Consider the following 144,179-nt stretch of genomic DNA (forward strand, 5'->3'; position numbering starts at 1 on the left):
TTAAGACTCTGGCAGGCAAACTCATCACTGCTACATTTGTTGCTCTCTGGCTCTGCTCTACTATCAGGCTGGCTGTATAACTTTGCTTCTTCTTTATGCTGCACAACACTTAGTAGTCTGACTCTATGTTTGGCAAGGAAATACTCCTCCTGGCTGCTGAGGCTTCAAGCTTTGGCCCCCATGTCCAGCAGAGCTGAGGGCGCTCTGGATGGCTTGACTTGGGCATGTTCAGGAGAGGGGGTTTAGAATGGAATGGAAAGCTCCATTCTACCTAACTATAGCTCTGCCGTATTTGCTGCCACCTGCTGGTAAACCAGGCAAATTACATTTAAATACAACAGTTGCAAAGATTAGAAATGCACAGTGTAGTGGACCTGAAATAAATACACAAGATGACGTGAAATTAGCACATTAGAGATAGTAGCAGGGTGAAGAAGTGGTAATGCCACTATGGGGCGTTACATATACACTGCTCGTTACCATGGTTATGACCACCCTGTAATCCTCTCTGGTGACCAGGACTGTGGAAACTCACATAGGCTGGTGCTTTTTCCTATAGTGTGCAAGCAGGGCCACCACTGATGGTTTACAGGGTGGTCCTAACCATGGGAAAAAACTGTGTATAATGTGATGGAAAAATTAATCCAGACAGCAAAGGAATTGAAGTTGAATAGGTCTCGATTCGTCATGGCCGCCGCACGGACATTGCCCGTGCATTAGGAACCACAAATTGCAGTCCCCAATGCACGGATCGACCGCACAACGGCCGTGTGCATGAGGCCTAAGGCTGAGTTCACATGTATTTTAAGCATCTGTTATGCGCCAGCCATTTCTGTCTACGATCCGTTATTTTAGACTGCAAAATAAACTTTATGTAGGAATTTTTTCCCTCTAAAATAACGGATCCCAGACGGAAATGGCTAAAAAGGATGCAACCTGTGCATAACTGAGCACAACGGATGCTTAAAATACAGAAGAACGGAAAGCTAAACGGTGATGTGAACCTGGCCTAACAGGCGCTCCAGTACTAAGAACCCGTCGGAGATTGCCACTACTTAAAAAAATCTGGATTTCTGTCACCTTTATATACTGCCCTCAGATAAGGCAGCACAAATAGGTGACAGACCCCCTTTAATTTCTACCTCTCCATGGCATAAAATGTAAAGATTATTTGGATTTCATTCACACTTGACATAAGAGCAGAGATTCATCAAGATTAGTATTTGAAAAGAAAAAGTGATCAGGAAGGTAATGTCCCCTTTAAGTCTGAGGTTGACATCACCATGGCAACTGCAGTAAACAGACAGCTATTGGTCGGCTTAAATCTAAAAATCATCAGTTGGCTCCTTGGGAAACTGATTTTATGGTTAGTGATGAATTTCGGAGACACCCGGAGGAGCTGCTTTTACACCCACTGCTCGCGGTGGGATTTCTGGGGTAAGATACTGAGATATATCTAACTGTTATATTCAGGTGCGGGATATCTCCGTATAAAACTGGTGTGTTTTTAGTAAGCTACAATAAATACAATAAAACAGGAAAAGATTTTAGCGTTTTCCCTAAATTTGAACAGTTTATTATGTGTCTAGGGAAAATAGGACTTTTGGTCAGGTCTACAACACTTGTGGTGAAGTTACCTAAGGAAAGAATGGCAGACACTGCAGATGATTGCATTAGGGCCTTATTCGCACAGTCAGTGTTTGGTCAGTGATTTTCATCAGTGATTTTGAGCCAAAACCAAGTGCGGGTCCAAAACACAGAACAGGTGCAGATCTTTCCCTTCTACCTTATGTCTGTGTAGGATCCACTCCTGGTTTTGGCTCACAATCACTGATGGAAATCACTGACCAAACACTGACTGTTGTGAATGAAGCCCTAAAATGTGAAAATACTTGGCGTCTTTAAACTCATCTCATGTAGTTGCCTGTAAGTGAGGTTCTTCATATGCATTGCGGCTTTAGGCCTCATGCACGCGACCGTTGTTATAGGCATTTATATTGCCGGCGCAACACGGGCGGCTTCCGTTTTTTGCGGATCCGTGGTTTGCGGACCGCAAAAAATGGCACGGTCGTGTGCATGAGGCCTTAGCTTGTGAAACCAGCTTTTTTGGATTGAACCCTTAAATGCAAATCTTGCTCTATTACTACAGGCACAGTCATATAAATATCGGAAAAACCCTCCCAAAAAGGGTAATTTTTTATTCAGATAGTTGGTTGGGCTGGTATGAGTTAATTTGCGTTCTCCCCTCCAAGCCTTAGGGTGCCTGTACACAGGTGTAGGGTAAGGTGCAGAAAATCAGCACAAATTTCTGTACGGATTTCTGTGCGCTTCTGCAACAAAAAACGCATGAGCAGAGCGGGTGCGATATCCACCAGGGGCCTTCTGTTTTAAACTGCAGGCACCTGGGACTAATGTAATCGTAATGACCAAGAATAAAAATAATAGGTCAGTTTTAATGCATAGGAAACGGTGTTAAAAAAAAACGAATATAAAACTGTTGCAGAATTGTTTATTTTTTTATAATTCCACCCGATTTGAAATTAGTTTCCGCTTCCCATTCACATTGTATGCAACCATAAATGGCGCCATTAGAAAGTACATCTTGTACTACAAAAGACAAGCCCTGATACGGCTATGTGAATAAAAATATAAATATGCTTGAAACTTCTATTACCCAAATTGCCCAAATTGCTGTTGCAGAGATATCTTAATGAATATGCTAATTAGGGTCTCGGTGCACGATTTGGGAATACTTTTTATACTTCTTTTTGCGACCCTTTAAGAATCTCCATTGGGCTGAGACTACATGTACATTTTTTATGTGACGACATCAACAAACTCTCAGAAAATGACAGAATGTTGGAAATTAGTGAGTATCAGAAGTTGCAGTTGTCCAGTTGACTTAGCAAATGAAAGGTGAGGTGTGACAAGTTACAATGGACATCGGGGTCACTCGTTGTTTGATACAAGATCGAGACGCGGGGTCCATCCTGATAGACAGTGTGTGTTAAAGAGTCGCACAACTGCTGCAATATTTATGTCATGTTTTCTTTTTACTTCAGACACAATCTTCAGTCTCCGCAGTCTTCACAGAGAACCTTCTCACGGACCACAAGTTTCTATATATGGTATATGTAGGCTATACAGTATGTACATAGGGGAAGTGTAGTCTACATAGTGTGTGTATATAAGGTAAGTGTAGTCTACATAGTGTGTGTATATAAGGTAAGTGTAATCTACATAGTGTGTATGCAGGATAAGTGAATCTTTATAGTGTTTGTGCATAGGGTAAGTGTAGTGTATATATTGTATTATACGGTAAGTGCAATGATTTTAGTGTATGTGTAGGGTAAGTGTAGTCTATGTAGTGTGTATATAGGATTGGTGTAATCATGGTACGTGTAGTGCATTTAGTGTGTATATATAGGATAATTCATCTATATATTGCCTGTATATAGGTTAAGTGTAGTATATATAGTGTATATAGTGTGTGTTTAGGGTAAGTGTAGTGTATATAGTCAATGTGTCAGGTAGGTTTACTCTACATAGTGTGTACATAGGATAGGTATAATCTATATAGTGTGCTTATAGGATAAGCTTAATCTATTTAATATCTGTATATAAGGTAAGTGTAGTATATATAGTGTTTATATAGGATAAACAATTTATATAGTGTCTGTATATAGGATAAACATAGTGTATATAGTTTATGTATAGGGTAAGTGTATTGTATATAGTATATCTGCATAGTGTAGTCTATGTAGTATGTATATAGCATAAATGTAGTATTTATGTTTTGTGTATATGATAAGTGTAATCTTTATAACTAGTCTGTATATTAGCTATGTGTAGAGTATATAGTAAATGTATAGTGTATATAGTGTTTGTACAGGGTAAGTGTTGTTTAATTTATATATTATCTGTATATAGGGTATGTGTAGTATATATATGTATATATATTATATGTGGGGTAAGTGCAATGTATATATTGTATGTATAGGATATGTGTAATTTATATAGTTTCAGTATATGGGTTAAGTTTAGTGCATATAGTGTATGTATATGATGTTTCCCTTATGTCCTAATCAGTTGCACAGATGGGGTATTCTGCCCCTGTGGACTGGTTAGGACAAGTGGAAGTTTTAATGAAACAATAAAAAAACACTGGCATGCACACGCCCTCCCTGCCCCCAATAAAGAGGGGTGTGACCCTCCGAACCCTGTGTTTTTTTTCTGTCCTGCGGACAGGACGGGACGGGTGGTGCACTCCTCTATCCTTGCGGTGGAGAGAGTGTTTGTTCCCTTTCTTTATTTTTGTTCCTTTGGAACTGGGCCGCTCCTCCTATGCGGCCTGAGGATGTCCTCTAGGCCTTAGCTGTGTCTTGCTCCCTTATACAGAGCCCTGTCACAGGTTGGGGCTTACCTCTTTTCCGGAGGTGGAGCGGCGGTATCGGCGTCCCGCATGTTCGGCTGGGCGCCGCCATCTTGCGGAAGTGACGTCAGGTGACGTCACTTCCGGTTTTCGCTCCGGCCGATCGATAACGTCGGCCGGAGGTGTATTTTGATGATCTAAGGCCGTGGGGGCCTTTAAATGTTTCAGGGTTCCTCTCTGGGTCCCTAATTTATAGTTTTGCCTTTTAATTCAAAAGAGATAAACTCAGAGGTTTACCCCGGGGCTTTCTTTTTTGGCGCCAACAACCCTTCACTTGGTGAAGCTCCAGGTTCAGTCTCCTGGAGCGCAGCTTGCTGTTAACCTTGAGTGTGGTTTGGTGCTAGAGTGTTTGCTAACCTCTCTGTGCTGAAAATCTTTTTTGCTTACTATAAGAGCTTGTTAGGATCTTCTGGGTAAAGATCCTGAAGCTTGCGATTAAGCTCTGTTTTCTTGAATTTTGCTAAATTCATGTCTTTTAATTTTCAGCCATGTCATCTACCAGTGACGGTGAGCGAGAGCCCAGCAGGAAGTCCGCGGGCAAAAGGCGCCACCTGCAGTGCCATGACTGCCAGATCGTGCTGAAAGACTCCTATGATTTCTCCCGGTGCCCACCCTGTAGGGCCAAGACACTCCCCCAGCTGGAGCCATCTGTCCACGACGTGGTCGATTGGGTGAAGGGGTACATGGAGTCCAACATGAGCCAGGTCAACGCCTCCATACAGGAGCTGAAGAGTACCCTGGTCTCCAAACGTCATCGTCCCTCCTCCCCCCATCGTGCGATGGAGGTCTCGGGGGGTCAGAAGGCGAGGGAAGGTTCAGCCTCTTCCTCCTCGGATGAGGAGGATGGATTCTCATATTTTTTTCTGCTGGAGAAGGCCCAGAGGCTACTAAAATCCGTCCGGTCGGGGGACCAGGACGTTGATCCGGGGGAAGCCTCATCCTCTGCTTCTAGGGGGCCTAGGGCCTTTAAAGCAGATGATTCTCTCCTGTCTCTGATGAAAACAGAGTGGAGAAAGCCAGAGAAAGGTCCAGTGTTGACCAAAAGGTTCAAGGCTGTGTTTCAGGTATCGTCCTGGGGGCCTGTCCCCAAGGTGGACATGGCGATCGCGAAATTATTCAGAAGGACCCTGATCCCATCTGACGACGGGTCAAGTTTGCTGGACCCAATGGACCGTAAGGCGGACTGCGCCCTTAGGAGCGCTTATTCCTCGGCCTCCGCCTCAGTCACAATTTCGTCGTCCGAAGTGGCGAATTTTCTAAAAAATAGATTCTCCCAAATTCAGTCTGACCTGGACCATGGGGTCTCTAGGGACGACATTCTGGCCTCATGTAAGACGGCCAGCCTTGCTATTGACTTCTTGTGTGACGCAGCTCCACAACAATTGAAGCTGGCATCCAAGTCCATGGCTCTTTCAACTGCGGGCAGGCGTCCGCTTTGGTTGAAACCTTGGAAGGCCGATACGACCTCAAAACACAATCTTTGTGCCATGGCGTATGAACCCGGCAAACTCTTTGGTGCAGAGCTTGACCAGATAATGGAGGGGCTGTCGGACAAGAAGGGCAAGTCCCTTCCCCAGCAGTCCTTTCGTGGTCGGGGCAAGGGGTATAGTTCCAGAGCGGAACCGCAACCCAGACCCCAGAGGAATTGGGGTTCCCGTAGAGGAGGGAAATCCTCTCGGGGTTCTAGACCCCCCAAGAAGTCCTCGGCGCTCTGATTTTGGGCCTCCTCGAGGCTCTTGGTATTTAGCCGGTCTGACTGGAAATCTCGGGCTCCCTTCTCCCCACATTCCCGTAGGCGGTCGCCTACAGCACTTTTTTCCTTGTTGGCAGGATCATATCCAGGACAGTTGGGTCCTGCGTGTAATTTCGCAGGGCTACCTTGTAGACTTGAGCAGTTTGCCTCTGGACAAGTTTGTCCAAACAAGGCTTCTTCCCAGCAACAAGCAGAAGATTCTAGAAAGCTACGTGCTAGAATACTTCCAGAAGGGGGCCTTAGAAGAGGTTCCTCTCCAAGAGAGGGGAACAGGTATCTACTCCCCAGTTTTCCTGGTACCCAAGGGTACCGGAGGTTGGAGGATGATTATAGATCTGAGGTTCTTCAACCGTTTCATAAAACAAAAGAATTCCGTATGGAAACTATCCAGTCAGTGACCAATCTTCTTATGCCAGGAGATTTCTTGGCAACCTTAGACCTCAAGGATGCTTATCTCCATATTCCCATCCATCCTGGGTCCAGAAGATTCTTAAGGATCGCGGTAAACATCGGGGGGGTCCTAAAACATTTTCAGTTTGTGGTTTCTTCAGCCCCACATACTTTCACCAAAGTAGTGGTCTCTGTGGTGGCCGCACTAAGGCTTCAGGGCCTGAGTATAGTTCCATACCTGGACGACTGGCTCCTCAGAGCCCCTTCCCAAGCGATCCTGTCCCAACACATCCAACAGGCTGTTACATTCCTACATCAGTTAGGATGGATAATCAATTGGGACAAATCCCAACTTCAACCAGCCACCTCGGTAAGGTTCCTGGGGTTCATGGTGGATTCAGTCAGGATGACGCTTCATCTCACTCCCGAAAGAAAGCAATCTCTCTGTACCAAAACAGATAACGATTCGAACGTGGATGAGGATGTTGGGACTAATGTCTTCAACCGCAGAGGCGGTACCTTGGGCATTATGGCATCTACGTCCGCTCCAGTCGGAAGTATTAGCCAAGTGGAATCACAGTTCAGTGGGACTCAATTCCATGCTCTCCCTGCCTTACAAAGTCTGATCCTCTCTGAGGTGGTGGTCCCACCTCACAGACGGCAAGTCCCTGATCCAGCCCTCTTGGATCATACTTACTTCAGACGCATCCCTAGTAGGCTGGGGTGCGCATCTTCAGGACAACACAGTCCAGGGAACTTGGACACCTCAGGAGAGGTTATTGTCATCGAATCTTCTGGAGATCAGAGCAATCAGACTAGCTCTTCTTCATTTTGCTCCCGTCATTCGAGGGAAGGCAGTGAAGGTACAGTCAGACAGCATGACCGCTGTGTTGTATATCAACAAGCAGGGAGGCACGAGGTCACAAAGTCTTCTGAGAGAGATAGGGGTGATTTTGGATTGGGCAGAACTGAACCTCACCCACTTATCAGCCGTTCACATTCGCGGAGTTCACAATGTGATTGCGGATCGCCTGAGCCGAGGTCTTCCAACCGGAGAATGGTCACTTCATCCAGAGGTCTTCAAGGAGATAACGCTCAGGTGGGGCATGCCAGAAATCGATCTCATGGCAACGAGGTTCAACACCAAGGTGGAGAGGTATTGCTCCCTTTACAGGGAGGACAACGCGGTGGCAATAGATGCACTGTCAATCCCATGGAGGTTCAGGCTGGCCTACATCTTCCCTCCACTTTCCTTGATACCAAGGGTCTTGATGAAAATCAGGCAGGACCAAGCGTCAGTTATCGCCATTATCCCATACTGGCCGAAAAGAACTTGGTTTACCCAACTCTTACAGATGAGTCTGGGTCAATTTCTGAGGCTTTCCCCAGAGAGAGTACTGGTGTCGGGGGGCAGCCAGATCTCCTCAAACCTTAAAATGTTCAACCTGACGGCCTGGAGGTTGATCAGTCCCTTCTAAGAGTAGAAGGGCTATCGGGGTCTGTCTTGAGAACCCTGGAGCACTCCAGATCAGAAGCTACCAATAAGGCCTACTCCAGAATCTGGAAGATCTTTTCATCCTGGTGTACAAGGCATCAGCAAAGATCCACTGAAGCTTCCATCCCGATGATCCTCCAATTTCTTCAGGACGGTCTGGACAGGGGGCTATCACCAGCTACCCTTAAAGTGCAGATTTCAGCAATCTCTGCTTGTCTCAACAGAGCTATTTCTCAAGACCCCCTTATCAAGAGATTCCTGAAGGGAGTCTCAAGATTAAAGCCTACAGTAATCAGACATATCCCGGCCTGGGATTTGTCGGTCGTGCTCAGGGGGTTATCATCTCCCCCCTTTGAGCCCCTAGAGGAGGCGGGATTCAGGTTCCTGACCTGGAAGATCACCTTCTTGTTAGCTGTTACCTCTGCAAAGCGAGTTGGGGAACTCCAGGCTTTTTCTGCCTTTGAGCCATATACGAAGTTCCTACAGGATCGGGTACTTCTAAAATTTTTACCTACCTTCATCCCAAAGGTCCCTTCCTTTGACAATATCAATCAGGTGATCTCCCTACCAACATTGGCTCCACCCCCCTCCTCTGAGGAAAGAGGGCTCCATACCCTCGATATTGCGAGATGTCTTAGGATTTACCTGGAACGCTCCAAGGTATTTAGGAAGGATGAAATCCTCCTTATCCTTTTTTCCGGTACCCATAAGGGGAGGAAAGCCTCTAAGCCCTCCATCAGTCGCTGGATTAAAGAGGCAATTCAGGAGTCTTATATGTCTCAGGGCTCGGAGCCCCATGAAATTGTAAGGGCCCACTCTACTCGAGCAGTGGCCACTTCTTTTGCAGAGAGAACTCAATCCCATTGGACGTGATCTGTAAGTCAGCTTCTTGGAGTTCTCACTCCACTTTTATCTCACACTATAGAGTGGATACTAGAATACATAGTTATTCCTCATTTGGCTGGACAGTGTTATCTTCCGCCAGGCATGAGGACCCTCCCATGGGGGTTTCTACTTGCTAAATCCCCATCTGTGCCACTGGTTAGGATGTAAGGGAATCGTTAATTTCTAACGATAATTTGTTTTCCCTTAGTCCTAACAGTGGCACAGATGGGGTATTCTGCCCTTGTGGACTGGTTAGGACAGGTGGAAGTTTTAATGAAACAATAAAAAAAACACTGGCATGCACACGCCCTCCCTGCCCCCAATAAAGAGGGGTGTGACCCTCCGAACCCTGTGTAATTACAAGTAGACAAACATAACCACAATTAATAAACATAGGGGGGGAAATTTGTGTGCCACTGTTAGGACTAAGGGAAAACAAATTATCGTTAGAAATTAACGAGTATTAATTATAGCGTTACATACGGTAAGTGTAGTGTATATAGTGTGTATATAGGATAATTCATCTATGAAGTACCTGTATATAGGGTAAGTGTAGTATATATAGTGTTTGTATAGTGTATATAGTGTGTGTATAGGGTAAGTGTAGTGTATACAGTTTATGTGTAAGGTAAGTGTAGTCTACATAGTGTGCACATGGGATAGGTGTAATCGATATAGTTTGCTTATAGGATAAGTGTAATCTGTTTAATTTCTCTAAAAAAAGGTAAGTGTAGTGTATATAGCGTGTATATAGGATAAGCAATCTATATAGTGTCAGCATATAGGATTAATGTACTGTATATAACATATGTATAGTGTAGTCTATGTAGTGTGTATATAAGTGTAATCTTTAGTCACTCTGTATATTGAGAATGTGTAGAGTATATAGTGTATATATAGTGTATGTAGTGCTTGTATAGGGTAAGTGCTGTCAATATTGTGTGTATAGGGTATGTGTACATTATATAGTGTATGTATAAGGAAAGTATAATGTATATAGTGTACATTTAGGGTACATGTACTTTATGTATATATAGTAACATAGTAACATAGTACATAAGGCCGAAAAAAGACATTTGTCCATCCAGTTCGGCCTGTTATCCCGCAAGTTGATCCAGAGGAAGACCCCTCTCTAGTAGCTATAGCCTGTAATATTATTAAGCTCCAGAAATACGTCCATGGCCCTCTTGAATTCCTTTATTGTACTCACCATCACCACCTCCTCAGGCAGAGTTCCATATTCTCACTGCTCTTACCGTAAAGAATCCTTTTCTATGTTTGTGTACAAACCTTCTTTCCTCCAAGCGCAGAGGATGTCCCCTCGTCACAGTCACAGTCCTGGGGATAAATAGCTGATGGGATAGATCTCTGTACTGACCCTTGATATATTTATACATATTAATTAGATCTCCCCTCAGTCGTCTTTTTTCTAAAGTGAATAACTCTAATTTTGATAATCTTTCAGGGTACTGTAGTTGCCCCATTCCAGTTATTACTTTAGTTGCCCTCCTCTGGACCTTCTCCAGCTCTGCTATGTCTGCCTTGTTTACAGGAGCCCAGAACTGTACACAGTACTCCATGTGTGGTCTGACTAGCGATTTGTAAAGTGGTAGGACTATGTTCTTATCACGGGAATCTATGCCCCTTCTGATGCAACCCATTATCTTGTTGGCCTTGGCAGCAGCTGCCTGACACTGGTTTTTGCAGCTTAGTTTGCTGTTTATTAAAATTCCTAGATCCTTTTCCATGTCAGTGTTACCGAGTGTTTTACCATTTAGTATGTACGGTTGACTTGCATTTTTCCTTCCCATGTGCATAACTTTACATTTATCAGTGTTAAACCCCATCTGCCACTTATCTGCCCAAGCCTCCAGTCTATCCAGATCCCTCTGTAGTAGTATACTGTCCTCATCAGTGTAAATTACTTTACACAGTTTAGTGTCATCTGCGAAAATTGATACTTTACTATGCAAGCCTTCTACAAGATCATTATTAAATATATTGAAGAGAATAGGGCCCAATACTGACCCCTGAGGTACCCCACTAGTGACAGTGACCCAATCTGAGTGTGTACCGTTAATAACCACCCTCTGTTTTCTATCACTGAGCCAGTTACTTACCCACATACAGATGTTTTCTCCCAGTCCAAGCATTCTCATTTTATATACTAACCTTTTATGTGGTACAGTGTCAAATGCTTTGGAGAAGTCCAGATATACGACATCCATTGATTCGCCGCTGTCAAGTCTAGAACTTACCTCCTCATAGAAACTGATTAAATTAGTCTGACATGACCGATCCCTCACGAAGCCATGCTGATATGGCGTTATTTGCTTATTTCCGTTAAGATGCTCTAATATAGCATCTCTCAGAAAACCTTCAAACAGTTTACCCACAACAGATGTTAAACTTACCGGCCTATAGTTTCCAGGGTCTGTTTTTGGCCCCTTTTTGAATATTGGCACCACATATGCCATGCGCCAATCCTGTGGGACATTCCCTGTCAGTATAAAGTCTGCAAATATCAGAAATAAGGGTCTGGCTATGACATTACTTAATTCCTTTAGGATACGGGGGTGTATGTCATCCGGTCCTGGCGATTTGTCTATTTTAATCTTTTTAAGTCGCTGATGTACTTCTTCCTGGGTCAGACAGGACACTTTTAATGGGGAATTTATTTTTGCATTCTGCATGTCATCTGACAATTTATTTTCCTCAGTGAATACATTGGAGAAAACAATATTTAACAGCTTTGCTTTCTCCTCATCGCTCTCTGCGACTTCCCCCTCATTACTCTTTAAAGGGCCGACACCTTCAGATTTATACTTTTTAACATTTATATAATTGAAGAACATTTTAGGGTTAGTTTTACTCTCTTTGGCGATTAATCTCTCGGTCTCTAGTTTGGCCGCTTTTATTTGTTTTTTACATGTTCTATTTTTTTCCTTATCGTTTTTCAGTGCTTCCGTGCTACCTTCCTGTTTTAGTGTTTTATATGCTTTCTTTTTGTCATTTATTGCTTTCGTTACAGTTCTATTTATCCACATTGGTTTCTTTTTATTCCTTAACCTTTTATTCCCATACGGTATGTACCTCTCACAATGAGATTTTAGGATGTTTTTAAAGATATCCCATTTTGTGGCTGTATTTTTATTTTTGAGGACTTTGTCCCAGTTAGTTTGGCCTATGGCCTCTCTTAGTTGGCTAAATTTAGCTTTTTTGAAGTTTGGTATTTTTGTTCCTCCCTGTAGAAACGCTCTTTTGAATGATAATTGGAAGGTTATTACTTTGTGGTCACTATTTCCCAGGTGTCCCCCAACCTGCACGTCTGTTGTTCTGTCCGGCCTATTGGTTAATACTAAGTCCAGTATGGCCGTCCCTCTAGTCGGGTCCTGAACCAGTTGGGAGAGGTAATTGTCTTTGGTTATTGCCAAGAACCTGTTTCCTTTATGAGATATACAAGTTTCAGTTTCCCAGTCTATATCTGGGTAGTTGAAGTCCCCCATAATAACCACCTCATTATGATTTGCCGCCTCGTCTATCTCGTTTAGTAATAGATTTTCTGTGGACTCTGGTATATTAGGTGGTTTATAGTAAACTCCTATTAGTAATTTATTGTTGTTTTTAGCTCCATGTATCTCTACCCACAGTGACTCCACATGTTCATGTCCCTCATTTATATCTTCGCGGAGTGTGGGCTTTAGACCGGACTTTACATAAAGGCAGACCCCTCCTCCTCTCCGGTTTTGACGATCTTTTCTAAACAGACTGTAACCTTGTACATTAACCGCCCAGTCATAGCTATCATCCAGCCATGTCTCAGTTATTCCCACTATGTCATAGTTCTCCTCACACATCACTAATTCCAGTTCACCAGTTTTATTAGTCAGGCTTCTGGCATTAGTATACATACATTTGAGAGGTTTATGTATATTTTTTACCCTACACCTTTCCTTCTGAACTGTTCTAGTCCCTCCTTCCATTCCTCCCCCAGTCCCATTACTTTGCCCCCGGTCTCTATCTGCACTATCTTCCCGTCCTATAACGTAATTACCCTCCCCCCCAGTCCCTAGTTTAAACACTCCTCCAACCTTCTAGCCATCTTTCTCCCCAGCACAGCTGCCCCTTCCCCATTGAGGTGCAGCCCGTCCCTACGATAGAGCCTGTAGCCGATAGAAAAATCGGCCCAGTTCTCCAGGAACCCAAACCCCTCCTTCCTACACCAGTTCTTGAGCCACTTGTTAATCTCCATAATCTCCCGCTGCCTTTCTTGTGTGGCTCGTGGTACAGGCAGTATTTCGGAAAATACTACCTTTGAGGTCCTTGCCCTCAGCTTTTGACCTAAATCCCTGAAATCATTTTTAAGGACTCTCCACCTACCTCTAACTTTGTCATTGGTTCCGATATGGACCATGACCGCTGGATCTTCTCCAGCCCCTCCCAGTAATCTGTCAACCCGATCCGCAATGTGTCGAACTATAGCGCCAGGAAGACAGCACACTGTTCGGCGATCACGGTCTTTGTGACAGATTTCCCTATCTGTTCCCCTAATAATGGAGTCGCCCACTACCAGCACCTGTCTGGCCTGCCCTGCTCTCCTGGTTCCCTGCTTACTGGAGCTGACATTCCCCTGACTGGCAGAGGAAGTGTCCGGCTGCAGCAGTGCCGTCCCCGGACTGACATCCCCCTCATCTGCCAAACGTGCAAACTTGTTGGGGTGTGTCAGATCAGGGCTAGCCTCCCTGGCACTCTTCCCTCTACCCCGCTTTCTAACTGTTACCCAGCTAGCTACCTCAATATATAGAGTAATAATAGTCTAGTGTATATTTACGGTAAGTGTAATCTATATAGTGTGTGTGTGTGTATGTGTATATATATATATATATATATATATATATATCAGGTAAGTGAAATGTGTATATATATATATATATATATTTATATACTGTGCATACACAGGGTAAGTGTAGTCTATATAGTGTATGTGTATGTATAGGATAAGTGTAATTTTTATAGTGTCTGTATATGCTGTAAGTGTAGTGTAGTGTATATAGTGTATGTATATGATATGTGTAGTTAATATAATGTGAGCATACGGTAAGTGTAGTGCATATAATGTGTATATATGATAATTAATCTATATAGTGCCTGTATATATGGTAAGTGTAGTATATTTAGTGCATATAGTGTTATATGGGGTAAGTGTAGTGTATATAGTGTATGTGTAGGGTAAGTGTAGTCTACATAGTGTGTACATAGGTATAATCTATATAGTGTGATTATAGGATAAGTGTAATTTATGTAATGTCTGTATATAAGGTAATTGTAGTATATATAGTGTGTATATAGGGGTAAGAAATTTATATAGTGTCTGCATATAGGATAAATGTAGTGTATATACACTCACCTAAAGAATTATTAGGAACACCTGTTCTATTTCTCATTAATGCGATTATCTAGTCAACCAATCACATGGCAGTTGCTTCAATGCATGTAGGGTTGTGGTCCTGGTCAAGACAATCTCCTGAACTCCAAACTGAATGTCAGAGTGGGAAAGAAAAGTGGGCTACAACAGCAGAAGACCCCACCGGGTACCACTCATCTCCACTACAAATAGGAAAAAGAGGCTACAATTTGCACAAGCTCACCAAAATTGGACTGTTGAAGACTGGAAAAATGTTGCCTGGTCTGAGTCTCGATTTCTGTTGAGACATTCAAATGGTAGAGTCCGAATTTGGCGTAAACAGAATGAGAACATGTATCCATCATGCCTTGTTACCACTGTGCAGGCTGGTGGTGGTGGTGTAATGGTGTGGGGGATGTTTTCTGGGAACACTTTAGGCCCCTTAGTGCCAATTGGCCATCGTTTAAATGCCACGGGCTACCTGAACATTGTTTCTGATCATGTCCATCCCTTCATGACCACCATGTACCCATCCTCTGATGGCTACTTCCAGCAGGATAATGCACCATGTCACAAAGCTCGAATCATTTCAAATTGGTTTCTTGAACATGACAATGAGTTCACTGTACTAAAATGGCCCCCACAGTCACCAGATCTCAACCCAATAGAGCATCTTTGGGATGTGGTGGAACGGGAGCTTCGTGCCCTGGATGTGCATCCCTCAAATCTCCATCAACTGCAAGATGCTATCCTATCAACATGGGCCAACATTTCTAAAGAATGCTATCAGCACCTTGTTGAATCAATGCCACGTAGAATTAAGGCAGTTCTGAAGGCAAAAGGGGGTCCCACCGTGTTAGTATGGTGTTCCTAATAATTCTTTAGGTGAGTGTAGTTTATGTATAGGTTAAGTGTATTGTATATAGTTTATCTGCATAGTGTAGTCTATGTAGTATGTATATAGCATAAATGTAGTACTTATGTTTTGTATATATGATAAGTGTAATCTTTATAACTAGTCTGTATATTAGGAATGTGTAGAGTATATAGTAAATGTATAGTGTATATAGTGTTTGTACAGGGTATGTGTTTAATTTATATATTATCTGTATATAGGGTATGTGTAGTGTGTGTGTGTGTTTATATATATATATATATATATATATATATATATATATATATTATATATGGGGTAAGTGTAATGTATATATTGTATGTATAGGATAAGTGTAATTTATATTGTTTCTGTATATGGGGTAAGTTTAGTGTATGTGTATATGTATATGACATGTGTAGTCATTATAGTGTTACATACGGTATGTGTAGTGTATATAGTGTGTGTGTATATATAGGATAATTAATCTATAAAGTTACTGTATATAGGGTAAGTGTAGTATATTTAGTGTATGTATAGTGCATATAGTGTGTGTATAGGGTAAGTGTAGTGTATACAGTTTATGTGTAATGTAAGTGTAGTCTACATAGTGTTTATATAGGATAGGTGTAGTCTATATAGTGTGCTTTTAGGATAAGTGTAATATATTTAATGTCTATAAAAAAAGGTAAGAGTAGTGTATATAGTGTGTATATAGGGTAAGTAATCTATATAGTGTCAACATATAAGATTATTGTAGTGTACATAGTATATGTATAGTGTAGTCTCTGTAGTGTGTATATAGGTGTAATCTTTATACTTAGTCTGTATATTGAGTATGTGTAGAGTATATAGTGTATATATTGTGTATATAGTGGTAATTGTAGGGTAAGTGTTGTCAATATTATGTGTATAAGATGTGTACAGTATATAGTGTATGTATAAGGCAAGTATAATGTATATAGTGTATATTTAGGGTACATGTACTCTATGTAATGTATATATATATAGAGTAAGAATAGTCTAGTGTATATTTACGGTAAGTGTAATCTATATAGTATGTATATATCTTAGGTATGTGTAATGTAGTATATATAATACTGTGCATACACATGGTAAGTGTAGTCTATATAGTGTAGGTGAAAGGTAAGTGTAGTCTATGCATAGAGTAAATGTATGCAGTGTGTATATAGGATCAGTGTAATGTATATAGTGTCTGTATATAGGTTAAGTGTAGTGTATATAGTGTATGATATCACTTCCTGCGTAATATTCATAAAATGTTACACAGTACTGGGAGAAAAGTTCTGTTCTAAATTTAACATTTTAGAAAAATCAAAGCTTGGCCTCCGCCACATAATGCACCTAAAACAAAAAAGCTTTTCCTCTGCAGTGGCTGACTATACAAACATTGCATGGTGTACCAGTTGCACTCAATATTGTTATAACATTGCATGGGTTGAATTCTATTTCATATATTAAATTCACATCTGTTTTGTTAGCCCTTTTGCAGTGCTTAATCCCTCCTTGTTTAGGTGGGTCCCTACACTAACACGTTACACATATAACAGGATATATTGAATGTAACTGGTTTTATCACTTGCAGTGTGCTCTTACATTATTTTATATACAGTAGTCAGTTGTTATAGAGATACACCAATATACTGCTTATCAGTTTGGCTTTTCAAATTAATAGTGCAAATCAGTGTAAATCATGTTATTAAAAAAAAAAGAGTCTTAGTGTAGGGACCTATCTGAATGAGGTCGCCTTGACGTGGCAGATGGGCTCACACAATGTCATCAGATTGTGTGCTAAGAACCTCATGTTTTTAAAAGTGTGGGTGACAAGATTCTTCTGAGAGTTTTTGAGCTTCCATATGTTAAGGAATTAATCAGTTGTCCCTCTTGAAGCATAGATACGTTCATAGAGATAGATGGCATCATTTATTTTTATTAAGGTTACGCCATGAGTGGGCATGTAGGTTTGAATCTGACCAATAACAACATCTGCATGGAGTTTGTATGTTCTCCCTGTGCTTGTGTGGGTTTCCTCCAGGTACTCCATTTTCCTCCTACACTCCAAAGACATACTGATAAGGAACTTAGATTGTCAGCCCCATTAAGGACAGTTGGATGCTAATGTCTGCAAAGAGCTGCGGTATATAGTAGCGCAGCGTAGTATTACTCCTCTGCCAATCCCTTCACTGGCTCCCCATTGCCCAACTGTCATGGAACCATGAACCAGACATACAACAAGAGATAAGTGGAAATAAGAAGGCTTTATTGAAAATCAAGCTGTAAGGCAAAAGTCCAAACGGATGGCTAAACCGAAGCAGGGTCTTGCGAAGCCAGAGGTCAGGAACCAGAAGGGTAGTCAGACGAAGCCTGGATCAGGAACCAGCAGGGTAGTCAGACGAAGCCTGGATCAGGAACCAGCAGGGTAGTCAGACGAAGCCTGGATCAGGAACCAGCAGGGTAGTCAGACGAAGCCTGGATCAGGAACCAGAAGCAGCAGCAGTCTTAGAAGCATGTGAACACAGGAGGACCAAGCAAGGAACTGAAGCCACAGACCTCCTATATATATGAGCTAGGCATCCAGCTCCTCCCAGTGGGAAGGAGAAGCCGCAGGGTGGGAGGCTACAAGAAACCCAGAAACCAAGATGGCCGCCAGCACATGTCAAACGAAGGAGAACAGGAAGAAGGTAAGACCATGACACCAACGAATTCACTTCAAAGTACTAACAAATACATACAAGGCCGTCCATAACCTGTCCCCTCCCTACATCTCTGAGCTACTTTCCCGATACATCCCCACACGCACTCTCCGATCCTCACAAGACTTCCTTCTCTCCTCTTATCGCCTCTTCCCACAATCGACTCCAAGATTTCTCCCATGCATCCCCCATACTCTGGAACTTGCTACCCCAACATATCAGACTCTCGCCTACAGTGGAATCCTTCAAAAGAAACCTGAAAACCCACCACTTCAGACAAGCCTACAACCAGTGACCCTGCTGCCTCTATACCGCCATGACCAACTTAATCCGCACCTACTGTGTCCTTCTCCCATACCATGTAGATTGTAAGCCCTCACGGGCAGGGCCCTCTCTCCTTCTGTACCAGTTTGTAACTCATCTTGTTTATGATTAGTACAATTGTCTGTATTATGGATGTGCACCCCTTATCACATGTACAGTGCCATGGAATGAATGGCGCTTTAATAGTAAATAATAATAAAAATAATGACTGTTGGGCTCCACGTTTACCCCTATCTTATATACAGGGTGGCCCACAAAAAAGTAGCCCACCTCCAGCGATAGTATGACAAGATGAATGAGCAAATGGATTATTATTATTTTTTATTACCCACAGGTCACAAAAGATGCTGAAAGTGGTCCCTGCATCTTTGGGCACATGGGATTATGTTGGCCGATACTGCTCGCAGCTCTACAGCAGTGATGCTGCAGAAACAAAAATGTCCTGCTCTTTCCAACCAGATGGGACAACATGCCACACCTCACTGGCACGGATTCATCCACTGTTGATGTAGGAGCAAACTGTGAGCAAGGGGTTATGGCCACCACGTTCCTCAGACTTGTCCTCATGCAATTTTTATCTGTTGGGAAATTCTAAACAGAAAATGTCCGCTAACAATCCACATCCCTGGATGAACTCAAGGAAAATATCACAAACACTATCCGCAACATTACAAGTAGTATCAGCCGACATAATCCGACGTGCCCCAAAAATTCCTGGGCCACCCTGCATTACCCCTTCTCAACATAGAGAAGGGATACATGATTACCTTTCTATGTGTGTCATTCCTATGCAATGACCTATTTGCGTATATTCTCCTACCAGTGACATCACTGTGTGCATTATTGCTATTTTGTGACATAACTGTGTAAATTATCTACAATATGAACAATAAAGTGACTTCAACTTTTACATTATCCTTGTACATCAGGGAGACCATAATAATCATAAAATCATGAACTGGAATTGCTGCAGAAGGTGGTCATGACAGAGTGGGGCCCACGTCAATTCTGCTATGAAGCCCCACGGTTACTTGCTATGCCCCTGGAATGTACATTACATATAACAATTCTGCAAGCAGCTACATTCAGTCAGGGAGCTGTCAGAATGGCTAGAGCTGCTGCACAGATTTAGGGGGTCATTTACTATACTGAAATACTCCTAAATTAGGCTTATTTCAGGCGCAGGTGGCGGGTCAATGCTTAGTTGCTGTTTTAGGCGTAGAAATTGGATGCGCTGAAGTTATGCAGAAGCATGCGCCTCTTCATAACTTCGGCAGATACCCCACTAGCTACAGGGTTTTATTATGACCGGCGTCTAAAACGTTGGTCATAATAAATGTGCCCCTTAATTTCAACAGAACTTAAAGAGAACCTGTCACCTCACCACCTGGTGGCCAGGACTGTGGGAGTGCACACAGGCCAGTGCCTTTTCCTATATTGTGTAAGCACGACCACCGCTGCTTGATTTCAGGGTGGTCGTAACCATGGAAATGAGCAGTGTATAATGTGACTGAAAAATGAATCAAGCCAGCAAAGGAGGCAATATGGACAATAACAATACATTAGTAATTGCCTTGTATTAAATGTCTCTACATGATAAATGCCATTTGCTGAAGTGACCTGTTCTGTGTTCAGAGCTACACCTGGTTTTGGTTCTGGTTGAAAATCACTTATGGAAATCACTGACCAAACACTGACTGTGTGAATGAGGCCTTACAATTTGACCCTGTTGTGGCGGCAATACCACTTAGCTGTAATGTCACTGAACTGTAATGTCATTAGACTGTCATATTCATGCATGTTATATATCTGCCAGCACCGTGGTGTGCCATGTAACTTTCAGCCATGAGCATATGTCTTGATGGGCTTTGATAGATGGATGTATAGACAGATAGATATAGCACTGGCATGAGTGTGATATACGCACTGTAGATTAATGCACAGGTATGCCCAACCTGCGGCCCTCCGGATTTTGCAAAACTACAACTCCCAGCATGCCTGGACAGCTTACAGCTATCAGTTTACAGCAGGGCATTATGGGAGTTGTAGTTTTACAACAGCTGGGGGGCCACAGGTTGAGCTTCACTGGGGGGTAGTGCTGCCACCCACAGTTAAAAATTCAAGGGGTTATGAAATATGTTTAAAAAGGGGTTGTCTCACTTCAGCAAGTGGCATTTATCATGTAGAGAAAGTTAATACAAGCCACTTACTAATGTATGGTGATTGTCCATATTGCCTCCTGTCATATATCTTATACAGGTCCTTCTCAAATAATTAGCATATTGTGATAAAGTTCATTATTTTCTGTAATGTACTGATAAACATTAGACTTTCATATATTTTAGATTCATTACACACCAACTGAAGTAGTTCAAGCCTTTTATTGTTTTAATATTGATGATTTTGGCATACAGCTCATGAAAACCCAAATTTCCTATCTCAAAAAATTAGCATATTTCATCCGACCAATAAAAGAAAAGTGTTTTTAATACAAAAAAAAGTCAACCTTCAAATAATTATGTTCAGTTATGCACTCAATACTTGGTCGGGAATCCTTTTGCAGAAATGACTGCTTCAATGCGGCGTGGCATGGAGGCAATCAGCCTGTGGCACTGCTGAGGTGTTATGGAGGCCCAGGATGCTTCGATAGCGGCCTTAAGCTCATCCAGAGTGTTGGGTCTTGCGTCTCTCAACTTTCTCTTCCCAATATCCCAGAGATTCTCTATGGGGTTCAGGTCAGGAGAGTTGGCAGGCCAATAGAGCACAGTGATACCATGGTCAGTAAACCATTTACCACTGGTTTTGGCACTGTGAGCAGGTGCCAGGTCGTGCTGAAAAATGAAATCTTCATCTCCATAAAGCTTTTCAGCAGATGGAAGCATGAAGTGCTCCAAAATCTCCTGATAGCTAGCTGCATTGACCCTGCCCTTGATAAAACACAGTGGACCAACACCAGCAGATGACATGGCACCCCAGACCATCGTCTGTGGGTACTTGACACTGGACTTCAGACATTTTGGCATTTCCCTCTCCCCAGTCTTCCTCCAGACTCTGGCACCTTGATTTCCGAATGACATGCAAAATTTGCTTTCATCCGAAAAAAGTACTTTGGACCACTGAGCAACAGTCCAGTGCTGCTTCTCTGTAGCCCAGGTCAGGCGCTTCTGCCGCTGTTTCTGGTACAAAAGTGGCTTGACCTGGGGTATGCGGCACCTGTAGCCCATTTCCTGCACACGCCTGTGGATGTTTCTACTCCAGACTCAGTCCACTGCTTCCGCAGGTCCCCCAAGGTCTGGAATCGGTCCTTCTCCACAATCTTCCTCAGGGTCCGGTCACCTCTTCTCGTTGTGCAGCGTTTTCTGCCATACTTTTTACTTCCCACAGACTTCCCACTGAGGTGCCTTGATACAGCACTCTGGGAACAGCCTATTCGTTCAGAAATTTCTTTCTGTGTCTTACCCTCTTGCTTGAGGGTGTCAATGATGGCCTTCTGGACAGCAGTCAGGTCGGCAGTCTTACCCATGATTGCGGTTTTGAGTAATGAACCAGGCTGGGAGTTTTTAAAAGCCTCAGGAATCTTTTGCAGGTGTTTAGAGTTAATTAGTTGATTCAGATGATTAGGTTAATAGCTCGTTTAGAGAACCTTTTCATGATATGCTAATTTTTTGAGATAGGAAATTTGGGTTTTCATGAGCTGTATGCCAAAATCATCAATATTAAAACAATAAAAGGCTTGAACTACTTCAGTTGGTGTGTAATGAATCTAAAATATATGAAAGTCTAATGTTTATCAGTACATTGCAGAAAATAATGAACTTTATCACAATATGCTAATTTTTTGAGAAGGACCTGTATATGAAAAAATCTTCATATAAAAGAGAGGATAAAAAAAAATATTAAAATGATATTATCCTTCAGGCGGACATAAAAAAACGCCTCTAAGTTCTTTTTATCAAGTATCCTAATTTGATTTGTGCAAGCAGCGAAACAAAGGAACAATTGTGTATGCAAAAATATATAATCGTTTATTATAAAAACCAAGAATATAAAACAATACAACTGCAAAACAAATGATGAAGTTACAAAGTAACACCCAAAATGTACCACACGGTGGTGTTAACACACCCCTATCTGATCAGCACGGTATGATTTATAGACTCATATACCAAGAGAAACTTAGGATCTTCTGTTTATCAAACAGGCTATAACAATAAAACACGGATATACAGGAAAATAACCGTTATCCCTTGACTCTGTTTTCCTATGACCAATCAAAAATATATGATATTGATATGATAAAATATTCAGCTCGGCAACCAGACTAAGGAAAATAACTTTCCAAGTGTTTAGTCCTCTTTTCAAATAATGTCAGATCTTCCATTAACAATATGCATCTTTGCTAAGGGAATAATCAGCATTATGGAGGCACCTAACACTACAGGTCCTTCTCAAAAAATTAGCATATTGTGATAAAGTTCATTATTTTCTATAATGTACTGATAAACATTAGACTTTCATATATTTTAGATTCATTACACACCAACTGAAGTAGTTCAAGCCTTTTATTGTTTTAATATTGATGATTTTGGCATACAGCTCATGAAAACCCAAATTTCCTATCTCAAAAAATTAGCATATTTCATCCGACCAATAAAAGAAAAGTGTTTTTAATACAAAAAAAGTCAACCTTCAAATAATTATGTTCAGTTATTCACTCAATACTTGGTTGGGAATCCTTTTGCAGAAATGACTGCTTCAATGCGGCGTGGCATGGAGGCAATCAGCCTGTGGCACTGCTGAGGTGTTATGTAGCTCCAGGATGCTTCGATAGCGGCCTTAAGCTCATCCAGAGTGTTGGGTCTTGAGTCTCTCAACTTTCTCTTCCCAATATCCCACAGATTCTCTATGGGGTTCAGGTCAGGAGAGTTGGCAGGCCAATTGAGCACAGTAATACCATGGTCAGTAAACCATTTACCAGTGGTTTTGGCACTGTGAGCAGGTGCCAGGTCGTGCTGAAAAATGAAATCTTCATCTCCATAAAGCTTTTCAGCAGATGGAAGCATGAAGTGCTCCAAAATCTCCTGATAGCTAGCTGCATTGACCCTGCCCTTGATAAAACACAGTGGACCAACACCAGCAGCTGACATGGCACCCCAGACCATCACTGACTGTGGGTACTTGACACTGGACTTCAGGCATTTTGGCATTTCCCTCTCCCCAGTCTTCCTCCAGACTCTGGCACCTTGATTTCCGAATGACATGCAAAATTAGCTTTCATCTGAAAAAAGTACTTTGGACCACTGAGCAACAGTCCAGTGCTGCTTCTCTGTAGCCCAGGTCAGGCGCTTCTGCCGCTGTTTCTGGGGAATGCGGCACCTGTAGCCCATTTCCTACACACGCCTGTACACGGGGGCTCTGGATGTTTCTACTCCAGACTCAGTCCACTGCTTCCGCAGGTCCCCCAAGGTCTGGAATCGGTCCTTCTCCACAATCTTCCTGAGGGTCCGGTCACCTCTTCTCGTTGTGCAGCGTTTTCTGCCACACTTTTTCCTTCCCACAGACTTCCCACTGAGGGGCCTTGATTCAGCACTCTGGGAACAGCCTATTCGTTCAGAAATTTCTTTCTGTGTCTTACCCTCTTGCTTGAGGGTGTCAATGATGGCCTTCTGGACAGCAGTCAGGTCGGCAGTCTTACCCATGATTGCGGTTTTGAGTAATGAACCAGGCTGGGAGTTTTTAAAAGCCTCAGTAATCTTTTGCAGGTGTTTAGAGTTAATAAGTTGATTCAGATGATTAGGTTAATAGCTCGTTTAGAGAACCTTTTCATGATATGCTAATTTTTTGAGATAGGAATTTTGGGTTTTCATGAGCTGTATGCCAAAATCATCAATATTAAAACAATAAAAGGCTTGAACTACTTCAGTTGGTGTGTAATGAATCTAAAATATATGAAAGTCTAATCTTTATCAGTACATTACAGAAAATAATGAACTTTATCACAATATGCTAATTTTTTGAGAAGGACCTGTATATATTCCCACGGTACGGGAACTCTTGGCTATATACCGAGAGAAATCTCTTATTAATATCATGAGTAGTAAACAAAATATACGTTACCGGGTCAAAGGTAGACAGAGTTCAGATGGGACCAGTTCTGAAGAACTTTCCTAGTAATCCAAAAAGAATAATCCAAGTTTCTTCTGATAAAGTTTTTCTTTTTGATTGAATGAATGGATCAATGGATATATGGATCTTTTTTCCTCTCTCTCTAGCTCTCCCTTGCTACCCCACACACGAGTAATTATTCCCCACCTTATCTAAGAATCATCCCCTTTAGGCCTCATGCACACGACCGTTGTGTGCATCCGTGGCCGTTGTGCCGTTTTCCGTTTTTTTTCGCGGACCCATTGAATTTCAATGGGTCCGTGGAAAAATCGGAAAATGCACCGTTTTGCAGCCGAGGCCGTGATCCGTGTATCCTGTCCGTCAAAAAAATATGACCTGTCCTATTTTTTTGACGGACAACGGTTCATGGACCCATTCAAGTCAATGGGTCCGTGAAAGAACACGGATGCACACAAGATTGGCATCCGTGTCCGTGATCCGTGGCCGTAGGTTGCTTTCATACAGACGGATCCGAAGATCCGTCTGCATAAAAGCTTTTTCTGATCTAAGTTTTCACTTCGTGAAAACTCATTTCCGACAGTATATTCTAACACAGAAGCGTTCCCATGGTGATGGGGACGCTTCTAGTTAGAATACACTGCAAACTTTGTACAAGACTGCCCCCTGCTGCCTGGCAGCACCCGATCTCTTACAGGGGGATATGATAGCACAATTAACCCCTTCAGGTGCGGCACCTAAAGGGGTTAATTGTACTATCATATTCCCCTGTAAGAGATCAGGGCTGCCAGGCAGCAGGGGGCAGCCCCCCCCCTCCCCAGTTTGAATATCGTTGGTGGCACAGTGTGCCCCCACCATCGCCCCCCCCTCCCTCCCTCTATTGTATTAAATCGTTGGTGGCACAGTGTGCCAACCACCATCGGCCCCCCTCCCTCCCTCTATTGTATTAAATCGTTGGTGGCACAGTGTGCCAACCACCATCGGCCCCCCTCCCTCCCTCTATTGTATTAAATCGTTGGTGGCACAGTGTGCCAACCACCATCGCCCCCCCCCCCCTCTATAGCAGTAACATTGGTGGCAGTGTGCGGTCTCAACAGTAGAAGATCCATACTTACCTGCTTGCTGCTGCGATGTCTGTGAACGGCCGGGAGCTCCTCCTACTGGTAAGTGACAGTTCTTTAGCAATGCGCCGCACAGACCTTTCACTTACCAGTAGGAGGAGCTCCCGGCCGGACACAGACATCGCAGCAGCAAGCAGGTAAGTATGAATCTTCTACTGTTGAGACCGCACACTGCCACCAATGTTACTGCTATAGAGGGAGGGGGGGGGCGATGGTGGTTGGCACACTGTGCCACCAACGATTTAATACAATAGAGGGAGGGAGGGGGGCCGATGGTGGTTGGCACACTGTGCCACCAACGATTTAATACAATAGAGGGAGGGGGGGGGCGATGGTGGGGGCACACTGTGCCACCAACGATATTCAAACTGGGGAGGGGCTGCCCCCTGCTGCCTGGCAGCCCTGATCTCTTACAGGGGAATATGATAGTACAATTAACCCCTTTAGGTGCCGCACCTAAAGGGGTTAATTGTGCTATCATATCCCCCAGTAAGAGATCGGGTGCTGCCAGGCAGCAGGGGGCAGTCTTGTACAAAGTTTGTAGTGTATTCTAACCTGAAGCGTCCCATCACCATGGGAACGCCTCTGTGTTAGAATATACTGTCGGATCTGAGGTTCACGAAGTAGCTCATATCCGACAGTATATTCTAACATAGAGGCGTTCCCATGGTGATGGGGACGCTTCAAGTTAAAATATACCATCGGATTGGAGAAAACTCCAATCCGATGGTATAAAAGAACTCCAGACTTTACATTGAAAGTCAATGGGGACGGATCCGTTTGAAATGGCACCATATTGTGTCAACATCAAACGGATCCGTCCCCATTGACTTGCATTGTAATTCAGGACGGATCCGTTTGGCTCCGCACGGCCAGGCGGACACAAAAACGACTTTTTTTTCATGTCCGTGGATCCTCCAAAAATCAAGGAAGACCCACGGACGAAAAAACGGTCACGGATCACGGACCCACGGACCCCGTTTTTGCGGGCCGTGAAAAAAAACTGTCGTGTGCATGAGGCCTCAGATTAAGGATTCCCAATCAGGTAAGGTGGGTGTACTTGCATGCTAATAACACCATGATGTCATATCAACTCCTAATATGGTATAGAACAAATAATGAAATAATATAATATTGTCCATCTGCCTCCAGATGGCACTGTGGTATTGTAAATGAACATCACAACTTTTAAGCATTAAAATTAAATATCTAATAATATGTTCTCATGACCTTCTTGACCTATTTAAATATAAATCATCGAGAAAGGTCTTTCCCTGACACTTTTAATTACCTATATCCTGGACTTGTTGGAGTAGACTGTCTTCTCCTATCTTTTTGAAATATAGGTTGACTTGATGAAAATTTTATATAGCGGCTTTGATGCTTGGCATCGGAACTTGTATATTTCATTTATCTACATCCATGAATAACTATTGTTTTGTAATGGCATTTACTCTTCCCAGAAATCCAATTAACATAAACTTACTTGTTTCTATACCTTCTACAATATCTTCTAAATGGTAAATACATGGTATGACATATATATAAATCGATACATTGTTACACAGATAATACATTATATGAATTATTGATTAACATATGTAAACTAAATATACCATGCAGAGATATATATATATAATATAATTATGAATATATAAATTGAATCTCATACAGCAGGTGTGCCTCAAGGATATGAGTCCTCATCAAGTAACCTTGTTCCCTCCGGACAGACATGTCTTAGGGAGTTGACTTACTCCTTACAGATGGTCCCATATCTTTAGCAATAACTTTTAAACACAATGTCCGTTTATGTTCACAATTATTTTTTAGAAACTGAACTTGCCATGAACTCATGCCATGAACTCATCTTGGTTCCCTCAGCCACATAATAGAACTTTGGTTCAGGTGGAGTTTATTCTTAAAGGCAATGAGATGAGCATACATTTTGATTATAATGTCATTAGATAATATTGTATACGTATGAAAATGCACTACACTCCTTTGCTGGCTTGATTCATTTTTCCGTTGCATTATGCACTTCACATTTGCATAGTTACGACCACACTGCAATTCGGCTTTGGTGGACGTGCTTGCACATTATAGGAAAAAGCTCTGGCCTATGTACACTCCCGCAGTCCCAGACACTGGTTAGGCTAGCAATTTTTCCTATACTGTGCAAGCACGACCACCACTGCTGGATTACAGGGTGGTCGTACCCAGAGAAATGAGCAGTGTATAATGGGATGGAAAGAAGAATTAAGCCAGCAAAGGGGCAGTAGGGTTGCACCGAGTATCAATACCCAATCGATACTTTTAGACCTGGATTGATTCGATACTGGGATTTGCTATTTACCGATACTAGGCTGCACTACTGCGCAGCCTAGTATCTGTTAGAGAACGTGGCACGCGCGGCTCTTAGCGCACACCATGTTCTCCTCAGCAGCACAGTGGAGAAGGAGGGAGTCTCTCCCTCCCCCCCTGTGCCGCAGCCACCAATGAGAAGAGAGGGGAGGAGGAGGGTAGGGGCTGTGGCCACTGCACCACCAATTGAAGATAATTTACCTCTAAATACAAATGTTGGCTACGGATGGTGACGGTATCACATAGCCGGCACCTGATCTCAAAACCAGGGCATGCGATCCGCGGCAATTCGGCAGATCGCATGCCCTGTTATTGAGGCCGGGCATGTGATACCGCCGGCACCTGTAGCCTATATTTGTCTTCATTGGTGGCGCAGTGCGCCCCCCCACACCCCAGTATTGTAATCATTGGTGCTGCAGTATGTCCCCTCCCCCCCAACCACAGTATTGTAATCATTATAGGCACAGTGCGCCCCCCCACCCCAGTATTAATTGGTGGCCCAGTGGCCACAGGCCCCTCCCCTACTCATATTTATTGATGGTGCAGTGTCAGCTTCTGGTCGGAACCCCAGCAGTGAAATGGGTCTCGATTCGTCCCGGCAAATTGCGGTCCCCAATAAATGGAACGGATGCACAATGTTTGTGTGCAAGAGGCCTTGGGAGGCTAATAGTTATTAAATAAATAGTAAAAATAATAATAATAATAATGTAAATCTTAAAGCAAAACACCAAAATATTAAAAGTTTAAAACAATTTAAAAAAAACATTACGTATCGCCCGAAAAATAAAAAAATATCTCCTATGCAGTGAACATCGTAACGGGAAAAAAAACGAATCAACATTTTTTGGTCACCTTGTCCCCCCAAAAAACTGGATAGGACTGTTTTATTATGGGCCGGACGTTCCATAAAATGCGGAATGCACGCAGATTTTTTGGTTTTTTATTTATTTTGCGTGGTATCGAATGGAATCGAGTATCGCAATACTTTTTTATGGTATCGAAATCAAATAAAAATTTTGGTATCGTGACAACCCTAGGGGGCAGGATGGACAATCACAATACATTAATAAGTGCCTTGTGTTAACTTTCTGTACATGATAAATGCCACTTGCTGAAGTGACAAAAACCCTTTTAAAAATATTTCATAACCCCTTGTATTTTCTGGTTGAATACAATTGCTCAGTAGGTGGCAGCACTACCCCAGTGTTGCGCTAAACAAATTTTCTCTGCATGGACCATTGCTAATGTAAATTGAATGACTGAGTCTCCGTTCACTTTACTGGACCGGTATGCAGTCTTGGCGCTGTCCATTTTAGGGGTCATGCACACGAATGAAGCGCAAATAGTGGTCCGCAATGTATGGGCACCGGCCGTGTGGCCGCCAATTGCGGATGCGGACCCATTCACTTGAATGGGACCGTGATCCACAAAAATCAGTCTGCACCTTAAACAATAGTTCTATTTTGCGGATTGCGGACCCATTCAAGTGAAGCCGTTTGTGTGCCCCACATTTGTGTGCATGAGCCCCTAGACTCAGATAGCAACTAAATAGGAACATTGCACATTTCCAAGGGTCAGGACAACCCCTTTAAGTTTCTATTTCATATTGTTGAACAAAACATATCCAGCACTGCGCTGCCCAAAATGTTGACTGTCTGAGCTGGTCTGAGTGTACATAGCTCACCCTGTCCTTCAACCAGTTTATTCAGTTTGTACTGCTGACATCAGGCGCCCCTTGTACCGTCATGTCACGTCACAAATCCTAGATGTATGGGTGGTTACACGCACAATTTTTTTTCTTTACAAAACTCTGCATTTATTTCTTGCCATTTTCTTTTGGAGCCAGATGTTACAGGTTGCCCAATAGAAAATTATAAAACCCCCTACAGTTTTGGTTTTTTTTAAAAAAAATTTAGACAGTTTCCTAGCATATTTTGTCTTTAGGCTTCTCTATTGACCGCGCGCATCTGAGTGATTAAAAGGGTTTTCCGAGATTTTTTTATACTGATGACCTATACTCTGGATAGGTCATCAGTATCCGATTGGTGGGGGTCCAACACCTGGGATCCGGGCTGATTAGCTGTTTGAGAAGGCAACTGAGCTTCCAGTAGTGCTGGGGCCTTCTCAGAGCTTACCAAGCACAGTACTGTACATTGTATAGCAACAATGCTTGGTATCACACTCAGGCCCATTCACTTTAATAGGGCTGAGCTGCTCCTAGACCATGTGGACGATGAATGTGTCGTCAGTGACCTAGGGAAAGCAGCGGCACTACTGCCTTCTCGAATACCTGATCGGCGGGGGTCCAGGGTGTCGGACCCCCACCCATCAGATACTGATGACCTATCCAGAGGATTGGTCATCAGTATTAACATCTTGGAAAACCCCTTTAACTGAAAGGGGGTCAGCATTATCTCCAGTCTTTGTCATTTCACCCGGCACTTGCCGTGTATGCAACCTATAGTGGCCACAAGTGGCCAGGTAAAAAATAAACAAAAATTAATACACCAGTGTCTGCCGTGCACCAAACATACTCCTTTTGGCATGGAATGATGTCAATACATGAGCTTGGAATGATGTCAATACAATGCATGAGACCTAGCACAGGCATTGGCAATGATGTCATCGCTTCTATGAGGCAGTAGACAGTCACGGATTCAGATCTAGTGGCCTGAGGCCTATGAGGGTGAACTTCAGTATTCTTCTGTATCACTGTCCTGAGTACAGACATAGGGGTGAACTCAGGAGGGCACTGAGGTACATAAGTACCCGATATGCTCCCACTGTTAATTAAAGATGGGAGCCTATTTTATCCAGTAGGGTCTTTGGCCACTCCGCCCCCATAGACATACCGACTTTCAATTCAGTACCCTACAAATAAGATTTACATAAAGAAGGCAAAAATAGTGCTGTAGACCAGGGATGCTCAACCTTCGGCCCTCCAGCTGTTGTAAAACTACAACTTCCATCATGCCCTGCTGTAGGCTGTCCGGCCATGCTGGGAGTTGTAGTTTTGCAACAGCTGGAGGGCTGCAGGTTGGGCATCCCTGCTGTAGACTATGCTGCTCTTGCTATCACAAATACCAGAACCCCTGACAAAAAGGCAAGTGTGAACAGAGTCCAAATGTAAAATTGCATTCTAGAAGCTGGTGGACTGATTTGTTAGGGTGCCAATATTTACTGGGCCATGCATAGCACCCTTAGAGGAGTTTTCAAGTGAGAAACATTTATCACCCATCCACTAGACAGGTGATACATAAGGTTCTGATATCTGGGACCCCCACCAATGACTAGAATGACTGCACAATATATGTATGGAGCGGCTGTCAATCATGCCAACAAGCTGTGTGAGCGTAATGGAATCAGCCTAGTAACTCCATAGAGTTTATATGAAGTGGCGACATACATGCTCGATGACCGCTACATAAAGTCCCCCCTATTGTGGCTACCTGCCTCCATTATTGATCTGCTCATTTTAGCACTCTGCTTGCGTGGGCTGGCTAACAACCTAAAAAATAAATAAAAAATCTCTCAAAAAACACAGTAGTGGGTAGCATGGTGACGACTCAGTCACTTTTTTATTGCGAACAGTATACACTGTTGATAGACAACTCATTTATCTGAGGAGCAGATTACCGTCTGAAACGTGTACAACAAGAAAAGGAACAAAAACACATTAAAACAACACTGGCTTAGAACAGTCATATTTACTATGTGCATACTTCACAACATTTGTCTAGCCTCGGACACAGATAGCTCCTTCACCAGCAAAGTCATAATTCTCTTATAGGTGTCTAAGACAGTCTGTGCTGATGGCCTCTCTGCTGGGTTCTTCTGCTTACACTCCTTATGGATGTCAAACAAGTGAAGACGAACAATGTCACTGCCTTCCACAAGACCCAGTAGATAGTCCGTTACTGATGGGATCTTCCAAATATCAGTCTTCTCATCATATGGAGGCATAAGATCACTTCTAAACTCCTTATCAGGCCCATAAGGCCACAGTTGTTCTGGAGCCACAAAGTCACCAGTAATTTCTCGTGGACCACATTTGACTAAAATGTCTCTCTCTTTGTCAACCAGAGGTAGGGCATCCAAATCATTGGCCACCAAGCGGAAGTCACTTGTTAGCAAGTACTGAGAGAGTACTTTGTCCAAATCATTGGAGTCACACATAACCAGTACTCCAAGGGGACTATTGTGCAGGTAGCGGATAATACTGACGTAGTCTATGGCCAGCCCTAGACGATTTTGCCAAGTGTTAAAACTTTTGTATTTAGGAAGGTTAAATGTGATGTCCAGGTTTTTTAAAGATCCCAAGGGGTGATACTCTGTAACAATACTGTAATGTTCTTCACAATAGCCCACAAGAGTAACCACATGCCTGCTCTGTAGGGACTGCAGCATCCGTAGTCCATGAAAAAAGTCATCTTGTAGATCTGGTGTTGTGATTTGAGACAGAGCCACTTTCATTTCTTTCCACTCTGACAAATACACCTAAAATGGAAAAAAAATATTGTCTGATACAGTTAGTGCCTCAACTACTCAATGGTCATTTACTAACCTGATAGAATGGATCATTCACAAACTTCACTCCAGCAGCACACGTGCTAACACGGGTATTAAAGGGGTTTTCTGGCCCATAAAAAACATTTTGAAAAGGGTTAAAAAGACTCTACAAAGGATATCGGATCTGCAGGTGATTTCCATATTGAGAGAGTCTTGGAAGTAGAGATCCTCAAGGGAAACAGTTAGAATAGGCATAGTGGGGATTGGTGTGCTGTATATGTCTCTCATTTTTTAAAATGTTATTCTGACCCTTTTAAAAAAAAATGAGTATTACACTCACCGGTAATCCGGTTTCCTGGAAGTCTGACAGCACAAACTGAGATTGCCTTCCTCTGATAGGACAGGAAAAAACACACAGAGAGGTTAAAAACCCCACCCCCCCACCCCTCATCGCCAGTGTATTATAACAGAACTAGGACAAGGGGTAGAACGTAAAACTAGCCAAATAGCCTCTTGACAAAGAAAACAAGGGTGGGACAAAGTTGTGCTGTCATGGAGACTTCCAGGAAACCGGATTACTGGTGAGTGTAATACTCATTTCCCCAGTCGTCTCCATGACAGCACAAACTGAGCACTAACAAAGTAACTTAGGGGGGGACTACAGCACCTAGGACTTTACGTCCAAAGGCCAAGTCCTCGTCAGCAAACACATCCACCCTATAATGCTTGGTGAAGGTGTGGGCCCTCTTCCAGGTAGCTGCCCTGCAGATCTGTTCTAACGAAGCAGAGGCTCTTTCAGCCCAAGAAGTGGAGACAGATCTAACCGAGTGGGCTCTAAGAGATGGAGGAGCCTCCTTACCAGAGGCTTTATAGGCCTCGGAGATGGTGCATCTAATCCAGCGGGAAATAGAGCTCTTAGCTGCTTTCTTACCCCTATTTGGACCTGCAAACTGGATAAATACATTTTTGTTGATACGCCACTCCTCTGTGGCGTGTAAATAATGAAGAACTGAATGCCTAACATCTAAATTGTGGAATCTAGATTCCTGCTCATCTTTTGGGTTAGGAAAAAAGGACGGGATAACTATATTTTGCGACCTATGAAAGGAGGAGACCACTTTGGGGAGAAAACAGGGGTCTAATTTGAAAACAAGCTTGTCGTCTAGCACCTTGAGGAAGGGTTCCTGTATGGACAGAGCCTGGAGCTCGCAAACTCTCCTTGCGGAGGAAATGGCCACTAGGAAGATGGTTTTCAGAGTGAGCCACTTAATAGATAGGGAGAGCAGAGGCTCAAACGGAACATCTGACAGCCCTAAAAGGACGGTGTTGAGGTTCCATGGTGCGACCATATTCCTGACTCGGGGATTCAGTCGATCTGCCGCTTTCAGGAATCTTGCTACCCAGGGGACCTCATAAAGGCTGGTATTATAGAGGGCCCCCAAGGCAGACACCTGAACACGCAATGTGTTAGGAGCAAGACCCAAATCCAGCCCATCCTGGAGGAATTCCAGGATAAGAGGGATATTAGGGGTGGACTGGTTGAACCTGACACCCCCCCAGGAGGCGAACTTCCTCCAAACCTTGAGGTACGCTTTGGAGGTGTTGGACTTCCTACTGAGTAAGAGGGTCTTAACTACTCTTTCAGAGAGCCCTAGCCCTAGCAAGAGGGATTGCTCAGAATCCAGGCGGACAGCTTGAGGAGGTTGGTGTTGGGGTGCGGTATGGGACCCTGGGTTAGAAGACCCTCCTCCGGCCGGAAACGAATGGGATCTTCCGGGCTGAGGGACTTGAGGAGCCCGAACCAGCTTCTCCTGGGCCAGAATGGGGCCACCAGAATCAGTCTGCACCTTTCGGACTGAAACTTTTGGAGCACTCTTGGGATTACTGGTATTGGGGGGAAGGCGTAGACTAGGCCCGTCGTCCAGCTCTGGGTAAAAGCGTCTATTGCCACACATGGGTCTCTTCGATTGAGGGAGAAGAAATTCTGAACCTTGCGATTCTTCGCTGATGCGAACAGGTCTAGGATGGGATTCCCCCAACGATCCCGAATCTGTTGGAAAGCGGTCTGGGACAAAGACCATTCGCCTGGATCCAGACTTTGCCGACTGAGGTAATCCGCCTGGAGATTCAGGGATCCCTTTAGATGTACTGCCGCAAGGGATTGTAGATTCTTTTCTGCCCAAAGGAAGATTCGGTCTGAGAGCCTCTGGAGGTGACCGTGTCTTGTTCCTCCTTGGTGCTGGATAAATGCCACCGCTGTGGAATTGTCCGAATGGACCAGGACGTGGCGATTTTTGGCCTGTATTTGGATGGACCTGAGGCCTTCCCACACCGCACGGAGTTCTCTGTAGTTGGAGGACATCCCTCTCTGGTCCTCTGACCAAATCCCCTGAAAAGTCTCTGAAGCTGTGAGGGCCCCCCAGCCCCAAGAGCTGGCGTCCGTCGTGAGGGAAAACACGCTTTCCTGCCTCCATGGAACACCTGATTCCAGGTTCTTGGTCTTGAGCCACCAGCCCAGTGAAACCTTTACCTCCCGGGACACTGACAACCCCTGGTCCAGGGATGATCGATACCTGTTCCATTGTTTTAGAACCAGCTTCTGTAAGGGCCTCGTATGGAACTGGGCCCAGGCTACCGCAGGGATGCAGGAGGTGAGATGGCCCAGCATTTCCATGCCCTGCCTTATTGAGCAACGGGACTGTTTGGTGAAGTGGAGGACCCTTAACCTCAGCTTCTGTACCTTTAGCGGAGGGAGAAAAGATTTTTGAAGGACTGAATCCAAGAGAATACCCAGGAATACCTTCAGATGGTCTGGGAACATGTCGGACTTCTCCCGGTTGATCAACCAGCCCAAGTTCTGGAGGCGCGAGAGAACCACTTGGATGTGTCTGTGAAGGAGATCTGATGTTTCTGCTACTATTAGCAGGTCGTCTAGGTAAGGGACGATTATTATCCCCTCCTTGCTTAGGGAGGCTACGACCTCCGCCATCACCTTGGTGAATATGCGGGGTGCCGAAGATATGCCGAATGGGAGGCACTTGAACTGATAGTGGCAAACTGTCCCGCCTTGCTCCACTGCGAACCTCAGATATCTTCTGGAACGGACCTGTATTGGGATATGGAAGTATGCGTCGGAGAGGTCTATTGTAGCCATCATAGACCCTCTTTTGATAAGCTTCACCGCTGACTTGACTGTCTCCATCCTGAACTTGTGGTAGGTGGTGTGTTTGTTCAGGGGTTTTAAATTTATGATGGTCCGAAAATTGCCATTCGATTTCCGGACCAGGAATAAGGGGGAATAATGACCCCTCCCCAAATCTCTGGCAGGTACCTTTTCTACTGCCCCCAGGCGTAATAAGTTTCTTACACCCTCGGATAAGGGAGACTCGAGGCCCCTGGTGAGCTTGGTCAGGACAAACCTCTGCGGAGGAAGGGAATCCAGTTCTATAGTGTAGCCATGTTCTACGATGCCTAATATATACGGATCCGTGATGGTTTGTTCCCAAACCCCTAGAAAGGAGCTGAGCCTTCCTCCGACCCGGATGATGTCATTGTTTTGATGAAGAGGGAGAGGGATCTCCCCTGTTGGGATTAAGGAAAAAACCTTTTCCTCTCCCGCCTCTCGTAAATCCGCGACCCTCGCGGCTCCTCCTATCGGCCCTGGGATCCTGCTGGGGCCTCCGAAAAAACTGTCTCCTGGATTTGGATTTGTCCTCTGGAAAGCCCTTCTTACGGTCCGTGGCATTCTCAAGGATCTTGTCCAGGTCGGACCCGAACACGTACTGACCGTGAAAGGGGAGAGAAATCAGCCTGTTTTTGGATACAGTGTCGCCCGACCAGGCTTTGAGCCATAGTACTCGTCTGGTGGTGTTGGACAGAACCGCCGTGCGGGCAGAAAGCCTAACCGATTCTGCAGCGGCATCAGCAAGGAAGAAAGTAGCCTTCTTCAGAAGAGGGATACTATCCAGGATCTCCTCCCGAGGGGCCTTATTCGCTATATGGTGCTCTAGCTGTTCGAGCCACACTGCGAGTGTACGCGCCACACATGTCGCTGCTACCCCCGGTTTTAGGAGAGCTGCTGTAGCTTCCCAGGTTCTCTTGAGCAGACTCTCGGCTTTCCTATCAAGAGGGTCCTTGAGCTGCGCTGCGTCCTCAAACGGAAGGACCGTCCGTTTCGCTACCTTAGCAACGGGAGCATCCACCCTGGGAATGGCCTCCCAGTCGGCACAGTCCGCTTCGTCGAAGGGGTATCGCCTTTTAAGACCCCGTGGGATAAAGGAAACCTTCTCCGGCTTCTCCCATTCTGCCCGTATCATCTTCTGGACATTGTCCGGGACCGGGAACACCGATTTGTGCCTCTCCCCTAAACCCCCGAAAATCTCCTCCTGGACTGACTTGGACCTCTTAGGGACCTCCATCTTAATAGTAGCCCTGATGGTTCGGATCAATTCTTCTATATCCTCTGGGTTAAAGAGGAATCTCCTGTACTCGCTACTTTCCTCCAATTCGTGAGATCTAGCCGACGTCCCCGCATCTGACAAAACAGAGTTGGCCGAGTCCAGATCACTCCCGGAGTAGTCCAGGCCCCTGGAAGAGGGTGGTCTGTAGCCCTGACCGGGCTGGGGTATAGGGGAGGCAGGGGGGTCCCTAGCAGCCAACGCTGATTGGACCTCCGTTCTGACCAGAGCCTTGATCTCCTCCAAGAAGCTAGAGGACTCTGCCTTCACCACGGTAGAGGTGCAGTCCTTACATAATAACTTGGACCCTGAGGAAGCAAGGCGCTTAGAACAGACGCCGCACTTCCTGGGTCTGGATTTAACGGAGGAGGAAGACTCCTTTTCTCCCTGCAACACCAAGGGAGGAAAGGGTCAACTACTGCAGGAAATAAATATGCCATATGAAAGGGTGCCAGCAGGCTACTCACACCGCCCAGAGTGGTAGGGGGCTCAGGACCCGAGCCAGTGGTGGTAGGGGCGCTCATCTTCTCAGCTCCCGTCCACTTGCGTTGCTGTCAGCAGGTAAGGTGACCGTGGAGACCTCAGAGCGGCTGAATCGGCTTCCCCTTTTGAATTTGGCGCCGGCCGCGGCCTCCGTGACGTCACGACACTGGCCACGCCTCCCGGCTAGAGATGAGCGAACTTCTGTTTTAAGTTCGGCGTCTAAAGTTCGGGTTTGGATTAGCGGAGAATCCCGATCTGGAACCGGATATGGATTCCGACTTCCGTTGTGGTCCGTGGTAGCGGAATCAATAATCGGCCATTATTGATTCCGCTACCACGGACCACAACGGAAGTCGGAATCCATATCCGGTTCCAGATCGGGATTCTCCGCTAATCCAAACCCGAACTTTAGACGCCGAACTTAAAACAGAGGTTCGCTCATCTCTACTCCCGGCGTCTGACGTCATCACCCGGCGACTGGAGGGAGGCGCATCACAGCGTCGCTCCAGCCGCCCTGCCTCACTGCTTTAAGCCCGCCTGGGCCGCCGCAGAGGGAACTTCGCCGGGATCACCATGAGTGAGGGTGACCCGGGCATAGACCGCGCCTGGAGGAGGGAGAGCCGGACCCCGGAACCGACCTCCGGTCTAACAGGTGACACCCCGCCGTAGCAGGGTGAGAAGCAAAAGATAAAACTGAAATAAAAAAATAAAAAAAATAGGGAACCCAGAAGGGCTCCCAGCACCTCTCTGGCATTCCTTCCTTGACAGGACAGGAAAAAACACTGGCGATGAGGGGTGGGGGTGGGGTTTTTAACCTCTCTGTGTGTTTTTTCCTGTCCTATCAGAGGAAGGCAATCTCAGTTTGTGCTGTCATGGAGACAACTGGGGAAAAAAAGAATTACCAGCCGGACAACCCTGCGATAGGGGCTCTCCGACAGTACAGGCAAGGGTGCACCTAACCTTTCTGCTGCCTGAGGCAAAAACCGAGACAGCGCCCCCCTCCCCCCAATGCCAATTTCTTAACCTAACCCCTTTCCTCCAGCCCTACTGTTAAAGACCTACTTGGAAAAAATTACATATAAAGCTACAAAACATACAGGGTAATACAGCACCACAGTGTGCCCATTGTGCTTCCCAATACTATACTGCAGAAACAGATAATCCCCCTTCTGCTGCCCCCCTCTTGCCCCTACCTGGTGCTGCCTGAGGCAATCACCGCACCTCGCCTCACTGGTGGTGCACCCCTGAGTATGGGTCAATAAAAATAACTGGAGGACATAGTGAGGGAGATTATTACTGGTGTGCCAATTTCTCACAAAGGGGTGTAAACTGTCGGTCACAATATAAAAGAGTGAAAGATCTACACAATATTTCAAGCCAAACACCTGTGTCATATGGATAAGAAACCAAATAGTTAAAAGTGATTTACTAGCCACAGATTGAGGAAATGGTGACAGACCCCCCCCCCCCCCCAAAAAAAAAAAAGTCAAGTTGTTTTACGGTCTCGTCCTAATGGTAAGATCACGTGTTACATGCAGCTTTCACCCTTCTACATTGAGTCGGCAAGATCCACTGTGAAAATCCACAGACTAAGGCCTCATGCACACGAACGGATGACGTCCGTATGGCATCCGTTTTTTATTGCGGATTCATTATTTTTGCGGATCCATTGTAATAATGCCTATCCTTGTCCGCAAACTAGAAAAAAATAGGACACGCACTATTTTTTTTGCGGGGCCACGGAATGGACATACTGATGCGGACAGCATTGAAATGAATGGGTCCGCATCCTATCAGCAAAAAAAACGGAACAGACAAGGAAACAAAATACAGTTTTGTGCATGAGGCCTAAAAAGCACGCTTGTTTCCTGTGCAGAAGGTTTTAAAAAACCCATCCACATGCACTGTACCATAATCTGCAGCAAGGGATCCACACCAAATCTACCAGGTCTGACCTTACCAAGGGGGCTCATGCACACGATCGTAGTTTCTGCACAAATCCGATCCACATCTTTTGCCGACCCATTCATTTCAATGGGACCACAAAAGATGCAGACAGCACACTGTGTACTGTCCACATCCATGGCCCCGCAAAAAAATAGAACATGTCCTATTATTGTCCGTTTTGTGGACGAGAATAGGACATTTCTACAGAAGTTTAAAAAGTAAATGGTGGCATGCACTCGGCTGGGATCTGTGTTTTGCAGAGTCACGATTTGTGGACCGCAAACCACATAAGGCTGTGGGCATGAGCCCTCAGGGTCCTCTACATGGCTCAATGCGGGGCCCCGACGCATGCCAATCAACAAGATAAGCCAGCTCCCCCCCCCCCCCATTCTTGAGATCTGCATGCCTAAACTTGCAGCCACTTTGCTAAACTAACACAGGATGGCAAAGCAGCTTGCTGGAGAATGATCTCACAAGACATAGCAAGTTTCATGAGACCACGAAGTATACTCACCTCAGACAGGACAGCATCTTATTCCGGATCCTCTGAGAAGATGTCCCGGCTAGTTAGTTAGTATACAGTGTGGTCCTGTGAAATTCGCTTGCAAGATCATGCTCCAGCAGTCCACTCTGATGCTGCCTATGATGACTGGACCTCGGCCAGGACATCTCAATCAGACCGGAGTGACTGAGAAGATGTCCTGGCTGCAGTTAGTATACAGAAAGACAGGACATCATTCGGTAAAATGAAACAATCACCTTTTTCACAGCCCCTTCTCCCACAAGCTTCAGTCTGTGGACCTCCTTATTGATGCCCTCACAGGTCAACCATGCAGAGCAATTCTTCATGTTACCAATCTTAAAGTAACCTTGAGGACAAGTACTGGGATCTGCGTACGGGTAACTGGTTGATGCATAGACATGTTCCAGGTACACATAGAGCAGCACATTTATGAACACTACGGTGAAAAGGAGCAAGATTATCAGCAGCAGAAGACAAGTCCAGTTGCCATTCTTTCTACTATGAAATTTTTTATCCATTCTACTTTGCCTTGTAAGATCTTGTCACATCCTAGAACAAATAAAAAAAAAAGAGAAAATGTTTAAAAACACAAGGAAAAAGGTACAGCATTTCAAGATGTATCAAACATATTAGAGACAATGTTAAATAATTAAACCAATGCAATCAATCCACATATGTACATCAGCAGGCCCACCGCCAGTAACCTAAGAGGCATGGGCAGCTTCCCATACATGGTGGTCACTGGTGCATTACTTTCTGGAATAAAATAGAGGCTTTTCACTAGGAATTTCATGAGTAGGCACGGCTACTGTCACAGAAAAACCCTGTTTGTGGGACAACCTTACAAAAGGGCTTGCCCAGTTATAAGAGAACTCTCCCAGTGCCCCAAATATAACGAATAAAAGAAGATACTGTATACTTACCACATAGTACCCTGCCATTTCCAGCGCTGCAGCAGTGACATAACGGTATATGACATGTGATCACTGCAGCCAATCACTGGCCTCAGCAGTATACAGCATAAGGCCACTGAGGCCAGTAAGTGGCTGCAGCAGTTGTGTCCCGTTCACAGCTATGTCAATTCTGCAGCCTCTATACAGAAACCAGAAGAGAGGACCAGAGAGGCAGCAGAAGTGGGGGCACTGGAAAAGAGGACTGCAGCGTCAAGAGGCAAGGGACTAAATAGTAAGTATGTGTTCTTCTATTATTTTATCACATTTGATGACACTAGCAGAGTTTCCTTATAATTCAGACAGCCTCTTTAACATACAGCTGTATAACGGCTAGGGGCAGCGCCAAAGCCCACCCTTCAGTGCCGGTGATGTCACCGGGAACACTGCTAGGAGGAAGCCTCCGTCTGGCAGTGCAAGAATGTAAACAAAAAAGCACAGGGCAAGGGAGAGCATCGGAGCATGAAATGCTCCGATGCTCATGTCAGAGGGGCTGAGTGAGGGAAGAAGGGGATATGTCAGGGTTAACCACCTTTATTTACTATTTTTTTTAAAGTTCAAATACATTTTTGTTAAATAATAAAAAGAAAAGGTCATAAAAGACCACCGGTATAACCATTTTTTGTGTACTTTTTCTTACAGCCCTTTATTGTGACAATAGCTCTGCTATGCCATCCAGACATGCAGCAGTCATGTGATCGCCAGGTTCATTAGGAGCAGAGGCAGTGCCGCTTTCACGACATAGCTTACGGAGTGCTACGTAGACTTCCATCTTCTTCTCAGGACCCTGACTGACTGACAGCCTCCACCAGGAGCGTCACTGGAGTAACGCCAAGAGACTTCATTGCAGACTCGCCTTCTGCCGTCGAAAGACTTTGGGGCACATTTATTAAGACCGGCGTTTTAGACACCAGTCCCCTAAGCCGTGCGTTGGTTCCGCCGAAGTTTTGAAGAGACGCTGACTTCTACATAACTTTGGCGCATCCAACGTCAGTTCTAAATGTTAGACCAGGGCCGGCGCTACCATAAGGCAGACCAAGCGGTCGCCTTAGGGCGCGCCCTGCGCAGGGCGGAAGAATGGATGAATGTTTTTTTTTTTTTTTTTGTTTTTTATGACCTGACACTTGAACCTGCCGCGCCCACCCTGCGTGTGCCGGCCGGCGGCCGCGGCGCTTGTCTAGTCTAGAGACAGTAGTCAGGGACAGGGACTCACTCAGGGCAACAGATATCACTTGCCCCGCCCCCCTCCCCCTGTGTGGACAGTGTGCGAGTGCGGCTGTGTGCTGGCTGGGCCGCCCGGCCGGACTCGTAGTGCTAGTCAGGGCAACATAGCAGCAGCTAGGCACTGGCAGGCAGAGATAGATGAGCACAGATGAATGATAGATATTCATTCATTGGCTCAGCAGCGCGCCGCTCTGGCTGCCACTGCTAGTGACTGACAACTCAAGTCACCTGACCTGCAGTGCACAGGGGGGCGTGAGTAGACACAGGCAGCTGCGGAAATTGAAAGATGTTACAGGCTTAGGGCTCTTTCACATCTGCGTTCTTTTCTTCCGGCATAGAGTTCCGTCGTCGGGGCTCTATGCCGGAAGAATACTGATCAGGATTATCCTAATGCATTCTGAATGGACAGTCCGTCCTTCAGGATGCATCAGGATGTCTTCTGTTCCGGTACGGAACGTTTTTTGGCCGCAGCATGCTGCGCTTTTTGCTCCGGCCAAAAATCCGGAACACTTGCCGCAAGGCCGGATCCGGAATGAATGCCCGTTGAAAGGCATTCATCCGGATCCGGCCTTAAGCTAAACGTCGTTTCGGCGCATTGCCGGATGCGACGTTTAGCTTTTTCTCAATGGTTACCATGGCTGCCAGGACGCTAAAGTCCTGGCAGCCATGGTAAAGTGTAGTGGGGAGCGGGGAGCAGTATACTTACCATCCGTGCGGCTCCCGGGGCGCTCCAGAGTGACGTCAGGGCGCCCCAAGCGCATGGATCACGTGATCGCATGGATCACATGATCCATGCGCATGGGGCGCTCTGACGTCATTCTGGAGCGCCCCGGGAGCCGCACGGACTGTAAGTATACCGCTCCCCGCTCCTACTATGGCAACCAGGACTTTAATAGCGTCCTGGGTGCCATAGTGACACTGAAAGCATTTTGAAGACGGATCCGTCTTCAAATGCTTTCAGTACACTTGCGTTATTCCGGATCCGGCGTGTAAATCCGGCAAGTGGAGTACACGCCGGATCCGGACAACGCAAGTGTGAAAGAGGCCTTAGAGATGAACAGTGAGTACAGCATTAGCCAAGCCAAGTGAAAGGAACTATGTATGTGCTGTTAATACACAAGGCGCATAGATATGTACTGTATTATACTGAAAGGCTGCTCTGTACCATACAGTATATTGAAATGAGCAAAATTCTTCTAGGTCAGATAATAGTAGCTACAATGAAAGTGTTGTATTTCATAATCTGATTAGATCATCTAATCAGATTAATCTGATAAGTCTGATTCAATTTCTTGGCGGGCGCGGGCCGCGGCTGCCGTCTGAGGTCTGACTCTGCTGAATATATTATGTCTGAGTGACTGAATGAATTCTGATCTAATTCAGTCACTCAGACATAATATATTCAGCAGAGTCAGACGGCAGCCGTGGCCTGCGCCCGCCAAGAAATTGAATCAGAATCAGAATTATCATCAGATTAGGGTACTTTCACACTTGCGTTTTTCTTTTCCGGCATAGAGTTCCGTCACAGGGGCTCTATACCGGAAAATAACTGATCAGGCATATCCCCATGCATTCTGAATGGGGAGTAATCCGTTCAGGATGTGTTCAGTTCAGTCGTTTTGACTAATCAGGCAAAAGAGAAAACCGTAGCATGCTACGGTTTTATCTCCGGCGAAAAAAACTGAAGACTTGCCTGAATGCATTTTTTTCCATAGGAATGTATTAGTGCCGGATCCGGCATTCAAAATGCCGGATCCGTCCTTCCGATCTGCGCATGCGCAGACCTTTAAAAATGAAAAAAAAAAAACGGATCTGTTTTGCCTGATGACACCGGAAAAACGGATCCGGTATTGCAATGCATTTTTCTGACTGATCAGGCATTTTTCTGACTGATCAGGATCCTGATCAGTCTGAAAAATGCCTGATCAGTCAGAAAAAAATGACATCCGTTTGCATACAGTTTGCCTGATCAGGCAGTCAGTTCAGGCAACGGAACTGCCTGCCGGAATCAAACAACGCAAGTGTGAAAGTACCCTTAGATCAGATCATGATTCTTCAGTCAGTCATATATATTCAGGCTTCAGCAGAGTCAGTCAGACCTTCAGACAGAAGACGCACACTGGCACTCGGCAGGCTTTCAGGACTAAACAGGGGTCAGGACTTGTTAGGGTAGGTCCCAATTGAATTTTGAATGTTATTTTATAATAATTAATATGATCATTTGATTTAAAATTAATTCAAAATGATGAGATGAGCGCAAAGCGCTAGGCTAGCTAGCGCACACACAAACTAGCGCCAGAGCAGAGGCGCTCAGGCTTAGCACGACATCAATGACGTGTTTAAAAAAATTAATAACAAAACAACAATCATTAATATTGGGGGGGAAGGGGGGTGTCACACACCCCAACCGCCCCCCCCCCCCCTACCCCAATATTAATTGTTGTTTTGTAATAAAAAAAAATTAAACACATCATGCCCTGCTAAGCCTGAGCGCCTCTGCTCTGGCGCTAGTTTGTGTGACGGTGACATGATGGAGCCTGGAGGGAGGGCCGGGGGGACAATGTAAATGTCTGTACTCTGAGTATGTCACTGTATGTGACATGGGAATGGGGCCAGGCCGTCCGGGCGGGGGGGGGTAATGATGTGATCATGGATGGGTCCAGGGCCGTCCGGGCGGGGGGGGTAATGATGTGATCATGGATGGGGGGGGGGCGCCAAAATGTAGCTTCGCTTGTGTTGGCAAAAATCCTTGCACCGGCCCTGTGTTAGACAGCTTATGAGCTGTCTAACATTTAGCCGATTTTCTAACGCCTGAAACAGGCATAGAAAATGGTAAATGAGACGGGCCTGCCGGTCCATCCCCTTCCACTTATTTAGACCTGGCGTGAGCGGGGCAAAGTTACAGACTGCGGCACAACTAGCTGTTGCACCGCAATCTGTTCCTGAAATACGGCATAGGGTGGACACTAAGCTGTCATAAAATCAAGTCAGGACATCGAAAACAGTGAAATAAATGGGCCCATCTGCATAGACTGCAATGCTGAAGGAGCGCTGCTCAACCCACACACGGATTATCTCATGTTGCACTACTGCAATATTCACTTATGGGTCTTAGTGCACGTTTGGTGCACACTGTGTGAGCCCACCTGCACAGGGGGTACAGGGACAGCTAAAACCACTTTAACATGCGAGGAACTCAACAAACTACTCCCAATATCTCTGCTGCTTCCACTGAGGTGACCTAGAAGAAAGCATCAATCACAAGATCATAGTGCTGGAGACTCCAAAGTCCAAACTGACTGGAGATTGTCACAGAGGCTCAGGTTCAGACCTCATTGACGCTGGCCAATGAAGACCTCCAGGCTGTCAGTTTATTCACTAAAACTAATAGTACCAATGATGGGGGAGATCAGAAGTGCCAGCTATAAAGGTATGCTGTCAGTTTTAGTCCTCTTTAGAGGGGTTCTCCAAAGCCTCTAAATGTGTTAAAATAATAGAAGACTTTATACTCGCCATTCTTACCATATGCTGTACTCACAGTTTCCAACACTGCCACTCTGGTCCTCCTTCTGGTCAGTGTTTACAGGCTTCAGCGGTGACATGGCCCTATATGGTGACTGCTGCAGCCAATCACTTGACTTGCGCCGTACACCGCTGAGGCCAGTGAGAGCAGTATCCAACTACGGCACCAGCCTGTTAACACAGACCAGAGTGGCTGGTTGACCGGCCTAATAAATGAAAAAAATAAAAATACACATGGTCATCTGCAGTATTTGGAAGAAATAAGGGAAAATGTTAAAAAGTCTCTCACCTTTCCACATGCCCTCCATTCTAGTGATGTGGCTCCTGTCCCCAACGGACCAGTGAGGGGGCGCTTCTTGGTTGCAAGACTCAGCAGTGAGGTGTCTGAGGCCACATCACTTCTGGTCCAGCAGGGAGCCACGTCGCTCGAACGGTGGCTGTCTGGAATGGTGAGTGAGGATTATTATTTTTTCATTATTTCAATACCCTGCAGCCATACTTTTTTTTTTTATTAGGCCGCCCCCCTTTTTAAAGTCCACCTGTCAGTAGATTTGTAGCTATGAAACTGTCTGACCTGTTACATGTGTGCTTGGCAGCCGAAAGACATCTGTGTTGGTCCCATGTTGTTCCATATGTGTCCGCATTGCTGAGAAAAATGATGTTTTAATATATGCAAATGAGCCTCTAGGAGTGTTACTATTACTCCTAGAGGCTCTGCTCTCTCTGCACTTTGATTGACAGGGCTAGGCAGTGTAAATGTGATCACTCCTGGCCCTGTCAATCAAAGTGCAGTTGCAGAGAGAGCAGAGCCTCTAGGTGTAATGGTAACGCCCCCGTTGCTCCTAGAGGCTCATTTGCATAGACTTGTTTTTCTCAGCAATGCGGACACATATGAACATGGGACCAACACAGATGTCTTCAGCTGCCAAGCGTACATGTAACAGGTCAGCCAGTGTCATAGGTACAAATCTGCTGACAGGTGGACTTTAAGTGGGGTGTATATAAGCTTTTATTATTTGTGGAGGTTTTAAAATGAGTCAATCCCTTTAAACTTCTAAGAATGAGCTGCAGATTAGGCCACCATTCACTGCCAGGGAACCCTCTGACCGGCTCCTTTAGTATGGCATACAGTGTGCGGCATTACCAGTCAAAGGGCAGAGCTGGCAAAGAGTAATGCTTAGGTTTTACAGAGTACACTGGGGTTACCAATCCAGCTGTGCCCCCCGTGAGCAGACAGCAATGGATAGAACGCGAATGTGAATATTTACCTACGTCCTCGCAGTGCACGGCTGTCAGTCTGGACCCACTTCCGGTCAGTCAGAAGGCGGCGCCATGACACCCCGTGCACGGGATGGCTTGTATGCGCAGATATGGAACGTACACTCTGTACATGCCTCAGGTACGTCCGCCACACAGACGACAACAGCAGAAGGTTCCCATGTGTTAGAAGGACCTTGGTGACGTCAGGATCACATGACCTATGTATCATGTGACCGCCCTGGCAGAAGTGTGCGGTGTCAGGTTCTCGCGCCTGTCATTTACATGTAGCTGTTCTGTATGTAATATAGCACTGGCTAGACTGTGCCTGCTGCTTATTAAGCCATAAATTCGAATAGTTTTGGGCCTAAAGTGTCCAGAATTTTAATAAAAGTTTTGATATTTTGTAGAGACATATTGATTGCTGGGGGCTTAGTGCTGAGACCCCCATAGATCCCTAGAAGGAGTAGAGAGAAGTGCTTGCATATTGCGCTCTCTCTCCTCACTGCAAGGATGGAACAGGTGGACTCAGTAAATAACCCCATCTGGCTATGGGGCGAGAGCGCGATATGCGAGCACTTCTCTCTCCTGGTTGTAGCGATCAATGGAGGACCTTATTATTCCAGTACAAGTCTGAGGAGGGTATGGAACTGGATGGCATACTCTCTGAACGCCCCAGCCCCAATAAGGAGGATGCTGCCAGGCTCCTCAAAGGAAGAACAGGCAGGAGCACTATCCAGAGCCCTAGAAAATGACCTCCAGTGGGCTAGTGGTCTGCATGTTTGTGACCATACTGTCAAACAAATTCCATGAGGGTGGGCGCAAGAGGGCCTTTCATTATCTAGACCAGGGACCTGTGCTCACAGTCCAATCCTGTTTAGCTCAAAAGGTTTTTTCCGAGATTTTTATACTGATGACCTATCCTCTGGTCGCAGTAGCGTCATGGCCTTCTCAAGCTCAACAAGCACAGTGCCATACATGGTATACCAGCTGTGCTTGGTCTCGCGCTCAGCCCCATTCACTTGAATGAGGCTGAGCTGCTCCTAGGTCACGTGCCCCATGAACATGCCGTCAATCGCCTTAGGAAAAGCAGAGAAATGATTTGGCGGGGGTCCCAGGTGTCGTACCCCCACTGATCAGATACCGATTACCTATTCAGAGGATAGGTCATCAGTATAAAAATCTCAAAAACCCCTTTATCTGGCATTCACCAGATCTCACCAGAATTGACAGGTCCACCATTGCCATCCTGTTCCCTTCACAGATGAGTTCAAGTTCACACTGAGCACATGTGACACACATAAAGGTATGAGTCTGAAGACACTGTAGTGAACCTTATACTGCCTGCAACATCACCAAGCATCACTGATTTGGTGGTGGGCCAGCGACTGTCTAGGGAGGTATATCCTTGGAGCGTCATACAAACCTTCATGTGATAATCAACATTACCCTGACCGCTGTAGGTATCAGCATGAAAGCCTCTGAGACATTGTTAGACCTTATGTTGATGCAGGACGATGCCTGGCCTCATATGGCCAGGGTGTGTAGGCAGCTCCTGTACGAATGTATTGATACCATTGACGGGCCTTCATGTTGCCTAGATTTAAATCCAACTGAGAAACTCCGTAACACTCTGTTTCAGTGCATCCGGCACCCTCAAGTCTGACAGTCCAGAACCACGATGATCCCAATGACTGCCTCGGTGACGTGCCTCTTGAAGACATGTCACCCCTTAGGCCAGTCATTGCACCAAAAGTACAATACCATGGATGCAAATGAGATTTAAGCTATACAATGGAAAAAAAATTGCTGAAATTTGAGAACATGTTGCAGACAACTCATGAATATGGCCGACTCCACTACACAGTCCTTGTCATTAGTGGCCTACCAGTGAAGACATCACTAACACGGTTATGTACAGGTGTACAGCATGTGACTGCTGCAGCCAATCACTATCCTCAGCAGTACAACACTAATGACAGTTTGTGGGCAGTGGGGCTCTCCATAATCATTAGTTGCTTGCAGCATGTTCTCAAATTTGAGCAATTTTTTTCCACTGCATATGTAAAATCCCATTTACTATATTGTACTTTTGGTGTAGACTCCATAAACCTACAACTACTGAACAGCTAATCCTTTCTGTGAAAATGGACAGGTTATTTGAAGTAGGGGAACTAGTCAGAAAGAATGCTATTATTATTTTTTTTTAAATGAGACTTTTTTTTTATACATTTTTATTCATGGAAAACACCAATAGGCAGCATACATATACATTGGTTACACTCAATAGATATAGATGTCATCTCAAATACATATGCAGTAAAGTGTCATTCTGAGCATAATATAGGCATATTTCCCTCCCCCCCCCTCCTCCCACCAACATCTGTTTACCCCAACTTTAAACCCAACTGTCAGTCAATAAAATGCTCCAAAGACGTCTGCACAAATATATCTTGTTGGTCTATTTATCTGTTGACAATCAGGGAACACCTACTATTCAAACCTTGTCAATATAGACCCTCATCACTCGGACCCTACATCTAGCTTTCCTAACGTCCCCTTTATCTGTTCTTCCAGGTACCATTTAGTGTGACGGAATGGATTCATTATTTCTTGAATTCCCTCCATTTGTAGAAAAAGGGCTTCGTCGATTTCCCTTTACTATTTTCCGCTTCCAACCTTTCCATATAAAGAATATGCTTCATTATACCTACAGCTTCTTCCAAAGTAGGGATGGTCGGGTATATCCAATGTTGTAATATCGTTTTTTTATCGCCAATAAAAATAAGTGAATGCCCTTGACATGCGTAGATTGAGTTATTTCCCCTTTGGAATCCCAAGGGATGTAAAGAAAAATGCAATGCAGTGGAGTCAATTGTACATCTACCCCCCAAATCTGTTTCATGAGCACTAGCGCCCCCTTCCATATAGAAAGTAAAGAAGGGCAGTTCCATCGTCCATGCAACAGATTGGCCTTCTGCAACTGACATTTTGGGCACCATCTAGGATAATGTGCTGGGGCGTCTCTGTAAGATAGGTCAAATGCATATGTTGCTTTGTGCAAAATTTTAAAATGCATTTCCCTCCACGTCTCGTTACCAGTCGCCTGCCGCACACGTTCCAATCTCTCTCTCATCTTAGAAGCTAGCGTTCTATCATTAAGCTCAATTTCCCATTTCTGGAAAACTTTAACTTCCAGAGGAATTGAGTAATTTATCTGAATTTTCCGGTATAGGTCTGATAGAGAGCAAGTTTGGTTTCCCACTAAGGCATCAAACCAAATTCTACTTTCCTGATCTCCCCTGTTTACTGACTGAGATCTACAAAATGATCTGATCTGATTATAGGGGAGAAAATGCAAGGGAGGCAACTGGAACTGCGACTGGAGAGCCTGCCATGACAGGAGCCCATTGCCTGTAGGATGAAGTAGCTGCTTCAAGGTTATCCCCTTCTCCTTCCATGTTGTAAACATCACAGACTGTCTCCCTGCTGGGAAAGCAGGGAGGGTCCATAACGGCATGTATGGCGAGAGATACATCGGCAATCTAAATAGTTTACGAACCCCTTTCCACACTGCCAAAGTATCTTTTAGTAATGTATATTTTCTCAGAATAGAGGGGATGTCTGAGTCTAGTGTGTAGGATGGCTCCAAGATCCCATGGAGCAGCTAATTCCCTCTCCAGAGGAGTATTTGAGAAATTGGAGGAACCTTTCAGCCAATCTTTGATATGCCTCCATAGGGAGGCTAAATTATAATTCCTAACATTAGGCATCTGTAAACCCCCTTACCATTTCAGTAGACACAGTTTTGCGTACGCAATCCTCGGCCTCTTACCTCGCCACAGAAAAAGCGAGAAAGCTCTTTGAATCCTATTAACATCTATATGTTTCAGCAGGAGAGGGATAGTTTGCATGGGATAGAGTAATCTGGCAAAGGTTACCATCTTCAGTAGATGGGTTCTTCCGAATAAAGACAGCGGTAGATGTATCCACTTGTCAAGTTCCTCCTCTATCTTTTTGATTAGTGGGTCATAGTTTAATTTGTAGAGAGATGATGGACTTCTACCTATTTTAATGCCAAGATATGTCAGATACTGAGGGACTACCTCAACCTCTTGCAGTATAATCGGTGAGCAACGGTCTCTGGTATAGCCTCTTAAGTGTAGCAATTGGCTTTTACTCACGTTAATGCCCTGTCATATCTCCAAAGTAGGTTAAAGAATCTAAGACATTTCGTAAATCTGTGTCTGGGGAATTAAGAAAGAGCAGAATGTCATCCGCAAAACAAGTAAGTTTAGTCTCTCTGTGTCCCACCTTGATCCCCTGATATAAATCTGAATGTATCAGGAATCTAACCAATGGTTCTAAAGCCACGTTAAAGAGGAGCGGGATAGAGGGCACCCCTGTCTCGTACCTCTGTGGAGGCGGAAAGGCGTCATAAATGAGACTCTTACTTTGTTTGTCATACACAATGTATTGTCTAGGGATGAGCGAACCTGGACGGTAACGTTCGGGTTCATACCGAACATTACTGTGTCCGGTCACCCGAAAACCGATATTGGCGCGAAAGTCTGTTTGGTGTTCAGATTTGAGGCTGCAGCGCATGCAATCAACAAGCTTTTAAGCTGTGGGCACTTGGAAGCCATCACAATCTTGTCTATTATTGGCATGGCTTTGATTGGACGGCACACCATGTGACCCTGCATGTATAAATGCTGGATCGCGTGTTGCACCGCCATTGCTCTGACTAGTGTAGGGACAGGACGCTGCTGCAGTGAGGGACAGTGTTAGGCTTTAATGTCGCTGATAACTCTATGGGTGACCTATAGGCATTTTTGTGGGTTCAATACAACTCTGTTGCACCAATGACACAGAAATACAATACTTAATTGGGCTGTTAATTTTGTGGGTGACCTAAAGCCATTTTGGGGGTTCAAAACTCTGCATTTGCATCCGTCCTACTGTTATAGGAGAGTTAATCAGTCTGTTAATTGTGTTGGTGACTTAAAGCCATTTTTGGGGGCTACAAACTCCACATTTGCATCCGACTTACTGTAATAGGAGAGTTCGTCCGAACCCGAACATCCACGGGTCCGCTCATGCCTAATTTTCACCTCAAACCACTGTCCCCAAGACATCTTGCTATTGCCATCTTTTTAACAAGCCTTGGGACATGAGGGCAAGTAGCACAGACAGCTGTTTCGAGGTGCTTGCCCCTCGTCAGTATGGAGTATGATTCTGGCTGGCTGCATATGATGCCTTGGATACAGCTTAGGCAGGGTGGCAATGCTCCATGGAAAAATAATATCCAAAGAGGTATCTCCCAGGGAAGGAGAACCATATTGTTTTTATAACTACCTACGGGTCAGAGCTTAGTTAAAAAGTTTGACTTATAGGGATCCACTTACAAAATGTAGCGATAGCGAGATTGTGCTCCTTCCCTGGGAAATACCTCTTTGCATATTATTTTCTCATGGGGCTTTGCCAATAAAAGTCTCTTTAGGCCAGCACCCTGCTTAAAGGGGTTGGCCACCATACACATAAAAAGAAATAAATGGCCCCAGATAATAACTAAAGCCACAAGGTATTTGTACAATTCTCCCACTGATGAGAGGCTGTGTGGGTGGAGCAGCTTCAAAGTGAAAGTAAAATTCCCAGCATGCATCACAGCAGGCATCTTCAGAGGAGTGGTCACATGACATCCCTGGCCAAACAAAACAAAGTGTTTTTTTTTTCTGTAAGCTATACTTTTTTTTTTTTTTGCCACTCATCTTGGGCATGGGCTGATTTTCTGCGGGAAGAGTTAATGTTTTTATTGGTTTCATTTTTGGGTACATATGATTTTTTGATCGCTTGGTATTATACTTTTTGTGATGTAAGGTGACAAAAAAAATGTTTGTAACAGTTTTTATAGATTTTTTTTTTTTTCTTGCTGTTTACCTGAGGGGGTTGCTCAGGTTATATTTTTATACAGCAGGTTGTTACGGACATGGCAATTATATATATATTATATATAAATAAATATACACACACGTATATACACCTATATATTCCATTTTACTACTGAAAAATATATTAAAAGGTAGTAGTGGCTACACTTGGTGAGTGGATATATATAGGTGCTCACTCCACAACCCACTCCAGGTTGTAGCAAGAAGATTAAATTGTTGTGTATAGATGGAGGGCACACAAAATATATATAATTAAAAATCAGCGATCCATACCATAAGGCCCGTTTCACACGGGCGAGTATTCCGCGTGGACGTGATGCGCGAGTTGAACGCATTTGCACCCGCACTGAATCCCGACCCATTAATTTCTATGGGGCTGTTCACATGAGCGGGTTTTGGTACCAAACATGCCGATTTTTCTCACGCGAGTGCAAAACGCATTACAATGTTTTGCACTTGCGCGGAAAAATCGCGCATGTTCCCGCAACGCCCGTCTGAAAGAGGCCCAAGGGCTGTTTCACACGAGCGGACGCCGTGCGTGACATCCGCTGCATGAATGACAGCCAAGACCCAATGCGGACAGCAGAAGCACGGAGCATTAACAATGATCATCATTTTCCGCTAACTTGTGACAAAAAATAAAAAGTTCTATGAACTCACTATGCCCATCAGCGAATACCTTAGGGTGTCTACTTTCCGAAATGGGGTCATTTGTGGGGGTTTTCTACTGTCTGGGCATTGTAGAACCTCAGGAAACATGACAGGTGCTCAGAAAGTCAGAGCTGCTTCAAAAAGCGGAAAGTCACATTTTTGTACCATAGTTTGTAAACGCTATAACTTTTACCCAAACATTTTTTTTTATTTTTTTTAATCAAAGACATGTAGAACAATAAATTTAGAGAAAAATTTATATATGGATGTCGTTTTAAAAAAAAATAAAATTTACAACTGAAAGTGAAAAATTTCATTTTTTGGCAAAAATTTCATTAAATTTCGATTAATAACAAAAAAAGTAAAAATGTCAGCAGCAATGAAATACCACCAAATAAAAGCTCTATTAGTGAGAAGAAAAGGAGGTAAAATTCATTTGGGTGGTAAGTTGCATGACCGAGCAATAAACCGTTAAAGTTGTGGAGTGCCGATTTGTAAAAAAGGGCCTGGTCACTAGGGGGGTATAAACCTGTGGTCCTTAAGTGGTTAATATGTATCCCTTATGGTACGGATTGCTATAAATAGGTTTTATATATATTAATAAATATTTCTTGTTCAGTCTACATTGCCCCAGATATTTTGTGTGCCCTCCAGCTATACACAACAAGTTAATCTTCTTACTGCTGAAAAATGTACTTTACTGTACTTTGCTCAGATTAGGCCTGCATCCCCTCCCCCCTACAGGGAGCTCCTCTTGCCTGCTATCTGTGAATGGGAGAGCACCCTATCTCTGTACACACTGATGCCCTGCGCTCCCATTTACAGAAAGCACGCAGGCAAGAGGAGCACCCTGTAGGGGCAGGTATTGTCTGCTGCTGGATGAAGTGCGGGTTATTTTACTGCTGGACACCCTTTCAGTGCTGGTGCTCTGGAGCGCACGGCATCAGTGTGTACAGAGATGCCGTGCGCTCCCATTGCTCTGATGTTTGTGAAATACAGCCAGGACACCAGACGCGCTCTTACTAGGCTCCCCGCTCCCAACTCTGACAGGAATAAGCAGTTTGTACTGACAGAACAAGCAGCGGATTCCTGTCAGAGACGGAACAGGGAGCGCGCCAGGGGCAGGGGCAGACAGGACATGCGCTGCTCTTAGGCAGATTAGGAAAAGCAGCGCATGTGCAGTTACACTACAGGCATAGACTAGCTTCCTCCATGTCGCCTGCAGCCATGGACGAACTGGCTGCACGGCACAGCGGGGCTCAGCTTACTATAAAAAGATTACCAGACAGATTTTTTAAATAAAGTATATTTGGAATCTTTTTTACCCTGCCTCCAACAATGTTGTGTAAAGTACTGATATGGTGGCCAACCCCTCTATGCTCCATTACATTAGATATGTACAATTATGTGTAGATGCTTCATACAAGACAAACGCGTTCTGTTCTAATTTGGTCTCAGGTGAAACTAGAGAATACAGTAAAAAAAAATACATACATACAGTGCATCGTGTTTCACTTTTAGTTTATTCCAATAAGAAAAAAAAGGCTACAATAAAGTTTAGTTTTTACAGATGAAAAATCCAGTTGTGAAAGTTATCTGGAGTTTTCTAGAAATGGGGTGGTTCTTAATTGTTATTAATTATAATCCACATCATCACTAATACCCGGATAGTTAGGGTAAGGGACACTGGATTAGGAGTCACAGTGTTCCCATGACAAAGGTGACCAGTAAGAACGCTGGACCCTATTACTGGGGTCCACAGTTATTACATCCCTGGAGCGCTGTCAGTAGTAGTACTACATGAATATTAGCGCTCCTGCTGAAACGGGATTGCTAATTTTTAGGTTTATACCCCTCTTTGAATTCTTCTGCTGTGCACCCGCCACAGCAGGGATGTCAAACTCGTGGCCCTCCAGCTGTTGCAAAACTACAACCCCCATCATGCCTGGGCATACTACAGCTATCAGGGAATGATGGGAGTTGTAGTTTTGCAACATCTGGAGGGCCATGAGTTTGACATCTATGCGCCACAGTGATACATTGAGAAGACCTGAACTGCATGCACATGATGGGGAGGACCTCTGGTGTGTGAGCTCTTCCAGCATTGCTCTAAGGGCACACAGCAGGGGAACAGGTGGGGTGGGTTATATGAACACAAAAATTAGCAATCCCAGAACTATTCATGTAGTTCTACTTCTTAGGCTACATGTACACGACCGTATGTGTTTTGCGGTCTGCAAATTGCATCGGTATGCCAGCTGTTTTTTTTTGTTTGCGGATCCATTGTAACAACGCCTAAAAAGGACATGTTCTATTTTTTTTAGCGGGGCTACAGAATGGACATACTGATGCCGACAGCACACAGTGTGCTGTCTGCATCTTTTGAGGACCCATTGACATTAACTGGTCCGCATCCTACCCGCAAAAAAAACGGAACAGACACGGAAACAAACAACGTTCGTGTGCATGTTGCCTTAGGCCCCATGCACACGGCCGTGGAACCGCGGCCTGGATCCCTCCTGAGAGCAGGAGCGCACGGCGTCACTGGTTGCTATGACGCCGTGCGCTCCCTGCTGCCGCCGCAATACAGTAATACACTGGTATGATCTATACCAGTGTATTACTGTACTGTGCCAGCAGCAGGGAGCGCACGGCGTCATAGCAACCAGTGACGCCGTGCGATCCTGCTCTCAGGAGGGATCCAGGCCGCGGTTCCACGGCCCGCACACGGCCGTGTGCATGGGGCCTTATACTGTAGGCCCGTTTCACACTAGGCTGTACCTGCGGGAAACAACCTGCAAGATTTCTCTGCATTCCTGCGCTGCTGGAAGCTTGTATGGCTCCGTCCAGCCCCATTTACTATAATGGGAGATCAGGGAGTGCCTGTTGGATGTCTGCTGCAAGTGTGAAACTAGCCATAGCGAATCAGGGAGGCGACAGACACATTTTAAGAGCCCTTCCGGTGCCTCTTTTGTAATTTCACCCTTCGTATTAAATACCTGTAATTTGTATGCACGTGCTCACCGTTAAGACTACTAAACACCAGTACAAGCTTTTATGTAACAACTTTTATAAGGAAGAACGATGTCTTGTATAGAAAAGCTTGAAGCCACAGTGCACTGCAAAGCTAATGGTTATTCTTCAAAGTGCTGCTTAAATGGAACTTGGTCAGCCTTTTAAATAAGGTTACGGGGTCATATAAGAGAATTAATAAGATTAATCATGGCCGCCTACATTTTATGCACTTGTAAAAATAGGAAAATATCTTAAATAACCCAATTCTTTTTACTGTATGTCATTCTCCACAGAATTACACTCTTCCTTCTGGGACTGATTTGCGCCATATTTTGCCTGTAGAGACCGGCCAATGTACCGCCAGTATTCTTTCCTAATAGTGTCCTTCTCCTTTGCCAGCATCTCACACAGCTAGAAGTAAATGGTATATTGTGTTATAATACAGAGAGATACATAGACTATGCACATTGCACATATACATTCATTTAGAGCAAAATAAATTATCTTAATTATAATTATTACAGACAGGTTTATGTACGGATACAACAATCAAGTAAAAGTCTAAATAAAGGCCTGAAGCACACACCCGTCTCCGTATTTCAGTCCGCAAAATATAGATGCGTTCTGTGTGCACTCCGCATCAATAGAAAGAACAGGACATGTATTATTTGCAGAACTGCCACACGGATCCACGTAAAATATAGATGTGTGCATGGCTCCATAGAAATGAATGGATCATTATGCGATCCACAAAAAAAAAAAAAAAAAACTGCAGATAGCAACGTTGTGTGCCTAAGGTGTACAGTTTGGTGTGTTGTGTGTTCATTTAAAGGGTTTATCCCACAAAAAGTATTGACATGCAACAAGTAGGGCATTACAAATGAAGCATTGCTAGATATTATATATATATATATATATATATATATAAAAAATACTGTAAAGATTACATTTTTCCTTTTTGTACTACCAAAATAACATCAGAAAATCCACTCAAATGTAATTACCGTATGTTTCGCCGTATAAGACGCACCTAGGTTTTTGGGGAGGAAAATAAGAAAAAAATTTTTTTTAACCAAAAGGTGTGCTGTGTGTTTGGTGGGTTTGGAACTAATGGTGGTCTGTGGATGGCACTATTACTGGGGATCTGTGGATGACTGACACTGTTATGGGGGGGGATCTGTGGATGACGGACACTGTTATGGGGGGGGATCTGTGGATGACGGACACTGTTATGGGGGGGGGATCTGTGGATGACGGACACTGTTATGGGGGGGGATCTGTGGATGACGGACACTGTTATGGGGGGGGATCTGTGGATGACGGACACTGTTATGGGGGGGGATCTGTGGATGACGGACACTGTTATGGGGGGGGATCTGTGGATGACGGACACTGTTATGGGGGGGGGGATCTGTGGATGACGGACACTGTTATGGGGGGGGGATCTGTGGATGACGGACACTGTTATGGGGGGGGGGGGATCTGTGGATGACGGACACTGTTATGGGGGGGGGGATCTGTGGATGACGGACACTGTTATGGGGGGGGGGGGGGGATCTGTGGATGACGGACACTGTTATGGGGGGGGGGATCTGTGGATGACGGACACTGTTATGGGGGGGGGGATCTGTGGATGACGGACACTGTTATGGGGGGGGATCTGTGGATGACGGACACTGTTATGGGGGGGGGGGATCTGTGGATGACGGACACTTATGGGGGGGATCTGTGGCTTGCACTGTTACAGGGGGGGGGGGGAGATCTGTGGCTGGCACTGTTACGGGGGGGGGGGGATCTGTGGATGGCACTGTTACAGGGGGGGGATCTGTGGATGGCACTGTTACGGGGGGGGGGGGGGGAATCTGTGGATGGCACTGTTACGGGGGGGGGGGGGGGGGATCTGTGGATGGCACTGTTATACATGTGTCATCCACAGACCCTCCCAGCCCATAACTATGCCATCCACAGATCCCCCGCCGCTCCAGTATACTAATATAATATGTCTTATTCAATTAATAGTTATTAAATATGCCCCTTTATTCCTAATAGTACCTTAAATCCTAAGCGCTTCAGTACAATGCCGGCAGGCAGGCCAGGCGGCCGGCGCGTCACTCACTGACGTCACTTGCCTGCGCCGCCTGCTTCATTCATAAAGTAGGCGGCGCAGGCACGTGACATCAAGGGAGTTACGCTGCCGCCCGCCCTGCATTGTACTGAAGCGCTTAGGATTTAAGGTACTATTAGGAATAAAGGGGCATATTTAATAACTATTAATTGAATAAGACATATTATATTAGTATACCGGAGCGGCGGGGCTATAGTACAGTGACTGCACCGCCCCGCCGCTATTGCCAGCCCCCCAGTCCCTCCCCGAGTCCCCGCTTGCTCTTGCGATGTAACACTGACAGCATTCGCCGTATAAGACGCAGCTGCATTTTTTCCCCCATTTTGGGGGGAGAAAAAGTGCGTCTTATACGGCGAAAAATACGGTAGTTCATAATTAGACTTTATTCAAGAAAACATCATGCGTTCCATATGAGCATTCCTCTTCCTCCAGACACCATTTTCTACCTTCTTGATCCCTTTTCTGCTAACTGCACACTGTAGTACATTAATCAGTATACAACTGAATATCAGTGGTGTAATCCTTACTGACTTTAGTTCTGGTTTGGAGTTCTGAAGTCCAACCATGACGAAGCACAGGCGAAACACATGTTGGGGCTGGGAGCTGCTGTGTGGTTGGTATTATTTCAACTGCACTATTGCTTTCTATTGTGAATTAGAATTTCTTCTATGATTGCACTAGGCACTTTAACCCCCTTTAGGACCCTGCCATTTTTCACCTTCAGGACCAGGCAATTTTTAGCAAATCTGACAAGCCACTTTATGTGGCGATAACTTTAAAAACACGTTTACTTATCAAAGCCATTCTGAGGCTGTTTTCTCATCACATATTGTACTTCATGACAGTGGTAAGTTTGAGTCAAAATATTTTATTTTTATTCATAAAAAATAAAATTACAAAAAAAAAATCTGGAGAAATTAGCAAATTTCAATTTTCTACTTTTATAATAGACAGTAATACCTCCAAAAATAGTTATTACTTTACATTCCCCATATGTCTACTACATGTTTGGAACATTTTGAAAATAACATTTTTATTTTTGGGGAAGTTAGAAGGCTTAGAAGCAAATCTTAAAATCTTTCAGAAAATTTCCAAAACCCAATTTTTTAAAGACCAGTTCAGTTATGAAGTCACTTTGTGGGGCTTACATAATAGAAACCCCCCATAAGGCCCACTTGCAGACGAGCGTTCCTCCCTCAGCGAGTCCGCAACGCAGAACCCGGCCTGACCTCCCAGCACTGACTGGATTCACATAGCATTATATTGATTTATGATTCTATGTAATGCTTACAGTTCTGGAATGTATTGGATAACACTGGCAGCATTATGCCAGTACATTCCAGAACTGTAAGGGTTACATAGCATCATAAATCAATATAACGCTATGTGACCCCCGTCAGTGCTGGGAGGTCAGGCCGGGAGGAACGCTCATCTGCAAGGGGCCTATATCACCCCATTTTAGAAACGACACCCCTCAAGCTATTCAAAACTGATTTTACAAACTTTGTTAACCCTTTAGGTGCCCCCACGAGAATGAAAGGAAAATGGGAATGAAATTTAAAAATTTCACTTCTTTTAGCAGATTTTAAATTTTAATCTATTTTTTCTGCAACACACCAAGGGTTAATAGTCAAACAAAACTCAAAATCTATTACCCTGAATCTGGAGTTTACAAAAACACCACATATATGCTAAAACAAAAATATATATATAAAAAAAAAAAAGTATGGGCGCATAGCAGGCTTCAGAGTGGAAGGAGCACCATATGGCTTTTGGAGAGCGGATTTAGCTGGAATGGTAATTGGGAGCTATGTCGCATATGAAGACACCCGGAGGTGGCCCTACAGTAGAAACCCCCAAAACGTGACCCCATTTTGGAAACTACATCCCTCAAGGAATCTTTCAAAGGTCTTTCATAGAATTAGGAAACACTTGGCAGTGAAAATGAAAAATTGCATTTTCCTTCACAAAAAAGTTGCTTTACACCCACATTTTTCACTTTCCCAAAGGGTAACAGGACAAAATGCACCCCACATTTTGTTCCCCATTTCCCCCCGCATACACCAACACCCGATATGTGCTCAAAAAATTATGTATGGGCGCACAGCAGGGCTCTAGAGCCAAACAGCAAAATATGGATTTTGCTGACCTGAATTGGCAGACATTGATTTTAGGTGCCATGTCACATTTAGAAGATTCCCAAGGTCCCCAGAAATTAAAAACCCCAAGAAATGACCCCATGTTGGAAAAAGCACCCCCGTATGAACATTTTAAGGTGTCTCACAGAAGGCAGAAACTTGTTAAAAGGATTTCAAAGCACACATTTGTGAAAATAAAAAATTACTAGCAGACCCCAATTTTTTACTTTCACAATGGGTTAAAGGAGATAATGCACCCCAGTATGCGTTTCCCATTTTCTCCCCATTCGGGAAACACCCAATATGTGCTTGTAGCCTGCTGTATGGGCGCACAGAAGGGCTCTAGAGGTAAAGTGCAAAATATGTTTTTTGCAGGCTTGAATAAACAGACATGGATTTAAGCTGCCATGTCACATGTTAAAAAATTCCTGAGGTCCCCAGAAATTAAAAACCCCAATAAGTGACCCCATATTGGAAAGAGCACCCCCGTACGAACATTTTATTTAAGTGGTGGAAAGGATACTTTTGACCTAACAGGTGTTTCACAAAAATAAATATGTAGTGGTTGGTGAAAAGTGGATTTGTAAGCTATGCGGACGAAATCAGAGTGAGATATAAGGTGGTAAAATTAAAGGGTACATCAAGGATGAAATTAAATTATTACTCCATGGAAGAGTGGTAGATTCTAAAACATTCCTGCATGCACAGGCCAGCTTTTTCAGGGCAGGTTTCACAGTGGTAAATGGTGTCTTTCCTTATCCCCCTTTTGCAACACACCATGATGCACCTTTTTGGGTCCTTCCCTTCTTTGCTGTCTGAGGGACTTGACCTGGAAAATGTTGTCCTGGTACAACACAGGCACCATGACTCCCTGAAGTACTGGGACCCTCCCCGACCTGGCTTTGAAAAATTAGGGCCTTGATAACCACCTCTTGGAACTGAAGGAAAGTTCCTGTGTGGCCTGCAGATTAAAATAGCACGTACGCATTGCACATTGCCATCTGCACAATGTATATGGCCAGCTTTTTGTACCATATGTTTTTCGTGTAGCACTGTAGTGCTTCAGGAGTTAATCTGAAAGATCCACCCCTCCCATGTGCCTGTTGTAGTCCAGGATACAAACTGGTTTGGGGGTAGTGGTTGTGGTACCTCGTACAGGAGCAGGGGAGCTGGTGTTAGTGTGAAAGGTTGTCAGTAAAAGGACGTCCCTCTTTTCCTTGTAGTTAACCACCAGCATGTTCTCATGGAGGAGAGCTCTGCTTTCACTCATTGTCAGTGGTTGCCCTACCAAGGATCTAGGGAGGCCTCTCTGATTTTTGCGCACTGTGCCGCAAGCCACAGTACCTCTGGCAGTTAGGGACATGAATAGGGGTATGCTGGTATAGTAGTTATCCACACAGAGGTGGTAACCTTTATCCAGCAGTGGGTGCAGTAAGTTCCACACGATCTTCCCACTAACTCCTAGAATGGGGGGGCATTCTGGAGGTTCTCTCCAGGAATCTTTCCCTTCGTAAATGCGGAACTTGTGGGTGTACCCAGAGCTACTCTCACAAAGTTTGTATATTTTTATGCCATACTTTGCCCGTTTGCTAGGCAGGTACTGGCGGAATCTAATTCTCCCTTTGAAAAGTAATAGGGACTCATCTACACAGACATTTTTATCTGGGCTGTAGACCTCAGCAATTCAATCATCAACTGTTGGTCCACCTGTAGTATACCACGACCTGATTAGGAACCTCACTCAGGCTCCACAATTATATCCACATAATTGAAAAGGTTATTCGTGAGGTATAAATAATACTCACTCTTTTGAAGCTTTGCTTGGATTTTTCAGTCCCTTTATTCATATAAATATATCGCTATAATGCATAGTGATCCTGAGAGTGCTAAACTGATTGCTACCCCATGCTGCGTGACGTTTCGGGGGTCACGCCCCCTTAATCATGCATAAGGTAGCAATCAGTTCAGCGCTCTCAGGATTACTATGCATTATAGCGATTTGTTTATATGAATAAAAGGACAAAAAAATACAAGCAAAGCTTCCAAAGAGCGAGTACTATTTATACCTCACGAATAACCTTTTGAATAAGACTAATACAACTGAGTGGATTATGTGGATATAATTGTACACCTCAGCAAACCTGGTGTTAAAGTGGTCAATGACAGGCCTAACCTTGAACAGACTGTCAAATGTCGGGTCGTTTTGGGGTGGGCACTGTGCACTGTCGTAGTGTAGGAATTTCCGAATTGACTCCAATTGCTTCTGGGTCATGGTCTTACTGTAAATTGGAGTCTTGTAGAAAATGTCTAAACTCCAATATTGTCTGACGTTTGGCTTCTTTACAACGCCCATATGCAGCACGAGTCCCCAAAACTCAATCATCTCTGCTGCACTTACTAATAATGTAAGGTTATACACATGGGAAGGAATAATGCAAATCACCCGTACATACTAAATGGTAAAACACTGGGTAACACTGAAATGGAAAAAAGTAGTAATTTTAATAAACAGCAAACTAAGCTGTAAAAACCAGTGTCAGGCAGCTGCTGCCAAGGCCAATAGGATAATGGGTTGCATCAAAAGGGGCATAGATGCCCGTAATGAGAACATAGTCCTACCACTTTACAAATCGCTAGGTCAGACCACACACGGAGTACTGTGTACAGTTCTGGGCTCCTGTGAACAAGGCAGACATAGAGCTGGAGAGGGTTAAGAGGAGAGCAACTAAAGTAATAACTAGAATGGGGCAACTACAGTACCCTGAAAGATGATCAAAATTAGGGTTATTCACTTTAGAAAAATGATGATGAGGGGAGATCTAATTACTATGTATAAATATATCAGGAGGCAGTACAGAGATCTATCCCATCATCTATTTATCCCCAGGACTGTGACGAGGGGACATCCTCTGCGTCTGGAGGAAAGAAGGTTTGTACACAAACATAGAAGAGGATTCTTTACGGTAAGAGCAGGAACACTCTGCCTGAGGAGGTGGTGATGGTGAGTACAATAAAGGAATTCAAGAAGGGCCTGGATGTATTTCTGGAGTGTAATAATATTACAGGATATAGCTACTAGAGAGGGGTCGTGGGGGGTGTGGCGTGGCCTGCTCGCTGATGGCGCCGGTCGCATAGCGCATCTGCTCCGGACTAAACATCTAAAAAGCAGCTCACAGCAGCTATTCCCGGCATCCTATCACTACAAGCTACAGCCTTTTAAGGAGCTCCAAACATGGGGAAGGTTAGGAGACGTCCCGCTCTGGCAAAATTGACCAAATTCTTCGGTAAATCGACGCCAGCAGAGTCCGGCCTAAGGGGGACTTCACCTCCAGCCTGCACGCTGACCTCTCCGGCGGGAACGCCATTGCTACCCACGCATAGCCCGGCTGAAGGAGCAGGCCTGAGCGGGAATCCCTTTAAAATACTCAGCTCACAGCAGATGTTATGCGCTCCATGCTGGACACTTTACGTTCCTCTATGAAGGAGGACATGCTGGGGCTTCTGAAAGATCTCGGGAAAGACATCCAGAGCATTGGTGACCGCACGTCGCATCTGGAGGTTAAAATGGCTGAATTTGCTACCTCCCACAACACCCTTATCGATGCCCATGAGGCTATGGAAGATGATGTTGCTAAACTAACAGCTAAGCTACAAGACTTGGAGGACAGACACAGGCAGAACAATGTAAGAATCCGTGGGATCCCAGAGTCTGTTGAAGCACATGAGCTGGAGCATCTCCTGCAGCAGCTTCTTAAAGCGGCACTGTCTGAGTCCACAGAAAGGGACTTGATCATAGATTGTATCCACAGAGTGCCCAAGCCTAAAGGTCTGGATCCATCCATTCCACGCGATGTTATTGCCAGGATCCACTTTTACACCATTAAAGAGGCGTTCCTGAGGCAGAACCCGTCCCCATCGGAGGACTTTACAGGTATTGCGGTATACTCGGATCTCTCCGCAGCCACGCTTACAAAGCACAAAGAATTCGCACCGATCACTGCTGTACTGAGACAGGAACAAATAAAATACCGCTGGGGTTTCCCAGTGAAGCTGCTGGTCACGTATAATGGGGGTCTACAAGTCTTCAACTCACCTCAAGTGGCGACTCGTCATCTAACCGAATGGGGCCTCATCAGCGGGGACTCTTTTCGGGCAAAGGAAGCCGCGCAGCGTCCAGACAAGATCCCACCGGAATGGGACGTAGCCTGATATGAGAGTTCATTCCAGCAGGGAGTAGCCGGATGACTGTCCACATTTGTTGATGTTAGTCCGAAGCGGGGAGCTTTAGTTCTCTGCCCCGACTGGACTTGTTCTCTCTGGTCTCTCAACCGTTAATTTTTGGTCAGGCCTGACACGCCTTGATGACCACACTGTATTTACTTTACTTTCCTTCTACATGCGTTTTATTTTATTTTATTTTTTGGTTGGTTCCTATACTCACATTGTATGCAACGTGTTTTTTGGGTCTTGATTTTGGCGGGATTGGACAGAGAGGTGCGGCGTGGTGTATTGCAGGGAGCTCCTATGTATAAACAATGGGGTTAAAATTTTTATCTTTGAATGTGCGCAGGCTAAATTCTCCATATAGAAGCACGCAGCTCTGGTCAGAAGCCCTTAAAGCCAATTGTGATGTGCTTTTTGTTCAAGAATCACACCTACTGGAAAGAGATGCATTCAGATGTAAACATAGGAGCTTCCCTGTAGTGCACCATTCTCACACAAGGAGAAAGAGGAGAGCAGGGGTATTCATTGGTGTAAAGTCTACGGTTGCCTTTTCCCTACAGAAATGTATAACTGACTCAGCTGGGAGATATGTTATTTTATTATGTACCCTAGATGGTAAACCATATTCCTTGGTGTCTACGCCCCCAATGTCAGACAGGTGGCCTTCTGTAGGAGGCTGTTTAACAAAGTTGAGAAAATAGCAGTGGGGGAGGTAGTAATAGGAGGAGACTTTAATATTCCGATTAACTCAGCATTGGATTGCAAGTCCACGCAAGTGAGCTGTAGAGTAGACCTACAAGCGACTTTATACGAGTCAACCTTTCACGATATCTGGAGATATCAGCACATTGAGGAGTGAGATTATACGTTTATATCTACTGCGCACTTATCTCAGTCTTGTATCAATTACATTCTAGTTTCCAAAAGCCTTCTGCATAGGGTCGCAAGGTCTGACATTGGGGGAGCGACATGGTCAGATCATGCCCCAGTTAGCATTGTAATTGAAGATGGTCTTCCCAATTTCCCATGCCCGCAATGGAGGTTGAATACTTACCTACTGAAATGCCCTGAAAGAGTTAAGCAGATCACAGATACTTTACAAGACTTTCTGGCGTTTAATGATCTTCCCGACACTAGTATTCACACTCTTTGGCTTACCCATAAAGCATATATGAGAGGGGTTCTGTTACAACTAGCGGCGAGAATGAAAAAGTAGAAATAGGGCTATACAGGATGCTCTAACTCGACTGCAGGATGCAGAGAAAAAACATAAGTTAAACAACAACTCCTCTACATTAGCTCTCCTACAGGAATGCAGAGCTGCGCTCAGGACTATTCTTATACCGTCAAGAATTAGGTCTAAAGCGAATGCAGACAAACTTCTATCACACAGGGGAGAGAGCAGGGGCATTATTGGCGCGCAGATTAAAAAGTAGAGCAGCTGCAGCTAGGATAGCTAGTTTAAAGTGCAACAGTAAAGTGTTTACGCACCCTCTGGAAATAGCTGATGCCTTATTCCTCCCTATACAACTTGCGATTGGATGGTAATACGGTTCAGCCATCCGCAGAAGCAATTTTGGCATATTTAGACTCTCAAACTTTCCAAGGTTTCTGCGGATGATTTGAGTATTCTAAATAGGCCAATTACTCCCGAGGAAATTTCCATTATCATAAAAAATACCCCATCTAATAAGGCCCCAGGACCCGACGGATTCCCAGCAGATTATAAAAAACATTCCACCCTACACTAATCCCTCACTTAGTTAAGCTGCATAATACATTCCTGACTTCTGGGGACATTCCCTCAGAAATGTTGCAGGCCACTGTAGTCACTCTACCCAAACCGGGGAAACCTCCTGATGCCCCTGAGAACTTTAGGCCAATTTCCCTGTTGAACGCTGACCTCAAGCTGTTTGCTAAGATATTGGCTGCTCGCCTCAACAAGGTGCTACCTGCCCTAATAAATCCTGACCAAGTGGGCTTTGTGCCAGGTAGACAATGTAGGGATGGCACAAGGAAAATTTTAAATTGGATCCAGATTGCAGAGTGGACCAGAGCCCCCACGATCTTTGTCTCCTTAGACGCTGAAAAAGCGTTCGATAGAGTGCACTGGGGGTTTCTGGATCAGACTCTTAGGAAATTTGGGTTCAACGGGCATATCTTGCAGGCTATACTGGGATTGTACTCTGCGCAAAAAGGCAAATGTTTTAGCTTCAGGCTTTTTGTCTGCTCCTTTCTCGATTACCAATGGGACTAGACAGGGGTGCCCATTATCACCTCTGATATTCGTATTGGTAATGGAGCCATTGGCGGAAAAAATACGGAACTGCACGCAAATATCTGGAGTCACAGTAGGGAAATGTTCACACTGCATTGATTTGTATGCCGATGATGTTATCCTGACACTCTCTATCACTTCAGGCTGTAACTGAAATACTAAACCAGTATTCCTCATTATCCTATTATAAGCTAAATGTTGGCAAAACTAATGTGCTCCCTATTAATGTACCAGAAAGTTTACATCAGGTATTAAGTGATAGATATCCCTTCACCTGGGCCACCGAATCGATACGTTATTTAGGAGTGGAGCTTACTAGCTCATTGTCTAATCTGCTTTCACTAAACCTTAAAAAACTAAGGACTGAATTACAAACTGACTACTCCAAGTACAGTAAAGCAATGCTTTCGTGGACTGCAAAAATAAACGCGGTTAAGATGCTAATTCTTCCCAAAATTCTGTACATATTCAGGTGCATACCTCTGAAAATACCAAGAGCGTACATCAAACAACTACAAGGTGACATGCTTAGCTTCATATGGGGAAGCTCCCCCCCAGGATTAGGAATAATGTATTGTATCCTATTAGTAAAGGTGGGCTGGGGGTCCCAGATCTATACAGTTACTATTTAGCCAATCTGTTGGACCAAACTATGGAATGGTGGTCACCTTACAAATGGCTCAGTATAGAAGAGGTTTATGTTAGGAGGCGGTCCCTTACGTCACTGATAGCTGCCTACTTGTTCCCGTGCCACGGAGCACAATGCAAGCCTCCATGTTCGCATGGGCGCACTTATTCAAAATCAGAGCACCTTTACCCCTGGAAAAGAAACATTTCCCCATCTCTGCTATAGAGTATCATATCCCTAGACTTCATATCACAGGATGGCTGAACTGCAGGATTGGTACGCTTGGAAACCTATTTGACCAGTCTACGCTACGATCCTTCGAGGTATTGCATTCCACCTATAACTTACCTAACTCGATTTTCTATCAATACTTACAGATCCGTAATTTTCTCTCAATTTAGATGCTACAGCAGATGTGAGTGACCCAATTGGCAAGCTACTAAGGGCAGATAACTGTTCCCATTCCAGCCTCTCCTTTTGGTATTCATGTCGGATGTCATTAGACAAAGAAAGCAAAAAGCCTTTTATGTCCAGGTGGGAGGCAGAAATGAGAAAGGAATTCTCTCTGGGTAAATGGATGGATGCCATGTACTGGTCCATGAAAAGCTCTAAATGCATAAACCATGCAGAGCAAAAATAGGAAAACCCAATTAAGGTGGTGCCTAACGCCGGATAGACTGGCTCATGTCATTCCCAACTATTCTCCATGGATGTGGGATGTGGTCAGATAGGCTCCCGTATCATATGTGGTGGGAGTGTTCTGTGTTAACCCACTTCTGGGCCTCAGTCTCGAAGGTTTTAGAAGAAATAACTGGGATTACGGGAATAATGACCCCAGAGCTAGCAATCCTCAGTATAGGTTTGGTGGACATTCCCTGTGATAGTAGAGGCACGGTAGCACATATCCTCTTTGCATCAAAGAAAGTGATTGCATGTCAATGGAAAAGTCTACATAGAATTGCAGTGCATAACTCATGGCTGCAATGGTTGTCCAGTCCATATGCAGAGTCACTTTCACGTTACCTGATATAGTCCTTCTGCGCAAGTGCAATGGCAGTGTGTACAGTACGATTTGGCCGTAAATTGTGAGAGGCATTGCTCACCATGTAAAACTTACAGTACATGTACTATCCTCAACCTAATGACCCTCTTATATTTTTGTATGGAACCTTTATTATCTTTCTTTATGTAAGTCTTGTCTATTTTGTTAACTTTACTTGAAGCAAAATATTCAATAAAAACGTATTGATTAAAAAAACCTAGAGAGGGGTCGTTGATCCAGGGAGTTATTCTGATTTCCTGATTGGAGTCGGGAAGAAATATATATATTTTTCTTTTTCTTCATTTTTCCCCCATAAAGGTCATACAAGACCTCTGGGGGACATTTAACTTCACATTCCCTCCCCCCCCCCCCTCTTTTCCGGTGCGCTATAGCTGCACCGGAAAGGGCTAAACCTCCCTGCATGCAGCCATTCTAGCTAGTGACTGCATGCAGAGAGGTTCTGTGCTTCTCTGTGCCACTGTGTTTTCAACTTTTCCTGCTGAAAGAAGAAAAGGAGAACATCATGTGGAATTGCTGCACTTTTTTTTTTAGGGATCTGTAAGAGCTGCAGATGAAGGAAAAAAAAAAAAAAAAAAAAGTGCAGCAATTCCACATGATGTTCTCCTTTTCTTCTTTCAGCAGGAAAAGTTGAAAACACTGTGGTGGTGCACCACAAGTCCCAGCAAGCCAACAAGCAGCACAGAAAAGCAAAGAACCTCTCTGCATGCAGTCACTAGCTAGAATGGCTGCATGCAGGGAGGTTTAGCCCTTTCCGGTGCAGCTATAGCGCTGCCATTGGCTGGAGCGTTGTTCCAGCCAATCGCAGCACTGGCAGGGGACGCCAAACATTGGTGTCCCCTGCCTCACCTCGGAGGAGACAGGTCCTGACCAGTTCAGCATTCGCGCCATACAGTACTGAAACAAAGTTTTATGCAAATCAACTTCAAATGTTTTATCCCTACTCATGACCACTCATGTAATGTTTTTAACCACCTCTCGTCCGCACATTGACTATTAACGTCCGGGATTCAGAGATCGCAGCTGCACGCTAATCGTGCAGATCGGGTTGTCCGCTGTCAGTTCCCTGCCTTCTCGATCGCTGTACACACAGCGCAAGAAGCGCTATGCTCTTCCTGTTCTGGCCTGGCGGTCATTGGACCTCGATCAGCCCTGCACTGAGGCTGTACAGCGCAGTATACCGCTGTACAGCCTCTCTGGGGGTCGTATTTCCCCTGTAACTGGGGCTACTATGCCATCCCCAGTTACAGGAGAAAATCAATAAGGGGGGGGGGGGGGGGGGATGTGAAGTTAAATGTCCCCAGAGGTCTTTTATGACCTTATGGGGGACAAAATGTGCAAAAAAAAAAAGTTAAAAATAGAATAAGAGACATATTTGGTATTGTCGCGTCCGTGACAGTTGGCTGTATAAATATATCACATGATCCGATAAACACCATATAATATATATATATATATATATATATATATATATATATATATATATATATATATATATATATATTAGTGGGATGCGAAAGTTTGGGCAACCTTGTTAATCATCATGATTTTCCTGTATAAATCGTTGGTTGTTACGATAAAAAAAGTCAGTTAAATATATCATATAGGAGACACACACAGTGATATTTGAGAAGTGAAATGAAGTTTATTGGATTTACAGAAAGTGTGCTATAATTGTTAACAAAATTAGGCAGGTGCATAAATTTGGGCACCACAAAAAATAAATGAAATCAATATTTAGCAGATCCTCCTTTTGCAGAAATTACAGCCTCTAAACGCTTCCTGTAGGTTCCAATGAGAGTCTGGATTCTGGTTGAAGGTATTTTGGACCATTCCTCTTTACAAAACATCTTTAGTTCATTCAGGTTTGATGGCTTCCGAGCATGGACAGCTCTCTTTAAGATCACCACAGATTTTCAATTATATTCAGGTCTGGGGACTGAGATGGCCATTCCAGAACGTTGTACTTGTTCCTCTGCATAAATGCCTTAGTGGATTTTGAGCAGTGTTTAGGGTTGTTGTCTTGTTGAAAGATCCAGCCCCGGCGCAGCTTCAGCTTTGTCACTGATTGCTGGACATTGGTCTCCAGAATCTGCTGATATTGAGTGGAATCCATGCGTCCCTCAACTTTGACAAGATTCCCAGTCCCTGCACTGGCCACACAGCATGATGGAACCACCACTATATTTTACTGTAGGTAGCAGGTGTTTTTCTTGGAATGCTGTGTTCTTTTTCCTCCATGCATAACGCCCCTTGTTATGGCCAAATAACTCAATTTTAGTTTCATCAGTCCACAGCACCTTATTCCAAAATGAAGCTGGCTTGTCCAAATGTGCTTTAGCCCACCTCAAGCGGCACTTTTCGTGCTGTGGGCGGAGAAAAGGCTTCCTCTGCATCACTCTCGCATACAGCATCTCCTTGTTTAAAGTGCGCCGAATGGTTTAACGATGCACAGTGACTCCATCTGCAGCAAGAGGATGTTGTAGGTCTTTGGTGCTGGTCTGTGGGTTGACTCTGACTGTTCTCACCATTCGTCGCTTCTGTCTATCCGAGATTTTTCTTGGTCTGCCACTTCGAGCCTTAACTTGAACTGAGCCTGTGGTCTTCCATTTCCTCAATATGTTCCTAACTACGGAAACAGACAGCTGAAATCTCTGAGACAGCTTTCTGTATCCTTCCCCTAAACCATGATGGTGAACAATCTTGGTCTTCAGGTCATTTGAGAGTTGTTTTGAGACCCCCATGTTGCTACTCTTCAGAGAAAATTAAAAAGGAGGGAAACTTACAATTGACCCCCTTAAATACTCTCTCTCATAATTGGATTCACCTGTGTATGTAGGTCAGGGGTCACTGAGCTTACCCAGCCAATTTGAGTTCCAATAATTAGTTCTAAAGGTTTTGGAATCAATAAAATGACAACAGTGCCCAAATTTATGCACCTGCCTAATTTTGTTTTAACAATTATAGAACACTTTCTGTAAATCCAATAAACTTCATTTCACTTCTCAAATATCACTGTGTGTCTCCTATATGATATATTTAACTGATATTTTTTATCGTAACAACCAACGATTTATACAGGAAAATCATGACGATTAACAAGGTTGCCCAAACTTTCGCATCCCACTGTATAATCTCAGAACATGAACACATTAAAACATAATTTGTTTCAAAAATGCTATTATTGTGTAAAACTTAAATAAGAAAAAAAGTATACATATTGGGTATCGCCACGTCCGTAACCATCTGCTCTATAAAAATGTCACATGACCTAACCCCTCAGGTGAACGCTGTAAAAATAAATAAAAAACCGTGCTAAAACAACCAATTCTTTTGGTCACCTTGCCCCATAAAGTGTTATAATGAATGATCAAAAAATCATATGTACCCAAAAACAGTACCAATAAAACTGGCACCTTATCCCCTAGTTTCCAAAATGGGGTCACTTTTTGGGAGTTTCTACTGTAAGGGTGCATCAGGGGGGCTTCAAATGGGACATGGCATCTAAAAACCAGTTCAGCAAACTCTGCCTTCCAAAAACCATGTGGCGCTCCTTTTCTTCTGCGCCCTGCCGTGTGACCTTACAGCAGTTTACGACCACATGTGGGGTGTTTCTGTAAACCGCAGAATCTGGGTAATAAATATTACATTTTGTTTGGCTGTTAACCCTCAATGTGTTAAAGAAAAAAAAATTTGGATTAAAATGGAAAATCTGCCAAAAAAGTGAAATTTTAAATTTTTATCTCCATTTTCCTTTAATTCTTCTGGAATGCCTAAAGGGTTAACAAAGTTTGTAAAATCAGTTTTAAGTAACTTGAGGGGTGTAGTTTCTACAATGGGGTCATTTATGCGGGTATCCACTATGTAAGCCCCACAAAGTGACTTCAGACCTGAACTGGTCCTTAAAAAGTGGGTTTTGGCAATTTTCTTAAAAATTCTTTAAGAATTGCTTCTAAACTTCTAAACCTTCTAACGTCAGAAAAAAAGAAAATTACATTTCCAAAATGATGCCAACATAAAGTAGACATATGGGGAATGTTGAGTAATAAATATTTTATGAGGTATCACTTTCTGTTTTAAAAGCAGAGAAACTGATTTTTTTTTTGTAAATTTGGGATTTTTTTTCATAAATAAAAGGTGAAATATATTGACTCAAATTTATGACCATCATGAAGTACACTGTGCCACGAGAAAACACTCTGAATGGCGTTCCAAAGTTATTACCACATAAAGCGAGATATGTCAGATTTGCAAAATTAGGCCTGGTCAGGAAGGGGCAAATGGCCCGGATGTGAAGTGATAAGTGATCTTTATTCAAGAAAAAAAACCTGTTATTACCGTATTTTTTGCTTCCTGACCAGGAGAGGCGAGTTTTTGGTCTGATCTGAGGTCTGATTTGGGGTCTTATCAAACAGAGGGTCCGATTAGGGGTCTGAGATAAGGTCTTCTTAACATTGGGGGTATGAGCTGAGGTCTGCTGAAAAACATTGTCTTATTTTCCTCCTCTTAAACGTAGGTGCGTCTTATAAGGCAAGAAATATGGTAATTCATGAAATGTACAGTAGGTGTGGATTTTCCCATATATTCTTTTTGATAGTACTGTTGTAGTTTATCTATGGGTGTGTTTTATGACGATTTATTATGCCAGTCCCCTTTTTATAGGAGTTATACAATTTTCATCTTTGGCAGCACCTCTGCTGTTCCTCTTTCTGGTCCTACTTCTCCTGGACTAAGGCTTGGTTCAGACCTGAGCGCTTTATAGCGCGTTCCCACGCGCTGTAAAACGCTCAACAGGCAAGAACCAATGCTTCCCTATGGGAATGGTTCTCACCTGAGCGTTTTACAGCGCGTAGGATCGCGCTGTAAAACGCCCAACGCCCCAAGAAGTACAGGAGCTTCTTTGGGGCGTCTTGCCGCGCGTTCCCGTACATAGACTTCAGCGGGAACGCGTGACAATGGGCGTTCGCTTGTCTCTGTATGCGCGACTGCAAATGCCCGTACAATCGCGCATACAGAGCGTACGTTCAGATCTGAACCCAGCGTAAGATGCTCAGTGGCTTCCCTGCACCCTCCCCCTCCCCTCAGTGCTGGCATATTGACTTTGTGAAGTGGTCCAGATACATTTCATTTATTCATCCCTACTTCTAAATTGTTATATGTATGTAGCTACAGCTCTGTCTAGACACTGGAGAAGTAAATTGTTAAGGTATTACATACCATATTTATTTCTGGAGCTATATGCGAGTGACTTTTCTATGCAGGGAAGGAATGTGTTAAGAGCCAACGGCATTGCACTATTGGAGATGCAGGAGCTTGATAGCCTCGTATGAGCTGTTGCCTCCCACAGAAAGGGAAGAAAGTCTTCCAGATATGCGTGCCCAAAGCCATCACATGTGATAAAATAAAAATTAATGTATACTCACCAGTTAACCCCCTGCAGTTTCCAGTCCCGCCAGGCTTTATTTGGCTGCAATGATGATGTGCTTTCTACCTCAACATGACCTCTGCAGCCAGTTACTGGCCTCAGCGGTCTTGTGTCGTATACTGTTGAGGCAGCAGCTCTGGGCCGGAAGTACCAGAGCTGGAAATTGTGAGTTGTTAACTGGCGAGTGTACATTTTTTGTAGTATCACTTTTATTGGCTTTAAAACACATGTTGTAAATAACAGACAACCCTCTAAATGTGTGGAAGAGAAATAAGGTTTTGTAGTAATTGAGGAGATTTATAGAGCTTTTAAGCCAATTTTCTGCCATAGAAAACTTGCAAACATGGTGCAAGTCCCAGCAACTTTTCCGGTTGGAAAGGGGTGTGCACCTTTTACTAATTATGTCAGATCTTAGCACAAGTCTAATCATCAACACCGATCATCCAGGGGTTATCCAGGAAATTATAATGATGACCTATCATATGACCTATAATTATCATCGGCAGTTGTCCGAGTCCTGGCACGCTCAATGGAGTTCTGGTGAATGTGGTCGGCTCCCAACAGCTCACTAGGCACTGCGTTGTATGTAGTATAGCTGTTGTGCTTGGTATTGCAGCTCAGCCACATTCACATCAACTAGACCATGTGACCGATATATGGTGATGTTACATGGCCTAGGAAGCTCCTAACAGCTCATCAGTGGGAATATCGGGTCTCAGACCACAGCCGATCTAATATTGATGACCCATCAGGTTAGGTAATCAATATTATTTCCCGGATAACCCCTTTAACCGTTTGCCGTCACACTAACGCCGAAAGGCGCGAGTGCGGCAAAATGCAGAACAGAATTGCGGACGTGTAAATGGGGCCTAAGGGTCCCTTATCACCTCCAGTTAGTTAGCTACTTTTTGCCACAAGTTAGCAGAAATTGTTATTTTTTCTTGTGTTTTTTTCTTACAAAGTCTCATATTCCACTAACTTGTGCCAAAAAATAAAATCTTACATGAACGCACCATACCCCTCACGGAATCCAAATGCATAAAAATGCCCTGTGAAATCCTAAAGGTACTCATTGGAATATGTGCCCCTTTGCGCATCTTGGCTGCAAAAGAGTGTCACACATGTGGTATCGCCGTACTCAGGAGAAGTTGGGGAATGTGTTTTGGGGTGTATTTTTACATATACCCATGCTGGGTGAGAGAAATATCTCTGTAAATTGACAACTTTGTATATAAAAATGGAAAAAGTTGTAATTTACAGAGATATTTCTCACCCAGCATGGGTATGTGTGAAAAGACACCCCAAAACACATTGCCCTACTTCTCCTGAGTACGGCAATACGTGTGGCACTTTTTTTGCAGCCTAGGTGCGCAAAGGGGCCCAAATTCCAATGAGTACCTTTTAGGAGGGCATTTTTAGACATTTGGATTCCAGACTTCTTTTCACACTTTAGGGCCCCTAAAATGCCAGGGCAGTATAAATACCCCACAAGTGACCCCATTTTGGAAAGAAGACACCTCAAGGTATTCCGTGAGGGGCATAGCGAGTTAATGTAAAATTTTACGCACCTAGGCTGCAAAAAAGTGTCACACGTGTGGTATCGCAATACTCAGAAGAAGTAGGGCAATGTGTTTTGGGGTGTATTTTTACATATATCCATACTGTGTGTGAGAAATATCTCTGTAAATGACAACTTTTTAAAAAAATGTATACAAAGTTGTCAATTTACTGAGATATTTCTCTCACCCACCATGGGTATATGTAAAAATACACCCCAAAACACATTGTCCTACTTCTTCTGAGTACGGCGATACCACATGTGTGACACTTTCTTGCAGCCCCGCCCAAAAAGCCAGAACAGTAAACACACCCCACAAATGACCTCATTTCGTAAAGTAGACAAACCAAGTATTCACTTAGGGGCATAGTGAGTCCGTGGGAGATTTTTTATTTTTTTTATGCCAGAAGTTAGCAGAAATGGAAACTTTATATATATATATATATATATATATATATATATATATATATATATATATATATATATAATTTTTATTTATTTTTCCTCAGAAAGTGTCATTGTGAAAAATAAATAAATAATAAATACATACATGAACTCACCATGCCCCTCCGCAAATATTTTGGGGTGTCTTCTTTCTAAAATGGGGTCATTTGTGGGGTGTTTATACTGCCCTGGCATTCTAGCACCTCAAGAAACACGACAGGTGCTCAGAAAGTCAGAGCTGCTTCAAAATGCGGAAATTCACATTTTTGTACCATAGTTTGTAAACGCTATAACTTTTGCGCAAACCAATAAATATACACTTATTGGATTGTTTTTTTATCAAAGACATGTAGCACAATAAATTCTGACACAAACTTGTATAGAAATGCAATTATATTTGAACAATTTTACTAGAAAAAGTTAAATACACTTTTTTTTGAGAAAATTGCGGTCTATTTTGCTTAATATCAGAAAAACGAAAACTCTCAGCAGCAATCAAATACCACCAAAAGAAAGCTGTATTTGTGAGAAGAAAAGGAGGTAAAATTAATTTGGGTGCCAAGTTGCATGACCAAGCAATAAACAGTTTAAGTTGTGAAGTGCCGATTTGTAAAAAAAAGGGCCTGGTCACTAGGGGGTATAAACCTGTGGTCCTTAAGTGGTTAATAAACCTCCCACATTTTTTATTTTGATAAGACTTTCCTAGGGTCATATTGGAAGCATACGCTTCCTTATTGTCCACATAGACAATACAGCAGGGTGCATGTGTTTTATGGCAGCTGTAATAAATGCAAGTCAACTAACAGAAATATAATTATTACCGAATCATTGTGCAGTGATTTATAATGCATATAGCAGTGGCGTACATAGAGAAGGGCCACATAGCAAGGATCAGACCAGGCCCCCCCCCCCCCCATACAGGACAGAAGGGTTTCTGCCCAAGTTTTCACCTCCAGTCGAAGAGGAGATTATCCCAACTAAGACTAGGCTCCCTCTTGCCCTGGGCTCCATAGCAGTCGCATGGTCTGCCGCTATGGTAGTTACGCCCCTGGCATACAATGATGGTGCCTTATCTATCTGCCTGATTTAGGCCTCCAACAGTACAATACAGTTGTCATGAACCACACACCCTTTAAAGTTGTGCAAACTGTACCCATTCTTCTCGACCTGCAAAGTGAAGATGACTTATCTGATTACCAGCGCCGACTCCCCACTCCTTCTCCTGCATGCCTACAATGCTACGCTGGGCTTCATTGAGGTCAACATCCGGTTTGACAATGCCGCAGCCAATCACTGGCCACAGTGGTGTCTGGCTTCCCTTGCATCAGGGAAAATGGTCACAGGACGCAAGAGGAGGACTAAGTAAGGAAGCAGTCGGGAGCTGGCACAAGGAAGCAGGCAAGTTCCCTTTGCAGGTCCAGCAGAATAGGGGTTTGTCAAACTCCCACCTCCCCCCAATTCTTGAACAACCTCTTTAATGATAATGAGAATTTTGCTCTTCTTCTGTCCCAGTCTATACAGCAAAGCAAGAAACAGGAAGTGTGCGCCCATTATTACACAAAATATGGTCACTGTAAAATGGATTCCTTATTGCTGACCCCATTACAACAATTAAGCATGACAGTCTGTACACTGTGAAACAAACCCTAGCCATCCGCTACAGACTACTGGTGAGGGCGGGTTTATTCACAGTGTGCCATGTCAAAGTATATAATAACTGGACTATTGATTTGTGGAAAGTTTCCATCTGGAGGGACACTTTAAATATATAGTAGTACAAACCTCTAATGCTTGTTTCAAGATTTCCTCGGTGTTGTCACACTTTTTCTCCAACAGGTCATCATATAAATCTATTAAAAAGGCCACAAGAAATGGAGAGCTGTGCGTTTGCTGCAAAGCCTGGATTTGCTCCAAAAGGTTTGGATAATCTGACATGCCTCGGTCTTGCAATATTCTAAAAGCAACATATTGGTTACATGTAAGGCTTCAGTAACAATGAAGAAATAAGAAAATTTAAGAGTAGGAGGGAGACGTGTTAAAAATTATTATTCTCTGACCGGTTAGAAAGGTGCATGATGTAAACTTAAGTGAATGTAATCTTCTCATCAGTGACTGTATTTGCGAGTTATCCCCTCACTTCTGATCCTCAGCTGTGTCATGTGACCAACTCTGATCTCCAACTGACACAGGACAGGAAGTCAGTTACTCCTCTATTCATTCCTATGAGACCGACATGGAGGCCCCTATAGGAAAACAGAGAAACTGACTTTCTGTTCACACAAGTTGCTGTGTGGACTGATTGCTTCAAGTTACGGCTGTTCGCACTAGCCATATCGAGCTGACCACTATAGGCACCTCCACCCCAGACTCCTGTAGGAAATGTACTTTTTTACATTTAGACTAATCTCATATGCACACAGGCTCCTTTTCAGGGTCTTAATGTTTACAGTGTATCTTTACCATTGATGTTCCATGCAAGTATGGTTTATTGTTCACCTTTGTTATAACAGTCTATTTGTTTTCCCCTTTTTTACCCAAGGCTTAGGGAAATACCGTACCTTTTTTACATTATTTATTTTTTTCAAAGAAGCAGTTATTAAACTTGTACTTGAAAATCACTTCTGTAAAAAAAAACTGCAATCATTCTACTACACATGAAAATGCCAAGTGCAGCATATATCTTACCCTCGCAAATAGTTCCAAGCACTCTCGTTATGAGGCGCAACCTTGATCATCGCAAGAGCATACCTGGTAGGAAGAAGTGTGCCAAAGATCAAAAGTAAGAATTCAACAAGCTACTCTTTTAAACATACTAATGAGTAGAAGACCGGCTCTAAAATGAATGACATGCATCCTCACAGTGAAACAGATTTAACAGTGTCTTACTTTGCACTGTTTAAGAATACGAATTACAGTCTTAGGCTATGTTCACAAGGGAGTGGTTCCGCAAAACATGGGCACCGGCCGTGTGAGCCGCATCGCAAGTCAATGGGTCAGCGATCCACGAGATACGGTGAAAGATAGGACATGTCCTATCTTTCGCCATATCTTGCAGATCACACTTCAATTGGTCCACACCATGATGCAGAGTTCACACGCCAGTGCATCTGTTTTGCAGACCCTCTGTTTGCTTTCCGCAACACGAGCACAGTCGTGTAGCTGTAGCCTTAATATTAGGCAAATTTACTATTGTGGCGCATGGACCTTTGTAAACTTGGAGCATCGTAAATCTTGTGCCAGTGAATCTTTGTCAGTGAAAAAAACACTAGTCTAAGTTTACGCCACCTATACGTTGGTGTAGTTTCACTCCAAAAATGCTCCAATTTTTGGCGCACAGAGCTGCAATTAGGCCACATTCCTTTCCCTATGAACCCACGCCCCCTTGTCAAATACGGCATAATGTTTAGAAGAGTGTAAAAGAGTATTATTGCTGATTTATTGAAAACATAATGAAAATACTGCAGTAACCTAAGTATTCAGACCCTTTACTCAGTAATTAGGTGGAAGCACCTTCGGCAGCAATTACAGCCTCCATTCTTCTTGGAAATGATGCCACCCGGTTGGCACATCTGGATTTGAGGATTTTTTGCCATTCTTCCCTGTAGATCCTCTCAAGTTCTGCCAGTTGGATGGGGACCGTCTGTGGACAACCATTTTCAGGTCTCTCCAGAGATGTTCAATTGGGCTTAAAATTAGGACTCTGGCTGGTCCACTCAAGGACATTCATAGAATTGTCCCTAAGCCACTCCTGTGTTGTCTTAACTGCGTGCTTAGGGTCATTGTTGGGTTGGAACTTAAACCTTTGGCCCAGTATAGGGTCTAGAGCACACTGGATCAGGTTTTATTAAGAATATCTCTTGCTCTATTCAGCTTTCCCTCAACTCTGACCAGTCTCCCTGCCCCGGACGTTGAAAAATACACCTACAGCATAATGCTGCTACCACCATGCTGTAGGGATGGTATTGGGCAGATGAGCAGTACCTGGTTTCCTCCGGAAATGACTCTTAGAATTGAGGCCAAAAGTTGAATCATTGTTTCATCAGACCAGAGAACTCTTGTTTCTCGCATTCTAATAGTCATTTAAGTGCATTTCTGCAAATTCCAGGTGGGCTTTCATGAGTCTTTCTTTACCGAGAAGCAGCTCATTTCTGGCCACTCTTCCATAGAGCCCATATTGTACATATAATCTCATTTATCATGGTTCATTCATTTGTCTCCATTATTATTTCATTTTTCTTCCATTTCAAAGCCCTCATACCTCAATTCCCATCTCATTCTTTCCTCCTTCATCCATTCCAGCGCTACATGACTGCTACTTTTTGTCTAAACCAAAAAGGTACCTAATCCAAACCAGATCTTTCCTCTCTTCCCTCTGGTCCCCTTCAGTTCATCCAAGCCTCCAATAGAGATTATAATAAACGTTCCTCGGGTTCTCCATCCTCAATCATAGCCACATCCATCAGTACACATGCCCTCCACTTCCATATAATCTCTTCAGTATATATAATTTTTTCATCCATTATTTATCATCATGTATTTCTCCCTTCTATCTTAGAGTCCTTATTGTCCACAAATCTAATCTCATTTACCATGGACTATTCATTCTTCTCCATTATTTTCTTTTCTTTCTAATTTATAGCCCTACATCTCAGTTCCCATCTCATATTTCCTCCTTCATCCTTTTCAGCGCTACATAACCGCTACCTTGTTTAAACCAAAGGTACCTAATCTAAACCAGATCTTTCCTCCCCTTTCCCTCCCTCCGGTCCCCTTCAGTTCACTCTAGCCTCCTATATAGATTAGAATGAACGCCCCTCTGGTACCTCTATCTTCAATCACACCCACATCTATCAGCACATACACCCTCCACTTCCTCCCCGCCCCATACTGACATATCCTGCTCATGTTCCACTTGTTTCAATCGGCTACAATTGTGGACGCTGCATGTGTCAGTGTAGCAGAGCCTGACCGCGCGTCTCAGCGGCTGCACTCATCGGCATTCGCGCCTGACATACTGCTTTGTCTCCGATACGGGTGTGCTTCATTGAACCTCATATTGGTAATTCTCCATTAATATCCATGTAGACACAATTATTTCATGTATTGATTTATTTTATTACAGATACTTTGGCTCAAAATAATTAGTTTAGCTACCAAATATACTAATTATTAGGTTTTACTGGATACCCTACTTCATACTTATTTTCTGATATATACTAGTTATATAATTTGGAATTCACTAATCTACAATCAATGTGGGGACACAGATTATGAATTATTATACTCTAAAATATAAATTCATTACTTATTAACTGCCAGCAGTGTTCAGATACCTTTTGTTTTACTAGTGGTTAGTATTAGTCCTTTGAGTAGTGCCTACCACCAGCTACATCATCTTCCATTAATTAGTTGAGTTTTCATTATTATGTAATATTTAATATCCATTACCGATCAGGCCATTACCATTGAGTTTCTTTCCCTCCATGTTTAATGTTATTTTATTATTACCCTTATAATTATTATCTATCTTTTTACACTTTTTTTTTATATTATATCTTGGTATATAGATGTACATATTTTATTAACTTAACATGATGAGATGAATAGTATAATGAATTAATTTATCTTATTTTATAACATATATATATAAATTTATTTTAGACTTTAAATAAAAGGGTCCTTTGTACTCCGAAATGCGTTGTCCTGAATCTAAAATAAAACTACAATCATCATATACATACATTCACGTCTGGTTGTGTACTGCACCATCTAGTGTTAATCATCAGCTCTCAACACTAGTCTTTCCGATATTTACAGCTCTTTTGCACCCCACCGGCGGACTGGCTCCTGCCCCAAGGGTTCCTGATAGTCTCTGCTGCACCAACCAATTGATCTCCTTGCTTTTGCCTTCTCAGTCGTTGTGCCCAGTTTAGCAGAACACAAACAGGCGAGCAGACTACATCCACAGTGAAGAATAAGTTCCTGTGACGTACTTACCCTATGAGGGAATTTTGACTTTACCAATGTGGGCTTTATAGCGATATATGGCAAGAGTGCTGCAGTGATGGTTGACCTTCTGGAAGTTTCTCCCATCTGCAGATAGGAATTTTGGAGTTCAGCCAGAGTGACCATTAGATTCTTGGTCACCTCTCTTACCAAGGTCCTTCTCCCCCGATTACTTAGTTTGGTTGGAGGGCAGCCCTAGAAAGAGTCCTGGTTGTTCCAAAACTTCTCCCATTTAATAATTATGGAGACCACTGTGCTCCTGAAAACTTTCAGTGCAGCAGAAATTTGTTTGTACCTTTGTACCCTTCTCCAGATCTGTTCCACCACACAATCCTCTGAGCTCTACAGACAGCTCTCTTCCCCCCCCCCCCCATCAACTTGGTTTTGCTCCGATATGCATTTTCAGCTGTAAGACTTTATAAAGACAGTGGAACGCGTTTTTTACATAGTAAGGGGTCTGAATATTTATGTTAAAGCAAAATTATTTTTTTTCCCCTTTCAATAAATTAAGATTTAAAAAAAATTCTCCTTTCACTTATCATTTATGGGGACTGAGCGCAGATTGATGGTGAAAAACTTTTTTATTTTAGCACAAAGCCACAACATAAAATGTGAAAAAAGTGAAAGGGTCTGAATACTTTCCGAATGCACTGTATATAGTGTCTACACAATAGAGCTACACAGTTAACAGATTATTATTATACAGTGCTAAATGATAATGCTACACAGCAGGGGCCATGATTTAAGGCCATGGTAGAAGGGGTATAGTCTAACACTAATCTGTATATAGGATCATTTCTCTGCTATATACGGTTTGAGTAGACGTCAACAATTGGTAATTCCACTATATATATATATCTCAGGCTTTGAAGGCATATTTGCCAAAGTCAGATAGGTGCGGGTCCCACCTCACTATCTCCAAAACGGGCCTCTCAAAGTGAAGGAGGGTGCACCACCCGAATAAGTCCACCTTCCATTCACCGCTATAGGAGTTCTGAAAATCGACAGGTGCTGGCTTAGCTATTTCTGGCTGTCCCATATTGGTGAGAGGAGAGGTGGCAGTGCGTGCTCAGCTAATTACAGAACTCCTACAGCAATAGAGTGCACCTGCACATGCACGCTGTGCTCTCCTTCAAGTCAGGCAGCTCATTATAGGTGCTGGGGGTCCCAGCAGTGGAGCTGTAAGTGAACGTTGGGGAACAGTATGCCTTCTTTGACATGTCCAGCTGGGTGGAGGCGTTATTTAACAAAACATTTGACAGTTGGAAAGCATCTTTAAATGCTTCTAATTTTAAAAGGGAACACTTTGGCTAACGGGAGTATTTTGGCTAGAAATATAGTTCTGCAAAACATGAAAAATGCCACTCATGAAAAAAAAAAAAAAAAAAAAAAATGTAATAAAAAATAATTTACTTACTGGACCTCTCTTTCCAGAATCTGGGGATTGCTATACCCCGATGTATTAGAAATAATAAAGTATCTTTGGTTCCATGCAGAATTGTTTCTGAGATCTCGTGCTAACAACAGGTCAACAAACTGCAATTCACCTTCCCACAAATTAAACTCCTATAAAATAAGATAAAGAATAAATAAAATCTTAGAATGGCAAAAATAAAGATTGATTACTATAGTATAAACCTGCCTAGTATTACTAAGGAAATACAAAAGGGGAGATTTATCAAGATATCCTCTGGGCTGCTGGAGGGTGCACCCCTCGACATAAATTAGGCACATCCTCTGGCAGTCCGTGCGCCTCAGATCTATGACAGCTCAGAGTTGCTGTAGATTTCTGGCTTTGTTGATAACTTCGTTGCGGAGGTTGGTCTAACCCCCTAACCATCGTTGCCATGCCCTCTTTAAGGAAAGTGTTGAGGTTGGTATAATAGATGCAACAATTTTTTACCACCACTTTTCAGGTGCAATGGAGCTGATAAATCTCCCCCAAAGCGTAGGGGATATTATGTAAATGTACGATATAGAGAAGTAAAACGTAAAACAGTGATATTATATCACGAAAGTAGGGCATTTAACCTCTTACGGACACAGGGTGTACATGTACGCCGGGTGGGGATCGGAACTGGGTGCCTGCTGAAATCCATCAGCAGCCATCCTGGGTCAATGCCGAGGGGGGTCCTGTGACCCCGGCATAGAAGGGGTTTGTGTTTGAGGGAGCCCATCGAGTCCCCGTGCTGCTGTGGCGGGGACTTGATGTATCAGAAGGCAGCCCGATGCCATGAAGAGGCTGCCCAATGCCTTGCACGGCATCGGAACCTGCCTTCTACGGGAGCCGAGAAGATCCAGCCTCAGGCTGGGTCTCCTAGGCAACCGGTTAGTGTATGACACACTAAAAAAAAAGCCATTTTAATCACCTTACATAACAAAAAGTGCAACACCAAGTAATCAAAAAGTCATACGCACCCCAAAATAGTGCCAATCAAACAATCTCATCCCGAAAAAATGAGCCCCTACACAAGACAGTCGCCCAAAAAATAAAACTATGGCTTTCAGAATGTGGAGACACTAAATAATTTTATTTTAAATGCTTTGTTATGTAAAACTGAAACAAATAACCCCAAAAAGTTGTCATATTTGGTATTGCCGCGTCCGTGACTACCTGCTCTATATAAAATACCACATGATCTAACCTGTCAGATGAATGTTGTAAATAACAAAAAATTAAAATGGCGCCAAAACAGCCATTTCTTGTTACCTTGCCTCACAAAAAGTGTAATAGAGAGCAACCAAAAATCATAAGTACCCTAAAATAGTACCAACAAAACTGCCACCCTATCCCGTAGTTTCCAAAATGGGGTCACTTTTTGGAGTTTCTACTCTAGGGGTGCATCAGGGGTCTTCAAATGGGACATGGTGTCAAAAAACAGTCCAGCAAAATCTGCCTTCCAAAAACCGTATGGCATTCCTTTCCTTCTGCGCCCTGCCGTGTGCCCGTACAGCAGTTTACGACCACATATGGGGTGTTTCTGCAAACTGCAGAATAAGGGCCATACATATTGAGTTTTGTTTGGCTGTTAACCCTTGCTCTGTAACTGGAAAAAAATTGATTCAAATGAAAAATCTGCCAAAAAGTGAAATTTTGAAATGTTCTCTCTATTTTCCATAAATTCTTGTGTAACACCTAAAGGGTTAACAAAGTTTGTAAAATCAGTTGTGAATACCTTGAGGGTGTAGTTTGTAAAATGGGGTCATTTTTGGGTGGTTTCTATTATGTAAGCTCACAAAGTGACTTCAGACCTGAACCCTAATATTGCGAGATATTCCATTTAGTGTTCTGTGGGATGTAATGGAAACTCCCAAATCTGCCATTGTTTTTTTGGAGTATCATCTATACAAAGGTCATTGTACAATTAAAAAAAATTAATTAAATAAAAAGACATATTGCCTATTCTGGGCCTCATAAAACTAACTAAATCATTGCTCCAGCTCTGAGTGACAAGGTACCTGAATGACCCACTGCCTGTGCTGCCAAGCATGATAGTTTTTAGAGTCCTGGTTTAAGATATCTGCAACAAAATCAAGTTCTTCTGAAGGATCTTTTAGCAATTCAACAAGGACTCTTCTGTGGTGCCTAAAAGGTGAAAGAATAACCATATATTAAAATCAGGATAAACACCACAGTTTCTCATCATAAGTTTCTAATCTGAGAGCTCCTTAAGCTTCCTAATGGATATATTTTTAGTATGCTATGTACATTAAAAAGGGGTTTACCGCGGCGGTGACCCGTCTCAAACAATGACCGGCTTAGCAGGCAGTCCAAGCTATTTCTGCCATGTGAATCCAGAAACCAGGGAGTGGAGACCAGAGCATCGGCATAGAATCCACAAGGTGGGTAATGATGGGTTTTATGTCAACCCTTTGAAGACTGGGCCATTTTCCATTTTTTACTCCCAGCCTTCCCAGGGCCATAACATTTTATTTTTCCATTCACACAGCCGTATGAGGGCTTCTGCATACAATGTGGTGGGGTAAGCTGGAAAAAAATCCATTTGGAATGAAATTGAAAAAAGAAAGAGCAATTGTGCTAGAGTTTTATGGGGTTTTTATGGCGTTCCTAATGCCCTTCTGGGTCAGTATGAATACCACATTTGTATGCCTTTTCTTGAAATAAAACTTTGGAAAAAATGCTGTATATTCCAATGCAATGCTGCCATCTTTATTCGGTCTGGTAGCCTTTATTAGGTCTGGTTTATTACCACTAAGGAATGCCTTCCCCTTGCTGAGATAGCAGTGCTCCCATGTTTTCCCGCACTCAGATGCCATAGTCACTTTTGATCAGAGCATCTGAGGAGTTAAAGGGAACCTGTCATCAACTTTATGCTGCCCATACTAACGGCAGAACAAAGACAGGCGAGTTGATTTCAGCGGTCTGTCATTTATAAGTTAAAAGTAGGTGGTTGCAGAGAACTAACATCACAATCATTGCAGACTAGGCCTGGAAAAGAGTCCCGGCCACCTGAGAAGAGTCCTGGTTATACATGAATTCCTGCTCTCCTGCCACCCGCTGATGACTGACAGGCTTCTACCTAGTTTTCTCCCTTTCTTTCTAGGAGAGAACTGCCAATCGTCAGCAGATGGGTGGGAGAGCAGGAGATTAGGAATAACCAGGACTCTTCTCGGGTAGATTTGACTCTTTTCAAGGCCTGGGCTGCAAGGATTATGATTCTGGTTCTCAGCAACCACTTACTATTAGCTACTATTTTATACAGCCCTCAGTGAGGTCAGCATAAAGTTGATGACAGGTTCCCTTTAAAGGACTGCGATTAGCGTTATTGCCGATTACAAACACTAATCCCGGGTGTCTGCTGTGTGAAACAGTAGGAACCTGGCAGCTATGGCACACACTCAGCTCCAGAGCGGGCCATCTTTAAAGCGATGACATCTGCAGTATATGTATGGCAGATGTCATCAAGGGGTTATCCCCCTAGATGCCACGGTCAATAGCGAACAAGTGTTCATATACTCATTGCTAATAATTCCCTCAATCCTGGGCCTTTATAAAAGGGCCTTTAGTCCCGTCAACCATACTTGCCACTTTGATATCCATTCAGTTAAATTCTAACCTCCACTAAAGATTTCAGTAGTGTCAGCAGGACTGTACGGCTATTACAGACAAAAAACACAAACATCTGTCATGTGTTTTAGGGTGGGCCGTCATTTGACAGAGTGGTCAAACGGCTTTAGGACCAATGAAGTCAATGAACTGTTATAGGCACTACCAAGATGAAAAAGTAATGCCTGGAGCAAGCCTGTAGTGTAATATCCTGACATTCTTTGTGAATGTAGATTTGCAGATGCGCGGGTACAGTACATTTTTGTATCTCCCTTAACGTTCTGCAATCTAATAATGGACAAGGAATTCTGATATGGTACCCATGACTGTTGTCACTTCCTAGCATCTTCAGCAATTTCAAATTTACACTTACCAGACTTGATAATTTTTTGGCTGGTCCTCAATTATTGCTGTAATGTAGTTCATTTCCTCACGTAGGTCCATTTTCAGTGACTGCAAAAGTACCCTTCTGTAGTGCCTGTGATACAAAGCATAATATGGGCAACAACTGCCATTCATACAAACAAAAATAGTGGCGGGGGAAAAAAAAAAAGGCAACACTATAATGTAACTTTCATTTTGCAAATTAAAGTAAGGCCACATAGGGGAGGTTTCAGGTGCACAGAACCTCCATATGGTCCACAGGACATAATGCTATGCTTCTTGTCGCTTTTCATGCAATTCATCAAGTCTTAAAGAGGACCTCTCACCACCCCTGACATGCCGGTTTTGAAAAGCTTCATGCATTCCCTGTGTAATACCAGTTCTGGAGCATCTATTCTTATGTATGTGTATTGTGCATTCCTTTATTATTTCTATTAGAAGTTATAAATGAATTGCTAGCAGTCTGCAGTAAGGGTGCAGAGGGGTGGTAACCAGTTGGGGATGTGTTACCTGCACAGACTGAAAATGACAGCACTGATTGGATAGAGTGAATCTCTGCAGGCACTACTCCCCCCAACTGGTTACCTCCCCTCTGTACCCTTACTGCAGACTGCTAGCAATTCATTTATAACTTCAAGCAGAGATAATACAGGAATGGCACAACATAGAGCCATAAGAAGAGATGCTCCAGAATTGGTATTACACGGGGAATGCATGAAGCTATTAAAACAGACATGTCAGGGGGCAGTGAAAGGTCCTCTTTAACCACCTCCCGACCGCCTAACGCGCCGATGCGTCCGGGAGGTGGTTGATTTGTTCCTCGTGGACGCATCGGCGCGTCATCTCGCGATACCCGAGATTTCCTGTGAACGCGCGCGCGCTCACAGGAACAGAAGGTAAGCGAGTGGATCTCCAGCCTGCCAGCGGCGATCACTCGCTGGCAGGCTGGAGATGTGATTTTTTTTAACCCCTAAAAGGTATATTAGACGCTGTTTTGATAACCGCGTCTAATATACCTACTACCTGGTCCTCTGGTGGTCCCTTTTGTTAGGATCGACCAGAGGACACAGGTAGGTCAGTGAAGTCGCACCAAACACTACACTACACCCCCCCCCCCACCCGTCACTTATTAACCCCTTATAAACCCCTGATCACCCCCCCTGTCATTGATCACCCCCCCTGTCATTGATCACCCCCCCCTGTCATTGATCACCCCCCCCTGTCATTGATCACCCCCCCCTGTCATTGATCACCCCCCCCTGTCATTGATCACCCCCCCTGTCAGGCTCCGTTCAGACGTCCGTATGATTTTTACGGATCCACAGATACATGGATCGGATCCGCAAAACACATACAGACGTCTGAATGGAGCCTTACAGGGGGGTGATCAATGACAGGCGGGTGATCACCCATATAGATTCTCTGATCACCCCGTCATTGATCACCCCCCTGCAAGGCTCCATTCAGACGTCCGTATGATTTTTACGGATCCATGGATACATGGATCGGATCCGCAAAACACATGCGGACGTCTGAATGGAGCCTTACAGGGGGGTGATCATCCCATATACACTCCCTGATCACCCCCTGTCATTGATCACCCCCCTGTAAGGCTCCATTCAGACGTCCGCATGCGTTTTGCGGATCCGATCCATGTATCCATGGATCCGTAAAAATCATACGGACGTCTGAATGGAGCCTTACCACGGGGGTGATCAATGATGGAGGTGATCAGGGAGTCTATATGGGTGATCACCCCCCTGTCATTGATCACCCCCCCCCCCCCCCCCCCCGTAAGGCTCCATTCAGACATTTTTTTGGCTCAAGTTAGCGGAAATATATATATTTTTTGTTTGTTTTTTCTTACAAAGTCTCATATTCCACTAACTTGTGTCAAAAAATAAAATCTCACATGATCTCACCATACCCCTCACGGAATCCAAATGCGTAAACATTTTTAGACATTTATATTCCAGACTTCTTCTCACGCTTTAGGGCCCCTAAAAAGCCAGGGCAGTATAAATACCCCACATGTGACCCCATTTCGGAAAGAAGACACCCCAAGGTATTCCGTGAGGGGCATATTGAGTCCATGAAAGATTGAAATTTTTGTCCTAAGTTAGCGGAAAGTGAGACTTTGTGAGAGAAAAAAAACAAAAACAAAAACAAAAAAAAAAAAAAAACAATTTCCGCTAACTTATGCAAAAAAAAAATAAATTCGATGAACTCGCCAGGCCCCTCATTGAATACCTTGGGGTGTCTTCTTTCCAAAGTGGGGTATTTATACTGCCCTGGCTTTTTAGGGGCCCTAAAGCGTGAGAAGAAGTCTGGGATCCAAATGTCTAAAAATGCCCTCCTAAAAGGAATTTGGGCACCTTTGCGCATCTAGGCTGCAAAAAAGTGTCACACATCTGGTATCGCCGTACTCAGGAGAAGTTGGGCAATGTGTTTTGGGGTGTCATTTTACATATACCCATACTGGGTGAGAGAAATATCTTGGTCAAATGCCAACTTTGTATAAAAAAAAAAAAAAAAAAAAAAAAAAAAAAAAAAAAAAAAAAGGGAAAAGTTGTCTTTTGCCAAGATATTTCTCTCACCCAGCATGGGTATATGTAAAATGACACCCCAAAACACATTCCCCAACTTCTCCTGAGTACGGCGATACCAGATGTGTCACACTTTTTTGCAGCCAAGGTGGGCAAAGGGGCACATATTCCAAAGTGCACCTTTCGGATTTCACAGGCCATTTTTTACACATTTTGATTGCAAGGTACTTCTCACACATTTGGGCCCCTAAATTGCCAGGGCAGTATAACTACGCCACACGTGACCCCATTTTGGAAAGAAGACACCCCAAGGTATTCCGTGAGGGGCATGGCGAGTTCCTAGAATTTTTTTATTTTTTGTCGCAAGTTAGTGGAATATGAGACTTTGTAAGGAAAAAAAAGAAAAATCATCATTTTCCGCTAACTTGTGACAAAAAATAAAAAATTCTAGGAACTCGCCGTGCCCCTCACGGAATACCTTGGGGTGTCTTCTTTCCAAAATGGGGTCACGTGTGGCGTAGTTATACTGCCCTGGCAATTTAGGGGCCCAAATGTGTGAGAAGTACCTTGCAATCAAAATGTGTAAAAAATGGCCTGTGAAATCCGAAAGGTGCACTTTGGAATATGTGCCCCTTTGCCCACCTTGGCTGCAAAAAAGTGTGACACATCTGGTATCGCCGTACTCAGGAGAAGTTGGGGAATGTGTTTTGGGGTGTCATTTTACATATACCCATGCTGGGTGAGAGAAATATCTTGGCAAAAGACAACTTTTCCCATTTTTTTATACAAAGTTGGCATTTGACCAAGATATTTTTCTCACCCAGCATGGGTATATGTAAAATGACACCCCAAAACACATTCCCCAACTTCTCCTGAGTACGGCGATACCAGATGTGTCACACTTTTTTGCAGCCAAGGTGGGCAAAGGGGCACATATTCCAAAGTGCACCTTTCGGATTTCACAGGCCATTTTTTACACATTTTGATTGCAAGGTACTTCTCACACATTTGGGCCCCTAAATTGCCAGGGCAGTATAACTACGCCACAAGTGACCCCATTTTGGAAAGAAGACACCCCAAGGTATTCCGTGAGGGGCACGGCGAGTTCCTAGAATTTTTTATTTTTTGTCACAAGTTAGCGGAAAATGATGATTTTTCTTTTTTTTCCTTACAAAGTCTCATATTCCACTAACTTGCGACAAAAAATAAAAAAATTCTAGGAACTCGCCATGCCCCTCACGGAATACCTTGGGGTGTCTTCTTTCCAAAATGGGGTCACTTGTGGCGTAGTTATACTGCCCTGGCAATTTAGGGGCCCAAATGTGTGAGAAGTACTTTGCAATCAAAATGTGTAAAAAATGCCCTGCAAAATCCGAAAGGTGCACTTTGGAATATGTGCCCCTTTGCCCACCTTGGCTGCAAAAAAGTGTCACACATCTGGTATCGCCGTACTCAGGAGAAGTTGGGGAATGTGTTTTGGGGTGTCATTTTACATATACCCATGCTGGGTGAGAAAAATATCTTGGTCAAATGCCAACTTTGTATAAAAAAATGGGAAAAGTTGTCTTTTGCCAAGATATTTCTCTCACCCAGCATGGGTATATGTAAAATGACACCCCAAAACACATTCCCCAACTTCTCCTGAGTACGGCAATACCAGATGTGTGACACTTTTTTGATGCCAAGGTGGGCAAAGGGGCACATATTCCAAAGTGCACCTTTCGGATTTTACCGGTCATTTTTTACAGATTTTGATTGCAAAGTACTTCTCACACATATGGGCCCCTAAATTGCCAGGGCAGTATAACTACCCCACAAGTGACCCCATTTTGGAAAGAAGACACCCCAAGGTATTCTGTGAGGGGCATGGCGAGTTCCTAGAATTTTTTATTTTATGTCGCAAGTTAGTGGAATATGAGACTTTGTAAGAAAAAAAAAAAAAAATCATCATCATTTTCCGCTAACTTGTGACAAAAAATAAAAAGTTCTATGAACTCACTATGCCCATCAGCGAATACCTTAGGGTGTCTACTTTCCGAAATGGGGTCATTTGTGGGTTTTTTCTACTGTTTGGGCATTGTAGAACCTCAGGAATCATGACAGGTGCTCAGAAAATCAGAGCTGTTTCAAAAAGCGGAAATTCACATTTTTGTACCATAGTTTGTAAACGCTATAACTTTTACCCAAACCATTTTTTTTTTTTTTTGCCCAAACATTTTTTTTTCATCAAAGACATGTAGAACAATAAATTTGGCGAAAAATTTATATATGGATGTCGTTTTTTTTGCAAAATTTTACAGCTGAAAGTGAAAAATGTCATTTTTTTTGCAAAAAAATTGTTACATTTTGATTAATAACAAAAAAAGTAAAAATGTCAGCAGCAATAAAATACCACCAAATGAAAGCTCCATTAGTGAGAAGAAAAGGAGGTAAAATTCATTTGGGTGGTAAGTTGCATGACCGAGCGATAAACGGTGAAAGGAGTGTAGTGCCGAAGTGTAAAAAGTGCTCTGGTCATGAAGGGGGTTTCTGCTAGCGGGGCTGAAGTGGTTAAAGAGGTCCAACACAATCGTAGAAGCTGTCCCATAGACATCCATTGTAATGCAGTTTTGATGCTGCCTTTCTGCATCAATTTCAGGACTTGTGGGGTAAAATTTGTACAATATAGATGTAGTCAAAACATGTCCTAGATATTTTATCCAGTGTTTTAGAGAGCTCTACAGTCCTTAACCCATATTTTTGTCACTTCTAGACAAGGTGTCTCAAAAGAACCGAGACGCGCTCTACATTTTCACTGTTGCTGCCCACAAAGTAGGACAGGGTGGGACAAGGAGTAAATCAGAAAGTTGGAACCCTTCCCAGCTGCTTGCTTTGAGGCTACATTTTATTACAAGTGTTGCCCCATCTGGACATCCCTGCAGACATGCTCTAATGTCCCTAATCCATAGCATCCATGAGAACACGGCAGCAGGGCTCCAGATGGCGACAAATGGTTGCCAATGCGACTTAGAATTTACAAATGGCGACAAGACTTTTTAGTCTTGTCGCCATTTGCGACTATACCCGCCGCCGCAGCTCTGCCGTTGAATACAGCGGCAGGGCACAGGAGCTGATAGTTCTCTGCCCCGCCGCCAATGTTCTTCACAGCAGCGCAGAGCACAGTGGAGAAGGAGTCCCTCCCCCCTGTGCTGCCGCTGCCAATAAGAAAAGAGTGACGGGAGGAGGAGGGGAGGGGCTGTGGCCAGTGCGCCACCAATGTTTATTATACTGGGGGGGGGGGGGGGGGGGCGGCGCACTGCGCCACCAATAAAGATAACTGACCTGTTAATACAAATACAGGAGGAATCACATAGCCAGCACCCGACCTCTGACAGGGAGCTGCGAATCTCGATCAGCGGCAGTTGAGTTAACCCTTCAGGTGTGGTACCTGAGGGGTTAACTGCCGCTGATCGCAGCTCCCTGTCATAGAGGTCGGGTGCCGGCTATTTGATTCCGGCACCCACCTCCTGTATTTGTATTAACAGGTCAGTTCTCTTCATTGGTGGTGCAGTGGTGCAGTGCGCCCCCCCCCCCCCCAGTATAATAAACGTTGGTGGCACTGCCCCCCCCCCCCAGGTAAAAGAAACGTTGGTGGCACAGTGCGCCCCCCCCCCCCCCCCGTATAAGAAACGTTGGTGGCACAGTGGGAAGTGCCAATGAGGGTTAAAAAAAATTAAAAAAAATTTACTCACCTCCTCCAATTGATCGCGTAGCTGCCGGTCTCCTGTTTCAGGACCTGTGGTGACATCACTGAGCTCATCACATGGTCCATTACCATAGTGATGGATCATGTGATGAGCACAGTGATTTCACCACAGGTCCTGAAGAAAGAACAGGAGACGATCAATTGAAGGAGGTGAGTTAATTATTTTTTAACCCTCATTGGCACTGCCCACTGCGCCACCAATGTTTATTATATTGGGGGGGGGGGGGCGCACTGCGCCACCAATGTTTGTTATACTGGGGTGTTGGGGGGGGGGGGGGGCACACTGCGCCACCAATGTTTATTATACTGGGGTGTATATAATGTTTATTATATTGATCTGCTACTAAGCATTCTGTATTAAAGAATGCTATTATTTTCCCTTATAACCATGTTATAAGGGAAAATAATACAGTGAATAGACTGTCACCTAGCAACCATGCGTGAAAATCGCACCGCATCCGCACTTGCTTGCGATTTTCATGAAGGCCCATTAACTTCTATGGGGCCTGCGTTGCGTGAAAAACGCACAACATAGAGCATGCTGCGATTTTCACATAACGCACAAGTGATGCGTGAAAATCACCGCTCATGTGCACAGCCCCATAGAAGTGAATGGGTCCTGATTTAGTGCGGGTGCATTCCGGTATTTTGAATGCGGGATCTGGCACTAATACATTCCTATGGGGAAAAATGCCGGATCCGGCATTCAGGTAAATCTTCAGTTTTTTTCGCCGGAGATAAAACTGTAGCATGCTGCGGTTTTATCTTTTGCCTGATGCATCCTGAACGGATTCCTCTCCATTCAGAATGCATGGGGATATGCCTGATCAGTTCTTTTCTGGTATAGAGCCCCTAGGACGGAACTCTATGCCGGAAAAGAAAAAAACGAATGTGAAAGTACCCCAAAATATTAAGTTTAAATCCCCCCTTTCACAATTTTACATATAAAATATATAAACAATAAATAAACATTAAATAGCGCTGTCCAAACTATTAAATTATTAAAAAATATCTCCTATGCGGTGAGCATTCGCCATGTCACCTTGTCACCCCAAAAATAGGATAGGACTGTTCTATTATGGGCCAAACGTTTCATAAAATGCGAAATGCAAGCGGCTTTTTTTGGTGTTGAAAGCAAATCAAAATTTTGGTATCAAAACAACCCTACGCCGATCTGATCGGCATAGCGTTGTCACAATACCAAAATTTTGATTCGGTTTTGATTTGGCGACTAAAAATTTGATTTGGCTCCTAAATTTTTCAGTTCAGGAGCCAATGGCTACTAGGTATTTTTTTTAGTCTGGAGCACTGCGAGGACAGTCTTAAAGGAGTTATCCTGGAAATGATTCAAGCTGTGAGGTATGCAGTCAGCGGGTAGGATGCCTCAAGATGGAGATACCTGATCTCCCAGGAGGAAAGGAACAAGGTCAAATAATTTCACCCTTCATAGCAAGGAGCAGTCAATAAGCTTCAGTGGGTAAAATGGTTATTTGCTGAATAAAACAAAAAAAGAAAGATATACCTACTGAAGCTCTTGTGACTGTTCCTCACTCTTAGGCCTCATGCACACGACAGTTTTTTTTTTAAAGGTCCGCAAAAACGGGGTCCGTAGGTCCGTGATCGTTTTTTCGTCCGTGGGTCTTCCTTGTTTTTTGGAGGATCCACGGACATGAAAAATGAAAAAAAAAAAATATCTAAGTCAAGTTTGCCATTGAAATGATAGGAAAAAACAGACACGGATCACGGACGCGGATGACAATCTTGTGTGCATCCGTGATTTTTTTTACAGACTTATTGACTTGAACGGGTCCGTGAACCGTTGGCCGTGAAAAAAATAGGACAGGTCATATTTTTTTTCACGGCCAGGAAACACGGATCACGGATGCGGCTGCCAAAAAAAAAAAAAACGGAAAATGGCACAACGGCCACGGATGCACACAACGGTCGTGTGCATGGGGCCTTAGGAAGAGGCTAAAGCGCTCAAGGCCTCTTCTAACAGCTGATTGGCGGGGGTCCCGGGTGTCGCATTCCTGCAGCTCTGATACTAATGACCTATCCTGAGCACAAGTCATAAATATCATTTCCTGGATAACCCTGCAGTGGTGGACTTGAGGTGACTTTGTACTATATCACATAGTGCCAGATCTGGCAATTCCGGTATTGTTCCTTTGCCAGGACCAAATACCGGAATTGTAAATGCTAGTGTGGACGTGGCCTAGCACTGTATTGCGCTTATGAGGATCTGGCTGCCTCCGTCTTGGTCATGCACCCTAAACACCTGTCCAAGGCTTTATCATTACAGCAAAATATAGCCGAATCCTACATTCTCCATTTTCATTTAGGCTACTTTCACACTGGCGTTTGGTGTGGATCAGTCATGGATCTGTACAAACTCATCAGTTCAGAGAATACAACAATCTGGATCCGTTTGTATTATCTTTAACATAGCCAAAACGCATCCTTCTTAAACGCCATTGAAAGTCAATGGAGGACGGATGCGTTTTCTATTGTGTCATATTGTGTCAGTGAAGACGAATCCGTCCCCATTGACTTACATTGCGTGTCCGGATGGATCCATTTTGGCTCAGTTTCATCAGACAAGCAGTGTTTTGGTGTCCGCCTCCAAAGCGGAATGGAGACAGAATGGAGCCAAACTGATGCATTCTGAGCGGATCCTTATCCATTTAGAATGCATTAAGGGCAAAACTGATCCGTTTTGGACCATTTGTGAGAGCCCTGAAACGGATCTCACAAACAGAACCCAAAACGCCAGTGTGAAAGTAGCCTTAGAGGCCTAGGCCCAAAGAAAATAAAGTCAGTTTTATGTAGGGTCTCATCTAGAACAGATCACATAGCCAGGCCACATGGCCTCTCACAGTTATTAAATATGTGCTAGGAACCTCACATAGTAAATACAGCATTAATGCCATTTTAAATCCATATAGTCAATATTTCCAGTGTGCCACTGGATCTTGTGGTTACAGTACTGGTATGACTCAAGTAATTTCAGTGGACAAAGTCCAAGTTAGGCTGGTTTCACACGGGCGTTGCGGAAAAATGTGCGGGTGCGTTGCGGAAACACCCGCGATTTTTCCGCGCGAGTGCAAAACATTGTAATGCGTTTTGCACTCGTGTGAGAAAAATCGCGCATGTTTGGTACCCAAACCCGAACTTCTTCACAGAAGTTCGGGCTTGGGATTGATGTTCTGAAGATTGTATTATTTTCCCTTATAACATGGTTATAAGGGAAAATAATAGCATTCTGATTACAGAATGCTTAGTATAATAGTGCTGGAAGGGTTAAAAATAATAAAAAAGTTAACTCACCTTATCCCCATGATCGTGTAGATCCCGGTCTGTTCTTTAGCTGTGGCTGAATGACCTTTGGTGATGTCAGATCACATGCTCCAATCACATGGTCCATCACCATGGTGATGGAGCATGTGATCTGACATCACCACAGGTCCTTTAGCCACAGCTAAAGAACAGACCGACCGGGAACTAGGCGATCATTATACTATGCATTCTGTAGTCAGAATGCTATTATTTTCCCTTATAACCATGTTATAAGGGAAAATAATACAGTGAATAGACTGTCACCTAGAACCCATGCGTGGAAATCGCACCGCATCCGCACTTGCTTGCGGATGCTTGCGATTTTCACGCAACCCCATTCATTTCTATGGGGCCTGCGTTACGTGAAAAACGCTGAATATAGAACATGCTGCGATTTTCACGCAACGCATAAGTGATGCGTGAAAATCACCGGTCATGTGAACAGCCCCATAGAAATGAATGGGTCAGGATTCAGTGCGGGTGCAATGCGTTCAACTCACGCATCGCACCCGCGCGGAAATCTCGCCCGTGTGAAAGGGGCCTTAATCATGAAGTTTTATGAGTTTCTCCTCAAGATTTTACAATGCGCTTTGAGGTAGATATCTCTGTCAGATAAAAGACATGTGTAAAACCAATCATCAAAAGAAATAAAAGTCACCAAAAACTTTACAACTAGGGGGGTTTCAAGTGGGCTCAAGATAATGAGATGGAAGGAATAATCATAAAACACATTATACAATACAGCAACCTTTATAATAGATATCTTAGCCAATTGTGGACTGACCATTGACTATAAACGTCCAAACAATACACACGTCTCTGCAAGGACATTACTAAAATAACATTTACATAAAAATAAAGCACCTTGCATCACTGAACAAAAATGCAAAATAATTGACATAACCAAATAGGGGGAAAAAGTTCAGACAATTTACCTTCCTGACCACAGAGGATAAAAGGACTCAAAGTTCATCAAAACAGAACATACAATGAAGAGGAAAGGAGAGATGCTAAAAGTAAAGGGCGAAACGGCGTAGAAAGACAAGCTCTACAAAGGAACACTGGGTTGTATGCAGAGGCTGTGGCGCTTCACCGTTTACCTGCATGCCCTCTACTTTGTAGCAGGAGTGCAGTGTAATTACAACTGCTCCTCCCATTGACAGGATAGACGGCATCCAGTTAATCAGTGAAGAGGACGCAGCACTCACATGAGCGCTGCAGCCTCTTCTAACAACTGATCAAGGGGATGGCAGGAGTCAGACCTGATGCCGATGACCTAATCTTGGGAGGATAGTTCATCCGTATACTAGCACTGCACAACCCCTTTAAAAGAAACCACAGAGAATGTGTTTGGTTGAAGGGTTAAAGCTATTTGCAGCAGTTTGTGTTAAAAGGTTTGTCTAAAATGATAAATTTGTTTTAGAAAAAAGGGGCAGAATTACGGACCCTGCTGGTCTTCATTTGGTGTTCTCGTCCAGTCAATTTCAGCAGCTGTAACCCACCTCTGCCAGTGACTGGCTGAGCGGGCATTCCAGTGTGCCGATACAGGACCAGAAGTGGAGACTATGATGGGCTGACAAGCGCCTGGAGCAGCACTAGATCATTGAAATGAGTAATGCTTATTTTATTTTTTTTACCCATTTTGTACCTTTTCTAAAACAAAACAAAAAAAACCAAACAAACAAACGTTCTACTATGTTCAAGCCATATAAAGTGTTGTGCAGCTTTCACTATGTGACATCCTCAGGATAGGCCATAACAGGCTGATCCAACTCCCTTGTCCCCTGTCCCATCGGCAGAACTACACAGCACCGTCAACTGTGGACAGAGCTTGTTACTACAGTGCTGTAGTAATGACCAACCTCCGGCACACAGTACCTGGTGCTGTGTAGTTCTGGTGCCAACCTCTGGCGATGGAGCTACACTTGAATGGGGGTGTTGGGTGTCGGACCCACGCCAATCAGTTAGAGATGACCTATCTTGAGTATAGGCCATCACTTAATGAAAGCTAACAAACCCCCTTAACTAGTACTTTGGGGGGATAGCTTGCCTCATGGGATGCAGATAGGAGTTAGGCGGTGATGATAAATGCCTGCACATGTGAGGTCCTCTTACTTGGCACAGTTTTTGCCTATATAAACCACCATTGTGTTAAGTTTTCACAAGAGTCTCATTTATCTGATGACCGAGTATGTTTACTGAAACGCGTTGTAAACTTGAGAAGATAAACATTAGTTTACTTCTTGACTAATATAGCCATTTCTCTACTAAAACTACTCAAGAGGGCATGGCCAGTCTGGTTGTAGGGACAGCGGCACCCTGGGTTTTACTACACTCCATGTTGCTTGGGTTGTTGTTCCCCTCCCATAACCTCAATAGTCTTGTAAGTGTCCTCCTGTTTCTCTTTAATCTTTACTTGCTGCTACATACTGTCCTGTGGAGGCGCTCTTTGAATTTTCTTCTCCTAGTGCCCTCTATTCTTCCCTCAGTGATACCAGCTGACTGCTGGAGGTTAGAGAAGTCATGTTCATGATGTTTAGCTGTCACAACTGCAAAAATCAAGAATGTTTTTGGAGTTTTATACTGAAATAATTGGTGTCAAGTACGTGAACGAACATATTTCTTTATAGTCCTTAGTACGTTAAAGTCAACATGACATAAAGGCTTTGCACCTTGGGCCCCTTTCACACGGTCGGGAATTCCATGCGGGTGCAATGCGTAATGTGAACGCATTGCACCCGCACTGAATCCGGAACATTCACTTTAATGGGGCTGTGCAGACGAGCGGTGATTTTCACACATCGCTTGTGCGTTGCATGTTCTATATTCTGAGTTTTTCACGCAACGCAGGCATCATAGAAATGAATGGGTCTGCTTGAAAATCGCTGCAATTTTCACGCATGGTTCTATCTTCATTCAGCAGGACCTGCGCTGACGTCACCGCGCTCAGCATGTGGTGAGTGCAATTACATCATAAAAGGTCCTTTTGCAGGTCCTGAAAGAAGAAGAATGCTATGATTTTCCTTTATTTTCCCTTATAACATGGTTATAATCAAAATGAATAGAACACCTAACCCAAACCCAAACTTCAGTGAGGAAGTCTGGGTACCACATTCAGTTTTTTTCACACTCGTGCGAAAAAAAAAAAAACCTGAACATCAGAACGCAGTCGCAGTCAAAACTGACTGCAATTGCGTGCCTACGTTGTTTTCACGCAATGCACATGCGACGCCCGTGTGAAAGAGGCCATAGTGTTCCCTATAAATCAGACTAAGACCTCTTTCACACGAGAGTGGTGGTTTGGCTCCGGGTGCGTTCAGTGAAACTCGCACCATTTTTCAAGCAAGTTCAGTCAGTTTTGTCTGCAATTGTGTTCAGCTTTTTACGCGCGGGTGCAATGCGTTTTGATGCGTTTTTCACGCTCATGATAAAAAACTGAAGGTTTACAAACAACATCTCTTACCAACCATCAGTGAAAAACGCATTGCATCCGCACTTGCTTGCGGATGCAATGCGTTTTTTCACTGAAGCCCCATTCACTTCTACGGGGCCAGGGCTGCGTGAAAAACGCAGAATACAGAACATGCTGCGTTTTTCAAGCAACACAGAACTGATGCGTGAAAAAAATGCTCATGTACATAGACCCATTGAAATGAATGAGTCAGGATTCAGTGCAGGTGCTATGCGTTCATGTCAAACATTGCACCCGTCCGGAAAACTCGCTTGTGTGAAAGGGGCCTAAGGGCCCTTTCACACGACCGTATTTTTCTTCCCGCATCCATTCCACTATTTTGCAGATAGGCTGCGGACCCATTCATATCAATGTGCGCATCCACACGTCCACTACGCGGCCCTGCAAAAAAAAGATAGAACAATGCATAATAGGCATTTCTATCATAGGGCAGGAGGTTCCGATACGCAAAATGAGTAACTCAAAGTGTTTTTGCAGATCCGCAAACATGGATTCGTCGTGTGAAAGAGCCCTTATTTCCATGGAGTCTGGAAACATAGGAACCTTTGGGTACTGACTTGCGTGTTACTCACCACACTGTGTAGTTAGCAGCGTTTAGTTCAATGGCATCAGTTGTCAGTTTGAAGGCCCTTTCACTCCTCTCATCTCGCTGAAGAACAGCACGAAAGTAGTCATATACATCGCGGACTGGAAAGGTAAAAGTCATTATTCCTGTACTAAACGGACATTTGTCAAACATGTAAAAATCACAGCACTGAACTGGTCCAATATCATCTACAGTTTAGGTGAGAACATTCTTCATAAAACCAGACTGGTGATGACCACTACAAGGGGGCTTCCTACCTTGTACGGTGCTGTTTGCTCGCAGCATTGAAGTGGCTGACTGCTTATAACAGAGTTTTCTCTGATCCTGCTGCTCATCTCCAGAGTTCACATGACTAAAACGTACATCATGGTGCGGAACAGACATATTCAGCAAGGTTAAAAGGGTTTTCTGAGATTTTGATACTGATGTCCTGTCCTCAGGGTCAGTCATCCGGGTCTGATCGGTGGGGGTCCGACACCCAGCTGGTTGAGAAGGCACCGCCGCTCCTGTGAGCACTACAGCCTTCTCTCTGCTTTTCCTAGACTTTGTGACGTCATGTTCATCAGTCAGATGGCCTAGGGGCAGCTCAGCCCCATTCAAGTACGTAGGGACATCGGCGAACATGGCAGCAGTAGAGCTGAACTGGAGTGGATTTCCAGAGTGGTGGACAACTGCAGCCTGGACATCCAGTTTGACATGCAGTACATGGCGACCACAGTGTAGTGCAGCTAGTGTGACGGCTGCAGCGCTGTGTGTAATGCATGCAGGCAGGCAATTATAGCCATGTGATAAAGTACAGGGAAGATACAGTATAGTGGACTGTATTTTATCTATAATAGCCTGATGATATTTAGACTAGTAACGGTTCCTCCGGACCCTCTAACTTCGATTCTCTCCATTGTTTGTTTATATTTTCACACTGCTAGGAGGAGGCTTCTGCCTAGCAGTGTTCCCAGTGATGTCACTGGCACTCATGGGCGGGCTTTAACACTGCTCTGGCAGTTTTACAGCCTAGGGCAGCGTTAAAGCCCGTCAATCAGTGCCGATGACGTCACCAGGCTCACTGCTGGGCGAAAGCATCCGCCTAACAGTCCCTATGGACAGCCATTACGTCACAGGATCTCCTAAAAAACGCCTTTGCCTTGCGCGATTCGGCACAGGACAAAAGAGAATACCGGAGCATCGGATGCTGATCAGAGGAACTGCCTGGGCAAAAATGGGGATATGCCCAGGTTCAGAGCTGAACCCGGACAAATCGCTGCATCCGTAACAACCGACTCTATAAATATATCACATGATCCCTATAAAACACCATAAAAAAATAAAACCTGTGTCAAATAAAGCCAATTTTTGTCACCTTACGTCACAAAAAGTGAAACTCCAAGTGATCAAAAACGCACATGTCCAACAAAATGGTACCAATAAAACAGTCACCTCATCCCGCAAAAAATTAGCTTCTACACATTCTACACAAGAAAATGGCAATAAAAAAAAAAAAAAAAAAAAAAAAAAAAAAAAAAAACACACCACACACCAGCTCTCAGAACTTGGAGACATTAAAACATTTTTTGGTTCCCAAAATTCTATTACTGTGTTAAAGTGAAATAAAAAATAAAAAATAAAAAAAAGTATACATATTAGGTATCTCCGCATCCGTAACAACCAGCTCTAGAAAAATATCACATGACCTAACCCTTTAGATGAACACCGTAAAAAACAGTGCCAAAAAAAGCCACCTTACATCACAAAGTGCAAAACCAAGCGATCAAAAAGGCTTATGCCCCCCAAAATTTGGGAAATCAAACAGACACCTCATTCTGCAAAAAATTAGACCCTAACTAAGGCAATCGGTCAAAAAATAAAAAAAAAACTATGGCTCCCAGACTATGGAGACACTAAAACATAATTTATTTTGTTTTAAAAATGCTATTGTGTAAAACTTTAAATAATTAGGAATATACATATTAGGTATTGCCACGTCTGTAACGATCTGCTCTATAAAAATGTCACATGACCTAATCCCTTAGGTGAACTCTGTAAAAATAAATACCAATTTTTTGGGTCACCTTGCCCCAAAAAAAGTGAAATAACGAAGGATCAAAAAAAATAAAAATTAAAATCATATGTACCCAAAAATGGTACCAATAAAAACGTCATCTCTTCCTGCAAAAAATTAGCCCCTGCACCAGACGATCGGCAAAAAAAAAATAAAAAAAATTGGCATTTAGAAAATGGAGACACAAAAACAATTTTTTTTCAAAAATGCTTTATTATGTAAAACTGCAACAAACATAGAAAGACATATTTGATAGCATTGCGTCCGTAACTACTTAGTATATAAAAATAGCGCATGATCTAACCTGTCAGATGAATGTTGTAAAAAATTAAAACTGTGCCAAAACAGCCATTTTTTTTGGTTACCATGCCTCACAAAAAATGCAATATAGAGCAATTAAAAATCATATGTACCCCAAAATAGTACCAATAAAACTGGCACCTTATTTCCTAGTTTCCAAAATGGGGTCACTTTTTTTTGAGTTTCTACTGTAAGGGTCCATTCACACGTCCGTTGTTTCTTTCCTGATCAGATCTGTTCCGCAAAAAACGGAACAGATCTGGACCAGATCTGTACCCATTCATTTTCAATGGGTCCTGAAAAAAAACAAAAAAAATAATCGGACAGCAAAATGTCATTTTTTTTTTTAGGACCCATTGAAAATGAATGGGTCCAGATCTGTTCCGCAAAAAACAGAACAGATCAGGAAAGAAACAACGGACGTGTGAATGGACCCTAAGGCTGGTTTCACACGGGCGTGACGGATTTGATCCGGATGCGTTCAGTGTGCGTTCAGGGAAAATGCTGCGATTTTGGCACTAAAACAAGTCAGTTTTGTCTGCGATTGCGTTTAGTTGTTCAGTTTTTTCCATGCGGGTGCAATGCGTTTTGATGCGTATTTCACGCGCGTGATAAAAAACTGAAGGTTTACAAACAACGTCTCTTAGCAACCATCAGTGAAAAACGCATCACACCCGCACTTGCTTGCGGATGCAATGCGTTTTTCACGCAGCCCCATTCACTTCTATGGGGCCTGTCATGCGTTACAAACGCAGAATATAGAACATGCTGCGATTTCAAAGCATTGCAGAAGTGATGTGTGAAAAACAACGCTCATGTACACAGCCCCATTGAAATGAATGGTGCCAGATTCAGTGCGGGTGCTATGCGTTCACGTCACGCATGGCACCCGCGCGGAAATCATGCTCGTGTGAAAGGGACCTAAGGGTGCATCAGGGGGGCTTCAAATGGGACATGGCATCTAAAAACCAGTCCAGCAAAATCTGCCTTCCAAAAACCATATGGCGCTCCTTTTCTTCTGCGCTCTGCCGTGTGCCCGTACAGCAGTTTACGACCACATGTGGGGTTTTTCTGTAAACCGCAGAATCAGGGTAATAAATATTGAGTTTTGTTTGGCTGTTAACCAGCGATGTGTTAAAGAAAAAAAAAAAAAAAAAGGGATTAAAAAATTGAAAATCTGCCAAAAAAGTGAAATTTTGAAATCTCCATTTTCCTTTAATTCTTGTGGAACGCCTAAAGGGTAACACAGTTTTTAAAAATCAGTTTTGAGTAACTTGAGGGATGTAGTTTTTAAAATGGGGTCATTTATGGGGGGTTTCCACCATGTAAGCCATACAAAGTGACTTAAGACCTGAACTGGTCCTTAAAAAGTGGGTTTTGGAAATTTTCTTAAAAATTGTAAGAATTGCTTCTAAATTTCTAAGCCTACTAACGGCCTAAAAAAATAAAATTACATTTCCAAAATGATGCCAACATAAAAGTAGACATATGGGGAATGTTAAGTAATAAAATTGTTAAGAGGATTCACTTTCTGTTGCTTTTTTAAAGAGAAATTGAAAATTAGAAAATTGCTAATTTTTCTAAGTTTTTTGTACATTTTTGTATTTTTTTCATAAATAAAAGGTGAAATATATCGACTCAACTTCACCACTAACATGAAGTACAATGTGTCATGAGAAAACAATCTCAGAACGGCTTGTATAAGTAAAAGCGTTCCAAAGTTATTACCACATAAAGTGACATATGTCAGATTCGCAAAATTAGGCCTGGTCAGGAAGGTGGAAATGGCCCGGATGTGAAGTGGTTAAGCCAGACCCCTGTCCTGCTACCTCAATATCAAATCTCAGACAACCCCTTTAAGAGTAAACATAATGGAGGACAATACCACATGTATTAGGCACGGATATGGCACAGATTCTGTCATACACAGTACAGGCAGGGCAGCATGCAGCTAGCAAAGGGTAAAACGCTCTCATGAGGTTATTCCGTTCCTATGATGTGCCGCCATAAGAGCAGAAAACCGGATGTGAACGAGGCCTTACTTAGGATGTCCAGCTATGAGAATTGGACTTCTGCTGAAACTAACTTTTCTGGGATCACCGCCCTATACCTGAAACGTCCACCACTGAAGTATGCCAGACTTGTTTCCGGGTCATCAAAAAGGCCATGACCTTGGTACATTCATCCCAACTGGTCCATGACATCAGGGGCCAAGATATTGGTGCATGCTCATTTTCTTCCCGTAGTGCCCCTCTAATATGTTTGCCCATTATCAACGCCTACTTACACTTTTCACTATAAATGATCTGGACAACTGGGCTTGGGCCATCGTCTTGAGGAACTGGGCTCACATCTTCCCATTCTTTCCGTTCTCTGTGAATAGAGAAGTAAAGAACTGATAAACGTTACCTGGGCACAATCATTTAAAGGAGTGGTCCACCTTCACCACTAGAAACAAATGACTGCAAGGGTGGACCTCCCCTCTAACTGCTCTGCACTTCCCCATACATAACATCCAGCACCACTGTGACCAGAGCACATGGTAAGTATATGCAAGGAGAAAAGGAGTCCGTGCAATGACAGCAGCCAGGTGCGCGGATGGATACCTGTAGGGAATGTAGCGGTCAAACAGCGCCTCATAACCCATCTCACAGTCACCGGCTCCGTCCACCTCGTCCGGGTCTCCTGGCCTCTGCCCGGCGACCTCTCCATCCTCTTCCCCCGGGGACTGCATCCTCACCCAGCCAGCTAGAAGGAAGAGGAAGCTGCGGTATTAGCCTGGGCCGGGGACAAGCCCATACCGTGTCTTCCGTGTGCGCTCAGTTTTGAGGATACAACGGCCACCAGGGGACAACCTCCATTCTATAGTGTGGTCTGCAGCGGTAGCCATTTTGTTGAAGACCAGTACTTATCTGACAGGGATAAAAGCGGTACATGATGCGACGGTATTCGGATATGAGAGGGTCATGTGGTAATAGTGAGGTGACCTAATATTTCTAAGACCAGCCACTGTTTATGCATTTCTACCTGGAGCACATCAGCAAGCAGGGGAGTCTGCAGCAGACTGCTATTATGGCAACCTTTTTTTTTATTTTTGGAATTATGATTTAGGGAATATTCAGGGCAGATGGAATAAGATGTTTAAAACAACTACAATGAATCAGATGTCATGTATGATTTCAGAGTACCTTGGGGAAATGAATGCAGTAATAGACAACTACTCCTCTTTTCCTTTTCACTAGTTTTGATATATCTGTCTCCTTGGTGCATCTACAAATCCACAATCCAACTACGTAAAGTCACTTGAACGGGAGCTGAGCTGCAGTAATCTGGCATGGCCAATATGCAGCCGGGGAGGATGGGAGTGGTAGTGGTTCTAGCAGGAATTTGTGTACTCACCAATCACAGTGGCAGTCCTCACACTGATACCCTCCTAGTGCTGTGCAGTGGCAGGAGGGTGCACCCTTTCTTCCCCCTGGACACTTTATGTTGGGGCGTCCTGGACCTTTCACCACTCCTGACATGCCTGTTTTAGTAGCTTCATGCAGTGTCGGACTGGGGTGCCTAGGGCCCACCAGTAAAATGTATTTTAGGGGCCCACTGTACGGATACATTCAAATATTACCTGCTCACACAGCAGCGAGATGCTACCAGGTGACTGAATAAGGGTGTCCCTGCAGCGACTTTGAGAAGGTAGGTCCTGGGCAGAAGAGGACACTGGTAGCTTTCCTCTATACCTAGAAGTCATCTCAGCTCTGATCATGTCTATAATAATAAACTGGGGAGTTTCTAATAATCTTGTAATGTTATAAATTACTAGAATAGCGCTCTGCTATATGCCTCACTGCATTGGGCTGCGGTATCGCAGCAGGACCGCACCAGCTGTTGCCCGTTTAACTAACTCGCATATAATATAATTGATACAGCGCACGGGGAAAAGTGAAAGGCGGGGGAAGGGGAAAAGTACTGATGTCACCTTACAGAATGTCTTCCCCGCCGTGCCGCACGCTTCTACAGAGCTCGCTTTCCAAACGGCGCTTCTGTGCTAGAGTGCGTATCTTCTTATCACAAGTCCAGGCTCTTACCGCTGGTAGGTAGTTCTTTCAAGTTGACAGCATGCGCCCCGGCCGGTGACACCATGCTGTGGAAATAGCAGCAGGCTATTTGCGCTCTACCAGAGCACTAGTGACGTCACTACTGAAGCTATGGGATGCTGCAGGTGCCAAAAAAAACTCCAACGCATTTCGGACAGACGCTGTCATTCCTCAGGGAGTACTACAGGGCTCTTCTAGTGCTCCCTATTTATGCGCTCCATAGATACTCCTCTTTAACCCCTTCACCTCTCCTTTGTCAGGACTGTAGGGTTTTACCTCTACAGTGCTGCCTTACTCAAACACAAAAAATTCTATCTCAGCATTCAGGCCGTTTGGTATCAAGGAATCCATATTAAAAATCCATTTTGATTCAACTCTAGACATTTCTTTTACAAAATCTCCACCCCTTTTGTTCTTCTTAACCATTTCCACTCCACAAAAATTCGAGCCAATAAAATTCCCATTATGTTTTTCTCTGTAGTGGCGTGACAAAGGGTGTCCTTCATATTTTCGCTGTATATTATATAAATGCTCCCCTATTCTTTTTCAGTTGTCTCTTTGTACGGCCAACATACACTTTGTTGCAAGGACAGATTATTACATATATTATAGCGCTACTGTTGCAGGTTATACATTGCCTAATGTCCTGCCTATATAAACCTGCTGTGCCTTATACTTGTGTTTTCATTTTATTGTCCCGTGATTTCTTACATCCCATGCATTTTTTACAAGGGAAGAAACCACATAATTGACCTTATGCGTTCTAATAATCTATCAAGTTTTTTATATGAACATAGGCTAGTTTAGGTGCTGTACATTGAATATATATATATATGTAGTGCAGGGGGTGGGAGAATAGGGGCCCACCGGGGATTCCCCTCTAACCCTGTGGTCTAGTACGAGCCTGGCTTCATGCATTCCCCATGTTATAACAATTCTGGAGCATCTATTCTTATGGGTCTATGTTGTGTCATTCCTGATAAAAGGTATAAGGCCATTTTCACACTTGCGTTCTGGGCTCCACTTGTGAGTTCTGTTTGAAGGATCTCACAAGCACCCCTGAACGGATCCGTACAGCCCCAATGCATTCTGAGTGGATGCGGATCCGCTCAGAATGCCTCAGTCTGGCACCGTTTGGCCTCCGTTCCGCTCAGCAGGTGGACACCCGAACACAGCTTGCAGCGTTCGGGTGTCCGCCTGCCCATACGGAGCCAAACGGATCTGTCCAGATTTACAATGCAAGTCAATGGGGACGGATCAGTTTGACGTTGACACAATATGGTGCAATTGCAAACGGATCCGTCCCCCATTGACTTTTAATGAAAAGTCAGGAGTCCCTATTAATATACCATCAGATCGGAGTTTTCTCCAATCCGATGGTATATTTTAACTTGAAGCGTCCCCATCATTATGGGAACGCCTCTATGTTAGAATATACCATCGGATTTGAGTTACATCGTGAAACTCAGATCCGACAGTAGGCGTTCCCATGGTGATGGGGACGCTTCAAGTTAGAATATACTAAAAGAACTGTGTACATGACTGCCCCCTGCTGCCAGTGTGGGCAGCCCCCATCCCCCCTGTTTTTAACTCATTAGTGGCCAGTGCGGGCGGCCCCCCTCCCCCCCCCGTTTTTTAACTGCTACTGGTAAGTGACAGGTCTGTGCGGCACATTGCTTAATGATCTGTCACTTACCAGTAGGAGGAGCTCCTGGTCGGTCACAGACAGCGCAGCAGGTAAGTATGATGCTTCTAATATTGCTAAGTAACCATGGCAACCAGGACTGCAGTAGCGTCCTGGTTGCCATGGTTACCGATCGGAGTCCCAGCTATTAAACTGGGACTCCATTCGGAACTCTCCGCTGCCACCAATGATGGGGGGGGGGGGCATTTTAATTAGGGGGGGGGGGAGGGGGGCCGCCCGCACTGGCCACCAATGAGTTAAAAACAGGGGGGGGGGGGGGGGGCCAGCCGCACTGGCCACCAATGAGTTAAAAACAGGGGGGGGGGGGGCAGCAGTCATGTACACAGTTCTTTTAGTATATTCTAACTTGAAATGTCCCCATCACCATGGGAAAGCCTCTGTGTTAGAATATACTGTCGGATCTGAGTTTTCACGAAGTGAAAAATCAGATCTGAAAAAAAGTTATGCAAACGGATCCGTTCTGTACAGACACCAGACGGATCCGCTCCAAACGCAAGTGTGAAAGTAGCCTAAATGGATTGCTAGCAGTCTGCAGTAAGGGTACAGAGGAGTGTTCCCAGTTGGGGGGGTGTACCTGCACAGACTCTATCCAATTAGTGCTGCCATTGTCAGACAGGTACACACTCCCAACTTAGTACCACCCCTCTGTACCCAGTGGCGTACCGCCAATATAGGCAGGGCACACCACTGCTATGGGGCTTGTGGCACAGGGGGGGCCCGGAGCGCACAGAAGGCCCCGCCCCTGCAACTGCGCTCACTGCAGGCTCAGCTTGAAGCCCCCCGAATTCTCACTGAATTTGCGCACTCCCTTGGCTCGTACGCCTGCACAGCACAACACATTGGGCCAATCAGCATTAGGAGTGTGCAAAGATCCTGCTGCTGATTGGCCCAGTGTATCGCTCGCAGGCAGCAGTCGTGCACCCAGCGTGGCAGAAGTTGAGAAAGACTTGTGCTGCCCGCCCATCTCATCAGTGTCGCCAGCCAAACCATCATCCCGCAGCCAGTCTGGACCTGTGCCACTGCCAGCCCGCCTACACAGCAAGACTGCCCCAGCCCCTAGTGACTATCTTTTTAATTTAATTTCTGTACTAATAACAGTCTCTCTTATTGGCACTGGCGTACTTAGAAATGACTGGGCCCCACAAGAAAATTTTTGAATGGGCCCCGCCAGTTGTCCGTCACCTCTGACCGGCAGAAACCCTTGACTTCTTCCCTAATACAGTCCAATTATCGTCCAATAGACAGTGTCAAAATATCATACTACAGTATACATATATTTCCATGACTTGTCTATTGGACAATAATTGGACTGTATTAGGTAAGAAGTCAAGTGTCTCTGCTGGTCAGAGGTGCCGGACAACTGGGGGGGCCCAATCACCCAATCAAAAATTTCCTGTGGGGCCCAGTCATTTCTAATTACGCCAGTGTCCCTAACATTTTTGGTAGGTCATGTATACATTTCTTTATTGGCAAATAAGGGGGGGGGGGGGGGGGGCCCAATTCAGATTCTTGCTATGGGGCCAAATTATTTCTATGTACGCCCCTGTCTGTACCCTTACTGCAGACTGCTAGCAATTCATTCATAACTTCTGGTCGAAATAACACAGGAATGCACAACATAGAGCCATAAGAATAGATGCTCCAGAATTGGTATTACATGGGGAATGCATGAAGCTATTAAAACAGACATGTCAGGGGGCAGTGAAAGGTCCTATTTAAGTGTTTTAGCAGGGTGCGTGGCATAAGGTAATGGAGTCAATGAGCACGCCAGTTGTAGTGAATAAATGTCTCTTTAATCAAGTACATCCAACAGTAACAAGACAGTCCAAGCAAATTCTTCCTCAATAGATAGCAGCTTTGATGGGGTTTGTGGTACTCTTCTCTTTCTAAAGCAGGGGTGCTCAACCTTTTCTGGTTGGGGGCCACATTGTCAGCCTGAACCAATTCCAAGGGCTGAAAATAAAACTTAAAAAGGGGTATTACCAACTGAAATACTATTTGTATGGAATATTGAACATACAGTATATATCATAAATGTCTAGAGACTACATGAAAGATACATGTGAGCAGCCACAAGACATAGACATACATGTCTGTTACCAGATGGTTGGGGGCCGCACAGAATGGTATCGAGGGCCGCAGGTTGTGCACCCCCTGTTGTAAAGTATCTCTGCAGAATCTTAGGCTAGCAATGAGGTTCTTGGTGGATGCTCTGTAATTTCCAGGCTAAGACGTACAGGGATAACATACAGCCGGCCATCCATCTCAAAGTGTGGAAGGATACACTGGTAATATCCCCTCACAGCGACAGTCTCTATGAGCCTTCAACGTGCACAGTCATTTGTTGACTGACTCCAATGCATGGCCTTGCAAATTCTGAACCTTCTAAGCCAGGGGTGCACAACCGTTTTTTGTCTGGGGGCTGAATTGTCACATTGCTCTATTTCAAGGAGCCACAAATAAAAAAATGTCGATAGGTGCTCATCAGCCTATTACACAGGGCACTGCAAAGTGAATGGGGAGGAATGATCACCACCACCGTCATTCCTCCCTCATTCACTTCTATTGATTATTGGTAGCCCATTGCTGATTACACAGAGAGATGTGCCGACAGTAATTGTACATCTTTCATCCTGATAAAATATGCAAATCAGGGGGAACGTTGCTCCTGCTCCTAGAGGCTCTGTTCTCCTACATCTGGCCATGCCCTGCTAGACTTGATTGACAGGGCCAGGCAGTGTTCACGTCATCCTGCCTGGCACTCTGTTTGGGTGACATCTTCAGCTGTTTCGTATGCGGCGCAGGCGTTGTAAAGAAAGGATGCTCACCGGCTGCGGACCTCCTTACTGGACCTGTGCCACAGTGCACCCTCTCATCTTCATTGATTCCAGCATTGCTCTTCTTCCCGTTGTACTGTGATGTATGCGGTGCAGGCACAGTAAGAAAGTCCACAGCTGGCGAGCACCATTTCACCCAAACTCAGCACCAGGCAGGATCACTAATGTCAGCCAGGTTAATGCCCGTGTTTCTGCTAACAGAAGCCCTTTAGTATACTGCCGACGAATTTCTGGCTGACACTAGCACCATGACTAAGGACGTAGTGTGCATCAGAAAAGCGTGGGCGGTGTATTATGTGATAAAAGTGGTAGTGAGTCCAAAGATGTATTATTTAATATGTACTAATACAGGAGAAGTTTTATTCTTGCGGGACCAATCATTTTGTGGACTAGTAATGAGGAGCAAGTACATGTAGGTCCACTCTCCTCCTTAGTTTACACTAGATTTTTTACTGACAAGGGTCGGACCCAGGCCCATCTCCTAGCATCCTAAAGGGACGGAGTCAAGGTTGTTAACCCTGAACTTTCCAACTCAGTACAACTGAGTAGGCAAATAAAAAGAATTAAACCATTTAAAATCAACCAAATAACAGTTTAACAATTACCCCTTTTGCAGTTACCTTGCAAATACACAATAGATGGAGTTTTCTGCTTCTGGCAGCCTCCGCTGTTCTGTTTCCGGTGATTGCCAAAATGAACTTACCGGTGTGGGTGCTGGTTGTCAGACCCCCAATGATCTTATACTGACAACCTGTCCTGAGAATAGGTCATCGATATCTAGGATCCGAACAACCCTTTCAACATGACAGTAAGGCTACTTTCACAGGGTGTATTGCTGTGATGTATTATTCATACTGCCTTATTCTGCCGATGCCTACACAAAGTTCAGCAGCTTAGTAACCATTAAATAGAAAGTGCTTCTGCTGTAATGGAAATTGCAACACCTTCTGTGGTGGAAGCCTTTGTTTTAATCCGACCACATTATAATGGTCCTAATTCATGTTTCTCATTTTCCACATTTACTTTTGCTAGTATTACATTTGTTCTTCCTGTTCCTTACCGGAATGGACTCACTACGCACTACTTTGTAAATGGTTTTGTAAGATGTTATCACGGACGCTCCACGTATTCCTTTCACACTGCTTGCAGTTTCCAAGGCAGAAAGTATGAATTGTACTCAACTGCTAACCCCAGTTTAGTTGTAACGCTAAAATTACCTGCTGCATTCACCCAAAATCCTGCCCACCAACAGACGCAAGATTTTGAAGTTAATACTTTAGCTATTATGCAGCCATTGGAGTGTAAACAGAGTGTACGGTCCTTGGCATATGTCATCAATATCAGATCAGCTGGGGTTCGATTCCCAGCACCTTTAGTGATCAGTTGCTTTTAGGAGGCACCAGAACACCATAGATCTGTACCCTGTGTAGTGGCTTTGATAAGAGGGGATACTGTAAGGGCTGATTTACACAACAGCTTCCCCCCATCCCCTAGACTCAGGTTTTAGAAGACAGAATTGTCTTTAAACCGGATCCTGGTTTTCTTCCCAAAGTTGTGTCAGATTTTCACAGAGTTTCACAGGTCCCAGGAGATTGTCCTGCCCTCTTTCTGTCAAAACCCTAAAAATGAAGGAGAGGAAAAGTTTGACACGTTAGATGTGAGAAGATGCGTGTGCAGGTATTTTAAGGGGTTGTCTCATCATAGACAATGGCGGCATATTGCTAGGATATGCCCCCATTGTCTTATAGGTGCGGGTCCCACTGCTAGGACCTGCACCTAGATCGAGAACGGGAACTCTGCAAGTGGAGAGTGCATGCGCAGCCGTCCTCCATTCATTTTCTATGGGATCGACGAAAATAGCCGAGCCAGCGCTCGGCTATTTTCGCCGACCCCATAGAAAATGAATGGAGGGCGGTTGCGCATGCGTGGTACACTCCCATTCACTTCTATGGGGAGCCAGCTTGGTGGTGGCCAGATCGGAGTCCTCCAGCCACCACCTTACGGGGCTCCGTTCCCGCACCTATAAGACAATGGAGGCATATCCTAGCAATATGCCCCCATTGTCTATGATGAGAAAACCCCTTCAAAGGCTACTAGTAAATGGAGGAAGACTTTGCGTGTCATGTTCTAGCAAGGGTCCTACCAACCCCTAGAATATCTCAGGCAAAAAACACAAGGCAAGCAATCAGACAAAGCAATGACTAAAACCGAATACTTTATTAACAGATTCAGGACATGACAGTGAGCTGGACCAGCAGGTAAGGGTATAGTGGCAGTTAATACCACTGGACCAAACCCAGAGTGAAGACTCAGTGAGCCCCGTTCTTCACAGAGCCCCTGATGGTGGGGATGAACTTAACCAAAGGCTCACTGGTCGCACCTCCAGGATGGTCCCGGTGCACTTGGCCACTTACCTGCAGAGACTGACTGTGGAAGCACCAGCAGTCCACACACACACACACACACACACACGGACGGACGGAAACCCAAACAAACAGCACATGACACAGTTCAGACAAGACAGAACGGAACCGATGCCTGGATCCCATGCGGAACGTATGCATGGCGGTCACAGGCAGAGCTGCCCATACAGGCAGACAAGCAGATGCCTGGACCCCATGCGGAACGACACATGGCGGTCACAGGCAGAGCTGTACAGCTACATAGACTAGATGTCCTCCCTCCGGAGAACCCAGGAGCCCTCTCACTGAAGGCATAGACTCAGACTAGCAGATGCCTATTTCCCATGTGGAGTTAGTCCATGGCGAACAGACAGAGCTATATACACAAGACACAGAACTCGACCATTAGATGCCATGGGCGAACAGATAGCTGAACCATAAGACACAGAATGTCACAGTGGGGAGTGGGGGAAACCCCCCACTGTACAATGTGGGGAAGATGGGTAGAAACTAGCCCTGATGCCGGGAAAAGGGAGTTGATCACCTCGTACTGCAACCCTCATCCTAGTCCTGACCACCTAACCACATGAGCGAACCCAGATGGTAGGATGGCTCATGCACTGGAACTTCGGACCCTAACTGGCCCTGATGATCCCTGGGATAAAGGACAGGAAAAGGAGACTACCAGTTCATCCTAGGTGCAAGGAAGGGAAAGTCAGTAAACAGCAACTGGATGGCAGGTAAGAGCCCAAAACGACAAGCACTCACCTGCCGAGGCAACAACGACTGTCACCCGTGCCTCCGTACTGAAACCCGATCACCTACGAGGACACAGCAGAAAGACAACAAACACGGAGTCCAGCGAACCAGAAACTACCTGGACCCCCATGCGGACAGGATGCATGACAGCCCCAGGCAGAGCTGCTAACTTACTGGTAGTTCCCACTCCGGGGAACCCAGGGACTCCCTTCTGGAGGACACAACAAACAGGGGAAATGTCTAGCAACCATGCTGGATAACACCAAACATACCAGACATGGAACACCAAACTAGACATTCCAACACACCCAAAACATAAACCCACACCAAACATGTAAGGAAGGGTACAAAACAGAGGGAACAAAGGGAAGACATCATGGTGACATCACTGTCCAACTAGGTGGCCCTCAAACTGGATCGATTACATATCCAGGACAAGAGCAACTCCAGCACACACCAAGGCTGGAGGACAAACTCCAGCCTGGAAGCCACAGGCAATATGAACCCAGTGGCCACACCGAAATCCCCACCAGCTAGATAATTAACCCCTCCGGCACCAGATAGGGAAGGCCAGAGGAGAAAGGAGGAGGCACCTACATGCTGCAACAACAACACGTTGCCTCTGGCAATAGCATGCTCAGCAAGGTGACCTTGATGTCCCACTAGGTGACCACACAGATAGTCCATCTGCCCTATCCCCAGGTCAGCTGCATAGATCCTGCACCCAACAAAGCTGGAGACAGACTGACCTCCAAACCCACAGCAGACAGGTTATTATAGGACGGTGACAAGGTCATCTGACACCTAGCAGATACACCCAGACCATTAACCCCACCAGAACCGAGACAACAGGAAGGAGAGCATGTATACAAAAGAAGCAATTTACACACAGGCTGCCGCAACTACACGTAGCCCCTGGCAACCAGCCTACATGGAATCCACCACAGCCAGTATGCCAGAGAGCTACTAAAGCAAGTACATACAGCAACCTATGACACAGTGAACCACATCGTGACGTTGCAGTTAATTGTCCAATTTCAGAGACAGTATAAAGGAGACAAAGTTACCAGTCGTACCATAGCTAGATTGATCACTAGGGGTATAGGATTAGTTTATATTTCTGCAGGGTTGCAAATTCCATCCGGATTCACAGCACATTTCACCAGGGTGTTAGCAGCTTTCTGGGCAGAAAGGAGATGTGTATCTATAGACCAGATTTGTAGGACTGCCACTTGGAGCTCCCCAAATATTAAGCATTATGGGATAGATCGTCTTACAACTTAAGACCTGGCCTTTGGAAGGAAAGTCATTCAAGCAGTAGTCCTTGCCTAGTTGATAGGTGTTGTCATAGGGCGTTATGGAAGCACTTCGACTACACTTACCGGTAATCTGTTTTCTATGAGCCCATGACAGAACCTAATTTATACCCACCCAATTAGCCATTTTTCTTCCCCGATTACATTTGACAAAGTGAAAGTGCATGGGGAGCAAGTGTGTTAAATTTGGTGTTATCACTCTCATACTAATCACTGGAAGTTCAACATGGCACCTCATGGCAAAGAACTGAGGATCTGAAAAAAAGAATTGTTGCTCTACATAAAGATGGCCTAGAGTATAAGAAGATTACTATCACTCTGAAACTGAGCTGCAGCACGGTGGCCAAGACCATACAGTGGTTTAACAAGACATATACCACTCAAAACAGGCCTCACCATGGTCGACCTCAGAAGTTGAGTGCACGTGCTCAGCATCAAATCCAGAGGTGGTCGTTTCAAAATAGATGCATGAGTACTGCCAGCATTGCTGCAGGTTAAATGGGTAAGGGGGTCAGCCTGTCGGTGCTCAGACCATACGGCGCACACTGCATTAAATTGTTCCTCATGGCTGTCGTCCCATAAGGAAGCCTATTCTAAAGATGATGCACAAGAAAGCCTGCAAATAGTTTGCTGAAGACAAGCAGACTAATGACATGGATTACTGAAACCATGGCCTGTGGTCAAGATAACCTTATTTGATTCAGATGGTTTCAAGTGTGTGTGGCGACAACCAGCTGTGGAGTACAAAGACAAGTGTGTCTTGCCTACAGTCAAGCATGGTGGTTGGGGTGTCATGGTTTGGGGCTGCATGAGTGCTGCAGGCTCTGGGGAGCTACAGTTCATTGAGGAAACCATGAATGCCAACATTTACCGTGACATACTGAACCAGAGCATGAGCCCGTCCCTTCGGAAACTGGGTCGTAGGCAGTATTCCAACATGATAACGTCATGCCCAAGTTAACCCCTTTTACCTCGGGCCAGCTTTCACCTTCCTGCCCAGGCAATTTTTTGCAAATCTGACGTGTCACTTTATCTGGTAATAACTTTGGAACGCTTTTATTTATCCAAGCCATTCTGAGATTGTTTTCTCGTGACACATTGAACTTCATGACAGTCATAAATTTGAGTCAATATATTTCACCTTTATTTATGAAAAATCCCTTTTTCAAAATTTCTATTTCTCTGCTTTTAAAACAGAAAGTGACATCTTAAAATATTTATTACTTAACATTCCCCATATGTCTACTTTATGTTTGCATCATTTTTTAAATGTCATTTTATTTTTTGGGGACTTTAGAGGGCTTAGAATTTTAGAAGCAATTCTAAATATTTTTAAGAAAATTTCCAAAACCCACTTTTTGAGGACCAGTTCAGGTCTGAAGTCACTTTCTGGGGCTTACATAATAGAAACCCCCCATAAATGACCCCACTGTAGAAACTACACCCCTCAAGTTACTCAAAACTGATTTTTACAAACTTTGTGAACCCTTTAGGTGTTCCACAAGAATTAAAAGAAAATGGAGATGACATTTCTAAATTTAACTTTTTTGGCAGATTTTCCATTTTAATCCATTTTTTTCTTTAACACATCGAGGGTTAACAGCCAAACAAAACTCAACATATATTACCCTGATTCTGAGGTTTACATAAACGCCCCATATGTGGTTGTAAACTGATGTAAGGGCACACGGTAGGGCGCAGAAGGAAAGGACTGCCGTATGGATTTTGGAAGGCAGATTTTGCTGGACTGGTTTTTAGACACTGTAACGGCACCCTGGGCATAAAAGGCCATTTAAGAGATATTCCCTTTCCAGATGCAAAGGCAGCTACTAAAGACATCAATCTCCCCAACTGGAAACCATATGAAAGAACGAGACCAAGCTCTGTGTTGAGGGTAAAGCAGTGGAGAGCCAGAGCTGTGGGTTTATTGTTCTTATATACACATTGTTACACATTAGTACCACCCACAGGGTTTTGTAAAACAACCAGTAACCCCATACAATACACTCAGACACTCCCACACAAAATCCTCCCCTCTGCCTGTGATACAATTACCTTACACAATGGGTTAATGCATTTATCACAGGCAGGAGAATACACAGTTTTACACAATGTCTTCTGTCCTGGAGACAATTGGGAAGTAATCCAATTTATCTCCAAGGGCAGAGGCAAAACTCCATTAGCCACATGGTAGCAAAAGACATAAGAATATTTAACTGTGCAGCTATTGCATAAAACATAGACATTTAACATATCCCCAGATGCTCAGGTTTGAGTGCATTCAATTATTAGGTGAATGGCACTCAGACTACACAAATACAGTTCAATTGCCATGGAGCCGAATTCTTTCACATAGTCTTTGCAGGGGAAAATCAAGCATTTCAACATGGGGCCATAGTCTAAAGGAAGCAGGCGGGCAACCAGGCTTCTCCAATGCAATGTGGCGAGATTGGTCTTGTCACAGACACCATGTCCCATTTGAAGCCCCCCTGATGCACCCCTACAGTAGAAACTCCCAAAAGTGACCCCATTTTGGAAACTAGGGGATAAGGTGACAGTTTTATTGGTACTATTTTGGGGTACATATGATATTTAATCGCTCTATATTAAGTTTTTTGTGAGGCAAGGTAACCCAAAAATGGCTGTTTTGGCACAGTTTATATATATATATATATATATATATATATATATTTTTTTTTTTACAACGTTCATCTGCCAGATTAAATCATGTGCTATTGGTTATGGACACAGATATATTAAATATGTCTACTTTGTTTCAGTTTTACATAATAAAGCATTTTTTAAAAAATATTTTTTGTGTATCCATTTTCTGAATGCCATATTTTTTTATTTTTCTGCCAATCGTCTTGTGCAGGAGCTCATTTTTTGCAGTAAGAGTTAACGTTTTTATTGGTACCATTTTTGGGTACATATGAATTTTTGATCATTCATTATTACACTTTATGAGGCAAGGTGAGCAAAATAATTGGTTGTTTTGGCACAGTTTTTACAGCGTTCATTTGAGGGGTTAGGTCACGTGATATTTTTATAGAACAGGTCGTTACGGACGTGGCAATACCTAATATGTATACTTTTTCTTATTTTATTTAAATTTTACACAATAGCATTTTTGAAACAAACAAAAAAAAAAATGATGTTTTAGTGTCTCCATAGTCTGAGAGCCATAGGGCCAGATTTATCATTAGCTCAAGTCAGAATAATGGAGTGAAAAAGTCGCAAATTTTTGCGCAATCACTAAAACTGCGCCAAAATTTGCGACTTTTTTCTGCTCTGCACTATGCTCGCCAGTTTTCTGAAAGTGGGCGTGTTTTCTTATGTAAATTAATCTCTAGACAGATTTTCTATTGAGACTATTTAAAAAGTCGCAAAAAATTGCGCAATTTCACCCTAGTGAGGACCATGCTTATCTTATGAGACTTTTTAATAGAACATGTGACTTTTTCGTAAAGACGTGGGACTTTTGTAAAGCTGCTTACTGACGGATAAACTGCTACCGTCAAACCACATTTATTACAGTCTTAAAGGGACACTGACAGGGCCAATAAGCATACTGAGGTATATATATGGCAGTACAGGTCTTATAATGGGTATTACAATCATATAAGTATCCCCCCTGTCCACATTATACAAACAGTAAACTTTAAGTTTTATAACCTGCTCCAAGGTCTGCAATCTGCCCAAGGGGCGGCGTTTCACTTCTCTTGCGCCCAGCCAGCCTCCCCAACTGCCGCTTTGAAGCGCCGCCCAGCTCATGAATATTCAGTTTGCTGGGCGGCTTCTGCGGTCCCCGCTCTGAAGCGCTTCGCTTAACAGTGCCCTGCGCATGCGCCGGATCTTGTGAAGTCGGGGACAGTAAGCGCCACCCAGCAAAGTGAATATTGATGAGCTGGGCGGCGCTTACTGTACCGGACTTCACAAGATCCGGCGCATGCGCCGGGCACTGTTAAGCGAAGCGCTTCAGAGCGGGGACCGCAGAAGCCGCCCAGCAAACTGAATATTCATGAGCTGGGCGGCGCTTCAAATCGGCAGTTGAGGAGGCTGGCTGGGCGCAAGAGAAGTGAAACGCCGCCCCTTGGGCAGATTGCAGACCTTGGAGCAGGTTATAAAACTTAAAGTTTACTGTTTGTATAATGTGGACAGGGGGGATACTTATATGATTGTAATACCCATTATAAGACCTGTAGTCACATATATATACCTCAATATGCTTATTGGCCCTGTCAGTGTCCCTTTAAAGGGCCGATCATAAATCTGACTTGGCTAAAACGGACTTTAGCCATATGTGAAAGTGGAGTGAGAGTCATGATAAATCTGGCCCATAGTTTTTTGTTTTTTTTGACCGATTGTCTTAGGTAGGGGCTCATTTTTTGCGGGACGAGATTACTTTTTATGTTTAGTTTTTTTTTGGGGGGGGGGGGGCATAAGCCTTTTTGATGGCTTGGTGTTGCACTTTAAATGATGTAGGTGACAAATTTTTTTTGGGGGGGCAGTTTTTATTTTTTACGGTAATCACCTGAGGAGTTAGGCCATGTGATATTTTTATAGAGCAGGTTGTTACAGACATGGTGATAGCTAACATATCTACTTTTTTATTTATTTATTTCACTTTAACACAATAATAGCATTTTTGAAGCAAAAAAAGTCATATTTTAGTCTCTCCATTGTCTGAGAGTCATAGTTTTTTTTATTTATTGGGCGATTGTCTTAGGTAGAGTATTTTTTTTGCGGGATGAGGTGACAGTTTTATTGGTACCAGTTTAGGGGGGCATACGTCTTTGATCGCTTGGTGTTGCAATTTTTGTGATGTAAGGTGAAAAAAATAGCTTTTTTTGGCATTGTTTTTAATTTATTTTTTTACTGTGTTCACCTGAGGGGTTAAGTCATGTGATATTTTAATAGAGCTGGTTGTTATGGATGCGGCGATACCTAATATGTGTGTTTTTAATTTTTTTTATATAAAATCAGGGGAAAGGGGCGTTTTTCTCTTTTTTTTTTTTACTTGAGACGTTATTTATTTTTATTAAAAACCTTTGGGGGTCTGATCCCCTCTGCAATGCATTACAATATACCTTGTATTGTAATGCATTGCCTGTTAGTGTATGACACAGAGTCATACACGAACAGGTTGCCTAGGAGACCAAGCCTGAGGCTGGATCTCCTGGGCACCCATAGAAGGCTGGTCCCGATGCCATGCAAGGCATTGGGAAGCCTCTGCACGCCATCGAGCTTCCTTCTCACCCATCGGGTCCCCTCCACAGCAGCGCGGGGACCCAATGGGCTCCCTCACCCGGCGCAAATCTCTTCTATGCAGCGATCAGCGCTGACCGCAGCATAGAAGGGGGTTAATCCTCTGGCATCAGCTTGTATAGTGATGCCAATGGATACAGTAGGGTCCCGGCTGCCAGGGACTGGCGGGCCCCTGCAGTGATCAGGCGCGCACCGCTCCGGTGCCCGCCCGATCACCACGACGTAATAGTACGTCAAAATGCGGGAACGCACCTGCCACCATGACGTACTATTACGTCATATGTCGGGGAGGGGTTAAGGCAGTTCTGGCAAAATAATGGTGACCACACAAAATATTGACACTTTGGGCACAATTTGCCCATTTTCACTAAAGGGGTGTACTCACTTTTGTTGCCAGCAGTTTAGACATTAATGGCTGTTTGTTGAGTTGTTTTGAGGGAACACCAAATTTAGGGCTCGTTCACACGAACGTGTGCTGCCCATTGCCATATCGCAGACCGCATTTGCAGATCCACAATACACGGGCACCGTTCCGTGTGCATTCCCCATCACAGATGCAGACCCATTCACTTTCACAAGTCTGCAAATCCGGAGATGCAGAGCGGAACACTACAGAGTACTTTCTGGGGTTCCGTTCCGTGCCTCCGCACTGCAAAATGATAGAACATGCTCTATCTTTTTGAGGAACAGAGGGATCGCAGACCTATTCAAGTGAATGGGTCCACAATCCCCATGCGGCTGGGCCACAGTCGGTGCCCGTGGATTGCGGACCGCAATTTGCGGTCCACATCACAGGCTTCACACGGTCGTGTGAACGAGCCCTTAGGCTCCATTCACACGTCTGCAATGTGTTTTGCGGATACACGGAGCCACGGATCCGCAAAACACGGAAAGCGGCAATGTGCCTTTCGCATTTTGCGGACCGCAAATTGCCAGCACTAATAGAATATGCCTGTTCTTGTCCGCAATTGCGGACAAGAATAGGACATATTCTATCTTTTTGCGGAAACGGAAGCACGGATGCGGAAGTGCGGATCCGCAAATGTGGATGCGGACAGCACATTTCGGCCCCATTGAAAATGAATGGGTCTGCACCCGTTCCGCAAAATTGCGGAACGGATGCGGATCCATTTTGCGGACGTGTGAAGGGACCCTTACACTGTTATACAAGCTGTACACAGACTACTTTTCATTGTATCAAAATGTCATATCTTCAGTGTTGTCCCATGAAAAGAATAAAATATTTACAAAAATGCGAGGAGTGTACTCACTTATGTGAGATACTGTATGTACTGCTGTCATGGGCTTATGAAAAACAGATTAGTGGTAAGGGTAATTTAAGGGGCACTTTTTTTTAAGACCGGCATTTTAGACACCGGCCTTAATAAAGCACCATAGTTGGCGGAGGATCCGCTGAAGTTATGAACAGGGGCAGGCCAGCACCAGGCCTAAATGTAAGACAGCTTCTTAACTGTCTTGCATTTAGGAAAGAAGAAGAGTGCTACAGCACAACAGTGTGATTGTACAGTGGTGGTGCCCACGGTGTCAGGTAACAGTCCATACATACCCCGTCACATATACAGTGGGATGCGAAAGTTTGGGCAACCTTGTTAATCGTCATGATTTTCCTGTATAAATCGTTGGTTATTACGATAAAAAATGTCAGTTAAATATACCATATAGGAGACACACACAGTGATATTTGAGAAGTGAAATGAAGTTTATTGGATTTATAGAAAGTGTGATATAATTAACACAATTAGGCAGGTGCATAAATTTCGGCACTGTTGTCATTTTATTGATTCCAAAACCTTTAGAACTAATTATTGGAACTCAAATTGGCTTGGTAAGCTCACTGACCCCTGACCTACATATACAGGTGAATCCAATTATGAGAAAGAGTATTTAAGGGGGTCAATTGTAAGTTTCCCTCATCTTTTAATTTTCTCTGAAGTGTAGCAACATGGGGGTCTCAAAACAACTCTCTGACCTGAAGACAAAGATTGTTCACCATCATGGTTTAGTGGAAGGATACAGAAAGCTGTCTCAGAGATTTCAGCTGTCTGTTTCAACAATTAGGAACATATTGAGGAAATGGAAGACCACAGGCTCAGTTCAAGTTAAGGCTCGAAGTGGCAGACCAAGAAAAATCTCGGATAGACAGAAGCGACGAATGGTGAGAACAGTCAGCGTCAACCCACAGACCAGCACCAAAGACCTACAACATCATCTTGCTGCAGATGGAGTCACTGTGCATCGTTCAACCATTCGGCGCACTTTACACAAGGAGATGCTGTATGCGAGAGTGATGCAGAGGAAGCCTTTTCTCCGCCCACAGCACAAAAAGTGCCGCTTGAGGTGGGCTAAAGCACATTTGGACAAGCCAGCTTCATTTTGGAATAAGGTGCTGTGGACTGATGAAACTAAAATTGAGTTATTTGGCTATAACAAGGGGCGTTATGCATGGAGGAAAAAGAACACAGCATTCCAAGAAAAACACCTGCTACCTACAGTAAAATATGGTGGTGGTTCCATCATGCTGTGGGGCTGTGTGGCCAGTGCAGGGACTGGGAATCTTGTCAAAGTTGAGGGACGCATGGATTCCACTCAGTATCAGCAGATTCTGGAGACCAATGTCCAGGAATCAGTGACAAAGCCGAAGCTGCGCCGGGACTGGATCTTTCAACAAGACAACGACCCTAAACACTGCTCAAAATCCACTAAGGCATTTATGTACAACGTTCTGGAATGGCCATCTCAGTCCCCAGACCTGAATATAATTGAAAATCTGTGGTGTGACCTAAAGAGAGCTCGCCATGCTCGGAAGCCATCAAACCTGAATGAACTAAAGATGTTTTGTAAAGAGGAATGGTCCAAAATACCTTCAACCAGAATCCAGACTCTCATTGGAACCTACAGGAAGCGTTTAGAGGCTGTAATTTCTGCAAAAGGAGGATCTATTAAATATTGATTTCATTTCTTTTTTGTGGTGCCCACATTTATGCACCTGCCTAATTTTGTTTAAACAATTATAGCACACTTTCTGTAAATCCAATAAACTTCATTTCACTTCTCAAATATCACTTTTGCATCCCACTGTACATACATTAGCTCAACTGGGGGCATTACAAAGGGGTATTATAAGGGCGCGGACGGACATTATAGTGGGCTTTATTACTCCCCTATGGTATGACCCCCTAGTAGCAGCACCAGCCTCTCCCTGCTCTGCTATCCCTCTTTCTCATTAGGATAAAACACATCAGCTCCACCGAGCCCCCGGCCAAAGTGTTGAAGTGGTGTCCGAGATCCCCAAGGGTCAAGCCAAGTAACTAAGTTTTCATATGAAATATGTTTTACACATATAGCAAACACTGTGCCCCACAATATACAGTTTCTTCTATAAAAGTCATCAAGTGTCATGAAGGGGAGGGGGGCTTATTGTTTTTCGCCCCCAGGCTTGTTTCTTTAGCTATGGCTTTAGTTATGGTAGTTATTCTCCACCATTCTTAATAGGGGGCTTTATTGCAACATATAACTCTTAATTTAAATGCTGAGAAACGGGTGGAACATGTGATGTCATGATATGGGAAGATCATCTGATAAGGGGGGCAGCAAATTTTTATCTTGCCTAGGGCGGCAAAAATCCTTGCACCGGCCCTGAGTGTGGGGGACACTACTGTGTGGGGGCCAACCACTGTGTGGGGGGACTTACTGTGTGGGGGAAATTGATATATGTCGGCAGCATGGGGGCCTTGCTATTGGGGAGGCACTGTAGGGGCAATTCTATTATTTCTGGGGACACTATACAGGCATTATTGCCTGGAGCACAATATAGTGTGTTATTACTGAGGGCGCTCTAGGGGACATTATAGCTGCTGTGGACACTATAGGGACATTTGGGGTAATTTATCAAACTGGTGTAAAGTAGAACTGGCTTAGTTGCATAGCAGCCAATGAGATTCCACCTTTCATTTTTGACAGCTCTTTTGGAAGTCCAGTTCTACTTTACACCAGTTTGATAAATTACCCCAATTATATTACAATTTTTTCAGCAGTATAGTACTTGGGGCATTGGGGGGCACAACAGGCACAGTATTGGGAGTGGCAGCAGGATGACACTGTGGGGTCACCAGGAAGGGGAGGTTGATGGAAAAAATTCAGAAATCTAACGTGTCTGTGTTACAAACTCTGTAGAGATGAGATCCGGCTGAAAGAATTTGTCATGGCGGTCTAACGGAGGAGAAGAGGAAAGAGAAGGTCTAACATGACAGGAGATGTCCCTGGATGTAAGAAGTATGTGGTCAAGTATTGGGGGGAGAAAAAAGACCCGCCCCGGGGGCTAAACACCCTAGGCAGGCCACTGCCTGCACCTATCAGACATTGGGGGCATATCCTAGCAATATGCCCCCAATGTCTGAGGTGAGACAACCCCGTTAACATCTGCACCACAGGTCAATTTCTGCTGCAGATGTTTTCCGCGCTCATGCACAAGAACGTTTTTTTATGTTCCGTATACGGGCCGTATTTTGATTCCATATAAGGTCCATATACGGAACTTTTCATTTCAATGGGTCAGCAAAAGATGCGGACAGAACTCTGTGTGGTGTCCGCATCCGTTGCTTCGCAAAAATTATGAGGCATGTCCTATTCTTGTCCATTTTGCGGACAAGAATAGGCATTTCTACAATGGGCCGCCAGTTCCGTTCCACAAATTGCGGAACGCACACGGGCGGCTTTCTTGTTTTGCGGACCGCAAAAATCAGAACGGTCGTGTGCATGAGCACTTAGACTGTAGTTCCATAGAACTGCAGACTAAGGTCTCATGCACACGACCGTTGTTTTTGTCCGCATCCGAGCCGCAGTATTTGCGACTTGGATGCAGACCCATTCACTTCAATGGGGCCGCAAAAGATGCAGACAGCACTCCGTGTGCTTTCCGCATCTGTGGCTCTGTTCCGTCGTCCGCAAAAAATATATAACCTGTCCTATTCTTGTCCATTTTGCGGACAAGAATATGCAGTTATAATAATGGCTGTCCGCGCCGTTCTGAAAATTGCGGAACGCACACGGACGCCATCCGTGTTTTGCGGACTGCAAAACACACAATGGTCGTGTGCATAAGGCCTAAGTTCTACTTGCGGTTATGCAATGGAAGCCTGCCACCTGCAGGCCTCCCTAGGAACTGCAGCTGTGATTGCTGGGTCTCTTCAGAATGGCTTCCCTGAGCACTTGCTTCCAGGTTTTTCATCAGGTCATGCTTGACTACTGCATCTAAAGGGTTAATGCATGCGATCTGCATTACTGCAGACCACAGACCTTATCCCCAGGCCTCTGCTGTTTGAACCAGCAGAGACACACCAGCTATGGTGCTCCCAACTGGGCACCATATTTGAATACCCTCCTAAGTGTTAAAGCCTAGTGCCTGCACTTCATAAACTGGGGGGATGGGGATATTGGGGGGGGGGGGGGGAGTTATCACCGTTGTTTGGGGCTTTATTGTGTCTCGTTTTCGGCTGTATTTTATATGTAGTCAAATTTACTGTTGTGTTTTGTCCTTGTTTTCTGTCTGTTTTTTCAGGTAAGACTGTTTATTTGGCATGTCTGAGTTAGGGTACCTGCACACTGGTGCAGATCTACATGATCCACACGAATTTCGGTGCGTTTCTGCAGCATATCCGCACCAAAATCTGCAATTTCTACCAGCGGTTTTTGATGCAGGTATGATTAGTTTTTTCCGTAGACAGGCTACATGCACACGACTGTTGTGTGTTTTGCATTAATATAACTGCCTATCCTTGTCCGCAAAACGGACAAGGATAGGACAAGTTATATTTTTTTTTGCAGACCATGGAACAGAGCAACGGTCCGCATCTTTTGCGGCCCCATTGAAGTGAATTGGTCCACATCCAAGCTGCAAATACTGCGGCTCGGATGCGGACCAAAACAACGGTTGTGAGCATGAGACCTTAAATTGCAAACATAACTGACATGCTGCGGATTTCGAAATCTGCACGACCGGTCAATTTCCGCACAGAATAAATCTGAAACGTCCACATAAGATCTGTGCTGGTAATGTACTACACTGCGTTTTTTCTAAACGAGGAATCCATGCAGAAAAAAACGCACTTATTCCACAATGTGTAACGATGGCTTTAGTGTGATTTATGTATTTGCGCCTTTTTTTTTTTTTTTTTTGGGGCTGTTTTAGTTCCAATTTTGGCCTAATTCGTACACCTCTTTTTTTTTTTGTAAATTCTTTATTTAAGTTTTCATTTTCATTTTCATTTCCAAGTACCAAGGATCAGTGCAGTCATAACACAGAGAATGAACTGATATCACAGAGTAAAATGAAATTGTAAACAATGACAACCGTTAAGCGAAGAGGCCGAGTACCCAATGGGTTACTACACCGGCATATGTGGAACAATGTGAGCAATCTAGGTCACAGACAGACAAATGATGGAAATGAGAAAAAAGAAAAGAAAAAGAACAAAGGGGGGAACAGATGAAGTAATTAAGATGAAGTAATAAAATAAAAAATAAAAAAAATAAAAAAAGGGGGGGGGGGGAGAGGGAGCGGAAAGGCAACAACAGACCTCACTCTCACGGCTGTGCTAGAAGCGTCCTGCACTCTGCTGAATCATAGAACTCCATCCAATGGCTCCAAGTTTTAGTGAACCTCTTCTCAGTGCGCCTTAATGTAGAGGTGAGATCTTCCATTCTCATGGTCTCCTGGATTTTGTTGATCCACATGGAAACAGAGGGAACAGTTGGCTGCCTCCAGAGAGACGGAATACAAGCTCTTGCAGCGTTCACCAGATGTCTAACCACAGACCTTTTGTAGGAGGAGAGAGGAATCTCGCACTGATGGAGGAGGAAGAACCCCGGTGTTTTAGGGAGAGTATACAGACGTGGACAAAATTGTTGGTACCCTTTGGTCAATGAAAGAAAAAGTCACAATGGTCACAGAAATAACTTTAATCTGACAAAAGTAATAATAAATTAAAATTCTATAAATGTTAACCAATGAAAGTCAGACATTGTTTTTCAACCATGCTTCAACAGAATTATGTAAAAAAATAAACTCATGAAACAGGCATGGACAAAAATGATGGTACCCCTAGAAAACACAGAACATAATGTGACCAAAGGGACATGTTAATTCAAGGTGTGTCCACTAATTAGCATCACAGGTGTCTACAACCTTGTAATCAGCCATTGGGCCTATATATATGGCTCCAGGTAATCACTGTGTTGTTTGGTGATATGGTGTGTACCACACTCGACATGGACCAGAGGAAGCAAAGGAAAGAGCTGTCTCAAGAGATCAGAAAGAAAATTATAGACAAGCATGTTAAAGGTAAAGGCTATAAGACCATCTCCAAGCAACTAGATGTTCCTGTGAGTACAGTTGCACATATTATTCATAAGTTTAAGATCCATGGGACTGTAGCCAACCTCCCTGGACGTGGCCGCAGGAGGAAAATTGATGACAAATCTAAGAGACGGATAATCCGAATGGTAACAAAAGAGCCTAGAAAGACTTCTAAAGAGATTCAAGGTGAACTTCATGCTCAAGGAACATCAGTGTCAGATCGCACCATCCGTCGTTGTTTGAGCCAAAGTGGACTACATGGGAGACGACCAAGGAGGACACCATTGTTGAAAACGAATCATAAAAAAGCAAGACTGGAATATGCCAAACTACATGTTGACAAGCCACAAAGCTTCTGGGAGAATGTCCTGTGGACAGATGAGACAAAAATCAAAGTTTTTGCCAAGGCACATCAGCTGTATGTTCACAGACGAAAAAATGAAGCATATCAAGAAAAGAACACTGTCCCTACTGTGAAACATGGAGGAGGCTCTGTTATGTTCTGGGGCTGCTTTGCTGCGTCTGGCACAGGGTGTCTTGAATCTGTGCAGGGTACAATGAAATCTCAAGACTATCAAGGAATTCTAGAGAGAAATGTACTAGCCAGTGTCAGAAAGCTTGGTCTCAGTCGCAGGTCATGGGTCTTGCAACAGGACAATGACCCAAAACACACCGCTAAAAACACCCAAGAATGGCTAAGAGGAAAAAATTGGACTATTCTAAAGTGGCCTTCTATGAGCCCTGACCTCAATCCTATTGAGCATCTTTGGAAGGAGCTGAAACATGCAGTCTGGAAAAGGCACCCTTCAAACCGGACACAACTGGAGCAGTTTGCTCATGAGGAGTGGGCCAAAATACCTGCTGAGAGGTGCAGATGTCTCATTGACAGTTACAGGAAGCGTTTGATTGCAGTGATTGCCTCAAAAGGTTGCGCAACAAAATATTAAGTTAGGGGTACCATCATTTTTGTCCATGCCTGTTTCATGAGTTTATTTTTTTACATAATTCTGTTGAAGCATGGTTGAAAAACAATGTCTGACTTTCATTGGTTAACATTTATAGAATTTTAATTTATTATTACTTTTGTCAGATTAAAGTTATTTCTGTGACCATTGTGACTTTTTCTTTCATTGACCAAAGGGTACCAACAATTTTGTCCACGTCTGTATGTGGTGAATTTAGATGTAATTGACCAGACCGAGTCCCAAAAACCGGAGAGACAAGGACAGCTCCAGAATGTGTGTAGGATAGTGCCTCTCTCCGAGCCACAACGCCAACATAAAGGCGAGGTGTGCGGAAAAATGGAGTGAAGTCTAGTAGGGACTCTATACCAACGGGACATCAGTTTGAAACCAGCCTCCTGAACATTGCTGGCAATAGATGTTTTATGAACGCATGTGTACAGCCTTAGTCTCTGTTCCGATGAAAGTGTGGAATCTATATCCGCTTCCCATTGGGAGATAAAGTTAGGAGGGGGTTGATTGGCCGGATTGAGTAGTAGGTAGTACATTCGAGCAAGGGTGCGGCGCGACACACCTGATTGGTCACATAGAAACTCAAAGTCAGTTTTTTCACGGACATAGGACTCTGCCGGAAGGAGAGTAGCCATGAAGTGTTTAAGTTGACGAGACTGCCAGGGGTTAATGGTAGGGATACCCGACATCTCCGAGACTTGTTGGGGGGAAAGCCACAAATTCGAGGCGATCAAATGATGGGCCCTGAATTTGTTGCAGTTTACCAAAGTTCGAAAGGGACCTTGTTCCAACCCCGGGGGGAATTGTGGATTACCCAACAGAGGGAACATAGGAGAGGGGGAAGGAGAGATATTGGGGTGATTCTGAATGGAGGAGAAGACCTTCAGTGAGGGCCCTATGGTTGGGTGTAAACGAGCATCAAGCGGAATGTAGGTGTCTAACCATGGAGTAGCAGGCAAAGGAGTGGACAGAAAAGATTGTTCGACCGAGATCCATTGTTTATAGGCTTTGTGTCGACACCAGTCTACAATTCTGAGGAGGTGAGATGCTCTGTGGTATGAAATAAAGTCAGGTAACCCTAGTCCACCTTCCAGCTTAGGCCGAAAAAGTATCGACCTAGCAATCCTGGACGGTTTGCCAGCCCAAATAAATTGAGACAACATCTTCAAGAGATTGTGAAAAAAGAGTCTAGGAATATGGACCGGAAGGGCTTGAAAGAAGTAGAGGATTTTTGGTAATATGTTCATTTTAAAGATAGAAATCCTACCAAACCATGAAAACGTGCCTTTATGCCACCTATCTAGGTCAGACTTTATGGCCTGGAGAAGAGGTGGGTAGTTAACCTGGTAAAGGTCAGAGAGTGTGGGGGTCAAGAATATTCCAAGGTACTTTAGAGACGAGCGTGCCCATCTAAAGGGGAAGTTCTCGGCAATCGACGTGACCGTGGCAGACGGGAGATTAATGTTTAAGGCTTCAGATTTCTGATAATTAATCCTAAAGTACGAAAGGTGGGCATATATTTTGAGCTCCCTCATCAGGTTTGGGATGGTAATCCTCGGGTTGGTGAGGAAAAATAGAAGATCATCAGCGTAGGCTGCGACTTTATGTGAGGTCCCAAGTATCTGTAAACCAGCAATATCGGGGTTCCCCCTAATGTGACATAGAAGCGGTTCTAGGCATAGAACAAATATTAGAGGGGAAAGGGGGCAACCCTGTCTCGTTCCATTGCGGATGGACAGGGGCGAGGAAAATTGGCCATTCACTTTGACAACTGCCGTGGGGTTGGAGTAAAGATTAATAATTCTGGACATCATCTTCTCACCTAGTCCAATATGACGAAGGGTTGCAAACATGAATTTCCAATTAACCCTGTCAAAAGCCTTTTCGGCATCAGTTGACAGGAGTAATGACGGGGTCTTAGAAGTGACAGCCTGGTAAATCATGTTTATTGCTCTCGTCGTATTGTCCCGGGCCTCCCTCAAGGGTAAAAACCCAGTTTGGTCTAGATGGATTAATTTTTGGAGATGAGGCAGGAGGCGTGAAGCAAGTATTTTCGAGAACAATTTGAGGTCCACATTAATGAGAGAGATGGGACGGTAGCTGTGGCATTGTGTCGGATCCTTCCCTTCCTTGGGGACGACTGTAATGTGTGCTCTAAGGGTATCATTAGGGAGAGAACGGGTCGCATCAAATGAGTTAAAGGCAGCTAAAAAATGAGTGAATAAAACGTCCCCAAATTGTTTATAGTAGGGTAGCGTGAGTCCATCTGGACCAGGAGCCTTCCCCGCTTGGGAATCTTTAATAGCAGCCTGTAACTCAGTCAATGATATGGGGGACTCTAGTGTCGAAATGGCCTCCGGGGGGGGGAGAAGCAAGGCCCGCGGACTCTAGGTAAGTCCTCAATGAGGGCATTGTTTCATGGACAGTAGACTGATGGGAGTCCTCCAAGTTATACAATGTGTGATAGTAAGATCTAAATGCTTCAGTTATTTCCCGCGGAAGGGAGACCTTAGAGCCAGATGAAGTAGACACATGTGGAACGTAAGAGCAAAGCCTCGTTTTCCGCAGAGCCCTGGCCAGGGTTCTACCCGGTTTATTCCCATGTTCGTAATAGTGTCTACGGCATTTGACCAAGGTCGCTTTTGCTCTTGTGAGGCAAAGAGAACGAACCTGGTCTCGGAGTTGTGTGAGCTCGGCACCCAACTGCAAGTCCAGGGTCTGCTTGTGCTGCTGCTCTAATACGTGGATGCGTGAAAGGAGGGAAGTTATTTTTGCTGCTCTTTCCTTTTTTAACTGGGAACCTAGTTTTATAAAGGAGCCTCGAATAAAGCATTTGTGGGCCTCCCAAACAGTAAGGGGATCACTCTCTGGAACCACGTTAGTCTCGAAATACTCAGCCAGGTCCTTCCTTATTTCAGAAGAGACCTGTAAGTCTTGTAGAAGCGAGTCATTTAATTGCCAATGCCAGGCCCTGGCTTGGTGGGATGAAAAAGAGAGCAATATGGAGATCAGAGCATGATCCGAAAAGGTTATTGGGTCGATCTCCGCCCTAGTGAGGAGGTCTAGCCTAGCGTGGTTCAGAAGGAAATAATCCAACCTGGAGTAGGAATTGTGAGGGTGAGAAAAAAATGTATAGTCTCGAGATGTCGGGTACAAAATGCGCCATGGGTCTGTAAGTTGCTGTGAGAAGAGGAGCTCTTTAAGCTTGGAAGTGGTGGAGTGGGGATAAGAAACTTGACCCTTGGAGGAGTCCAGGCGAGGATTCAATACGATGTTAAGGTCACCTCCGAGAATCAAGAGGCCCTCGTTGAAATCCTCCAAGGCTCTAAGGGTCTTGGTCAGGAAACTAACCTGGCCTGTGTTAGGGGCATAAACGGACGCCAATGTAACTAAAGTACCAGCTAACCTTCCCTTTACAAACAGGTACCTACCAGCTCCATCAGTGCGAGAATCAATCAGGTCCCAGGAGATTGCGTTGGAGACAAGGATTGAGACTCCTTTCGTCTTAGAGTCAGGGTCCGAACTGTGGTAAACATGAGGGAAGCGTCTATCGAAGAGTCTTGGAGTAGAAGAGGAGCGGAAATGAGTTTCCTGGATAAACGCCACATGAGCTCTTTTTCTCCAAAGGAGACGCAGGAGAGAAGATCTCTTTTCCGGCAGGTTCAAACCCTGTACATTAAGGGAGACTAATAAAATATCAGACATATTGAATAACAAGTCTTACAGAGCACAATGAACACAATACTTTCGTGAGAGAGAAGTGAGCTGTCAAGGGAAAGGGAGGGAAAAGGGACTAGGGAAGGAAAAGATAAAAAGGAAACAAAAAAGAAGTGAAGAAAAAATGGACGGGTTCTCGCTACAAGCAGTAGCACCTGCTATAACACTAGTAACTGTGAGAGGCCTATCCAAACAGTACTAAGGAAAGGACCCACAGTGCCCTAGTTGGGGAAGTAGAACGGATAGCGCTTGGGGAAAAGATGAAACCTAATCATAAGGAGAACACCTAGTGACCTAAACATGAGGCGGAACATGTTGCACCTGGGAGACCCCTTCCTAAAACGTAGAGTGGCCTGGACAGGGAAAAGGGGAGAGAACAGATGCAAAATAGCACTCCTAAAAGACAGGTAAGAGGAAGGGAGCACAGGGGGGTAACATAGAGGCAAAACAAAAACCCCAAGTCGCAAGACTGTAAACAACATCTGGAGATGAAGGGACGCGGAGTGGAAGTCATCATAGTCCCTGACAGGAATCCAGGTGGGACAGATTGGTGGAACGGCTCAGGAACAGAGACATGAAGAACTGCCTAGCGAAGACCCGCTCAACAATGCAGGCAGAAAGTCTCAGTAGCAGGGATCAAAATGGAGGATCAGCGGGGAGACGGTGGAAGGCGCCGTGGAGGCTGGTAGCGGGGCCTGGAAAGGTGACCGCGGAATGAGCCGGAACGGCCAGGAGATATGCGCCTCGAGAGAGGAGATGCTGATCGTCTTGGGAAATCCGGACCTTGAGGCAAATCCTGTAAAAAGGAGGGTAATGTCCAATCTGGAACCGTGAATGGACAAATGTCAAGGAATCTGAATAAATCCTGAAGGTCAGCCGGAGAGCGGACTTGTATAGATTGACCGTCGGGATATCTGACAATGATGTGAAACGGGTGACCCCAACGGTATGATGCTCCTGCTTCTTTGATTGCTTCCAGCAGAGGTCTCACCATTCTCCGCATAGATAGGGTTAGGCGAGAAACATCAGGCAATACAGTAATCGGAATGTCTTTATAGAAAAGGTCCTTCTTTTCCCAGGCTTTGCGCAGGATACGCTCCTTTACAACGTAAAAGTGTACCCGGCAGATGACATCACGTGGCCTATCCACGTCACGATTTCTGGGTCCGGCGGTTCTGTGAACCCTGTCAAGCTCGATTTGAGATTGAGGAGGATCGTCCAGGATTGAATTGAAAATGTCGACCACGACAGAGTGTAGCTGATCGTTGGGGACCGATTCCGGAATGTTGCGGATCTTAAGGTTGTTTCGACGGCCCCTATTCTCCACGTCGTCAAGGTGTAACGAAAAGTCCTGCAATTGAGAGGTATGTGCAGACAAGGCCGCAGAGTGAGAATGAACCACAGCGGCTGTAGTTGCATGTTCGTGTTCTAGCGAGGACAGACGGTCGTCCAATTGTTGAACCTCCGTGCGGACTGCCTGCAGGGCCTGAGCTTGCTTGGCCTCAATGCGAGACACCTGAACCTCCAGATCGGATTTCGTGGGTAACGCCCGCACCATCTCCCAGAGTTCTGCCAGCGTGCGGTCAATGGAGGAAGGGGGTGGGGGGAACCCCTGAGACTCCTCTGGATGCTGTGTCAGCGAGGAGAAGATAGCCGGTATATCTTGACTGGGAGATTGAGTAGCAGGGGCAGGTAACATGTGGCCCTGAGTGAGGTTAGGATTCCTCAGAGATGGCGGCAACCCCCCAGTGGGATCCCTGGAGGGGCTAGCGATAGGAGTGCTGGCGTGTGCACTGTACCGCTCCTGGGCTTGTGTACACCCATTTGTTGCATTGTCCGCCTGATGAGGGGAAGGGGCACGGGCATGCAGGCTCCCGTCGATAGCAGGCCCTGATCTAGCCTGTGTGGCGGTACCTGGAGGATCCGGCTGATGCAGAGCTGCGTGGCGCAGAGAAGGATCCGGTCGGGTGTCACGCTGGGAGGCCGGAGCTGAGTGAGTATGGATCTGTTCACTCAAGCGGCGTTCTCGTGGGGGAGGGAGCTCCGATGCTTGTGACGGTGAAAACGGCTGTGCCGCTGGCCGCAGCGCGGAAGAAGCGGCCGCCATTACAGGAGACTCCCAGCCTCCTTGCTGGGTAGATCTGAGGAAACGGCCGATGGATTGTGCAGGGGGGACCACAGGTTGACTCCTCGATCTTCTCCCCTTAGTCATGGCCAGAAAAGACAGCTAGGAAGGTGTTCCGTGCTAGTTCTCCTGAGGCAGGTCACGGAGCTCTCCCTACATGCGTCCTCACGCCGCCATGCCGAAGCCACGCCCCCACTCGTACACCTCTTTATGGGTGGCATAGTTTTCCTCAGTTGGTCTTGTGCAACTTTTTTTTTTTAAGTCGCAATTGCGCCATAAGATGCCACTTGCTACCTAATTTGTGACTTTTCTACGGCACATTTGCAACTTTTCCGTACACAGATGTACCAAAACAGACAGAAAACACTAGACTAAGGCTACTTTCACACCTGCGTTCGGGGCTCCACTTGTGAGTTCCGTTTGAAGGGACTCACAAGCGGCCCCGAACGCATCCGTCCAGCCCTAATGCATTCTGAGTGGACGCGGATCCGCTCAAAATGCATCAGTCTGGCAGCGTTCAGCCTCCGCTCCGCTCAGCAGGCGGACACCTGAACGCTGCTTGCAGCGTTCGGGTGTCCGCCTGGCCGTGCGGATCCGTCCAGACTTACAATGTAAGTCAATGGGGACAGATCCGTTTGAAGATGACACCATATGGCTCAATCTTCAAACGGATCCGTCCCCCATTGACTTTACATTGAAAGTCTGGACGGCTCCGTCTGAGGCTATTTTCACACTTAGAAATATTTTAACAATATAATGCAGACGGATCCGTACTGAACGGAGCCACCATCTGCATTATATGAGCGGATCCGTCTCAGACGGATCCGCTCTGAACGCAAGTGTGAAAGTAGCCTTAAAAAGGAAATATGTCACCAAAAATCATATCTGCCCGTTAAAACCAGATAGGAGCACATATCCTTTTTTCTAATCTCTTTATTTTCTGATTGCAGATTTTTGTAAAATCTTTCCTTAACATGATTATCAGGGCGGCCATCTTGTGTGAGCTTGTCTTAACAGAGATTCATTTAGAAAACATTATTTGCATTTACGGCAGCCCCATGGTCCATAGACAGAATGGTCAGGAGGGGATACCATTGACTTCTATAGGAGAGCTTTCTAGGCATGCTGTGTGACCTGTGCAGAGGTCGTTTACAAGGGAAGAATAGATAAGATTTGACAATCGCCTATTGTGAATGATGGATCCTGTCTTATCTGTACAGAGAGGTGTTGTTATCATTACAAGCAGGAATAGGGCTCATGCATCCGAACATATTTTTTGTCCGCATCTGATCCCAGTCACTTCACTGGGGCAGCAAAGGATGCGGATAGCACTCTACGTGATATCTGCATCCGTATGCCCATTCTGTGCCAAAATTAAAGAACATGTCCTATTCTTGTCCGCATTACGAACAAGGATATGACTGTTCTATTATGGGCTGGACGTTCTGTTCCGCAAAGTGCAGAACGCACACAACCAGTATTTGTGTTTTGTAGATCCGCAAATTGCGGACCACAGAACAGGCTACAGTTGTGTGCATGAGCACTTAGAATGACAGACAAGCCGGTAACTGCAATAAAATGATCTGTAGACCAAGAAGTGGCACCTTTTATTAGGGTTAGTAACAAGTGGAAAAACTGCAGGATTTTATGGTTTTCTTCATTCCCTTAAAAATCAACACCACTACGTATAATTCAGCATCTATCCTGCGCCTCATCATAAATATTTGGCAAGACATACAGGGGCGAATCAAGTACGCCAGTGAAAAAAAAATCTAAAATACATATGCACTTCATAAATGTGCACCTCTGTTATCACCAGTAGTAAACGCTGCCAACTACCACTGTGGGGGGCCACACCTTAGCGCTGACCAGTGCCAAGCCTAGTTAGTCCACAGTTTCTCTGCCCGGTTAGCATCACGTCTGAGATGGCAGGTAAGAGATGTGCCTCTGTGCGTGTGCTGGACGCATTGTTCGCTCCACCAGTCACAGTGGAGCGCACTATGCGTTCCACAGCGGCACCTCACTTCCGGTTTTGTGATTACACACATCCGGTTTTGATGCATCGCTCTAATTGCTTACCAGGTCGCCTGGCATGGTCCTCGTGGCTCTAAACAACCACACTTCAGACTATTCAGCATATACTCATGTCTCCCTCATGTTCTCTTTGGCCTTTCTTGTTATGTGGCTGTGTTTTGGCTGGTGGAGCGCATATGCGTTCCACCAGCCGATCATGTGATCAACACTTCCGGTTTCCTGCTTTGACCGGAGTTTAATATATTCACACACTGACGACAGTTCCTGCTGCACAGGTGAACATAGTTACAATCTTATTTTACACCCTATATTAACTGACGCCCCAACACACAGTCCTTTACCCCTGAGGAAGCCGGATTGCTCCAGCGACACGCGTTGGGCGCTTGTTATGTTTCCAGGTCCACTGCACCAGCTGGCTATGTAGGTTTGGCTCTTGATATTGGACCCTATGTCAGTCTGTCTGCATTTTCAATTCTAGTGGTCTTACCTTACCTTACATTTGCTACATGTGATTTATTGTATTATTGTATATGCTGGTTGATTACACATATATTCAGATGTGATAAACTCAGTGGACCTGTATGTGTCGGTTACATATATTTTATTGCATACCGCACTTTGTTCCATATTGTATACAATTTTTAATGCGTGTGTGTTGTTGTGTCTAAATAAACTTTATATATATTTTTGTATCCCTTTATGGTTGGATGTGCATTTATGGGGTGGCTCTTTTTGACTCTCTCTTGGGTCAGATAATTTGTCATATGTTTTTATTCCACCCTTTGCACTCCTGACAGTATTTGGTGTGCCGCCTGTCTCTTTAAACTTAGGTTACGAGCTGTGCGGCGTAGAGGGGAGGGAAGAGGAGTACCCTTCCAGTAGGGGGAGGGAGGAGTGGTGACCCCTAGCTCGCCTGGCACCCCTGACGTCCCTAGACGGGCTGCTCACCGTACGCCGATCACGTGCCTTGTCCCTGGATTACCCTGAAATAAGGTAGTGAATAGGGAGGGGGGAGCACTAGTCTTCACCACTAACACCTAGGGTAACAACAGGGAAAGGACAAACACCACAAACAATCCCCGAAGGGAGACAACAACAACAGGAGAGAACCGAAGATCCAACAGCTCCAGTTCCAACGGCTCCACAGCAACAGTTGTCCACCTGAGGTCAGAATAGAAGATCTGGAAGGAAGGTCTATATCTGGCAACAAGGAAGGCAGAAAGGGAGAATATACAGTAGCTGGAAGTGGCTGACAGAACAGCTGAATGGTAAAGCTACAGATTCTTATAAATGGGACAAAAAGGATCGCAAACCTAAGCAGGAAAACCTGGACCGGAATCTATTCTCACCACTAGGTCATGGAGTGATCTCTTGAGAAACCGAGCGCGTAGTCACCCGCTGTGACCTTCTAATCCCAGGAACAACAGGGTCAGCGATAGGTCGTGATACCCTTGTGACAGTTCTACTGAGTGAATTATCCATGACATGGCTTTCCATCAATGGTTTGTGTATGTCTCTTTTGCTACCATCTGTAGTTTTTTTTTTATTAAGCAGAAGCCTTTTAAAAAAACAATGATATAAGGTCTGATAATTCAGCCATATGATGGAATCATGAATAAATATTCAATTATGGGTTACATAAAATACTCTAAATACTCTTCACACCTACTTTTGTTTATGGTGGAGGGGGGGGGGGGGTTTGGATAGAAAAAAGCTTTACAATACACTGTTTTGTATATATATATTTTTTATCTAGAGTTTTATTTTGAGGAAAGTATGTGTCCCCTTGGGATCTCACTTCTTCTGGAGAGCTGTATGCATTGATTAAAAAAAAAAAAAAAGCTGTTAAACACAAACACACATTCCACATGCGTTTTATTTGAAGCAGCAATAAAACCCAAGGCAGGCCTATATGAAAAAATACCAGGTAATGAGGGAAAAATGCTGGCATTGTGGTTTCTGTGATTTGAAAAAAAGAGTTTTATTTTTTTTTAACAAAAAAGCCACTGAACCATAAAAATGCAACTCAAGGGGGCAAAAAACGGCCTGCGTATATCTCATAGGCTTCCATGCTAACATGTGTAACTGGCATTTTTTGCTTTAAAATGCAGCAAAAAAATTCCTCAAAAACACCCCAAAAACCTAAATGGTTTGTCGCAAGGTACGATGCGGTCACACACACACACACATCGTACTGCTAGGCTGTGTAGGGGGTAACGGGCAGGACCTGAAATCAGCCTGTGTGCTCCTCCTACACAGCCCACCAGGTACTGTGTGAGTATTTAGATTTTTAAATGTATTAAAAGATGTGGCACTACTAATAGAGGGACACAATGTGGGCACAACTACTGAAAGGGGGCACAATGTAGGCACAACTACTGAAAGGGGGCACAATGTAGGCACAACTACTGAAAGGGGGCACAACTACTGAAAGGGGGCACAATGTAGGCACTACTACTGAAAGGGGGCACAATGTAGGCACAACTACTGAAAGGGGGCACAATGTAGGCACAACTACTAAAAGGGGGCACAATGTAGGCACAACTACTAAAAGGGGGCACAATGTAGGCACAACTACTAAAAGGGGGCACAATGTAGGCACAACTACTAAAAGGGGGCACAATGTAGGCACAACTACTAAAAGGGGGCACAATGTAGGCACAACTACTAAAAGGGGGCACAATGTAGGCACAACTACTAAAAGGGGGCACAATGTAGGCACAACTACTAAAAGGGGGCACAATGTAGGCATAACTACTAAAAGGGGGCACAATGTAGGCATAACTACTAAAAGGGGGCACAATGTGGGTGTAACTACTGTGAGGTGATACAATGTGGGCATAACTACTGTGCAGGGGCATGATCTGGGCATAACTACTGAAAGGGCAAAATGTGGGTATTACTACTGAAATGGGACACAATGTGGGCATCAACACATAAAGGGGCACAATGTGGGCATAACTACTGTGAGGGGGCACAATGTAGACATAACTACTGAAAGAGGGCAAAATGTGGGCATTACTACTGAAAAGGGACACAATGTGGGCATAACTACTAAAATGGTGGGGCATAATGTGGTCATAACTACTGAAAGGGGGGGGGGGGGGACGGCCTGCGTATATCTCATAGGCTTCCATGCTAACATGTGTAACTGGCATTTTTTGCTTTAAAATTCAGCAAAAAAATTCCTCAAAAACACCCCAAAAACCTAAATGGTTTGTCGCAAGGTACGATGCGGTCACACACACACACACATCGTACTGCTAGGCTGTGTAGGGGGTAACGGGCAGGACCTGAAATCAGCCTGTGTGCTCCTCCTACACAGCCCACCAGGTACTGTGTGAGTATTTAGATTTTTAAATGTATTAAAAGATGTGGCACTACTAATAGAGGGACACAATGTGGGCACAACTACTGAAAGGGGGCACAATGTAGGCACAACTACTGAAAGGGGGCACAATGTAGGCACAACTACTGAAAGGGGGCACAACTACTGAAAGGGGGCACAATGTAGGCACTACTACTGAAAGGGGGCACAATGTAGGCACAACTACTGAAAGGGGGCACAATGTAGGCACAACTACTAAAAGGGGGCACAATGTAGGCACAACTACTAAAAGGGGGCACAATGTAGGCACAACTACTAAAAGGGGGCACAATGTAGGCACAACTACTAAAAGGGGGCACAATGTAGGCACAACTACTAAAAGGGGGCACAATGTAGGCACAACTACTAAAAGGGGGCACAATGTAGGCACAACTACTAAAAGGGGGCACAATGTAGGCACAACTACTAAAAGGGGGCACAATGTAGGCACAACTACTAAAAGGGGGCACAATGTAGGCACAACTACTAAAAGGGGGCACAATGTAGGCACAACTACTAAAAGGGGGCACAATGTAGGCACAACTACTAAAAGGGGGCACAATGTAGGCACAACTACTAAAAGGGGGCAGAATGTAGGCACAACTACTAAAAGGGGGCACAATGTAGGCATAACTACTAAAAGGGGGCACAATGTGGGTGTAACTACTGTGAGGTGATACAATGTGGGCATAACTACTGTGCAGGGGCATGATCTGGGCATAACTACTGAAAGGGCAAAATGTGGGCATTACTACTGAAATGGGACACAATGTGGGCATCAACACATAAAGGGGCACAATGTGGGCATAACTACTGTGAGGGGGCACAATGTAGACATAACTACTGAAAGAGGGCAAAATGTGGGCATTACTACTGAAAAGGGACACAATGTGGGCATAACTACTAAAATGGGGGGGCATAATGTGGTCATAACTACTGAAAGGGGGGAGGGGCAAAAAACGGCCTGCGTATATCTCATAGGCTTCCATGCTAACATGTGTAACTGGCATTTTTTGCTTTAAAATGCAGCAAAAAAAATCCTCAAAAACACCCCAAAAACCTAAATGGTTTGTCGCAAGGTACGATGCGGTCACACACACACACACATCGTACTGCTAGGCTGTGTAGGGGGTAACGGGCAGGACCTGAAATCAGCCTGTGTGCTCCTCCTACACAGCCCACCAGGTACTGTGTGAGTATTTAGATTTTTAAATGTATTAAAAGATGTGGCACTACTAATAGAGGGACACAATGTGGGCACAACTACTGAAAGGGGGCACAATGTAGGCACAACTACTGAAAGGGGGCACAATGTAGGCACAACTACTGAAAGGGGGCACAACTACTGAAAGGGGGCACAATGTAGGCACTACTACTAAAAGGGGGCACAATGTAGGCACAACTACTAAAAGGGGGCACAATGTAGGCATAACTACTAAAAGGGGGCACAATGTGGGTGTAACTACTGTGAGGTGATACAATGTGGGCATAACTACTGTGCAGGGGCATGATCTGGGCATAACTACTGAAAGGGCAAAATGTGGGCATTACTACTGAAATGGGACACAATGTGGGCATCAACACATAAAGGGGGCACAATGTGGGCATAACTACTGTGAGGGGGCACAATGTAGACATAACTACTGAAAGAGGGCAAAATGTGGGCATTACTACTGAAAAGGGACACAATGTGGGCATAACTACTAAAATGGGGGGGCATAATGTGGTCATAACTACTGAAAGGGGGGGGGGCACAGTGTGAACATTACTACTGTGTGGGGGCACAAGGGGACTGGATGGGATTGGGCTGTTTTAGCTGCATAGGGAGCCCTACTCCCTATTTCACTGACCTTTCAACACTTCTGACAGGACTATATGGTGAAGGAAGAACAAGGCAAACATACCTTGTGTGGTGGTCATGCAGATTGCATGACAAAGAAATCAAAGTTTTAACCCCTCCGACCTCAATGCAGCAACCTCAATTGCCCAGGAGGTGTCCAGTCAGTGGGTTCTGCACTGAAAGCGTCCCAGCCCCTTCCTTACGAGTGACGGCTCTACCATCCAATCAGGAGACTGCTAAGGCCAGTATTGAGCAAAGGGGAGGTGTTTAAAAGCATTCAGCACGACACAGGAAGGGAGCACCCTGGGGACCTTTGTGGTCACAGCACCAAGGGTATAAGAACTTAGATATGCCTTTCATGTAGCCTGCATGACCATCACACAAGCTAAGTTTGCCTTGATTTCCCCATCATTTATATAGTGCTGTTAGCAGTTTTGAGACGTCATAACTGATGACAGACTCCCATTAACCAAATGTCAGCACCCAGGTGGCTCAGGCTGGAAAAAACCTGTGGCCTGCACCGCAGACGGCAGCGTGGAATGGGAATCAGGTGAGTATATTTTTTTTACCAATTGAAGAGCGTTAGGGTCTATCTGATTTGGAACAGGTGCGGACCCATTCA

General features: G+C 44.3%; 2 protein-coding genes across 4 annotated transcripts; both read right to left on the reverse strand.

The window, feature by feature from the left end:
- Nucleotides 1–31,423: 31,423 nt before the first annotated feature.
- On the reverse strand, nt 31,424–46,958 carry POMK (protein O-mannose kinase). 3 transcript variants are annotated; one of them, XM_044304870.1, is made up of 5 exons: nt 46,760–46,958; nt 45,781–45,932; nt 45,492–45,697; nt 40,032–40,344; nt 31,424–32,373 (listed from the first exon to the last, which is right to left on the reverse strand). In XM_044304870.1, exons 4-5 carry the CDS (start codon nt 40,311–40,313, stop codon nt 31,600–31,602), a joined length of 1,056 nt encoding a protein of 351 aa, XP_044160805.1. In that variant the 5' UTR covers nt 40,314–40,344; nt 45,492–45,697; nt 45,781–45,932; nt 46,760–46,958; the 3' UTR covers nt 31,424–31,599. The 3 variants fall into 3 exon arrangements, with proteins under 3 accessions (XP_044160805.1, XP_044160812.1, XP_044160797.1); XM_044304877.1 differs by lacking the exon at nt 45,781–45,932; XM_044304862.1 differs by lacking the exons at nt 45,492–45,697; nt 45,781–45,932.
- A 9,045-nt stretch (nt 46,959–56,003) lies between these two features.
- FNTA (farnesyltransferase, CAAX box, alpha) lies at nt 56,004–106,566 on the reverse strand. The gene is made up of 9 exons (XM_044279126.1): nt 106,351–106,566; nt 106,032–106,117; nt 101,375–101,489; nt 87,693–87,797; nt 85,711–85,837; nt 83,669–83,817; nt 78,931–78,993; nt 78,028–78,199; nt 56,004–56,776 (listed from the first exon to the last, which is right to left on the reverse strand). The coding sequence occupies exons 1-9, from the start codon at nt 106,476–106,478 to the stop codon at nt 56,636–56,638; spliced, it is 1,086 nt and encodes a 361-aa protein (XP_044135061.1). The 5' UTR covers nt 106,479–106,566; the 3' UTR covers nt 56,004–56,635.
- Between the last annotated feature and the right edge of the window lie 37,613 nt (nt 106,567–144,179).

The sequence above is a fragment of the Bufo gargarizans genome, chromosome 1, assembly GCF_014858855.1.
Source record: "Bufo gargarizans isolate SCDJY-AF-19 chromosome 1, ASM1485885v1, whole genome shotgun sequence".
Taxonomy (NCBI): Eukaryota; Metazoa; Chordata; class Amphibia; order Anura; family Bufonidae; genus Bufo; species Bufo gargarizans.

Coding starts and splice junctions, on each gene's coding strand:
- POMK (XM_044304862.1), bottom strand. CDS start 40,313: ATGGATAAAAAATTTCATAGTAGAAAGAATGGCAACTGGACTTGTCTT. Junction 32,374..40,031: donor GAGAAGGGGCTGTGAAAAAG/GTGATTGTTTCA, acceptor TTTCCATTTTAG/GTGTATTTGTCAGAGTGGAA.
- FNTA (XM_044279126.1), bottom strand. CDS start 106,478: ATGCAGTCCCCGGGGGAAGAGGATGGAGAGGTCGCCGGGCAGAGGCCA. Junction 85,838..87,692: donor CCAAAAAATTATCAAGTCTG/GTAAGTGTAAAT, acceptor TTCACCTTTTAG/GCACCACAGAAGAGTCCTTG. Junction 83,818..85,710: donor ACAGGCAGTGGGTCATTCAG/GTACCTTGTCAC, acceptor CTTATTTTATAG/GAGTTTAATTTGTGGGAAGG.